Source organism: Somniosus microcephalus, chromosome 23 (assembly GCF_052327205.1).
Source record: "Somniosus microcephalus isolate GS21.2 chromosome 23, FLI_Smic_1.0, whole genome shotgun sequence".
NCBI classification, from domain to species: domain Eukaryota; kingdom Metazoa; phylum Chordata; class Chondrichthyes; order Squaliformes; family Somniosidae; genus Somniosus; species Somniosus microcephalus.
Window position 1 is genome coordinate 6,558,859 of NC_141009.1, and position 129,589 is coordinate 6,688,447.

At 47.3% G+C, this 129,589-nt stretch overlaps 1 protein-coding gene and 1 pseudogene across 5 annotated transcripts; one reads left to right on the top strand and one right to left on the bottom strand.

The window, feature by feature from the left end:
- Positions 1–3,440: 3,440 nt before the first annotated feature.
- On the bottom strand, positions 3,441–117,694 carry odf2a (outer dense fiber of sperm tails 2a). Of its 5 annotated transcripts, none has more exons than XM_085965300.1 (25): positions 117,624–117,694; positions 107,524–107,637; positions 106,795–106,914; positions 103,731–103,901; positions 102,508–102,695; positions 99,650–99,779; positions 98,081–98,212; positions 92,119–92,193; positions 90,781–90,852; positions 86,172–86,288; positions 83,145–83,330; positions 82,520–82,629; positions 81,537–81,672; positions 78,872–78,982; positions 77,727–77,831; positions 73,248–73,406; positions 71,541–71,632; positions 67,000–67,162; positions 64,561–64,686; positions 35,820–35,938; positions 28,893–28,954; positions 26,169–26,267; positions 20,331–20,435; positions 10,217–10,244; positions 3,441–3,848 (listed from the first exon to the last, which is right to left on the bottom strand). In XM_085965300.1, the coding sequence occupies exons 2-25, from the start codon at positions 107,623–107,625 to the stop codon at positions 3,791–3,793; spliced, it is 2,766 nt and encodes a 921-aa protein (XP_085821426.1). In that variant the 5' UTR covers positions 107,626–107,637; positions 117,624–117,694; the 3' UTR covers positions 3,441–3,790. The 5 variants fall into 5 exon arrangements, 4 of the variants coding, with proteins under 4 accessions (XP_085821426.1, XP_085821427.1, XP_085821428.1 ...); XM_085965301.1 differs by lacking the exon at positions 117,624–117,694 and adding an exon at positions 108,801–108,897; XM_085965302.1 differs by lacking the exon at positions 10,217–10,244.
- LOC147101606 (5S ribosomal RNA) lies at positions 41,334–41,452 on the top strand (annotated as a pseudogene).
- Positions 117,695–129,589: the final 11,895 nt, after the last annotated feature.

Here is a 129,589-nt window from a genome sequence, read left to right on the forward strand (position 1 = left end):
ACGTATCTTCCCCTCCCCTCCCCTTTCAGCATTCCGTAGGGACCGCTCCCTCCGAGACACCCTAGTCCACTCCTCTATCACCCCAAACAGCCCTTCCCCTTCGCCTGGCACCTTCCCGTGCAAGCGGAGGAGATGTAACACCTGCCCCTATACCTCCCCCCTTCCCACTGTCCAGGGCCCCAAACACCCCTTCCAGGTGAAACAGCGATTTACTTGTACTTCTCGCAATTTAGTATACTGTATTCGCTGCTCACGATGCGGTCTCCTCTACATTGGGGAGACCAAACGCAGATTGGGTGACCGCTTTGCGGAACACCTCCATTCAGTCCGTAAGGGTGACCCCGAGCTTCCGGTCGCCTGTCATTTTAATTCACCGCTCCATTCCCACTCGGACCTCACCGTCCTTGGCCTCTTGTATTGTTCCACGGAAGCTCAACGTAAACTCGAGGAACAGCACCTCATCTTCCGATTAGGCACTTTGCAGCCTTCTGGACTCAATATTGAGTTCAACAATTTCAGATCATAACCTCGGCCCCTATTACATTTTTACTTGTAATTTTTCCACTCCTTTCCACCCCCCCCTTTCCTGTTGTTTCTCTCTCACACCTGGCAGCTATCTCTTGCCCTGCCAGTACACTTCACACCTAATCTCAGCCTATTCCCATCTCGTCTAGCTTCGAATACCTTTTATTGTCTCTTTTACTCCTTTTGTTTCTTTTACTTCTTTTGTCCGATCGCAGCCCTGCCTTCGATCTATTTTCTTTTCTTTCCAGTTTTGAAGAAGGGTTCGACCCGAAATGTCAACTCAAATTTCTCTCCACGGATGTTGCCTGACCTGCTGAGTTTTTCCAACATTTTCTGTTGTTATTTCCTATATTCTCTAGAGTTTAGAAGAATGAGAGGTGATCTCATTGAAACATACAAAATTCTTACAGGGCTTGACAGGGTAGATGCAGGGAGGATGTTTCCCCTGGCTGGAGAGTCCAGAACCAGGGGTCACAATCTCAGAATAAGGGGTCGGCCATTTACGACTGAGATGAGAAATTTCTTCACTCAGAGGATGGTGAATCTTTGTAATTCTCTACCCCAGAGGGCTGTGGAGGCTCAGTCGTTGAGTATATTCAAGACAGAGAGTGATAGATTTTTGAATATTAAGGGAATCAAGGGATATGGGGATAGTGCAGGAAAGTGGAGATGAGGTAGAAAATCAGCCATGATCTTACTGAATGGCAGAGCAGGCTCGAAGGGCCAAATGGCCGACTCCTGCTCCTATTTCTTATGTTATGTTCTTATATGGGATCCTTGGCTTTATTAATAGAGGAATAGAGTACAGAAGTAAGGAAGTTATGCTAAAACCTCTATAAATCACTGGTTAGGCCCCAGATGGAGTATTGTGTCCAATTCAATTCTGCGCACCACACTTTAGGAAGGATGTCAAGGTGTTGGAGAGGGTGCAGAAGGGATTTACAAGAAAGGCACCAGGGATTTAAAATAAAATGTTCATCCTTGTTTTCAAATCCCACCGTAGTTTCGCACCCCCTCCCTATCTCTGTAATCGCCCCCAGCTCTACAACCCTCCGCAATCTCTGTGCTCCTCCAATTCTGGCCGCTTGCACATCCCCGATTTTAATCACTCCACCATTGGCGGACGTGCCTTCAGCTGCCCCGGCCCCAAGCGCTGGAATTCCCTCCCTTAACCTCTCTGCCTCTCCTCCTTAAAACCTACCTCTTTGACCAAGCAGTTCTGACACAAGGTCATCGACCTGAAACGTTAACTCTGTTTCTCTCTCCACAGATGCTGCCTGAGTATTGCCAGCACTTTCCAAGCTTTTGGTCATCTGTCCAAATATCTCCTCATGCGGCTCAGTGTCAAATTTTGTTTGGTAACGCGCCTTGGGACGTTTTACTATGTTAAAGGTGCTACATAAATGCAAGTTGTTGTTGCAGGGATGAGAGACTTCAGTTATGTGGAGAGACCTGAGAAGCTGGGGTTGTTCTCCTTAGAGCAGAGAAGGTTATGGGGAGATTTGATAGAGGCGTTCAAAATCATGAATGGTTTTGCTAGAGTAAATAAGGAAAAACTGTTTCCACTGGCAGGAGGGTCGGTAACCAGAGGACACAGATTTAAGGTGATTGGCAAAAGAACCAGAGGTGACATGAGGAAACATTTTTTTATGCAGCGAGTTGTTATGATCTGGAATGCACCGACTGAAAGGGCGGTGGAAGCAGATTCAACAGTAATATTCAAAAGAGAATTGGATAAATACTTGAGGGGAAAAATTTGCAGGGCTATGGGGAAAAAGCAGGGGAGTGGGACTAATTGGGATAGCTCTACCAAAGAACCGCCACAGGCACGATATGCCAAAGGGCCGCCTTCTGTGCTGTATCACTTTTGAATGCCCCTTTTAGGACACCACTAATATAGGAAAGAAACGTATGATCCAATCAAACTAAAAGAACCCAAAATAAGCAACAGAATCCCAACAAAAGCAAAGACTGCTTTCTCAACTAAATCATAATGTTATAATCAAAATGTCTATAAGACACTCTATACCCTGCATTGCCCACCGGTCACAGAGACATCAAGCATACTGATGGACACGGCATGTTCCCTCTCCAGGGCCACCCGGGCACGGACAAGACCGCAGAAGAGAAGCCGGCAGCCAGAGCGATCCCTCCATGGGCCACGCCCATCCTGGACCTATTGCTGTTTAAGCCAGTGAACAGGAATACATTTCCTTTTGCGTTAACTATAACTTAAGTTTATTGTTTGTGCCCCTTTAAAGGGGGGCACCTATTGATGGCCAATTGATCTTAATTGGCAATTAAGAGATGTGTGGGTCAATAGGGCTCATGTTGGTCCTGGGAATTAGAAGTCAGCATAGTAGGAGTGAAACCCATTGAAGATTCTGCTTTACTCCAAATAATTTTGCCTGCAATCTTTCAGACCACCCTCATAGATGAGTCCGAACTCCCTCCATCCTCAAGTGTTTTAAATAGGTAAAGTATTGGAGAGTGCCCACACTCACAGAGAACCCCTTTATTCCACATAGGATTGCCCACTTTGATTGCAGGCATTCATGCAGGTCTGATCACGTGATGTCTGCAAATGTTTACCTTATGAAGGTTGGGTCCCCTTGTAGTTGAGTAACTCTGGTCATGGGTATCTCTGCTCGTGGTTTCGTGCCAGCAGATGTGGTGCGAGAAGTTCAGGAGGCCAGCCACAAGCATGTGAAGATGAGATACCGAGTGCGGGGAAGTGATTCACCCGGGGGCGGCGGGAGGAAATGATTCACCCGGGGGGGGAACCAGGGTTGGGAAGAACTTTGATTGCACCAGTAATTAATAGTAACTCACTGATAACCAACAGTAATATTGTTAACACTCAGATTCCCCTCGTAACCAACAGTAATACAATAACTCACTGATAGTCTAATGAATCAATTGTAATATTTTATTGAATTAGTACTTTTAGGTGCTTTCATGTTGATTAGTGAAGACCTATTAGTGTTAATACAGGTTCACTCGGACACTGCTGCAGTTACAGAAATATAATGATGTCCTCTTTGCCACTATACTTGTGTTGTATTTGCTGTTACAGATTCTTGACATTCAAACTGACCAGACATTTTCTGTTAGATTGCAAATTCCTGAAGCTAAATATTATAAATGCAAAGAAATGTACCGAATCATGTAACATTTCTTTATTCACATTGCTCTCTCAACAAACTAAAAATGAATAGCAGTAATCTTGGTGCAAGAATGTTGAGCGCGAGTCGTTCTGAAAGAGCTAGCTGTGTACGATTTGCTCAAGCACTGCCTTGCTCAGATCAATCTCCCTTTTCTTCCTGCAATGTCAAATCAAATTAATCAAAATCCGAGAAAACAAAGAACAAATTAAAGCAAGATAAGATAAATAAGGTCTGAGCTTGCAATCGGTGAAGTTCACACCCAAACACGCAACTCCCTCGCTATCATAAACATTTTTACAAGCACGGGTTGACTCCTCTTAAAAAAATAATGCAAATTGGAATGTAGAACATGGACGGTTCTTGCTGGAGTGGGGCATCTCGCGACATGCCATGTTAGTTAGACTTTTTTCTGCACCCTTCAGCTCAATTTTCTTTTTGCCCTGTAGCTTGCTGGTAGTTCGAGCTGATCACGACGCGGTGAGGGCAACAGGGCATCTGGGACCTCGGTGAACGCCGGGACCAACAATCTATCTCCTTCACCAATGATTGAGAAAGAAACAGAGGAACGACGGAGAAGGAAATAGGGTGAATTAGAGTCAAAACAGGTACAGAAAGAGAAATAAGGAGAGGGAAAGAAAGATTTGATTAAGAGAGAGGAAAAAAATTTAAACATTTTAAATTTGAGATTTTTTAAATCGCTAACAACAATCAACTACCTGCAGGAATGAGATTGAAGAGTTCAAATTGTTCCCATTCTGGTCCCGAGAGGTTGATTGGCATTGCATTAACAATTATCACATTGGGAGCAGCGAGAGTGGACCAACCTGTGAGGGAGCAGGTGAAGGAGGAGCGAGGAAATAAAGCCCGAGGCTCGATGCCCAGACCGAGCTATTGGGAGCAGCAGCGAGAGCGGACCGACCTGTGAGGGAACAGGCAAAGGAGGAGCGAAGAAATAAAGCCCAAAGTTCGAGGCCCAGACCAAGCTATTGGGAGCAGCAGCAAGAGCGGACCTCAACAGGCAACATTCGAAAGTGATGTCAGAGATTAAAAGTGACGTCGGCACAAGGGAAGGAGCTGATTGGTAAGTAGGACCTGGTGAGTATTTCTACAGTCCAGTCGTTAAAGTAAAAGTAAGGTCTCTAGTTTAGAGTAAGTAGTGTTTAAAGCGAAGTAAGATCCCTAGTGTATTTAATATTCTTTAATTTAAAGGAAGTAAAGGGAGTAAATTAAGGGTCGGATATGGCAGGGCATCTCGGCAGCGTGGAGTGCTCCCCCTGTGCTATGTGGGAAATCAGGGACACTTTCGGTGTCCAGGGCAAACATGTGTGCAGGAAGTGTCTCCAGCTGCAGCTACTTGAAATCCGCATTTCGGAGCTGGAGCTGCGGCTGGAGTTATTGTGGAGCATCCGCGAGGCTGAGATCTTCGTGGATAGTACATTTAACGAGGTGGTCACACTGCAGGTAAAGAGTGCACAGGCAGACAGGGAATGGGTGACCGCCAGAGTAAAAGAACTAGGAAGGTAGTGCAGGAGTCCCCTGGGTCCATCTCCCTCTCCAACAGATTTTCCATTTTGGATACTGCTGGGGGAGATGGTTTCTCAGGGGAATACAGCAAGAGCCAAGTCCGTGGTACTACGAGTGGCTCAGCTGCACAGGAGGGGAGAAAAAACAGTGGGAGAGCAATAGTGATAGGGGATTCTATCATAAGGGGAACAGATAGACATTTCTGTGGCCACAGACGTGACTCCACGACGGTATGTTGCCTCCCTGGTGCCAGGGTCAAGGATGTCACTGAACAGCTGCAGGATATTCTGAAGGGGGAGGGTGAACAGCCAGAGGTCGTGGTCCATATCGGTACCAAAGACATAGGTAGAAAGAGGGACGAGGTCCTGCAAGCAGAATATAGGGAGCAAGGAAATAAATTAAAAAGCAGGACCTCAAAGGTAGTAATCTCAGGATTACTCCCAGTGCCACATGCTAGCGAGAGCAGAAATAGGAGAATAGACCAGATGAATGCGTGGCTGGAGAAATGGTGTAGGAGGGAGGGATTTAAATTCCTGAGGCATTGGGACCGATTCTGTACAAGCTGGATGGGTTACACCTCGGCAGAAACGGGACAAACATCCTCGCAGGGGGGTTTGCTAGTGCTGTTGGGAAGGATTTAAACTAGTTTGATAGCAAAATACTGCAGATGCTGGAAATCCGAAGTAACAACAGAAAATGCTGGAAAAACTCAGCAGGCCAGGCAACATCCGTGGAGAGAAATTAGAGTCGACGTTTCGGGTCTAGCCCTTTTTCAAACTGGAAAGGAAATAAAATAGATCGAAGGCAGGGCTGCGATAGAACAAAAGAAGTAAAAGAAGTAAAAGAGACATTAAGAGGTATTCAAAACCAGACGAGATGGTAATAGGACAGTGGAGACAAAAGACGGCAAGATTAGGTGTGAAGTGTACTGGCAGGATGGGAGACAGCTGCCGTGTGGGAGAGAGAAAAAAAAGGAAAGGGGGGGGGAAAGGGAAGATCCAAAACAAAGGGGTGGAAAAAAAATATAAGTAAAAATGTAATGGGGGCCGAGGTTATGATCCGAAATTGTTGAACTCGATATTGAGTCCGGAAGGCTGCAAAGTGCCTAATCAGAAGATGAGGTGCTGTTCCTCGAGTTTACGTTGAGCTTCCGTGGAACAATGCAAGAGGCCAAGGACAGTGAGGTCCGAGTGGGAATGGAGCGGTGAATTAAAATGACAGGCGACCGGAAGCTCAGGGTCCCCCTTACGGACTGAACGGAGGTGTTCCGCAAAGTGGTCACCCAATCTGCGTTTGGTCTCCCCAATGTTTGGTCTCCCCAACTAGTTTGTCAGGGGGAACCTAAGTGTGGGCCAGAACGGAGAGAAACAAAGCTGGAAGTGCAAGTTAGAAAAGTAGTCAGCAAAACTAGTAGTGAGCAGAAACAAAGGCCAACAGTAAAGAGGGTCAAAGTGCAGAAAAATATTAAACAGGCAAAGTTGAAGGCACTTTATCTAAATGCACGTAGCATTGCGTGTTTGCGTGGGTTTCCTCCGGGTGCTCCGGTTTCCTCCCACAGTCCAAAGATGTGCGGGTTAGGTTGATTGGCCATGATAAAAATTGACCCTTAGTGTCAGGGGGGATTAAATACGTGGGGTTACAGGGTTACGGGGATAGGGCTTGGGTGGGATGGCTGTCGGTGTAGGGACCGGGTGCTAGGGTTTGGATGATCAGCCATGATCTCGTTGAATGGCGGAGCAGGCTCGAAGGGCCGAATGGCCTACTCCTGCTCCTATCTTCTATGTTTCTATGTTTCTATTCGTAACAAGGTGGATGAATTAATGGCACTAATAGAAGTAAATGGGTATGATGTAATTGCCATTACAGAGACATGGTTGCAGGGTAACCAAAGCTGGGAACTGAATGTTCCAGGGTACTCAACATTTAGGAAGGACAGACAAAAAGGAAAAGGAGGTGGTGTAGCGCTGTTAATAAGGGATGAGATCGGTACGGTAGAGATAAAACATCTTGGCTTGGCAGATCGTGATGTAGAACTGGAATCAGTTTGGGTGGAGCTAAGAAACAGCAAAGGGCGGAAAACATTGGTGGGAGTTGTGTATAGGCCACCAAACAGTAATGGTAATGTAGGGCACAGTATCAATCAAGAGATTAGAAGTGCATGTAACACGGGCAATACGATAATCATGGGGGACTTTAATCTACATATTGACTGGGCAAATCAAATTACCACTAATGGTGTGGAGGACGAATTCTTGGAATGCATGCGAGATGGTTTCCTGGATCAGTATGTGGAGGAACCAACCAGGGAACAGGCTGTTCTGGATCTGGTACTGTGTAATGAGAAAGGGCTAATCAATAATCTTGTGGTAAAGGGGCCTTTAGGGACAAGTGACCATAATATGATTGAATTTTACATTAAGTTTGAGACTGATGTAGTCCAATCTGAAACTAAGGTTTTCAATCTAAACAGAGGAAACTACAAGGGTATGAGGGACAAGTTGGCCATGGTAGATTGGGAGACTACACTAAAGGTATGAAGGTGGACATGCAATGGCTAACATTCAAGGAAATAATGCATAATTTGCAACAAACATACATTCCTCTCGGGCATAAAAACCCAAAAGGAAAAGTGATCCAACCATGGCTAACAAAAGAAATTACAGCTAGTATTAAGTCAAAGGAGGAAGCTTATAAAGTTGCCAGAAAAAGCAGTCAGCCTGAGGATTGGGATCTTTTTAGAAATCAGCAAAGGGGGACCAAGAAATTGATAAAGAAAAGAAAAATGGAATATGAGCACAAACTAGCGAAAAATATAAAAACAGATTGTAAAAGCTTCTATAGGTATGTGAAAAGGAAAAGACTGGTGAAGGTAAATGTAGGTCCTTTACAGTCAGAGATGGGAGAATTTATAATGGGGAATGAGGAAATGGCAGAGAAATTAAATAAATACTTTGTTTCTGTCTTCACGGAGGAAGACACAAAAAACCTCCCAGAAATACGAGAAAACCAAGGGCGTGACGAGAATGAGGAACTTAAAGAAATTATTATTAGTAAAAAAACAGTACTAGCAAAATTAATGGGACTAAAAGTAGGACCGGATGACCTACATCCTAGGGTTTTGAAAGAGGTGGCCATTGGAATGGTGGACGCATTGGTTGTCATCTTCCAAAATTCTGTAGATTCTGGAACGGTTCCTGCAGATTGGAGGATAGCAAATGTAACCCCGCTATTTAAGAAAGGAGGGAGAGAGAAAACGGGGAACTACAGACCTGTTAGCCTCACATCAGTAGTTGGGAAAATGCTGGAATCTATTATAAAGGATGCAATAACTGGGTACTTAGAAACTAATAGTAAGATTGGGCAGAGTCAGCATGGATTTATGAAAGGGAAATTTTGTTTGATAAACCTATTGGAGTTCTTTGAGGATGTAACTAGTGGAGTAGACAAAGGGGAACCGGTAGATGTGGTGTATCTGGATTTTCAGAAGGCCTTCGATAAGGTCCCACACAAGAGGCTGGTGAACAAAATTAGGGCACATGGAATTGGGGGTAATATACTAGCATGGATTGAGAATTGGTTAACAGACAGAAAACAAAGAGTAGGGATAAACGGGTCTTTTTCAGGATGGCAGGCTGTGACTAGTAGGGTACCACAAGGATCGGTGCTTGGGCCCCAGCTATTCACAATCTATATCAATGATTTGGACGAGGGGACTAAATGTAACATTTCCAAATTTGCTGATGATACAAAGCTAGGTGGCAGTGTCAGTTGCGAAGAGGATGTTAAGATACTTCAAGGGGATCTCGACAGGCTCAGTGAGTGGGCGAGAACATGGCAGATGGAATATAATGTGGATAAATGTGAAGTTATCCACTTTGGTAGAAAAAACAGAAAGGCAGAGTATTTCCTAAATGGTGAAAGATTGGGGAATACAGATGCTCAAAGGGACCTGGGTGTCCTTGTACATGAGTCACTCAAAGTGAATGTGCAGGTGTAGCAAGCCATTAGGAAGGCAAATGGTATGCTGGCCTTCATTACAAGAGGATTTGAGTACAGGAGTAAAGAAGTCTTACTCCAATTATATAGGGCCTTGGTGAGACCACACCTGGAGTACTGTGTACAATTTTGGTCACCTTACCTAAGGAAGGATATATTTGCCATAGAGGGAGTACAACGAAGGTTCACGAGATTGATTCCTGGGATGGCGGGACTGTCATATGAGAAGAGATTGAGTAAACTAGGCCTGTATTCTCTTGAATTCAGAAGAATGAGAGGAGATCTCATTGAAGCATACAAAATTATTACAGGGCTTGATAGGATGGATGCTGGGAGAATGTTTCCCTTGGCTGGGGAGTCTAGAACCAGGGGCCACAGCCTCAAGATAAAGGGTAGACTGAGATGAGAAGAAATTTCTTCACACAGAGGGTGGTGAATCTTTGGACTTCTCTACCCCAGAGGGCTGTGGAGGCTCAGTCATTGGATATATTCAAAACAGAAGTCGATAGATTTCTGACTAGTAAAGGCATCAAGGGATATGGCGATAGGGCCGGTGAATGAAGTTGAGGCAGAAGATCAGCCATGATCTCATTGAAAGGCGGAGCAGGCTCAAAGGGCCGAATGGCCAACTCCTGCTCCTATTTCTTATGTTCTTACTTGCGCTCGTAATTACCAAACTTAACGTTCTGCGGTGAGTTTAATGTGCAAATCCAGCAAGTTCTTAAAAATAACAGGGAGGCTCAAGGCGAGATACCATTTGTGCAAAGCTAATGGCGGAACGGCGTAAATCGACCAGCAAGTTCTGGAGATTCACAACTCGTGGCATATCTCTTATAATCCCCTGGTTTGCGCATTAATAACGGCGTGCGTTGTTAACACGCCAGTATTTTTCCACCAAGGTCCGGCCCATTAAACATTCGTACTTGAACTTTGCCGATTGGAAGTTCTATAGTTAGCTAAATAAATGTTTGAGCTTAATTTTTTTTTAAACCAAATGTACAAACCTCTTTGACATGTTGGGCTCGCAGTTTCCTAAAAAAAAAGACAGTGAAAGATTTATTCCAGTGTGATTGTGGTGAACCAATTTCTGATTTGTCTGTTGCTGCTTGCTCTGTTTTGCTGTGTTATTCCATTCCTCACCTCACTGTTCAGCTACTCCAGCCACACCATGGTGAACGGCCCCCCACTTAATTTTAGTAAATTCCAGAGCCTTGGTCAGACTTGCACACTGTTAGTGCGACAGGCCTGCGCACCATCAGTGAACAGGGGCCTCCTTGCCCAATTAATCTGGGCCCCAGCACCAGGGTCGCCAACTCTGGTTGGACGTATTCCTGGAGATTTCATCACATGACCTCCTGCCTCCAACCACCCCGCCCCCACACTCTCCCGCCATTGGTCGCCCGACACGTCCATCGTCGCGGCGCCCCGCCTTCCCACGGCCAATTGGAAAGTGATGAGACTCTTCATTACCCGATTTGATGATTCTTGACTGTCAGTCAAACAGCTATTTGCCCCCATCTCCAATATTTTTTTATAACTAATAAACAAAAGGGTTCAAAGAAAATGGACAAACACACCATTCTTTTTAATGCCCAATGATTTTTCTCCTGGTAGCAGTGTCCTGGAGAACAATCTTCAATTCCTGGAGACTCCAGGCCAATCTTGGAGGGTTGACAACCCTACCCAGCACTGTGGCTCTTTAGGGCCTTACCACCTCGCTATCGGCCTCAATGAGTTCTTGTCCTGGAGTTAAACAGCGACAGACTCAGTCTTGATCTGTGATGGGCACACTCAATCTAGCAGTCCTGTCGAGAAATAGCTGTATCCATCATAGAGTTCATCTTAGGGTCTGCTGGTCATAGCACTGACTTTGCAACCACACGTCATATCTAGTTAACAACTAGTAAAACAGTTTTAATTTTCTGCCCCACTCCCACTCTGACCTCTCAGTCCTCGGCCTCCTACACAGTTCCAATGAAACTCAAAGTAAACTCGAGGAACAGCATCTCATCTTTCAATTAGGCTCCTTACAGCCTTTCAGGCTCAACATTGAGTTCAACAATTTCAGGTCATAATCTCTGCCACCATTTTTTCAGCTGGCAGCTGTTGCTGATGATTCTGCCATTCCCAGTTACACCTCATCTAGACTCATCTTTTGTTTCTTTACTTGTCCCATTACCATCTCCTCTCGCCTCGCACCATCATCCCTTTTGTCTTTTAATCTTTCCTGCCATCCACCCTGTTATGTATTGTGTGTTCTCCTCCCACCTGCTGGTGGCGCTGTCACAGCAGATAAATGGTTGGGTTTGTTCTCTTGGTTGGGTTTTTGTTCTCTTTGTTCTGTACTCTCCAGAACCTTCCTTTTTAATAAAGAAACCACATGTTTGAATCTCTGGGTTCTGAGACTAATTGTGTCTAGGTAGAAAGGTACAGACACAACAAAGTGGCGACGAGGACGTCTGAACTTACATGGCTCTGCTGTGCGGAAGGGGAGGAAAAGCAGTGAGTAAATCGGGAAGGACATTTATTCAACTGTGAAACGATCTGTGAATTGAAGCACTAAAATACTGATAGTGATTTTAGTTAAGTTCAACATTGGAAGGATCCTTAGTGAATGATAATTAGGAGCCTGAGAGAAGGAAAATGGCTGGAATTATCGGTAACATTGGACCGTTTGATGAGAATGTCGAACAATGGAGCTCATACACAGAACGATTTGAATACTTCACACAAGCTAATGATATTGGAGGGAACAAAGTAGTACCTATATTGTTAAGTGTGATGGGACCAAAGACTTTCAATCTTTTGCGTACTTTAATGCATCCAGATAAACCAGGGACTAAACAATATAGCGAAATTGTGGAGATACTAAAAGGGCATTTTTCACCCAAACCCCTAGTCATAGCTGAGAGGTTTAGGTTCCACAGGCGTAACCAGGAAGAAGGAGAAACAGTGACCATGTTTGTAGCTGCACTAAAAAGACTATCAGAGCACTGTGAGTTTAATGACGTGCTAAATGATACTATAAGAGACATGCTAGTGTGTGGTATGAGAACTGAAACCATACAGAAGAGACTATTAACGGAGAGTAATCTGACTCTACAAAAGGCCATTGAAATCAGTATTTCCATGGACTTGGCAGCTAAGGAAGCTCAACAGTTGGGGGCAACAGAAAAACACAAAGTAAGAACAGAGAGTCAAGGGCCATGCTTCCGTTGTGGCAAAACGGGGCATCTTGCGTCTGCATGCTGGTGTGTGGACATGGATTGCCACAGCTGTGGTAAAAAGGGACATATTCAGCGCGCATGCAGAAATAAAAAGGACACAGAGAAAACGTCAAAGATGGAAGGAAGAAAAAAAACATTCAGACAAAAGACAAAGAAGCATGTCCGCTCTGTAGAACAGGACAAAACAGAGGCAAGTGACACTTCAGAGGAGGAACTATTACTGAACGTGCTGACTATAGCTGGGGATTCGCATGGCTACTGGGTCTCACCCTTGCTAGAGGGGCAGCCTGTGCGAATGCAGATCGATACCGGGGCAGCAGTATCTCTTATATCAGAGACAGTCTACAAAAAGACATTAAAGCACCTTCCACTTCAACCAGCTAATGTAGTGTTAAAGACATATACCGGTGAAAGAGTAACCGTGAGAGGTATCACTGAGGTCACAGTTCAGTTGAATGGACAAATTAGGAAGTTACCACTCTACGTAGTTAAAGGAGACTACCCCTCCCTGCTGGGACGTTCGTGGATGGAGAGAATAAAATTAGACTGGTCATCAGTCTACATGATGTCACACAATGATCCAGGCTTACCCGCCATCTTAAAGAAACACGCAGAAGTCTTTAATGGAGAACTGGGTAGCATGAAAGATATTACTGTGAAGCTTCGTATTAAGCAGGATAGCAAACCCAAGTTCATGAAGGCACGACCCATACCTTATGCCATCAGACCAAAAGTCGAGGCTGACTTAGAAGCCCTAGTTGAAAGCGGAGTACTAGAACCAGTCAGCGTGACTGAATGGGCAACGCCCATCGTACCAGTGCTCAAGAAAGGGGGTGGAGTTAGGATATGTGGAGATTTTAAAGTAACTGTTAACCCTATATTGTCAGTGGAGCAATATCCGCTTCCCCATATTGATGATTTGTTTGTGGGACTTGCTGGGGGCCAGAAGTTTAGCACAATCAACCTCTGTCAAGCCTACCTGCAAATGCATGTGGATGAACAGTCACGAGAAATGCTGACTATTGTGACGCACAAGGGCCTATTTAGGTATCGTTGACTCCCTTTCGGAATTACATCAGCTCCAGCGCTTTTCCAACGTGCTATGGACCAGATCCTTAGTGGATTGCCCGGAGTCCAGTGCTACTTAGATGATATCTTAGTTACTGGGTGTGATGACCAAGACCATCTGCGTAACTTGGACGCAACGCTACAGAGACTGAGGGATTATGGACTCAGAGTTTGCAGGGATAAATGCAATTTTTTTCAGTCTTCAGTTGAGTACCTGGGGCATGTGATTGACGCTACTGGCCTGCATAAGGCGCCGTCAAAGGTCAAGGCGATCGTGGAGGCCCCAGCACCCCAGAATGTGAGCCAGTTACGTTCATTCCTGGGGCTACTTAACTACTATGGAAAGTTTATTCCAGACTTAGCAACATTGCTGAAGCCGCTACATCAGTTGCTATGTCAAGGCAAAACATGGAAATGGACTGAACTGTGCAACGAAGCTTTCGTCCAAGCAAAGAAAGCATTGCTGAAGTCGGAGGTCCTGACACACTTCGACCCTGTAATGAAATCTGTTTGTCTTGCCTGTATCCATTTTACACTCATGTATATTACCCTCCCCCACACGGTGTATAGTTTCACTTCCTCTTTCCTGACTAACCTGGAAGGTTCCAGGTCTTGGCTGTTGGCTCCGCCCCTGACTTCTCTTACTTAAAGATCTCAGGATCTGTATGATTCATTCCTGTGAGCCAGTCGGTGTGTTGAGATGTTAGCTCTGATCTTAGTGATTAAAAGCCAACTTGTTAAAGTCTATAACTTCTAGTTTTGTGGTTATTGAAGGCACATCAGACCCAAAGCTACCCGTGCAGCTAACATGTGATGCATCACCATATGGTGTGGGAGCAATCATATCCCACATCATGCCTTCTGGTGAAGAGAAACCTATTGCCTTCGCATCACGCACCTTGAACAAGGCCGAGAGTAACTATGCACAGATTGAGCGCGAGGCCTTGGGAATCGTTTTTGGAATTCGAAAATTTCATCAGTACCTGTTTGGGAGAAGGTTCACACTCCTGACGGACCACCGTCCATTGACTTCAATCTTCGGGCCCCACACCGGAATTCCGTCTCTTGCTGCAAGCAGGATGCAAAGGTGGGCTTTACTGTTGTCAGGACACACATACGACATCAAATATCGCAAATCAGACTTGCACGGCAATGCAGACGGTCTGTCGAGGCTGCCCTTGCCTGTTACTTCCCCAGAGCCTCGTCAGATAGACATCTTCTACTTTAGACAAGTGGAGGGAGCACCTGTCACTGCAGTTCAAAAAGAAATGAGCTCTCCGTCCAGGCAGGTTATCTTCTCTGGGGACGCCGTGTCATCATTCCGCCACCTCTGAGGGAACCTGTACTGCAACAACTTCATACAGGCCACAGTGGGATGGTTCGGATGAAGGAAATGGCAAGAAGCTACTTCTGGTGGCCAGGTCTCGATGGAAATATTGAGGAGAAAGCCAAAACATGTTCCCCGTGTCAAAGGGTCAGCTGGCAACCCTACACCCCTGGGATTGGCCTGAAGAAGTGTGGCAGCGAGTACATGTGGACTTTGCCGGTCCTTTCGAAGAGAAGATGTTTATGGTGGTTGTGGATGCTCGTAGCAAGTGGCCGGAGGTCGCTGTGATGAGGTCTACCACGGCAGAGAAAACAATTGAGAAACTTGGTGAGATGTTCAGCCGTTATGGCTCACCAGAACAACTCGTAAGTGACAAAGGTCCACAATTTGTATCACAAACTTGCAACCTTCCTGCAAGTGAATGGTGTCCAACACATCAGGTCTGCGCCCTATCATCCCTCTACTAACGGCCTGGCAGAAAGGTTCGTGCAAACTTTGAAGCACGCCTTGAAGGCATCGCAAGGTCAGGGCTCAATCCACCAACATCTGAACAGCTTCCTGTTGTCCTACAGGAACGAGCCAAAATGAGCATGCCACAACCAAAACTTCCCCCGCTTCGCTCATGATGAAGAGGCAGTTGCGGACAAGTTTTGACTTACTCAAACCTCCAAGGGCAGAGCAGGTTGTCCAACGTCAACAACAAGCTCAAGTTGAAAGGAGAGAGAAAAGAGCCAAGGAGAGATGGTTTCATCCTGGAGAGCACGTCCTAGCTCGAAACTACAACACTGGACCGAAATGGGTTCCTGCTACGGTGATCGCGCAGACGGGCCCTGTGTCTTACACGGTTGAGACTGCTGAGGACGTCGTCTGGAGAAGACACACTGATCAACTGTTGCTAGGAGCAGAGACAGCCACAGAGGCTCCAATGGCTGGTTGGCCTGAACTGTTTCCGGATGATACCGCAAACCAGCATCCTTTGCCACAGTGCTCTTCTCCAACACAGGAAGTCAAAGAGAGCTACGGTGATCGCGCAGACGGGCCCTGTGTCTTACACGGTTGAGACTGCTGAGGACGTCGTCTGGAGAAGACACACTGATCAACTGTTGCTAGGAGCAGAGACAGCCACAGAGGCTCCAATGGCTGGTTGGCCTGAACTGTTTCCGGATGATACCGCAAACCAGCATCCTTTGCCACAGTGCTCTTCTCCAACACAGGAAGTCAAAGAGAGTGTTCCACCTGTGCAAACTCCTGACTTTCAACTGACACAGGCACCTTCTCTATCTAGGCCTGTGTCAATGCCTACTGCTGTGGAAGCCAGCGATGACCGCCGGTATCCTGTCAGAGAGCGGCGGCCTGCAAGACGCTTGGATCTGTAGGCTTAGTGACTTACCCACAAGACCGGGGCAGAATAAACCCCAGGGTAAAGTCAGGGTTTGAGGCAGTCTACCTCTACCCTTGGTTAGTTGAGTGCAATGAAAGTAACTTACCTGTTGAGGAATAATGTGGACATTTCATTTAAGAGGGGAGGAATATGTTATGTATTGTGTGTTCTCCTCCCACCTGCTGGTGGCGCTGTCACAGCAGATAAATGGTTGGTTTTTTGTTCTCTTTGTTCTGTACTCTCCAGAACCTTCCTTTTGAATAAAGAAACCTCATGTTTGAATCTCTGGGTTCTGAGACTAATTGTGTCTAGGTAGAAAGGTACAGACACAACAAGTAGAAAGGTACAGACACAACACACCCGATCACAGACATTCCCTTTTGTTCTTTCCTCCCCTCCCCGCTTTCCCTGCCTCTGCACTTGCTTAAAACTTATTACATCTCTAACTTTTTCCAGTTCTGACGAAAGGTCATTGATCTGAAACATTACATAGATACATATAGATACATAGAAGATAGGAGCAGGAGTAGGCCATTCGGCCCTTCGAGCCTGCTCCGCCATTCAATGAGATCATGGCTGATCATCCAAATTCAGTACCCGGTCCCTGCCTTCTCCCATATCCCTTGATCCCTTTAGCCTTAAGAAATATATCCAACTCTTTCTTGAATATACTTAATGAACTGGCCTCCACCGCCCTCTGTGGCAGAGAATTCCACAGGTTCACCACTCTCTGGGTGAAGAAATTCCTCCTCATTTCAGTCCTAAATGGCTTACCCCTTATCCTTAGACTATGACCCCTGGTTCTGGACTCCCCGGCCATCAGAAACATCCTTCCTGCATCTAGTCTGTCCAGGCCTGACAGAATTTTATAGGTTTCGATGAGATCCCCTCTCAATCTTCTAAACTCCAGTGAGTATAAGCCCAATCGACACAATGTCTCCTCATACGTCATTCCTGCCACCCCAGGTATCAGCCTGGTGAATCTTCGCTGCACTCCTTCCATGGCAAGAACGTCCTTCCTCAGGTAAGGCGACCAAAACTGCACACAATACTCAAGGTGTGGTCTCACCAAGGCCCTGGACAACTGCAGCAAGACATCCTTGTTCTTGTACTCGAACCCTCTTGCTACGAAGGCCAACATACCATTTGCCTTCTTAACCGCCTGCTGCACCTGCATGCTTACCTTCAGCGACTGGTGTACAAGAACACCCAGGTCTCTGCACTTCCCCTTCTCCCAATCTATTACCATTCAAATAATAATCTGCCTTCCTGTTTTTGCCACCAAAGTGGATAACCTCACATTTATCCACATTATAGTGCATTTGCCATGTTTCTGCCCAATCACCCAACCTGTCCAAATCGTGCTGGAGTTTCACGACATCCTCCTCACAGCATACCCTCCCACCCAGCTTTGTGTCGTCTGCAAATTTGGAGATATTACATCCAATTCCCTCATCCAGATCATTAATATATATTGTGAACAGCTGGGGTCCTAGGACCGATCCTTGCGGTACCCCACTAGTCACTGCCTGCCACTCGGAAAACGACCCGTTTATTCCAACTCTTTGCTTTCTGTCCGCCAACCAGTTCTCTATCCAAGTCAATACCTTGCCCCCAATCCCATGTGCCTTAATTTTGTATGCTAATCTCTTATGCGGGACCTTATCGAAAGCCTTCTGAAAGTCCAAATACACCACATCCACTGGTTTTCCCTTATCTATTTTACCAGTTACATCCTCAAAAAATTCCAGTAGATTAGTCAAGCATGATTTACCTTTTGTAAATCCATGTTGACTTTGTCCGATCCAGTCACTGCTTTCCAAGTGCTCTGCTATTACATCTTTTATAATGGACTCTAGCATTTTCCCCACTACCGATGTCAAGCTTACCGGTCTATAATTCCCCGCCTTTTCTCTACCACCTTTTTTGAATAGTGGGGTAACATTAGCTACCCGCCAATCCATGGGTACCGTTCCAGAGTCTATCGAGTTCTGGAAGATGACCAGCAATGCATCTACTATTTCTAGGGCCACTTCCTTAAGTACCCTGGGATGTAGATTATCAGGCCCTGGGGATTGATCGGCCTTCAGTCCCATCAATTTTCCTAACACCATTTCCCTACAAATACTGATTTCTTTCAGTTCCACCCTTTCATCAGACCCTATGTTCCCCGGCATCTCTGGGAGGTTATTTGTGTCCTCCTTTGTGAAGACAGAACCAAAATATGTATTTAGTTGGTCTGCCATTTCTTTGTTCCCCATTATAAATTCCCCCGATTCTGACTGCAAGGGACCTACGCTTGACTTCACCAATCTTTTTCTCTTCACATATCTATAAAAGCTTTTACAGTCAGTTTTTATGTTCTCTGCAAGCTTACTCTCATATTCTATTTTCCCTTTCTTAATTAATCCCTTTGTCCTCCTTTGTTGAATCCTAAACTGCTCCCAATCCTCAGGATTATTGTTTTTTCTGGCCAATTTATATGCCCTCTCCTTGGATCTTATGCTATCCCTAATTTCCCTTGTTAGCCACGGTTGGGTCACCTTTTTTGTTTTATTTTTATGCCAAACTGGGATGAACAAATTCTGTTTCTCTCTCCACAGATGCTGCCTGACTTGCTGAGTGTTTCCAGCATTTTCTGTTTTTATTTCAGATTTCCAGCATCGGCGGTATTTTGCTTTTGTACAATGCAGTTCCTCTGGGACCTGAGAAAATGGCAGTTATAATGAAAGGTTTCTCATAACATCAATTCCTCAGCGATGTCTCCAACCACCCCCCACCCAATTCTATCCTCTCCTTACCTGAAGACAGTGACTCATGACAAGTCTGCTTCCAAATACAGTGGCAGCCCCCCCGCCAGTACTCAGCCCCAAGTGACCACTTGTCATTCATGAACCTTGAGATTGAGTGTTGGCAGGACCGTGATTACAGGGTCAACCAGAAGCTGGGCGACTGGAACTTTCTCTTCCTGAGGACACTGAGGGTCCCCATCATTGTCTTGGTTTTAGAGCAGTTAACTAATCAGATGAGGCTACGATCCTGGAAATTTCCCTGGTCCGTATAGCTTAGTATCCTGCAGAGGGGGACGGGGAAGTTTTATCTCATCTCTAATCTTGTGTAACGCCTGTGAATTTCATATGTGTGTCTTTTTTTCATTCACTGGATGTGGGCGTCGCTGGCAAGGCCAGCATTTATTACCCATCCACATTTGCCCTTGAGAAGGTGGTGGTGAGCCGCCTTCTTGAACCGCTGCAGTCCGTGTGGTGAAGCTGCTCCCACAGTGCTGTTAGGGAGGGAGGTCCAGGATTTTGACCCAGTGACGATGAAGGAACAGCCGATATATTTCCAAGTCGGGATGGTGTGTGACTTGGGAAACTTGGAGGTGGTGGTGTTCCCATGCGCCTGCTGCCCTTGTCCTTCTAGGAGGTAGAGGTTGCAGGTTTGGGTGGTTCTGCCAAAGAAGCCTTACAGTCATTGTCCAAGTTAACTAGCTTGTTTACTTAAACCTCATCTATACCTTTCATTACAGGAAGACCTTTATCACGTCTCCCCTCAGTCTGTTCTCAAGTGTGTAAAGGGTTTTTGCTCAATAATTGCACTTAAAACCTCATCCTATCAAAATGAGAAAAAAGCACGTCAACATTTGTCAAAAATATTTTTGCTAATTAAACAGCAAGGCCGATGACATCAGATCATAACCTCCGCCCCCATTTTTTCATATGGCAGCTGTTGATGATTCTGCTATTCCCATTTACACCTCCTCTAGACCCATCTTTTGTTTCTTTATGTATCCATTACCATCTCTCGCCTTGCACCATCATCCCTTTTGTCTTTTAATCTCTCCTGCCTTCCACCCTATCACAGACCTTCCCTTTTGTTCTTTCCTCCCCTCCCCCCTTTCCCTGCCTCTGTAGTTGCTTAAAACCTGTTGGATCTCTAACTTTTACCGGTTCTGATGAAAGATCATTGACCTGAAACGTTAACTCTGTCTCTCTCTCCCCAAATGCTGCCCGACCTGCTGAGTGTTGCTAGCATTTTCTGTTTTTATTTAAGGCTGATGACATCCTTGGGAATGTGTCCCTAAAATCACTCGAAATTTGCTGCAGACATTTTACCGTTCTCCTGAGGTAGTGTGTACATCGTGAGACCTGGAATCTCTGCACATTCCACCAGTCTGTTGAAGTGATCCATAATGGCAGAGCTTACTGTCCGATTCCTCCCTGAAAAGGCAGATAGCTGTTAACTGATGAAAGAGATACCAAACTTAACACATACGGTGGAATGGCCATTATCTGAAATTGTGCAGTATATTTCTCAATAAACGACTCCAGAATATAAGTGTCAAGGGAGGGGAAGATATGTTTGGTGGTTGGAATCATGCTGGAGGTGGTAGAAATGGCAGAAGATGATCTATTGCTGGGGGTGGGGGGGTGGTGGTAGGGTAGGGGAAAATTGTCCCATGAGAAGAGATTGAGTAGAATAGGCCTATATTCCCTGGATAGCAACAGAACACGCTGGAAAAACTCAGCAGGCCAGGCAACATCCGTGGAGAGAGAAACCGAGTCGACGTTTCGGGTCGAAACCCTTCTTCAGTTCTGTTAACTCTGTTTCTCTCTCCACGGATGTTGCCTGGCCTGCTGAGTTTTTCCAGCGTTTTCTGTTGTTATTTCGGATTATTTTGGATTTCCAGCATCCGCAGTATTTTGCAATCCTATATTCCCTGGAGTTTAGAAGAATGAAGTATCTCATTGAAACATATAAAATTCTTAAGGGGCTTGATGGGCAGATGCTGGGAGGTTGTTTCCCCTGGCTGGGGAGTCGAGGACGAGGGGTTACAGTCTCAGAATAAGGGGTCGGCCATTCAGGACTGAGATGAGGAGTAATTTCTTCACTCAATGGGTTGTGAATCTTTGGGATTCTCTACCCCAGAGGGCCGTTGGATGCTTAGTCGTTGAGTATATGCAAGACAGAGATTAATTGATTTTTGGATACTAAGGGAATCAAGGCATGTGGAGATCGGGTGGAAGATCGGCCATGATCTTATTGAATGGCGGAGCAGGCTCGAGGGGCCGAATGGCCGACTCCTGCTCCTATCTCTTTTGTTCTTTTGTTATTATCACATATTTTCTGCAGAGAATAATTTGATCTGTGAATTAAGTTCACAAGTAATTAATGTTAGCCAAGAGGCCAGTAATAGATGCTTGTACTGGGATGGAACAACAATTTTCATTTATATAGCGCCTTTAATGGACAAAGATGCGCCAAGGCGCTTCACAGGAGCGTAATCAGACAGAAATTGACACCGAGCCAAAGTAGGAGACATTGGGATATTAGGGCGGGTGACTGAAAGCTTGATCAAAGAGTTAGGTTTTAAGGAGGGTCTTAAAGGAGGAGAGAGAGGCAGAGAGGTTTTGGGAGGGAATTCCAGAGCTAAGGGCCTAGACGGCTGAAGGCACGGCCGCCAATGGAGGGCTCAAGGGAGTGGAGGACACATAAGAGGCCAGAGTTGGTGGAACACAGAGTTGGAGGTTACCGAAGTGGGGGGGGGGGGGGGGGGAGGGGGGTGCGAGGCGATAAAGGGAATTGAACACAAGGATGAGAATTTCAAAATCGAGGCGTTGGTGAACCACCATTGGAGCCAATGCAGGTCAGCGAGCACAGGGGTGATGGGTAAACGGGACTTGGTGCGAGTTAGGACACGGGGCAGTGAGCACAGGGGGTGATGGGTGAACGGGACTGGGTGTGAGTTAGGACACGGGGCAGTGAGCACAGGGGGTGATGGGTGAACAGGACTGGGTGTGATTTAGGACACGGGGCAGTGAGCACAGGGGGTGATGGGTGAACGGGACTGGGTGTGAGTTAGGACACGGGGCAGTGAGCACAGGGGTGATGGGTGAACGGGACTGGGTGTGAGTTAGGACACGGGGCAGTGAGCACAGGGGGTGATGGGTGAACGGGACTTGGTGCGAGTTAGGACATGGGGCAGTGAGCACGGGGTGATGGGTGAACGGGACTGGGTGCGAGTTAGGACACGGGGTAGTGAGCACAGGGGGTGATGGGTGAACGGGACTGGGTGCGAGTTAGGACACGGGGCAGTGAGCACAGGGGGTGATGGGTGAACGGGACTTGGTGCGAGTTAGGACACGGGGCAGTGAGCACAGGGGGTGATGGGTGAACGGGACTGGGTGCGAGTTAGGACACGGGGCAGTGAGCACAGGGGGTGATGGGTGAACGGGACTGGGTGCGAGTTAGGACACGGGGCAGTGAGCACAGGGGGTGATGGGTGAACGGGACTGGGTGTGAGTTAGGACACGGGGCAGTGAGCACAGGGGGTGATGGGTGAACGGGACTGGGTGTGAGTTAGGACACGGGGCAGTGAACACAGGGGGTGATGGGTGAACGGGACTGGGTGCAAGTTAGGACACGGGGCAGTGAGCACAGGGGGTGATGGGTGAACGGGACTGGGTGTGAGTTAGGACACGGGGCAGTGAGCACAGGAGGTGATGGGTGAACGGGACTGGGTGCGAGTTAGGACACGGGGCAGTGAGCACAGGGGGTGATGGGTGAATGGGACTGGGTGTGAGTTAGGACACGGGGCAGTGAGCACGGGGTGATGGGTGAACGGGACTGGGTGTGAGTTAAGACACGGGGCAGTGAGCACAGGGGGTGATGGGTGAACGGGACTGGGTGTGAGTTAGGACACGGGGCAGTGAGCACAGGGGGTGATGGGTGAACGGGACTGGGTGTGAGTTAGGACACGGGGCAGCGAGCACAGGGGGTGATGGGTGAACGGGACTGGGTGCGAGTTAGGACACGGGGCAGTGAGCACAGGGGGTGATGGGTGAACGGGACTGGGTGCGAGTTAGGACACGGGGCAGTGAGCACAGGGGGTGATGGGTGAACGGGACTGGGTGTGAGTTAGGACACGGGGCAGTGAGCACAGGGGGTGATGGGTGAACGGGACTGGGTGTGAGTTAGGACACGGGGCAGTGAGCACAGGGGGTGATGGGTGAACGGGACTGGGTGTGAGTTAGGACACGGGGCAGTGAGCACAGGGGGTGATGGGTGAACGGGACTTGGTGCGAGTTAGGACACGAGGCAGTGAGCACAGGGGGTGATGGGTAAACGGGACTTGGTGCGAGTTAGGACACGGGGCAGTGAGCACAGGGGGTGATGGGTGAACGGGACTGGGTGTGAGTTAGGACACGGGGCAGTGAGCACGGTGTGATGGGTGAACGGGACTGGGTGTGAGTTAGGACACGGGGCAGTGAGCACAGGGGGTGATGGGTGAACGGGACTGGGTGTGAGTTAGGACACGGGGCAGTGAGCACAGGGGGTGATGGGTGAACGGGACTGGGTGCGAGTTAGGACACGGGGCAGTGAGCACAGGGGGTGATGGGTGAATGGGACTGGGTGTGAGTTAGGACACAGGGCAGTGAGCACAGGGGGTGATGGGTGAACGGGACTGGGTGTGAGTTAGGACACGGGGCAGTGAGCACAGGGGGTGATGGGTGAACGGGACTGGGTGTGAGTTAGGACACGGGGCAGTGAGCACAGGGGGTGATGGGTGAACGGGACTTGGTGCGAGTTAGGACACGAGGCAGTGAGCACAGGGGGTGATGGGTAAACGGGACTTGGTGCGAGTTAGGACACGGGGCAGTGAGCACGGGGTGATGGGTGAACGGGACTGGGTGTGAGTTAGGACACGGGGCAGTGAGCACAGGGGGTGATGGGTGAACGGGACTGGGTGTGAGTTAGGACACGGGGCAGTGAGCACGGGGTGATGGGTCAACGGGACTGGGTGCGAGTTAGGACACGGGGCAGTGAGCACAGGGGGTGATGGGTGAACGGGACTGGGTGTGAGTTAGGACACGGGGCAGTGAGCACGGGGTGATGGGTGAACGGGACTGGGTGTGAGTTAGGACACGGGGCAGTGAGCACAGGGGGTGATGGGTGAACGGGACTGGGTGTGAGTTAGGACACGGGGCAGTGAGCACAGGGGGTGATGGGTGAACGGGACTTGGTGCGAGTTAGGACACGAGGCAGTGAGCACAGGGGGTGATGGGTAAACGGGACTGGGTGCGAGTTAGGACACGGGGCAGTGAGCACAGGGGGTGATGGGTAAACGGGACTGGGTGCGAGTTAGGACACGGGGCAGTGAGCACAGGGGGTGATGGGTAAACACGATTGGGTGCGAGTTAGGACACGGGGCAGTGAGCACAGGGGGTGATGGGTGAACAGGACTGGGTGTGAGTTAGGACACGGGGCAGTGAGCACAGGGGGTGATGGGTGAACGGGACTTGGTGCGAGTTAGGACATGGGGCAGTGAGCACAGGGGGTGATGGGTGAACGGGACTGGGTGTGAGTTAGGACACGGGGCAGTGAGCACAGGGGGTGATGGGTAAACGGGACTGGGTGCGAGTTAGGACACGGGGCAGTGAGCACAGGGGGTGATGGGTAAACAGGACTGGGTGCGAGTTAGGACACGGGGCAGTGAGCACAGGGGGTGATGGGTGAACAGGACTGGGTGCGAGTTAGGACACGGGGCAGTGAGCACAGGGGGTGATGGGTGAACGGGACTGGGTGTGAGTTAGGACACGGGGCAGTGAGCACAGGGGGTGATGGGTGAACGGGACTGGGTGTGAGTTAGGACACGGGGCAGTGAGCACAGGGGGTGATGGGTGAACGGGACTTGGTGCGAGTTAGGACACGAGGCAGTGAGCACAGGGGGTGATGGGTAAACGGGACTTGGTGCGAGTTAGGACACGGGGCAGTGAGCACAGGGGGTGATGGGTAAACGGGACTGGGTGCGAGTTCGGACACGGGGCAGTGAGCACGGGGTGATGGGTAAACGGGACTGGGTGCGAGTTAGGACACGGGGCAGTGAGCACAGGGGGTGATGGGTAAACACGATTGGGTGCGAGTTAGGACACGGGGCAGTGAGCACAGGGGGTGATGGGTGAACAGGACTGGGTGTGAGTTAGGACACGGGGCAGTGAGCACAGGGGGTGATGGGTGAACGGGACTTGGTGCGAGTTAGGACATGGGGCAGTGAGCACAGGGGGTGATGGGTGAACGGGACTGGGTGTGAGCTAGGACACGGGGCAGTGAGCACAGGGGGTGATGGGTGAACGGGAGTGGGTGCGAGTTAGGACACGGGGCAGTGAGCACGGGGTGATGGGTGAACGGGACTGGGTGTGAGTTAGGACACGGGGCAGTGAGCACAGGGGGTGATGGGTGAACGGGACTGGGTGTGAGTTAGGACACGGGGCAGTGAGCACAGGGGGTGATGGGTGAACGGGACTGGGTGCGAGTTAGGACACGGGGCACTGAGCACGGGGTGATGGGTGAAGGGGACTGGGTGTGAGTTAGGACACGGGGCAGTGAGCACAGGGGGTGATGGGTGAACGGGACTGGGTGTGAGTTAGGACACGGGGCAGTGAGCACAGGGGGTGATGGGTGAACGGGACTGGGTGTGAGTTAGGACACGGGGCAGTGAGCACAGGGGGTGATGGGTGAACGGGACTTGGTGCGAGTTAGGACACGGGGCAGTGAGCACAGGGGGTGATGGGTGAACGGGACTGGGTGTGAGTTAGGATACAGGCAGCAGAACTCTGGATAAGCTGAAGTTTATGGAGGATGGAAGATGGTCAATAACATGGTGAAGCACCTCTCCTCTGAGGGACATTCTACCCAACCAACCGCACCAGCACGGATCAGATTTATTCCAACTGTGGCTGGTGGATTTGAGCAATGGTCTTGGGATAAACATGTTACCAACTCCTCGGAAATGGAGCAGCCTTTCTAGAGTATAGATGAAGAAAACAGCTCAGCTGTTAGGCTTCCTCGCTACCTAGGATCTTGGGTTACACAAGATATTTTATACACAGCATCGTCAGACGGTAAAAGGAATTTTGACTTTCTGGTCGCTCAACAAGTAAATTGCACCTTACCGAGTAAAAAGATGTTGTCGGTGATACATTTCCCACGGTTGTAGTGATGGAGTACAACGTATTCGGTGTTAGAAGCTAAAGTTTTGTACCCCGAGTTATCTATAAACCAAAGAAAGACTTGTATTTATATGGCGCCTTTCACGACCTCAGGACATTCCAAAATGTTTCACAGCCAATGACGTATAGTCACTGTTGTAATGCAGGAAACGTGGCAGCAAGATCCCACAAACAGCAATGTGATAATGACCAGATAATCTGTTTTCGGGATGTTGGTTGAGGGATAAATATTGGCCCAGGACACCGGGGAGAATGTCCCTGCTCTTCTTCAAAATAGTGCTGTGGGATCTTTCACTCGCTCAGTACTGCACTGGGAGTGCCAGCCTAGATTATGTGCTCAAGTCTCTGGAGTGGGACTTGAACCCTCAACCTTCTGACTCAGAGGCAAGGGTGCTACCCGCTGAACCACGAGAGGTGGAGATGGGTAAGCCCATGGAGGCGAGAGTGCTACCACTGAGTCACGGGAGGTGGAGATGGGTAAGCCCATGGAGGCGAGAGTGCTACCACTGAGTCACGGGAGGTGGAGATGGGTAAGCCCATGGAGGTGAGGGTGCTGCCCACTGAGTCACGAGAGGTGAAGATGGGTAAGCCCATGGAGGCGAGAGTGCTACCACTGAGTCACGGGAGGTGGAGATGGGTAAGCCCATGGAGGCGAGAGTGCTACCACTGAGCCACGAGAGGTGGAGATGGGTAAGCCCATGGAGGCGAGAGTGCTGCCACTGAGTCACGAGAGGTGGAGGTGGGTAAGCCCATGGAGGCGAGGGTGCTGCCCACTGAGTCACGGGAGGTGGAGATGGGTAAGCCCATGGAGGCGAGAGTGCTACCACTGAGTCACGGGAGGTGGAGATGGGTAAGCCCATGGAGGCGAGAGTGCTACCACTGAGTCACGGGAGGTGGAGATGGGTAAGCCCATGGAGGCGAGAGTGCTACCACTGAGTCACGGGAGGTGGAGATGGGTAAGCCCATGGAGGCGAGAGTGCTACCACTGAGTCACGAGAGGTGAAGATGGGTAAGCCCATGTGGGCGAGAGTGCTACCACTGAGTCACGGGAGGTGGAGATGGGTAAGCCCATGGAGGCGAGAGTGCTACCACTGAGTCACGGGAGGTGGAGATGGGTAAGCCCATGGAGGCGAGAGTGCTACCACTGAGCCACGAGAGGTGGAGATGGGTAAGCCCATGGAGGCGAGGGTGCTACCACGGAGCCACGGGAGGTGGAGATGGGTAAGCCCATGGAGGCGAGAGTGCTACCACTGAGCCACGAGAGGTGGAGATGGGTAAGCCCATGGAGGCGAGGGTGCTACCACGGAGTCACGGGAGGTGGAGATGGGTAAGCCCATGGAGGCGAGGGTGCTACCACGGAGCCACGGGAGGTGGAGATGGGTAAGCCCATGGAGGCGAGAGTGCTACCACTGAGCCACGAGAGGTGGAGATGGGTAAGCCCATGGAGGCGAGGGTGCTACCACGGAGTCACGGGAGGTGGAGATGGGTAAGCCCATGGAGGCGAGGGTGCTGCCACTGAGTCACGAGAGGTGGAGATGGGTAAGCCCATGGAGGCGAGAGTGCTACCACTGAGTCACGGGAGGTGGAGATGGGTAAGCCCATGGAGGCGAGAGTGCTGCCCATGGAGCCACGAGAGGTGGAGATGGGTAAGCCCATGGAGGCGAGGGTGCTGCCCACTGAGTCACGAGAGGTGGAGATGGGTAAGCCCATGGAGGCGTGAGTGCTACCACTGAGTCACGGGAGGTGGAGATGGGTAAGCCCATGGAGGCGAGGGTGCTGCCCATGGAGCCAAGGTCACCATATAGTGTTGGTTGAGGGAGGAATGTTGACCAGGGCATCGGGAAAAACCCTGGCCTTTTTCGAGTAGTGCCATGAGATCTTTAAAGTCCACTGGAACAGGCAGATGAAGCCTCAATTTAGCATCTCATCCAAAGGACAGTAACACCCCCTGTCGATTGAAGCGTGTGAGAGTAATGGAAGTGACAACAACAACTTGTATTTATATGGCATCTTTAACATAGTAAGATGTCCCTCGGTGCTTCACAGGAGCACTATCAAACAAAATTTGACACAGAGCCACATAAGGAGATATTAGAATATGTGACCATAAGCTTGTTCAAAGAGTTACGGTTTAAGAATCGTCTTAAAGGAGGAAAGAGAGGTATAGGGAGATAATTCCAAAGCTTAGGGCCGAAGCAGCTGAAGGCACGGCCGCCAATGGTGGAGTGACGGAAATCGGGGATGCCGAAGAGGCCAAAACTGGAGGAGTGCAGAAATCTTGGAGGGTTGTCGGGCTGGAGGAGGTTACAGAGATAGGGAAGGGCGAGGCAGTGGAGAGATTTGAAACCAAGGATGAGAATTTTTTTAATCGAGGCATTGCTTAACCGGGAGCCAATATAGGTCAGCGAGCACACAGGGGTGACTGGTGAATGGGACTTGGTGCAAGTTAGGATACGGGCAGCAGAGCTTCACCCTCAGAGCAGCGGGAGCTGCCACTCCAGGTTTGAGATGTATTCTTGGTGCGTTGTAGAAGGAGCTAAGCACCACCCCTGCTCTGTGCCACCAACCTTGGAGTTCTGTAACCGGGAGACTGTTCCGGACCTGCTCTCGTCGCTTACCCCGTGGAGCCCAAAGAGACACATTTAAATAATAAAACATTACACCAACCTTTAGAAGCACTGCCGGAAGAACTGGAGTAGTTTATCTCTATTTTCGTGCATATTCCGTCCCTGTTGTGTCAACCGATATAGAAAATGCAAAGTTAGTGGCAAGATACAAGCGTTTATTTGTTAATAATGCAAGAGGCACAATAACTAGAAAAATAAAACCTCATGGTTATGCAGGTTTTTCCTTAGCTTCAGGAGAGCTGGGAATCAGAGAACTGCATGCCCGTTACCTTTTAAACTGCTGTAGGAAACATGTTATACTAGCTGAAGTGCCCGGCGGTGCCGAGGCTTTTTCGAGGGCATGTTGTTGTTGGAAGAGAGAGAGAGAGAGCGACTGGGGGGAAGAGAGAGAGCGACTGGGGGGAAGAGAGGGAGGGGAGGGGAGGGGTGGGGGGAGGGGAGGGGTGGGGGGAAGAGAGGGAGGGGGAGGGGGGGAAGAGAGGGAGGGGGAGGGGGGGAAGAGAGGGAGGGGGAGGGGGGGGAAGAGAGGGAGGGGGGAGGGGGGGAAGAGAGGGAGGGGGGGGAAGAGAGGGAGGGGGGAGGGGGGGGAAGAGAGGGAGGGGGGGAGGGGGGGGAAGAGAGGGAGGGGGGAGAGGGGGGAAGAGAGGGAGGGGGAGGGAGGGGAAGGGAGGGCGGAGGGGAGGGGCGGGGAAAGGGGAGGGGGGAAGGAAGGGAGGGCAGGGGAGGGGAAGGGGGGGAGGAAGGAAGGGAGGGAGGGGGGGAGGAAGGAAGGGAGGGAGGGGGGAGGAAGGGAGGGAGGGAGGGGGGAGGAAGGAAGGGAGGGAGGGGGGGAGGAAGGGAGGGGGGGAGGAAGGGAGGGAGGGGAGGAAGGGAGGGAGGGGGGGAAGGGAGGGCAGGGGGGGAGGGAGGGCGGGGGAGGGGAGGGGGGAGGGAGGGCGGCGGGCGCCCCCCCCCCCGGAGGTGAAGACCGCCGATTGCGCGCGCAGCAGGAGCTGAGACGCGGCGTCTCTCTCGGCCGGCGGGCCCGGTTGCCAGGGCAACCGTGACGCTAACCAAGCCAGAGAGAGAGACGCCGCGTCTCAGCTGCTCCTGCTGCGCGCGCGGCCCCCCCCCCCCCCGAGGTGAAGACCACCGATTGCGCCCGTTGCCAGGGTAACGCTGGACGCTCAGCAAGCCCCGGCAGAGAGAGACGTCTCAGCTCCTGCTGCGCGCGCACCCTAGCGGCGCTGGGCTGAGGCTCGGCCCTCCAGCCTTCGAGTGGGGCCGGGAGGTGCCTAGCTCGGGCGTGGGTGCGGAGGAGACGCCGAGGCTTCTAGGCCTACCTGGAAAAACGGGGAAAGGTAGGAAAATTAATGAGATTAGATAAGTTAATTACTTTCTAAATCATTTTTTTAAAAAACAATATGTGTTTTAAAAGCAACATTTTTTTTTAAGACGCAGAAAGTGGGAAAAAGAAAGGAAAAGTTTGGAATCAAGATGGCGGCGACTCACCTCGGTTCAGAACGATAAAGCCCGGCCACACACGCACCGATTGGCCCGGCGGCACACGCCAGCAACCCGGCGTACGATTGGTCGAGCTCGAGGTCACTCTGTCGCTAATGAGCGGATAATGAGATGCTAATGAGCGGAATGTTGAAGGTTTTTGGGATACCGCGGGCACAATTTTAGCCCGGCCGAAACGTAAATACGCTTAAAACCGTCTCGGAAGCGTAAGCTTTCTTTGGAGGTAACGCGCGCGTAGGTACGCCCTGTAACTTTCGAGTGCATACCCGCAACGCACACGCGATGACAGACAGATAGACAGACAGACAGATAGACAGATAGAAAGACAGAATGACAGAAGTACCGATTTATATATATAGATTAACCGTACGCACATCAGACAGATATAGATTAAACTATTATTTCAATTTCTTGTGCTGTTTTTTTCTATGTAAACGGCCTGCATCCAGCATATGTGCATCGCAGTTCGAGGTGTCAAAAGCACCAGCAATAAAAAAAGAAAGCTAGTTGACGTAAGAAAACTACTAGGCACTTGGTCTAAGCGTTAAACAAAGCTTTAATCAACTGTTTTACAACATAGAGGTCTAGTTGTGTCCTTCACTAGTTCCCGTTAAGAATGTCCTGCGCAAGCTGGGCCCGTGCCCGAGTATTTATACCCTCCCTGGACACCGCCACCCGTAGGCCGCTCAGTATTATTTCATAAGTCTTTCTTTCATGAATGACTGATTCATGTCACTAGTCATTTCCTGCTGTTGTTTTCTGACCTCGAGGAAGCCTATGATCATAGAAATTTACGGCACAGAAGGAGGCCATTCGGCCCAACGAGTCTGTGCCGGCCAAAAAAGAGCTATCCAGCCTAATCCCACTTTCCAGCTCTTGGTCCGTAGCCCTGTAGGTTACGGCACTTCAAGCGCATATCCAATTACCTTTTTAAATGCGATGAGGATTTCTGCCTCTACCACCCTTTCAGCCAGTGAATTCCAGACCTCCACCACCCTCTGGGTGAAAAAAGTTCTCAACTCCCCTCTAATCCTTCTACCAATTACTTTAAATCTATGCCTCCTGGTAAGGGAAATAGGTCCTTCCTATCCACTCTGTCTAGGCCCCTCATAATTTATACACCTCAATTAAATCTCAGCCTCCTCTGTTCCAAAGAAAACAACCCCAGCCTATCCAATCTTGCCTCATAGCTAATATTGATGACATTTGTCTGCTCTCAGCCTCTGCATTTTTTCTTGTGTTTCAATTTTCACTCCTCTCCTCCTGCAGACGGGCTGCGTAGAGTGACACTGCTATTCCCGGGCAGAATGAAGATGATTGGGTAATTCCGTCAATCACACCTGGAGACAGCACTGCTGCATGTGACTGGGATTGATTTTACACACATCATCTGTATATAACCCACTGTATTTTGCTGGAGAAATAATCAATTTGTATTTTGTAACTATCCTCCACTCACAGCATTCTGCTGGAGAAATAATCCTGCTTTTATCGGGAGACGTTGCTGCGGTTTCAGTCATGAGTTCGGTTTGTTGTGGGCTCTTTTTCAATAAACTCTGTAAATGCACTTTGTTTGCTGTGAGTCCTGTTGTAAGTCCCACCCTGCCTCCAACTCATTGGCTGACATAGTGGTGTCAATAGACACTTCGCCTGAAGGCAGTGACTCCCTCACTGGGCAGTGCTTCCACTGGCAGTAATTGCTCTCCTACACATCACCCAAGTGGCTTTTATTCATGGTCAGATCTTGAAGTGAGTGCCAGCAGTCTACCCAGTGGTAGGGGGACACCACATCAGAGCTCAATCCTGTCCTCCAGGGGTTAAATTACGAGGAGCGATTACACAAACTCGGGTTGTATTCCCTGGAATTTGATCGAAGTTTTCAAAATATTAAGGGGAACAGATAGGGTAGACAGAGAGAAACTATTTCCGCTGGTTGGGGAGTCTGGGACTAAGGGGGCATAGTCTAAAAATTAGAGCCAGATCTTTCAGGGGTGAAATTAGGAAACACTTCTACACACAAAGGGTGGGAGAAGTTTGGAACTCTCTTCCACAAACAGCAATTGATGCTGGGTCAATTGTTAATTTTAAATCTGAGACTGATCGCTTTTTGTTAACCAAAGGTATTAGCGCATTTCACACTTCATCTACAGCCATCTTTTGTTTCTTAATCTGTCCTATTACCATCTCGTCTCGCCTTGAATATCTCTTAATGTCTCTTTACTTCTCACAGACCTTCCCTTTTTGTTCTTTCATCCCCTCCCCCATTTCCCAGCCCCCAAACTTGCTTTTTAATCTGTTTCATTTCCTGCTTTTTTCTCAGTTCTGAAGAAGGGTTTCGACCTGAAACATTAACTCTGTTTCTCTCTCCACGGATGCTGCCTGACCTGCTGAGTTTTTCCAGCTTTTTCTGTTGCTATTTCAGATTTCCAGCATCCGCAGTATTTTGCTATCGTGTTAAGGAATATGGGGCAAAGGCGGGTATATGGAGTTAGGTTCACAGATCAGCCATGGTATCTTTGAATGGCGGAACAGGCTCGAGGAGCTAAGTGGCCGACTCCTGTTCCTATGTTCCTCCTCACCCAGCGTCCATGCACGTGCGTGTCCAGTGGGGAGCGCTGCAGAGCAACAAGGACTGGGTCAACGCTGGCCAACTTAACCCCTTCATAACCCCAGGGTGTTGCGGCCAACTCCTACAATCTACTGCTGCCCAGCCGAGAGCTGCTAATTCTGAGCCTCTTAGATGATTGGCTAGTGAAAGTGGAGCTGCCTACTGAGGGACGGACAACCTGCTTCTTACCCATCTCACCCATGTAATGACCCCTTCCAAAGGAATTTGTGACTTAACTGGTTAATTCTCCCAGACAAACACGAGGACAACATCCCATAAGGGAAGACAGGCCACCGAAGGAATTTGCTTTGCGCTGTCTCCATCAAGTTTAGTTGGACAGAAGTCAACAGCACAGAATTACAGCCCCAACTGCCGCAGTCTAGTCCACTGGCCATAAAGGCTGGTTTTGTTTCCCTATTTAATTGAAGTTAGGAGTAGGGCAAACGATTTGGTTCTGCTCACCAAATTACATGCGTTGCATGATTCATTGCCAAAGTTTGTGGAATTTGTGTGTTAAAAAATACAAGAGTCAGCAAAGCGCTTGTTTCTGAGTCTTTGGGATATGAGTGATGTTGGCAAGACTAGCATTTATTGCCCACCCCTAGTTGCCCGGAGAAGGTGGTGGTGGGCCTTCTTCTTGAACCGCTGCCGTCCTTAAGTTGATCGTTCTGCCACAATGGTGCTGGTAGGGAATTCCAGGATTCTGACCCAGCGACGATGAAGGAATGGCGACATATGTCCAAGTCAGGATGGGTGTGTGACTTGGAAGGGAACTTGAAGTTGCTGGTGCTCCCGTAATATTGATGCTCTTGGTGGGAGAGGACACATGAGTGGAAGGTGTTGAAGTGTGTCAGTATTTACAGGGGGTCCCCGGGAGTGTGTCAGTATTTACAGGGTCTGCCCCGGGAGTGTGTCAGTATTTACAGGGGGTCCCCGGGAGTGTGTCAGTATTTACAGGGGGTCCCCGGGAGTGTGTCAATATTAACAGGGGGTTCCCGGGAGTGTGTCAATACTTAGAGGATCCTCGGGAGTGTGTCAATATTTACAGGGGATCCCTGGGAGTGTGTCAGTGTTTACAGGGAGTCCCCGGGAGTGTGTCAGTATTTACAGGGGATCCCTGGGTGTGTGTCAGTATTTACAGGGGGTCCCCGGGAGTGTGTCAGTATTTACAGGGGATCCCCGGGAGTGTGTCAGTATTTACAGGGGGTCCCCGGGTGTGTGTCAGTATTTACAGGGGGTCCCCGGGAGTGTGTCAGTATTTACAGGGGATCCCCGGGAGTGTGTCAGTATTTACAGGGGGTCCCCGGGAGTGTGTCAGTATTTACAGGGGGTCCCCGGGAGCGTGTCAGTATTTACAGGGGGTCCCCGGGAGCGTGTCAGTATTTACAGGGGGTCCCCGGGAGTGTGTCAGTATTTACAGGGGGTCCCCGGGAGTGTGTCAGTATTTACAGGGGGTCCCCGGGAGTGTGTCAGTATTTACAGGGGGTCCCTGGGAGTGTGTCAGTATTTACAGGGGGTCCCCGGGAGTGTGTCAGTATTTACAGGGTCTACCCCCAGAGTGTGTCAGTATTTACAGGGAGTCCCCGGGAGTGTGTCAGTATTTACAGGGGATCCCCGGGAGTGTGTCAGTATTTACAGGGTCTGCCCCCAGAGTGTGTCAGTATTTACAGGGAGTCCCCGGGAGTGTGTCAGTATTTACAGGGGGTCCCCGGGAGTGTGTCAGTATTTACAGGGAGTCCCCGGGAGTGTGTCAGTATTTACAGGGGGTCCCCGGGAGTGTGTCAGTATTTACAGGGGGTCCCCGGGAGCGTGTCAGTATTTACAGGGGGTCCCCGGGAGCGTGTCAGTATTTACAGGGGGGTCCCCGGGAGTGTGTCAGTATTTACAGGGGGTCCCCGGGAGTGTGTCAGTATTTACAGGGGGTCCCCGGGAGTGTGTCAGTATTTACAGGGGGTCCCCGGGAGTGTGTCAGTATTTACAGGGAGTCCCCGGGAGTGTGTCAGTATTTACAGGGATCCCCGGGAGCGTGTCAGTATTTACAGGGGGTCCCCGGGCGTGTGTCAGTATTTACAGGGTCTGCCCCGGGAGTGTGTCAGTATTTACAGGGGGTCCCCGGGAGTGTGTCAATATTTGCAGGGGATCTCTGGGAGTGTGTCAATATTTACAGGAGGTTCCCGGGAGAGTGTCAATATTAACAGGGGGTTCCTGGGAGTGTGTCAATACTTACAGAGGATCCTCGGGAGTGTGTCAATATTTACAGGGGATCCCTGGGAGTGTGTCAGTATTTACAGGTGATCCCTGGGAGTGTGTCAGTATTTACAGGGGGTCCCCGGGAGTGTGTCAGTATTTACAGGGGGTTCCTGGGAGTGTGTCAGTATTTACAGGGGGTCCCCGGGAGAGTGTCAGTATTTACAGGGGGTCCCTGGGAGTGTGTCAATATTTACAGGGGGTCCCCAGGAGTGTGTCAATATTTACAGGGGATCCCTGGAAGTGTGTCAATATTTACAGGGTGTCCCCAGGAGTGTATCAATACTTACAGGGGGTCCCCGGGAGTGTGTCAATATTTACAGGGGATCCCTGGGTGTGTGTCAATATTCACAGGGGATCCCTGGGAGTGTGTCAATATTTACAGGGGGTCCCCAGGAGTGTGTCAATATTTACAGGGGATCCCTGGGTGTGTGTCAATATTCACAGGGGATCTCTGGGAATGTATCAATACTGACTGGAAGCCCCAGCACACACACACATACACACAAGTTTGAAAAGCATGGTTCTAAATGTACTAATAAATATCAAATGACTCTCCCATTATTTGATTTTTATTAAGGAAACTTTGCGCTAGAATTTTCAACTTACCGATCGATTTGGAGAAAGAGGATGCTCCTATTGTTCGTGGAGATTGTTATGCTGTTCAATCCATCAAGCTTTTCTGCTGAATTACTGGCAATAGCAATGGTGTGCCAATTTTGAAAAGGCTTATAGACAATAAAAGGAGAATGAACAGCGATTAAATACACAAGCGTTGCAGAACAGTAAAAGTAAACCCTTTAAAAAAAAAAGTTTGGTAACTAACTTCCTTCGGTTTTTCTCCCGCTGGCCCCACCGAAACTTCGGCAGAGATTCGGCGGAAACCGCAGCACAGCGGGAGAATGCCGGAGGAAATTTACCTCCCCCCCGCCACGTGTTTTATATTGAAACACTCTTCAGTACAAATTGAATTCCTTTTCCAAACAGTCTTTAAAATGGAAATCACATTTTAAATCTGCAAAAATGGAGCTTAGCCAGCATAAAGTTAAGATAATGGGCCAAATCTTGCTGGAGTGGGGCATCTCACGGCGCGCCTTGTTAGTTAGACTTGTTCCTGTACCTTTCAGCTCAACAATTCTTTTGGAGTGTAACATGCTGGAAGTGCGAGCGCAGCGAAGGCAACGGGGCATCAGTGAAGAACGGGATCAACAGTCTATCTCCTTAATGTCATTTAAGGATTGAGAAAGAAACGGTGGAGAAGGAAATCGAGTCAAATCAAGTACAGAAAGAGAAATAACAAGTGGGAAAGAAAGATTGGCTTAAGAAAGAAAGAGACAGAAAGGAAAATATAAAAATTTTTAAATTTGCCATTTTTAAAATCTCTAACAACAATTTACTACATGCAGGAATGAGATTGAACCGTTTAAATTGTTCCCTTTCTGGGCCGGAGAGGTTGAGCGGCATTGCATTAACAAATACCATGTCATTAAAAGGGTACTTGCGCTCTTAATTATCAGCCCTAACTTTCTGCAGTGAGTTTAATGGGCAATTAATGTGCAAATCCAGCCAGTTCTTAAAAAATAATGGGGAGGCTGAGGGCGAAATGCTGTTTGTGCGAAGCTAATGGCGGAGCAGCGTGAATCGACCAGTTATTTCTGGAGATTCGCGACTCACGGCGTATCGCTTATGATCCCCTGAACCTGCTGGCTGATTTGCTCATTAATAACGCGCGCGTCATTAACACGCCGGTATTTTTCCAGCAAATCTGTCCCGATATTTTTTTACATTTTAAAAGTTTTTTTTCCCCCCCACCCCACCCGTGCAATTTCTAAACTTTCTCCCTTCCTCTTCCATCCAAGAGGGTGGGGACAGTTTGGGCAGTGAAGCACAATTCAAGTGGGGTGAGCTAGACTAGGGGTGTCCAAACTGAGGCCCTCAAGCTAACTGGACCACCCCTTCCAAAACTGAGCAATCCAGCCCTCAAAGCCTAGGCCACTCAGTTCTAGTTGGACGTAAATTTGTTATTCACTGTTTTTTTTTTGTCTTTTTGGAATTTTGTGGGCCTCAACAACAACAATTTGCATTTATATAGCGTCTTTAACATAGTAAAACGTCCCAAGGGGCTTCACAGGAGCGATTATGAAACAAAATTTGACACTGAGCCACAAAAGGAGAAGTTAGGGCAGACGATCAAAAGCTTGGTCACAGAGGAAGGTTTTAAGGAGCGTCTTAAAGGATGAGGGAGAGGTAGAGAGGCGGAGAGATTTAGGGAGGGAATTCCAAAGCTTAGGGCCTCGGCAGCTGAAAGCACAGCCGCCAATGGTGGAGCGATGAAAATTGGGTATGCGCAAGAGGTCAGAATTAGCGGAGCGCAGATATCTCGGGGTGGGGGGGAGGGGGTTTGTGGGGCTGGAAGAGATTACAGCGATAGGGAGGGGCGAAGGCCATGGAGGGATTTAAAAACAAGGATGAGAATTTTAAAATTGAGGCGCTGCTTAACCAGGAGCCAATGTAGGTCAGTGAGCACAGGGGGTGATGGGTGGACGGGACTTGGTGCGAGTTAGGACACGGGAGCAGCCGAGGTTTACATGAAGTCAAGTTTACGCAGGGTGGAACGTGGGAGTCCAGCCAGGAGTGTGTTGCAATAGTCCCGTCCAGAGGTAACAATAGTCACGTCTAAAGGCATGGATGAGGGTTTCAGCAGCAGATGAGCTGAGGCAGGGCAATGTTACGGAGGTGGCAATAGGTGATCTTAGCGATGTTTGGGAAGGGCTGCTCACTGCTGCCTCCTTGGTTGCTAAACCCTAGATCAGAACATCAAGATCTGTTAGTATCAACAAGTGGAGGTAGATGAAAAATGATGGGAACAGGGATTTAAACTTTAATAGGCTGCCCCTGAGCTCCATGTACCCAAGTGGCCCACAGAGACAAGAAGCTTGGACCCGAGCATACCATCCCCTCCCATTTACTGTCTCTCCGTGATTGACGCGTCTGTGCTCTCCCTCTATTGTCCTGCCTTACTAAAATGCCTCTTAATCTTTCACTGTTCAGTTCTGATCAAGAGCTGCACACCTGATAGATCAATGACCAGGTGCTGACTGACCTGCTGTCTGCTACGAGCATTTCCTGTTATTTTTTATTTTACATTTCAAGCATTCTCAGTGTTTCCTTTTGATTTTCCACTCAGCCGCCCCCCGCCTTCTGACTAAGTATGGTGTGATGTGCCATCTAGTGGTGTAACCAAGCATTACCAACAACGTACATTTATATAGCGCCTTTAATGTAGTAAAACTTCCCAAGGCATTTCACAGGCGCGTAAATCAGACAAAATCTCAGCCTACAAACCATGCAAGTCCCAGAGATTGATTCAAATTCAAATCTACTGGTTAAGAACCATGCATTCAGATAATCTACTACTGTACTGTTATAAATTTAATTCACTATGCATCGACAGTGTAGTTTTAAAAAGCCAACATTGTTGGTAAACTATCTCTCCTCATCCTTCTCGACCCATCTGAAGCCTTTGACCACACCATCCTCCTCCAACGCCTCTCCTCCATCGTCCAGATGAGTGGGACAGTCCTCATCCGGTTCCATTCTTGTCTATTCAGTCGCAGCCAGAGAACCTCCTGCAATGGCTTCTCTGTTACCTCTGGAGTTCCCCAAGGATCTATCCTTGAACCCCCCGCTCCCGTTTCTCATCTACATGTTGCCCCTCGGCGACATCATCCGAAAACACAATGTCAGGTTCCACAAGTACCCGGACGGCACCCAGCTCTACTTCACCACCACCTCTCTTGATCCCTCCACTGTCTCTGATTTGTCATGCCGTTTGTCCGACATCCAGTGCTGCATAAGCAGAAATGTTTTCCAATTAAATATTGGGAAGAGCGAAGCCATCGTCATCGGTCCCCTCCATGAACTTAAAAAAAATTAATTCATGGGATGTGGGCGTCGCTGGAAAGGCCGGCATTTATTGCCCATCCCTAGTTGCCCCTTGAGAAGGTGGTGGTGAGCCGCCTTCTTGAACCGCAACAGTCCGTGTGGTGAAGGTGCTCCCACACTGCTGTTGGGAAGGGAGTTCCAGGGATTTTGACCCAGTGATGATAAAGGAACGGCCGATATATTTCCAAGTCAGGATGGTGTGTGACTTGGAGGGGAACTTGGAGGTGGTGGTGTTTCCATGAGCCTGCTGCCCTTGTCCTTCTAGGTGGTGGAGGTCACGCGTCTGGGAGCCTTGGCGAGTTGCTGCAGTGCACCTTGTAGATGGTACACACTGCAGCCATGTTATGCCGGTGGTGGAGGAAGTGAATGTTTAGGGTGTTAGAGGCGGTGCTGATCAAGCGGGCTGCTTTGTCCTGGATGGTGAGTGTTCCCTAGCCACCGATTCCATCCCCCTCCCTAACCACTGTCTTAGGCTGAACCAGACTGTTTGCAACCTCGGTGTCCTATTTGACCCTGAACTGAGCTTCCGACCCTATATCCGTGCCATCACCAAGGCCGCCTACTTCCATCTCCATAACATCACCCGTCTCTGCCTCTGCCCATCTGCTGCTGAAGCCCTCATCCATACTTTTGTTACCTCCAAACTCGACTATTCCAATGCTCTCCTGGCCGGCCTCCCGTCTTCCACCCTCTACAAACTTGAGCTCATCCAAAACTCTGCTGCCCGTGTCCTACTAGCACCAAGTGCCGTTCACCCATCACCCAGTACTCACTGACGTACATTGGCACCCGCTCCAGCAGTGCCTCGACTTTAAAATTCTCATCCTTAAAAGTTCAAATCCCTCCATTGACACACTCCCAGGGATCCCCTGTAAATCCAGTTTCTGTGGACCAGCAGCAGCTTTGCTGGGGGATGGGGAGAGGGGGGACTACTGGTCTGCTACTGGTCTACAGAAACTGGATTTAACAGCGGATACCAGAAAGCAGCTCATGAGCGCTGGGCTCCCGGAACAGTGACTACACTTCAAAAGTACTTTGTTGGTTGTGTAGCGCTTTGGGACGTCCTGAAGTTGTGAAAGGCGCTATAGAAATGAAAGTTCGTTCTTTCTTTAAAAGACCAATATTGGAGCAGCAAAGGTAGAACACCTGCTTAAAAAAACACAGTACCATATCGGCGTAATTCTTAAACTCACCGCGAACACATTGAGCATGGATTCATTGCTTTCCTTTGTTGTGCAGTCTGTGAGTGGCGAAGCTGTAGAGGAGGTGGCAGAGAAGGTCAACATGGACAGGACGTAGAAGAGCAGCATCTTGGGTCTCGTGCCACCCACACACACTCGCCGTGGTCTTCACTCCGTTGAGTTCTTCTCCGCACCAGACCGGGGAACATCACACGGAAGGGTCGGATGAAGGATTACAAGGAAACCAAAGCCTTTTTAAGAACAGCTATCACCAATGCAGTGTCGTCAAAGAGGCGGGATTTGGAAATTGGGTCATTTAACCCTTAGTAGACTGTCATATATTGCAGCGGTTTTCAAAATTTCTGTGTGGGGGACATTAGCATACTCCCAATGTCTCCAGGGAAGTACCAACACACTCCCGTGGATCCCAGGCTAATATCGGCACAAAAACAACAACAACTTGTATTTATATAGCGCCTTTATCGTAGTAAAATGTCTCCAGGCACTTCACAGGAGCATTATAAAACAAAATTAGACACCGAGCCACATAAGGAGAAATTAGGGCAGATGACCAAAAGTTTGGTCAAAGAGGTAGGTTTTAAGGAGCGGCTTAAAAGGAGGAAAGAGAGGTGGAGAGGTTTAGGGAGGGAATTTCAGAGCTTAGGGTCTCGGCAGCTGAAGGCACGGCCGCCAATGGTGGAGCGATTAAAATCAGGGATGCTCAAGAGGCCAGAATTAGAGGAACGCAGAGATCTCGAAGGGCAGCGAGCTCTGCCGGCGTGTTACTGCGGGGTGGGCTGGGCGCCGGCAAAACTGCGGCAATTGCCGGGGATGGACGGGAGAGAAGAGAGAAAGTGGCAGAAATAGGGGTGGAAGGTGGAAGGAGAAAACTCAAGCTCGATCTGTGCTGTCTGTGTCTCTGAATGTCTTGGCTGGTGAAAAAGAATGAGCAACAGGACCACGCGCCTTTAAGTAAAGTGAAAGCGAGACAACAAATGCCTACGGCCACACTAGTCTGAAAATGCCCGATCTCGTCTGATCTCGGAAGCTAAGCAGAGTCAGGCCTGGTTAGTACTTGGATGGGAGACTGCCTGGGAATACCAGGTGCAGTAGGCTTTTGCTGCCACCAGAGGCTGCTCACAGCTCTGCACACTCACACTGCCGCTAACCAATTTGCTCCACTCACTCACTCTAGCTTTCCTTTGACCATTTCTATGCTGCACATTGATCAGCCATGATCTTATTGAATGGCGGAGCAGGCTCGAGGGACCACATGGCCTACTCCTGCTCTTACTTATGCTCTTATGCCCCTGCTGCTACACAAAGGCAAGGGGGTCAAGACAGAGGGGGGGGTGGAATTTAAGATAGCAAAGAAACACACCCTGCTGGAGGGGCACCAGGACTCAGCAGCAGAGACGAGAGACAAGGTGCATAGAAAACCAGGAGGGACAAACAGCAACAGAACAAAGAATAGTGTAAAAATAGTCGCAAGTAGATGGGGGGAAAAAAGCAAAGCCGACTAGCATGCTGTTTGAATGCGTGTGTGTTAATGCGAGGTGTGTTACCAATAAGGGCGACGAGTTGCCGGCGCAAGTTGCCACATGGCGTTAAGATAGTGGCTATAACGGAGATCTGGCTTAAAATGGGCAGGAATGGGAACTAAACATTCCTGGCTACAATGGAATAACATTTGTAGAGGTCCTGTGACCAGATATCACATGGTGAGATGGTCACATGACCATAGCTCCAGAAATGGCTCCAACCAGAGTTGGCCACACTACAACACCACCTGGGAGAAAAGGCTGCTCCCCGATTGTCTGTACTTTGAGGCATCAGGGAATAGCGTTTTTGTACAAGTGAGTGATTTGTAGGGTGGCTGAAGGAGTGATGGGGGGTGGAGAGAGAGAGAGAGGGAGTGAATGGAGGGGTGAAAAGAGTAAAGGAGTGATTTGGGGGTGAGTGAGTGGTGAAGCAAAGGTATCTTTGAAGCTTGAGGCGAGGCAAGGCAATGAAGGGTAGGGCTTGTAGTTTGTTTGTGTGGGAGGCAGAGCGGCAAGAGAGAAAGAGTAAAGTGGGGAAGGACGGGAAAGGAAAAAAGATAGAAATTCTTCTGTGCTGTCTAACTGTCCACCAGCATTCACCACTGGATGTGGCAGGACTGCAGAGCTTTGATCTGATCCTGCAACAGGAAATAGAAAGGCTAGCAGAATGGGCAGACAAGTGGCAGATGGAATTTAATACAGAGAAGCGTGAGGTGATGCATTTTGGCAGAAGGAACAGGGAGAGGCAATATACACTTAATGGCACAGTTTTAAAGAGTGTGCAGGGACAGAGGGACCTGGGAGTTAATGTGCATAGGTCCCTGAGGTGGCAGGACATATTGAGACAGTGGTTAGCAAAGCATAAGGGATCTTGGGCTTCATAAATAGAGGTATTGAGTACAAAAGTAGAGAAGTTATGCAGAACCTTTATAAAGTGCTGGTTAGGCGACAACTGGGGTATTGCGTCCAGTTCTGATCACCACACTAGAAAGAATGTGAAGGCCCTTGAGAGGCTGCAGAGGAGATTTACCAGAATGGTACCAGGGATGGGGGATCTTAGCTACAAGGACAGGTTGGAGAAACTGGATTTGTTTTCATTAGAGCAAAGGAGGTTGCGGGGTGATTTGCTAGAGGTGTACAAGATTATGACGGGTTTGGATAGGCTAGACGGGGAAAGGTTGTTCCCACTAGTTGATGGTACAAGGACTAGGGGACACAGATTTAAGGTTTTGGGCAAGAGATACAGGGGGGATGTGAGGAAAACCTTTTTTACGCAGCGAGTGGTGAAGACCTGGAACTTGCTGCCGACGGAAGTGGTGGAAGCGGAGACACTCAATGTTTTCAAGGGGAGACTGGATGGGCACTTGAGGGAAATTATCTTGCAGGTCTACGGGGATAGAGCGGGGGAATGGGACTGACTGGATTGCTCTACAGAGAGCTGGCATGGACTCGATGGGCCGAATGGACACCTTCTGTGCCGTTATGACTCTATGGTTGTAGGGCTGGAGGAGGTTACAGAGATAGAGAGGGGCGAGGCCATGAAAGGATCTGAAAAAAGGATGAGAATTTTACGCTCAAGTTTACGTAAGGTGGAACGTGGGTGGCTGGCCCGGAGTGCGTTGGAATAGCCAAGTCTAGAGGTAACAAAGGCATGGATGAGGGTTTCAGCAGCAGATGAGTTAGGCAGGGGCAGGAGTCAGGTGATGTTACTGAGGTGGAAATAGGCAGTCTCAGTTATGGCGCAAATATGTGGTCGGAAGCTCATTTCAGGGTCCCGAGGATCCCAGGCAAATATTGGCACAATACCAGGAACTACAAGGAATTACTGACAGATTCTCAGTGAACCCTTGCAAATATTAATACACTTCTGGGGAACCTTTGTAAGTAATGACACACTACCAGGGACCCCTGCTAATATTGGAAATATGCTTGGAGACCCTACTACAAATACAGAAATATTCTTAGGGATCTTCTGTTCTAAATTCTGAAAGACATTTTTTGAGCTATCCCAAGAAAACAGCAGTCATTGCAAAGTGCTGGTAATTCAACAAAAAACATCGAGTGGACCAGCACTGTGGTGTTTTTTTTTTAAGTTCATTCATGGGATGTGAGCGTCGAGCATTTATTGCCCATCCCTAATTGCCCTCAAGAAGGTGGTGGTGAGCCGCCGCCTTGAACCGCTGCAGTCCGTGTGGTGAAGGTGTTCCCACAGTGCTGTAAGGGAGGGAGTTCCAGGATTTTGAACCAGCGACGATGAAGGAACGGTGATATATATCCAGGTCAGGCTGGTGATGACTTTGCAGACTACCTGGGCAATAGGGTGCTTGGACCATTCATTATAAAACCAGAAATATGATACTTAGTACAGTATTGCAAATGTACTAAGGGCTGTATAAGCTGTGTCCAGTTCTGGTCCCCTCACATCGCAGGGGGGACATTGAGGCCCTCAGTGATGGTCCGAAGGACAGAGACAAAAGTGAAACCCAGTCTCTGGGCTCTTAACTACCAGGAAAGGCTCAGGGAACAGAGGCTTTTACATTGGAGATGCATAGTCGGTGAGGTGATCCAATCGAGGTTTTTTAAGATGAAGGCGACAGATTCTATCTGGGTGGACGGACTATTTGAACTGGATAGGGATGAGAGCAGTAGGGGGCATGTTTCTGCAATTAGGTTAGATGCCAGAAAGCGTTTCTTTTCACAAAGAGACGTCGTTGGCTTCTTGAATGGATTATCAAAATATATGATAAGCATGGGATTCACTGCAGTCCTTCAAAAGGGAGCTGGACAAGTTCCTAAGAGTCGAGGACATCTCCAGTTACAGAAAGTAGGTGAGGGTTGGCTGTAATTATCATCATAGAATCTTACAGCACAGGAGGTGGCCATTCGGCCCATCGTGCCTGTGCCAGCTCGTTGAAAGAGCTCTCCAATTAGTCCCACTTCCCACAGCCCTGCAAATGTTCTCCTTCCAGTATATATCCAATTCCCTTTTGAAAGTTATTATTGAATCTGCTTCCACCGCCCTTTCAGGCAGCACATTCCAGGTCACAACAACTCGGTGTAAACAAATTCTCATCTTCCCCCGCACCTCCCCGCCCTATTCTAGTAACTCTCCTCTGCACCCTCTCCAAGGCCTCGACATCCTTCCTAAAGCGTGGTGCCCAGAATTTTACATTATAAAACACTGGTTAGACATCAGCTGGAGTATTAAGGTTTAGCATAACTTCCTCACTTTTGTACTCTATGCCTCTATTGATAAAGCGCAGGATCCCGTATGCATTTAAAAAAAAAAACAGCCTCATCAACGTGTCCTGCCACCTCCAGGTAAGAGTCTCCTGTAGCTTTCTTGATCGCATTTGGGAGCGTCAGTTAGTTTAAAAAAAAACTAATTGGCATTTCATTAGCCACTCTGCTCTCCGACGCTCGCTCCTTTTGAACCTCACCTCCCTTTCTCCTCTCCTAGTTTGGTTGCAAAACCTTCAGTTGTCTTGGCCTCTCTCCCTACACCCCTCTATCCCCACTATCTCTCTCCCCTTTGGAATAAAAAACCTCCTCAGAATACCTCATTGACTATGCCTTCGCCCATTTCCCCTCACCCTTTCCCCGCCATTGCTCGCTGTCTGGTTTGCACCTCTGAAGTTCTTCGACAGCAACCCCCAAACCCGCGATCTCTACTACCTAGAAGGACAAGGGCAGCAGGCGCATGGGAACAGCATCACCTCCAAGTTTCCCTCCCCCAAGTCACATACCATCACCGTTCCTTCGTCATCGCTGGGTCAAAATCCTGGAACTCCCTCCCTCACAGCACTGTGGGAGCACCTTCACCACACGGACTGCAGCAGTTCAAGGCGGCGGCTCACCCCCACCTTCTCAAGGGCAATTAGTGATGCCAATAAATGCTGGCCTTGCCAGCGATGTCCACATCCCATAAACGAATAATAAAAAAAGTTTGGGTGTTTTATTAAGTTGCAGCCTGTGAGTGCAAGTTGCTTTGGTTGAAAACTGAACAAGTTTTGATTGAATTTCAGAAATGCTACTAGAGTCCTCAAATAGATTAATTATTGTTTATACTCAAAGACTGATCCCTTGAGGTAACACAGATATGCAAGTGGTTCAACGAGTGGTTTTCGATGTTGGGTCACTGGGAGAGATATCAATATACACATGGCCTGTATCACATCACCATCTTATTATCAGTATTTCAAAGTGAATAAAGCAGGGTGTTGTACTTTTAAAATTCCAAGAGTATTCTGTAACTGAACACCAGAATCCTGTGCGCAAGAAGGGGACGATTTGAGATCTGTTTGCACAGCTGCAAGGGATTTGGGTAGCATGACCCAAAAAAAATGGATTTTAGATGTTCCAGAAACAAAGGCAGCTTTCTGTCAAATTCTGGAAACGTTGCCTCAACTCGGGCAGAAGATGCTAGTTATGCTTAATATGATAAGTTAATGAAAAGGTGAATTACAACAAACTTTCAAAAGCATTCTACCAGAATTTGATCAACAACTACAACTTGCATTTATATAGCGCCTTTAAGGTAATAAAACATCCCAAGGCGCTTCACAGGAGCGATTATCAAACAAAATTTGACACCGAGCCACATAAGGAGATATTGGAACAGGTGGTCAAAGAGGTAGGTTTGAAGGAGCGTCTTAAGGACGAGAGAGGGTCAGAGAGGTTTAGGAGGGAATTCCAGAGCTTCGGGTCCAGGCAGCTGAAGGCACGGCAGCCAGTGGTGGAGCGATCAAAATCAGGGATGTGCAAGAGGCCAGAATTGGAGGAGCACCGAGATCTCGGAGGGTTGTAGGGCTGGAGGAGGTTACAGAGATAGGGGGGAGGGGCGAGGCCATGGACACATGGAGTTTTAAATTGCCTGACCAGGAACCAATGTAGGTCAGCGAGAACAGGTGTAATGGGTGAACTGGACTTGGTGCGAGTTAGGATACTGGCAGCAGAGTTTTGCATGATCAAACACAAAACCATTATCCAATTCCTGTCAACAGCAACAATGTTCATATTTAGGTTTGTGCTGATACGGCAAAATGTCGACACTAGGCAATGGGAACAGACACTAAGCAGGACTTTGAAGAGTTCAGTGGCTTGGCCAAAAGCAATACTAAAAGAGATGAAGCTTTATGAGGAAGCTTTTGATTGCGGGAAGAGATGCAACAAGGCAGCGGCATCTAGGAAGAGAATTCCAGAGTGCAGGATGTGACTGTTGAAGGTTTTGTCACCAAGGGTGGAGTGATGGGCAGGGGGTGGAGATGATGAACAGTAGACCAAAGTCAAAAAGTAGATGCAAGCTGGGTTGTAGGCTGGAGCAGATTGCAGAGGCAGGGTGGAGAGAGGCCCAGGAGAGATTTGTAAAGAAGTCTAAGAATTTTGAAGTCCATTGTGCTGCAGGATGTGGAGCCAAGGGAGTCAGTTGGCATGTCAGCTGTGGCTCAGTGGGCAGCACCCTCGCCTCTGAGTCAGAAGGTCGTGGGTTCAAGTCCCACTCCAGAGACTGGAGCACAAAAATCTAGGCTGACACTCCCAGTGCAGTACTGAGGGAGTGCTGCACCGTCAGAGGTGCCGTCTTTCGGATGAGACATTAAACCGAGGCCCTGTCTGCCTTCTCAGGTGGAAGTAAAAGATCCTATGACACTATTTCGATGAGCAGAGAAGTTATTCCCCGGTGTCCTAGCCAATATTTATCCCTCAATCAACATCACTAGAACAGATTATCTGGTCATTATCACATTGCTGTTTGTGGGAGCTTGCTGTGCACAAATTGGCTGCCGCGTTTCCTACATTACAACAGTGACTACACTTCAAAAGCACTTCTTTGGCTGTAAAGTGCTTTGAGACGTTCTGAGGGTGTAAAAGGCGCTATATAAATTTTGCCGAGGACAGGGGCATTAGGTGAGGAGGACATAGCAGCAATGAGATATGACTGGCAGGTATTTGGGAGGGTTGGAGAAGATAAGCCTAAAGGTGACAAATGCATGGATGAGGCAGGAGATGACTGATGTTATGCAGATAATTGGTTGTCTTTGTGATGTTTTGAAGCTTAGCTTAGGGTTAAATGGGAAAGTGAGGTTGCACATGGGTGGGTTCAGGCTAATTGAGCGGAAGAGGGGGTGGAATCATGGCATGGGTGCAGTTTTTGGCAGGAGCTGAACAGCATAGCTTCAGTCTTGCCAGTGTTAACGTGGAAAAAGTTGTGGTCATCCATGACTTGCCTTTAGTCAGGCAGTTGGTCAACACAGCAACAACTATGAAGTTAAGGGGGGTGGTGGTGGAGATAAAGCTGCATGCCAGCATATAGTGGAAGCGGACCCCAGCCTTCAGGGGAACAGTAACATAGTGGTTATGTTACAGGACTAGTAATCCGGAGATATAAGCCCTGTTCCTGGGACTAGGGACAGGGTCACTGGCAAGGCTTGGAAGCTAAGCAGAACCAGGCCTGGTTAGTACCTGGAGGGGTGACCATCAGGGAAGACCAGGTGCAGAAGGTCACGGAAGGAGCCCCGGGAGGGGCGGCTGGTGAGCAGGCCCGGGCGTTGGGCTGAAGATTGTCGGACAGGAGGAACGGTGGAAATGGAATGGCGGCGCGCACAGACACAGCGGCTTTGCTTCTCCCAGGACGGTGCTATTTACGTTTAATGTTATTTGTACTGGACTCATGGGAGCTTGCAAGATCACATTTCGTTGTTCATGTACTTGTGCAATGACAATAAAGTTGAATTATTATTAATTATGAGTTCAAATCTAGAATAAAAAGCCAGCATCAGTAAAGGTGGCCAAGTAACTACCGGATTGTCGTTAAAACCTATCTGGTTCACTAATGTCCTTTAGGGAAGGAAATCTGCCGTCCTTACCCGGTCTGGCCTATATGTGACTCCAGACCCACAGCAATGTGGTTCACATTTAACTGCCTCTCTGAAATGGCCTACCAAACCGCTACAAAAAAATCATCACCACACAGACTGCAGCGGTTCAAGAAGGCAGCTCACCACCACCTTCTCAGAAGGGCAAGTAGGGATAATAAATGTGACACCCACATGGAACTAGAAGAGGATAGTGTCACAGGGGTGGACCAAAGAGAAAAGTCAGGGTGGAGAAATTATAGGTTTGAAGGCTGCAGAGATCAAGGAGGGTTATCGCATGGTGGTCACTTCAGTTTTAAACAGCCAGAGGCTACCGTACGAAGAACACATGAACTAAAAGCAACAAATCCTAATGGAAGAGGCAGAAGCAACAAGACAATTCCAAGTGTCTGTGGTTTCAGAGTGCCTCTTGTATGTTTTACCACGCAAGTTATTTGGGTCTCCCAGTTTTTTGGTAGTGTCCTTTTATAGAGGTTATACACTAATTCTGAAACAATGAAGCATTGTGAATTCTATAAAATGCAGCTCGCTTGTGGTAATGTTGCAAACCTTACTTTCAATTAACATGATTGCGAACTCTGGCAACAGAACTAACTCACTCGATTCCACCTAACAGTGTTGGGGGTTAGTATGGTTCAGTCTCCAGCCTTACCACGAGACGTGCAAACTGCTGTCACAAGCCGATCTATAGGGGGAGGGGGGAAAGAGGGCAGGAAATGGGACAGGGAAAGTCGTATCATTCCCTTGATCTACCGCAAGTTGTGCCCCTTTCAGTGAAATGTACATCACCACCAGCAGTCACTCCTAGGCCACTCTCCTGGCAGGCGGAGGTTGCTGGACGGAGACAAGGTGGAGGGGAAGAGAGAAAAATTAACTCTTCCTCTAAAACTAAACGCTAAAGTTGGTTCCTTAAAGCCTGCAAGTTATTTTCCTCTCCGCCCATTAATCTCCCTGTGCCAAGGTGACGTGCTGAAGATATATTGGGCATGGCAGTGCAGTGGTCATGGTGCTGGGCTAACAACACAGAAGTCAGGAGTTGAAATCCCACCACTTGCCAATTAAACGATCAGTCCACACAATGCGCTTGACGCTTAAATGCCCCCAGGCCAATATATATATATAAAAAAAGGCCTCTGCTGAAACCATTCTTGGCCACCCCTTCTTGTTGGTGAGTGATTTGCTTCCTCACAGTTGAAATCAAGGACTCACCATCTAGTGAATCATGAAGACAAACCCAGATTCCAACCTCCATAGCAAAGATCCTGCCATTATCCTGCCTGACAACTGTCAAAGTGACGAAGAGAGCAGATGACAAATGTATAATTTCCTGTGAAAGACACAGACTGACAAACTTATTGACTTTCAAACAAATTGGCCATTTTTATTAATCCAAAAACAAATATATACTGCATATATCAACATTTGCAAATATTAAAAAGTATACAAAATAAGTATTTAAAAAAGTTATTTACAACTTCTAGCAATATTTCACCCTGAAAACCTAAAAGTGGTTTTTGTATTTTATAAAGGGATTTACAAAATATTTAGTTGAAGCACCAGAGTACGTGGGACCGAAAACAGTTTAGTCCCAAATCATTAAGTAGGGGTTTATTCCATGATTGAATGGGGCAACAGTTGTAGCCAATGTTTCCTTTAAGCTGCGCAGCGCCCCAGGGAACCCGTGCAGCCGGTTTTTCATTGCAGTAAAGGGGCCACGCGACGCCAAATAAAATTACAGGGAACATTGGTAGCAGCTGCCATCAATTTAAAATGAATATAAAACCTGTGCATAATACCTCGATTTCTCTTAGAATGAACCACTCAAGGTTCTGTAGAAAGTCAAAGTGCAGGCTGACTATCAGTTAGCCTTTCTAATGTTACGATATGCTGATAGGGCGAGATGAAGCAAGGTGGGAGGAGGCTCGTGTGGAGCATAAACACCGGCACGGACCTGCTCTTGGGCCGAAGGGCCTGTTTCCATGCTGTAAATTCAATGTAGCTTTCAGAGTCATAACAGCACAGGAGGCCGTCATTCGGCCCATCGAGTCCATGCTGACTTTCTGTAGAGCAATCCAGTCAGTCCCATTCCCCCGCTCTATCCCCGTAGCCCTGCAAGTTTATTTGCCTCAAGTGCCCATCCAGTCTCCTCTTGAAAACACTGAGTGTCTCCGCTTCCACCACTTCCGTCTGCAGCACGTTCCAGGTCCTCACCACGGGTTGTGTAAAAAAGGTTTTCCTCACATCCCCCCCTGTATCTCTTGCCCAAAACCTTAAATCTGTGCCCCCTAGTCCCTGTACCATCAACTAATGGGAACAGCTTTTCCCCGACGAGCCTATCCAAACCCATCATAATCTTGTACACCTCTATCAAATCACCCCTCAACCTCCTTTGCTCTTATGAAAATAAATCCAGCTTCTCCAACCTGTCCTTGTAGCTAAGATCCCCCATCCCCGGAACCATTCTGGTAAATCTCCTCTGCACCCTCTCAAGGGCCTTCACATCCTTTCTAAAGTGTGGTGACCAGAACGGGACGCAATACTCCAGTTGTGGCCTAACCAGCGCTTTATAAAGGTTCAGCATAACTCCTTTACTTTTGTACTCAATACCTCTACTTATATGTAAAGAGTTATAAGGAAAGACTAAACAAACTTAGGCTTTGCAACCTATAATAGATTCATCTGAAAGGTGATCTTATAGAGGGATATAAAATTGTAAACAGTATAGAAAGGGTAGATTACTTCAAACTAACTTGTAAATTCTATGTAAAATCTTCCTGATGAGGAAACCTGCTCTCTCTAGCCTGCGGACAGGTTGTTAAAATTATGTCAAACCAAAAAAAAAAGGGAAGCACTTTGGAATAATTGTCCTTTTTCTTATCTCGTGTCCCGGGAAAGAACTACACCTAAAAAAAATTACTGTTTGTGATGTGGGGACATGGGCACCTAACTCGGACGAATGACATTTCTCCATGTACCATTTTGTTTTTAGAACGAATAATTTAACACATCTTAAAACAAAGAGATATCGCTATGGGGGTATTTCTTCTTCCAACACACCTGGTGCAAAGCTTCAGTTCACGAGCACGTAGGAGAATTGGACGCTTGCCCCCAGACTTCCAGCCATTAAAACAGTGGGCGGCCTGGAGCGGACTTCCTGTTATGTGTTTCTGGAACGCAAAACTCTAGACAGAGCAGTGATTACAGAAATATAGCCTATTACATGTCCTTACGCTAATATCACAATGATTTCTAGGCTTTAATTTTTTTAAAACTCACTTCTGCATGATACACAAGACTGCAAAGCAGAGATTTAAAAATCCAAAACACATAATTCTTGTGTCAAACCAGGGGTCACTAACAGGAGGAAATTCTTCTCATTCAACGCACATTCACAAAAGGAGCCATTAAAAGCAGGAAAAATAATCTGAAGTTTGCAATCAAGTGTTCTGGGCTTTCAAACTACACACTGCTGAAAGGTGTTTGCATCAGTACCTCAGCAGGCTCCACTATCGATGCTGCATATTACGGTAAGGAAGGATATACATTACAAGTACAGCAGTTTGCTTCGGAGACTGACCTGTGCCACTTGAACCCCTCTGAGGGGCAGAGGTGGTCACCTAGCCAGCCCCTCAGGAGAGCAGTGCTCTCCAGAGCTATTTAGTGCTGCTATGCTTCAAGATATAGACATGCCCAATCCCAGCAAAACCTTGCTTCAATTCCTACTGCAGTAGAAATTTGCAGCTTTAATTTTTAAAAAAAAAATGAAAAGTCAAACTCATTTTTAAGCAATAAAGTACAAAAAGGTTCTAAACGCCATAGCCAATCAAAGGGAAATCGGTGTAATAAAACCCATAGGCCATATAAGCATTTGAGGTTTACTCTTTCTTTTGTGCACAAGACTGCGGAGCGGCACTGAGGCACAACAAATCAGGGCACCGTGTTACATCAGAGTGGTAGCTTAGAGGGTCTACCTGCAATTCCCTATATGCAGAGATTGTAATCTTAGCTGGATCAAGTACTCACTACTTTGCCAAGTAAGAGGTACACGTGTAGGGAGTGATAATAAAAAGCTGAGTGGTGCCACATGAACCCCTTTGCAGCGGTCAATTACACAGGTGCATTGGGCAGATTCCTGGGAGGCGGCAATCACCTATCAACCGTCGCAGAGAACACGAGAGGGATTAAAAAAAAAGAGAATGACGTGGGGAGTGTAGCGTGCCCGGGAGGAACAGGCGATTTTGGACCTATGGTTCCCAAAGCTCTCCACCGCTGGGGGTTTTCCTCACCTCATGCCTGGGTCTGTTGTAGACTCATTGATAGAGATTGATTGCTGTGATTATTCAACAACTCCATTATCGTTGGATCATGCGACTACCAGGATGGTAGAAGGCAAACTAGATGGAACTTGGTCTTTTGCGGTCTAGCAATTCCTATGTGCCCATGAGAAAAACATTTTAAAATGGGCAGGGGGTTAAAAATGGTATTAATATAGAGAGCTTGGAATTTGAATTATAGTCCCACGTTCGATTAAATTTTTCCGAATAAAAAGGTTTTTCTACATAACAAGTCACAAGAAGTGCAGATGAGAGTGGCCATTCAGCTTCCCTTCCCACAACAACCTACGGTCCCCCCCACTTTATTTGAGGAATAAGATTGTGCAATATGCTGAGCAACGTTCCCGCTAAACTGTGTAGCCGCGCAGCTGTCTGGAGGTCCCGTGCAGGCCGCTCACCGGTTTTTATATGGAAGAAACTGTGAATGGGCCAGCCAGTTAAAGGGACCATGCACGAAAAAAAAATTAGGGGGAACTTTGATGCTGAGGCCTTTTGGCATGAAAGCCTCTGTATGAATGCAAGATACATATAGAAAGTCAGTCAGTCACTGCTCTGAAGTGTGAACTTTACAAGCAGTTATAACTTCTCTCCGAGTTCACTATTGGAGCAGTGGCATTAAAGGGACAGGCCAGGTTGTCAGATAAACATCACAGCGATGCTACTGACCCAAGAGCAATGCCATGGGAGATCTGTTGGTATTTAAATATGTTGGCCTTGTAACAGTCACGAGCAATGCCTTGCAAAAGAACTTAAAACAATGCTACAGATTTCCAGACTGCAACGATTGGGAATGACTTGTGCTATAGGAAGTACACAGCCAGAGGATGTGTGATTGGTGGAAGCTTTCAAAGGGCTGCTGACTTTTGAACACAGTGGGATCTGGTTTAGTTCGCACCACTGGTAGTGTGTTGATACACCCTCTTGTACTGCTTACAACAAGTGGGTTGTGCCGCTCAATACTCATTTTCTTCCACACCCACGTCTTGGGCTTCCTTGCCGCTGGAGATTTCCTGGAGCGGAGGTGGACTGATGTACTGTGGCTCGCTGAAGTCCTGCCCAATCTGGTTTACAGCGGGAGTGAACATCTGAAAATTAAAGCCGCACTATAAAGCTGTCCATCTATGTAAAAGTGGAACTGACATAATCCCTCGGAGATCCGACTTTGGCTGTAGTATGAAATGGATAGCTCTTTGAAAGAGCTGGACAGGTACGATGGGCCGAATGGCCTCCTTCGGCGCTGAATCATTCTATGATTCTATGCCATATGGTACAGCACTCAACGTGGCTCTTTGCCTAATCAGGATCATTCTGCACCTGCAATTCAGTATGTTGCACATCTGCTCGCAAGCAAGTACTTGGTGAATATGACCCTTAGGATAAGTAATGAGGTCAGCGTGAGCTTTTACAAAGTTGTAAAGAGTTTAAGTAATTTGCTAGCATGAGGAAATTTCTTACAGGTCATCTTAGCTAGCTATTTCGGACTTGAATTTAAAATGCAGAGCAGTGATTGAAGATGGTTTTAAATGGTATTTTAGAAAAATTTGAGCAAGTTTATTTATTTTGATTTAAATGCAATAAATCTAGTTTTAATTTGTAATGTTACTAATTCACAGCTGTCATCCCCTCCCCAAAACACACACAAACAGATTGCTATCCCAAGATTACCCATCATAAAATAATTATTTCAACTTTGATTTCACAAAAGTGTGACTTTGTCTCTCACAATGTAACCAGTTCTAGGCCAAAGAGCTTAAAATAGGCCTCGTTAGAATGATGGTCTCCATTCTCACTCGCTGGTTGTTCCCCTCAGTGCAAATACAGCAGGATTTTCTACCAAGTGGCATGTAATGGTTATTCAGCAGTATTTTTTCATCTCTAATTCAGGGCTAGTGTCCATTTAACACTCTAAATATTCAGAGGGAAATATTACTTTTAAGTAGACAACGAAAAAGAATCACGCAGCGACTGGCGTCTCAGACAAGCAAGTTCTCCGACAGCTGCAAAGAAAATTCACTCTTCACTTTGACTTTTTTTTGACTGCACACAGTAAACAATCCACTCGGTGTAATCAAGACTTAAATCTACAGTTTCCTCAGCAATACAACTTTTTAAAAAAAAAACACCAGCATTTCTTGTGCTGCTTCCGCACAACCGAAACAAAAGACTTTTTGTTCGCCAAACAGGCCTTTTATTCGAGAACGTTTTAGATTTTGGCATTGAAAACCTGTCCCACTTTTAGAGGACGGTTCTCACACAGATCACACGATAGATTTGGATGGAGGTGGCCCTTCGGCTCACTTGACCTCATCCTAGAACACCAAGCCCCAGGCCGTCCTACAAGAGATGAATCACAGCAAATACAAGAGAGAAAGAGTGAGAGAATGAGCTAGAGACACAGAAAGACAGACAGGAAGAGGCTGCAGCTTCGAATCAGCACAGCTGATGTGATCCAGTATTTATATTTTCAGGTACAGGTACATCATTGTCAAATGGATCCAAAAACTGACAAGTCAAGGGCCTCGAAGTTAGTTAATAACAGAACTTTGCAAAGTTACTGACATTTTTGGTGATTTGTCCCGTCTTTATCAAAATGAGGTATGTTGGCACTGAGGGATAGAACACGCCTTTCACGCACCATGTTTGCATCGACTACTCCCAGGCAAAAGTATAATACAGACTAATTCACAGCACACCTTGGCCCTTGTTAAACATAAATTAAAAAATATTTTTTTAAAGTACAAAATGATTGAATGCAAGGGGCTTCAGACCAATTTTGTTTTAATTCCAGCAGTTGACCAGAAACTAATGAAAGCACGTGTCGCACTGACTGAAGCTAACAGAATTCCTGGTCCTGTTCTCCATGCTGGAGTAAGATAAAGTATTAAATGAACAGATGACTCGTTAATAGTTTTGTTAAAAAATGCACACCTGTAGACAAAAAAACTTTTAAATTCTTGTTGAGCTCAACATTAATTTTGCAAATTAATTATTTTAGGGACATTTTAAAAGTTGCAATTAGGAACGTTTCAGTGCATAGATTTGAAGTAATTGGTAGAAGGATTAGAGGGGAGTTGAGCAGAAATGTTTTCACCCAGAGGATGGTGGGGGTCTGGAACTGCCCGATAGGGTGGTAGAGGCAGAAACCCTCATCGCATTTAAAAAGTAGTCGGATACGCACTTGAAGTGCCGTAACCTGCAGAGCTACAGACCAAGAGCTGGAAAGTGGGATTAGGCTGGATAACACTTTCAGCCAGCACAGACACGATGGGCTGAATAGCCTCCTTCTGTGCCGTAAATTTCTATGATTCTATGGTCTTCATTAGTTTGTTGAAACAACATAAATGAGCAGTGTTTTTGATGTCCCTGTTTTCTGTAGGGGTGTCCTGGGGAACTGTTATCAGCTCACATGTTCTTCTGTTCAATTTAACAGAAGTTGTGTCTTGAAGTGTAGTGTCGAAGAGGATTGCCAACGTAATTGTGGTCAAGTCAGATGATACACCATGCAGGCAGAGACTGGAGTAGAGGAGGTTAATGTGCAAAATGGAAAAGGGAGCAGGCGAGAGGAGAGACAGAGATCGTCAGATTCCAGAAAAAACAAATGAAGGAGTGAGGCACGCGAGTTGCAGCACGCCGAGGAATGAGCAATCGCTCCTACTCGAACCCAACACTCCTGTCCTTCCCTCAGCCCGATATTAAGTCTGTTAGAGCTGCTAACAGGCTCGCTGGCTTAGTGGGAGAAAGGTCGCGAGCACTAAATCACAGCAGGGAAATTCCTGTATACGAGTGTGCTATGTTCAATGTTGGGAGGACTCGTAAAAATCAACATTTCATTGTGCAGTACACACGTCTGCTGCATATATGACAATATAAAATTGAATTGCTGCAAATCAAAATGTATAGATCTGAAATACAAGGCAAGGGATGCTGCTATCCGCAGTCAGTGTGCCATGTGGCTTAATTTACCAGTCAATCAACAAGTCACAATTCTAATAAATACTAGGGCATTTTCAGTTCTAAATACACTGATCTGAAACTCAAGACTGTCTTGATTAATTCACAAATCTAATCCCATACGAGACTGGGAGTCTATGATTAGACAGTTCTTAGGATCCATTTGACAAGTTTGTTAATTTAGGATCAGTTGTACTTGAGGCCACAACTGGAGCGATTACTGCCCTTGGAGTCTCCAATCCGTATATAATAAAAAGATTAACCAGTTCATAAGAACGTGCTGCATATGGTGTTCTTTTTAAGATCATTTATAGGTCCAGACCCCCAAGAAAAGGAATAGAAGTCAGTGAGTTCAATTTCCTGATACTGCAGAGATCCTCAGAGAGGTGATCGAGTTCGGACTGGAGAGCTCGTTAACACAGTTTCGCCAAACACATTTGCGTACGAAGATTTAAGGAACTGGACATAGTTATGCATGCTGCGGTTGGTGCATTCCGACTGCTCCAGACGATCCTTCAGGTCTTGCAAGCGGCTCTGGAATCGCCTCTCAGCCTAAGAAGTAATTTTGCACAAATTGGATTTGACACGATTACACTTTCAACAGTCAGTAACGTAAATCCTTCACCGCACGTTTAGCTATAAATAGCATCACAGTGCGTTAAGTTATCAGCTCAAAATGTTCCCCCCCCCGCCCCCCCACTTTAACTTCACTTGAAGGCATTGGCTTCGTGCGGAGGTACAATTTTCCACTGGTGTCCACTGGTTCCTCATCCAAGTATCAATTATTAATCTGTGGTCTCGAGCAACTTATGAACCCGATCCAGTCCTCAGCAGACTCCCCAACCCCCACACACACATTTCCAGAGGGAATGTATAGATAGTGAGGAGCCCTGATCACTTTCCTTTCATTAACCATGGGGTGCTCAGGTAAATTGTAGTGCTCTGTCCGTTGGCCTGGATGAGATCAGCTAACCAACGTTCCTTCGAATTTCTTTTCCCCCTGCGCGGGCCCTTTAAATTTGCTGCGTGGTTGAGCATGTGCGATGTCTCTTCCAGCGGCAGCAGCTGGCGAGCGGCCTGCGCGGGACCCCCGGATCGATGCGCGGCCGCCCAACTTAGGGGGAAACACTGCAGCTAACTCAGAACAGACCAGGGGCCAAACCCTCGGACCTGCCTGTATGGGCGAGCTACTCACTGGATAAATTGGTTGAGCCACGAGAGGAGATCCAGCCACTTGTTTAAGGAGATCACAAGGGCAATTTTGAGGCTCCACTCCCAGCGTAGAGCCCTGCTGGATGGGAACATGGGTCACAGAATCAGCCGTACACAGTATTATAGCCCCAGACCGCCATCCTATCAAGCAAGGCTCCACTGATGCCTGAATTTAACTAGAAGTACTGCAGTTGAAAAGCAGAGTTGCTGAGCAGGCACGCTATAGTGGAGGGAAAAAAAACCCCCACCACAGGTTCAATCACCGATTCACCCAGACTTGGCTAATCACGACCAGAGTAACAGTGGGGCACAATTCCTCGGTGTCCCAATGCGAGAGCGCTACTGCTCTTTATCCAGACAACTGCGTGAGAAAGCGTGCGCCAGTGTACAAACATTGGGCGAGGGCTGCAATGCCTCACTGTTTGAATTGTCTCCTTATACATGAGGAGTAGTCACTTGGGTGAGCTAACAGAAGTCTGCTCCCTTTGTGGAACAGGGGTGTCCAAACTGTAGCCCTGGGGTCATATACAATCCGAGTCCAGGCAATTTGGCCCTTAAAACCCGGACAAGTCAGCCCTATTTTCTTATGTCTTATTCAGTAGTTTGCCCTCTTTGAAGTTAGTTGACCTGGAGATTTGGAACGGGTTGGTCTATAGTGTTGCTGCTTTGGTGGATAAATTGTAAAATCAGGAAACCAAGACGCATTAGCATCGACAGCTGGAGATGTACGCAAATTAATGGGAACGTGGATTTACCCTTTACCTGTGGTCCACGAGAACCCATAGCACACAGCCGAGAGTCCCGCAGATAGAAAATGGTTGGACACCCCATCCTAGGGTGAATCACTGCCCCACCTGCACCCACTAACCCCCCAGAAATAGAACAGGAGAAAAATGGGAAGAAAAATATTTTAACCCCTGGTTGGAATACTGGATCATGATATTAAAAGACTTGAAACACTTGGTTTCCCACTTACTTCACAAATATGTCACATAGAACTGCCTCGCATGAATCCAGAGTTTTGGCCTCCACTACGCTACCCAGAAGGCCATGTCAGGTGTTAATCCATGCGAAGTGCTTCCTGAACTTGCCTTTGACTATGTCCCCTTGTCCCACAAATGTGCTTTAACTTTAAAGCGTGCTTGGGATTAACCCTTTCTATTCCATTTGGCATCATGCATACCTCCATAAAGCTCCCAGCGTCAGCGGGAATCTCGAGCGGCAGAGCGGGGCTATAAAAGGCCCCAGAGACCAGGCAAGGCCTCACAGCGTCGGCGGGAATCTCAAGCGGCAGAGCGGGGCTATAAAAGGCCCCAGAGACCAGGTAAGGCCTCACAGCGTCGGCGGGAATCTCGAGCGGCAGAGCGGGGCTATAAAAGGCCCCAGAGACCAGGTAAGGCCTCACAGCGTCGGCGGGAATCTCGAGCGGCAGAGCGGGGCTATAAAAGGCCCCAGAGACCAGGTAAGGCCTCACAGCGTCGGCGGGAATCTCGAGCGGCAGAGCGGGGCTATAAAAGGCCCCAGAGACCAGGTAAGGCCTCACAGCGTCGGCAGGAATCTCGAGCGGCAGAGCGGGGCTATAAAAGGCCCCAGAGACCAGGTAAGGCCTCACAGCGTCGGCGGGAATCTCGAGCGGCAGAGCGGGGCTATAAAAGGCCCCAGAGACCAGGTAAGGCCTCACAGCGTCGGCGGGAATCTCGAGCGGCAGAGCGGGGCTATAAAAGGCCCCAGAGACCAGGTAAGGCCTGCCAATCTCCCGTCTGGGAACTCGCAGGGAAGGAGAGAGGTAAAAAGTAATCCAAGTGTGACGTCACCAGAAAGCGGGTAAGTGATTGGTTGGTAAGTATTTCTCCCTTTTTAAGCTTAAATCTCTTTGGTTTATAGTTTCTAAGGTGTGATATTCACCATCTAGAATCAGGGCAGAGGGTATTTAAGAATAATATTAATAATTTTAATTAATTACATAGAATGGGAGATCAGGTGATGTGTTGCTGCTGCAATATGTGGGAGCTGGTGGACACCATTGATGCTCACGGTGATCACATTTGCAGTAAGTGTTGGCTGCTCGAGGAATTCCGGCTCCGTGTTGAAGAGCTGGAGTCCGAGCTTCAAACACTGAGACACATCAGGGAGGGGGAGAGTTACCTGGACTCTGTGTATCACGAGGTATTCACACCAATTAGATTAATTAATTCAGATGTAGTCCGTGGCCAGGGTCAGGATGGTGTGACTAGAAGTGAGGCAGGTACGGGGATCCAGGAGGTAGTGTTGGAGGAGCCGCAGCCCTTGCACTTGTCCAACAGGTTCGAAGCTCTTACTCCCTGTGAGGATGGGAACAGGGACTGCGGGGAGGATGAGCAACCTGGCCACAGCACCATGGAGCGGGGGCCCATTCAAGTGGGGGGAGTTAAAAGAAATGTTGTAGTGGTAGGGGATAGTATCGTTAGGGGGATAGATAGAGTTCTTTGCAGCCGAGAGCGAGAGTCCCGAAGGCTGTGTTGCCTGCCCAGTGCCAGGGTTAAGGACATCTCCTCTGGACTGGAGAGAAACTTGGAGTGGGAGGGGGAGGATCCAGTTGTCGTGGTCCATGTTGGTACCAACGACATAGATAGGACAAGGAAGGAGGTTCTGCTGAGGGAGTTTGAGCAGCTAGAGGCCAAATTAAAAAGCAGAACCACAAGGGTAATAATCTCTACCTGAGCCACGAGCGAATTTGGCTAGGACAAATAAAATTAGAGAGTTAAATGCGTGGCTCAAAGACTGGTGTGGGAGAAATGGGTTTTGCTTCCTGGGACACTGGCACCAGTACTGGGGCAGGAGGGAGCTGTTCTGTTGGGACGGGCTTCACTTGGCCAGTGCTGGGACTAGAGTCCTGGCGGATCATATAACTAGGGCTGTAGAGAGGGCTTTAAACTAACTAATGGGGGGGGGAGGTTCCTAGAGAGCAAATAATAAAAATGACAACAGAGGTGGTCATAGACTTAGGTAGCAGTGGGGAAATTAAAAACCAGAGCGTGTCAGGAAGGGGCAGAAGGTATGGAGTAAAAGGTAAAGTAATAAAAAGGGCAAAAGCAGGAACTAAGTGTCACAAAACATCTTTGAAAGTTCTCTATCTGAATGCACGTAGCATTCGTAACAAAATAGACGAGTTAATGGCACAAATAACTACATATGGGTATGATCTTGTGGCCATTACAGAAACATGGCTGCAGGGTGACAATGCCTGGGAATTAAACATACCAGGTTATTTAACGATCAGGAAGGAAGGGGAGGTGGGGTGGCTATGTTAATAAAGGAAGGAATCACTGTAATACAGAGAAATGAGATTGGGTCAAAAGATCAGGATAATGAAACAGTTTGGGTGGAGGGAAGGAATAATAAGGGGAAAAAAACACTAGTGGGCGTAGTCTATAGGCCTCCGAACAGTGGCAACTCTGTTGGACGGAGTATCAATCAGGAAATAGTTGAGGCTTGTAATAAAGGGAACATCTATAATTATGGGGGATTTTAACTATCATATTAATTGGACAAATCAAATTGGGCAGGGCTGCCTTGAGGATGAGTTCATTGAGTGTATTAGGGATGGATTTCTTGAGCAGTATGTAACTGAACCGACCAGGGGGCAAGCAACCTTAGATCTGGTCCTGTGTAACGAGACAGGATTAATTAAAAATATCCTAGTAAAGGATCCCCTTGGAATGAGTGACCATAACATGGTTGAATTCCATATTCAATTAGAGGGTGAGAAGGTTGGATCTCAAACAAGCGTGCTAAGCTTGAATAAAGGAGACTATGAAGGTATGAGAGCGGAATTGAGTAGGGTGGATTGGGAAAATAGATTAAAGGGTAAGACGATACATGATCAGTGGTGTACATGTAAGGAGTTATTTTACAACTTCCAAAAAAAATATATTCCACTGAGAAGAAAAGGGTGTAAAAGAAAAGACAGCCATTCGTGGCTAAGTAAAGAAATTAAGGATAGTATTCGACTAAAAACAAGGGCATATAAGGTAGCCAAATCTAGTGGGAGGATAGAGGATTGGGAAAACTTTAAAAGATAGCAAAAAATAACAAAAAGTTTGATTAAGAAAGGGAAGATAGATTATGAAAGTAAATTAGCAAAAAATATAAAAACAGATAGTAAGAGTTTTTATAGTTATATAAAAAGAAAAAGGGTGGCTAAAGTAAATGTTGGTCCCTTAGAGGATGAGACCGGGAAATTAATGGTGGGAAATATGGAGATGGCAAAAACACTGAATGAATATTTTATATCAGTCTTTACAGTAGAAGACACTAAGAATATCCCAACACTGGACAAACAGGGGGCTAAAGGGGGGGAGGAGCTAAACACGATCAAAATCACTAAGGAAGTGGTACTCGGTAAAATAATGGGACTCAAGGCGGATAAATCACTTGGACCTGATGGCTTACATCCTAGGGTCTTGAGGGAAGTGGCGGTAGGGATTGTGGATGCATTGGTAATAATTTTCCAAAACTCCCTGGACTCGGCAAAGGTCCCGGCAGAATGGAAAACTGCTAATGTAACACCCTTATTTAAAAAGGGCAGTAGACAGAAGGCTGGAAACTATAGACCGGTTAGCCTAACATCTGTGGTAGGTAACATTTTGGAGTCCATTATTAAGGAGACAGTAACAGGACATTTGGATAATCATAATTTAATAGGACAAAGTCAGCATGGTTTTATGAAAGGGAAGTCATGTTTGACAAATTTGCTGGAGTTCTTTGAGGAAGTAACATATAGGGTGGATAAAGGGGAACCAGTGGACGTAGTGTATTTAGACTTCCAAAAGGCATTTGACAAGGTGCCACACAAAAGATTATTGCTTAAGATAAAAAATCACGGGATTGGGGGTAATATTCTGGCATGGATAGAGGATTGGCTATCTAACAGAAGGCAGAGAGTTGGGATAAATGGTTCATTCTCAGACTGGCAATCAGTAACTAGTGGTGTTCCACAGGGGTCAGTGCTGGGTCCCCAACTCTTTACAATCTATATTAACGATTTGGAGGAGGGGACCGAGTGTAACATATCAAAGTTTGCAGATGATACTAAGATGGGAGGGAAAGTAGTGAGTGAGGAGGACATAAAAAACCTGCAAGGGGACATAGACAGGCTAAGTAAGTGGGCAGAGATTTGGCAGATGGAATACAATACTGGAAAGTGTGAGGTTATGCACTTTGGCAGGAAAAATCGTAGAGCAAGTTATTATCTTAATAGCAAGAAACTGGAAAGTACTGAAGTACAAAGGGATCTGGGGGTCCTGGTGCACGAAACTCAAAAGGTTAGTATGCAGGTGCAGCAAGTGATTAAGAAGGCCAATGGAATGTTGGCGTTCATTGCTAGGGGGATAGAATATAAAAATAGGGAGGTATTGCTTCAGTTGTACAAGGTATTGGTGAGACCGCACCTGGAATACTGCGTACAGTTTTGGTGTCCATACTTAAGAAAGGACATACTTGCTCTCGAGTCAGTACAAAGAAGGTTCACTCGGTTAATCCCGGGGATGAGGGGATGGACATATGAGGAGAGGTCGAGTAGATTGGGACTCTACTCATTTGAGTTCAGAAGAATGAGAGGCGATCTTATTGAAACATATAAGATTGTGAAGGGGTTGGATCGGGTGGATGCGGGGAGGATGTTCCCGATGATGGGTGAAACTAGAACTAGGGGGCATAGTCTTAGAATAAGGGGCTGCTCTTTCAAAACTGAGATGAGGAGGAACTACTTCACTCAGAGGGTGGTAGGTCCATGGAATATGCTGCCCCAAAAAGCTGTAGAAGCTACATCATTACATAAATTTAAAACAGAAATAGACAGTTTCCTAGAAGTAAAGGGAATTAAGGGTTACGGGGAGCGGGCAGGAATTTGGACATGAGTCTAGGTTCGGATCGGTCATGGCCCTGTGGGTAGCGGAGCGGGCCCAGGGGCCGTGTAGCCTGATCCTGCTCCTATTTCGGGTGTCTAATTCTGTTAGATTCAGGAGATGGTTCTGTGATAGTGGATTGGCGGTTAGGATCAGATCAGCCATGATCTTATTGAATGGCGGAGCAGGCTCGAGGGGCCGATTGGCCTACTCCTGCTCCTATTTCTTATGTTCTTATGTTCTCCCCTCTCATGCACCTCTTTTCAAAGCTGAAGACTCAAAAGTTTTTCTAACCTCTTCATTACAACTCAGTCCAACGAGCGCCAGGGATCAGCCTCATTGGCCTTCTCTGATCCTTTGTTCCAAAGGAAAGAATCAAAAATATATTTAAATCTTTTTTAAACGGGGATTTTGTAACCCGCGACTTACATCATCTTTGCTCCGTCGCAGTTGTGTCAGTTCGGTTTTTGTTCTGCTCAGCTGAGTTTCAAGGTCCAGTATTTTGCTCTGTGTTGTTCGCTCCTTTGACACGGCCCTCTCCCTGGTTTGGTCCAGCTAGTCAAACAGAGGTGCATTTGGTCACTATTCCCAACATTTTCCAGTTGACAATTTAACTTGCATTAACAACCTGTAGCACCTTTAATGTAGTAAAACGTCCCACGGCAATTCACAGGAGCGATTATCAAATAAAATTTGACACCGAGCCACATAAGGAGATATTAGGGTAGGAAGCTTGGTCAAAGAGACGTCTTAAAGGAGGAAAGAGAGGTAGAGAGGTTAAGGAGGGAATTCCAGAGCTTAGGGCCCAGGCAGCTGAAGGCACGGCCACCAGTGGTGGAGCAATTAAAATCGGGGATGCTCAAGAGGCCAGAATTAGAGGAGCGCAGAGATCTCGGAGGGTTGTGGGGCTGGAGAAGATTACAGAGATAGGGAGGGGCGAGGCCATGGAGGGATTTGAAAACAAGGATGAGAATTTTAAAATAGAGGTGTTGCTTAACTGGGAGCCAATGTAGGTCAGCGAGCACAGGGATGATGATGGGTGAACGGGACTTGGTGCGAGTTAGGACACGGGTACAAGAGTTTTGGATGACCGCATGTTTACAGAGGGTAGAACGTGGGAGGCCAGCCAGGAGTGTGTTGGAAGAGTCAAGTCTGGACTAGTCAAGTCTAAAACAGAAGTCTAGTACAGGAAACTTTGAGCTATCCGGAGGTTGAATGTCCGGCAACTTTGATCCAACGGCAGAAATCAGCAGCCGTTTTGGTTAGGTTTTTTTTTCTCGTAGCATTCTTTTCACAGGCAGGCTCTGGAAAGCGTCTTTGTCGCTTAGCAACAGCTTCAGAGATGCTTCCAAGCTACTGGGCCGAGTGTTTACAAGCTGTTGCTGAGCAACAGTGTTTGTGGTCAGATACTGCGATGAAAAGCTCCTATCTGATAACATTGACGCTGGTCTATCCGGAGCTTTTAAAAAAACGACAGTAGCTCGGTCCCATGGGTGCCGGATAGCACAAAGTTTCCTGTAATAGGAACTGTTTCCACTGGCAGGAGGGTCGGTAACCAGAGGACAGAGATTTAAGATAATTGGCAAAAATTCCTGGGGGGGGGGGGAAGGAAGGAAATGAGAAGACATTTTTTTACGTAGCGAGTTGTTAGAATCTGGAATGCACTACTTGAAAAGGTGGTGGAAGCAGATTCAATAATGACATTCAAAGGGGAATTGGATAGAAAAGGAGTCATTTGCAGGGCTATGGGGAAAGAGCAGGGGAGTGGCACTAATTGGATAGGAAAGAGCTGGAACAGACACGATGGGCTGAATGGCCTCCTTCTGTGCTGTATGATTCTATGATCGCAGTTCCTACCATGAAAGTGTTCAGTCTTCGATGGGCGCTGTTCACATTGGCGTTACTGGGTGGTGTTACACTGTCAGGAGCCAGTCTCGGTGAGCGTACTGGGCTCCACGGAGGCACAGTCAGCAGGCATGCTGGACCCAGTCCTCGATTTTCCATCACTGAAACCGGCAGAATTATCCACGCACATTTTCATGGCTGTGCAATGCCATCAGGATAAGGGAGCTGAGTTCACTTACACTATGGAGTGTGGCTGACTCGAGGGTGACCTGCGAGTCAGCAATCCTGAGGGCTAAAAGTCCTCAAAGACTAACTCTAGGCATTGTGCCCACAGAGCAAGGTGGTCAAAATACATACCACAGCAGTTTACTTGCTGTCTGTTCAGTGAATTATAGAGTGATACAGTACAGGAGGCCATCATTCGGCTCATTGTGCCGGCTCTTTGAAACAACTATCCAATTAGTCCCACTCCCCTCGCTCTTTCCCCACAGCCCTGTAATTTTTTTCCCTTCAAGTATTTATCCAATTTCCTTTTGAAAGTTACTATCAAACCTGCTTCCACTGCCCTTTCAGGTAGCGCATTCGAGATCACAGCAGGATTTTTGCTGAGAAAAACATTTATTTACAAGTCAAACTGCTGGACTCAATTTGTAAAGTTTGAGCTGATTACTTACTAAAGCTGCCATTCAGCAACACTGTCACTGCAATCTTTTGAAAATATCACAGAATTCTTTATTATGACTGCACCAAGTAAATACAGGTAGTAGGCAGTGACTTCACAGTAGCAGTGTGTAGCCATGAATCTAAAAGGATCAAGTTTGTGTTCAAGATGATTAGAGGAGGCTGTGTCAATTGAAAAATTACAAAATGGATATTGATAATTTGTTAAGCAAGGGTATTAAGAGTTATGAACCAAGGCAGGTAAATGAATAAGATACAGAACTAATTGAATGGCAGAACAGGCTCGAGGGGCTGAATGGCCTCATCCTGTTCCTCTGTTTGGTAAAATCTCACTGAACTGACCTGGCGTCTGGCATCATCGATGGCGGCCTCCAGCTGTCGAGCCAGACTGGTGCACTCACGGGATTTGTCCTCCAATCGCTGCTGGTTATGGTGAATGGACTCCTCCCGTTTTGCCACCACCTGAGTCAGCTCCCGGTTCTGTGCATCTACATCTTCCTGCTTCCTATGAATAATGATCAACACTTCCTTCAGTGTCAAATATCCTTACTGCCAATGTTCCCTGTAATTATTTTTGGCGCTGCGTGGGCCATTCATAATACCGTGCATGCGCGATTTTTACATTGACAAGCCGGCTGCATGGGTTTCTTGGAAGGCTGCGCAGCTTAAAGGGAACATTGCTTACTGCTCCTAAAACCGTTAGGTGTTCGATCATGCCTGAATCACAAATGTGCTGAACCACACAATTCAATTTTGATTAATCGATTCACATTTGCTTTTTTTTCCCCCCCCAAAAAAAGGCGTGCACCTACCCCACTCCATGTCTCGAGCACTTAATCTAGGCCGACACTGCAATGAGGCAGCGCTGCCCTACGGACGAGATGTTGAACTGATGCCCATTTGCTTGTTCTGGTGGTTCAGGAGTATATTAACAATCCCATAGCACGATTCAAAGAGGAGAAGGGAGACATTCCTCCCTCATTCATCTCATCACTGTTTGTGGGACTTACCGTGTGCAAAATGGCTGCTGAATTTGCCTACATTGCGACAAGCCCTGGACATTACATGCAAATCGCTTTGAAATGTCAGACATAAGGGGGTAGATTTTCCCGAACCTGTCGGGAAGAAGGCGGGACTTCCCCTTTCGAGTTTTTGACCCGCCTACTTCGACGTCCGGCCAATCCGCGCGATTTTCCCTTGATTGACCTTGTTGAGCCCGCCCAGTGGGCTCAGCAGGCCAATTACGGGCCACCCGGCAACAGGTGACGTCACAGACTGCAATTTCATCTGTCAAGAATATCAGTGTTTCACAGCTGTTTGAAGCTGTCAAACACTGACAGTCTGAGTTCTGACATGAGTCATTCTGCACAGACTCAGTTAGAACTCTCACCGGCACTCAAAGCTGAAGGCTGTCACTTTTCACAGATTGCAGCCGTTCAGCTTTAAGTGCCGGGTGAGTGATGGGCTCCCGACGGCTACAGGAAGAAAGGCTGTGAAGGTAAGTACAGGTGAGTAAAAGTTCTTTACACACACCAAACACACTTACCTTTACACTCATGCACCCATCACTCACCTGAGCGCCAACATCGCGACCCCTCCAACTCCTTCAACCTGACGGCCTGCCGCTCCAACCTGGCGTGGTTTGGAGCCGTCGGGAAACCCACACGAAACCCCTCAAAATAGGGATTAGGCTAAAACCTACCTGTTAACAGGCAGTTAATTGGCACTAATCCCTTCCCGCCTGGTTTCGGCAGGTCGGGTACCCGCCGCCCCTGAAACTTACGTGGGGCGGGGTTTTGGGCGGGATGGTGTCGGGACCCCCAAATTCAGGATTCCCCCCCCCACACGCCTGAAACCCCGCCTGACGGCTCCACGAAAATCTAGCCCAAGGTGTCCGATTTTGGTGAGAAAATACTTTTGCAACCCTCAAGAGGCTGTTACTGGAGTGTAACAAATCTTGCTAAACACGCAAAACAATTTCAGAATTTAAGCAATTTCAAAACATATTCACCAAACTGAAGAGTTGCTCACTGCAAAAAGATACACTGTTTTATAAGGACTGGAGCATACCACTATGAAACATTTAAATGGATATTCCACCCCTAAACTGTGTGTAACCTGGCCTGATCCTTTAAGAAAACATGGCCCAATTGATGCAAATTAGTACACCCCTAGGTCAATTAGAGACCAACTGCTTTGCTTTTTAAAAAAAAAAATCACTGTTTACTGGTAGGTTCTGTATCTGCAGTCGCGATCGGTTGCTATTTCATGTACATGATGTTTGAACTAATTGGTTGAAAGTATGACAGATTTTCCAAGTGTGATAGCTGCACTAGATATAAGATTTACATACATCAGATTTTAAAATTCATTAGAGAGATCATATAAATCCTTAGTCAAAACATTTGAAGTTCAAATTAGGGTACACTATTGTTTTGCTTCCAGGTCTAATCCATATTTGGGGAACTGAAGGCTGCTCGATGAGGGGATTGTCATAGAATGGTTACAGCACAGAAGGCAGCCATTTGGCCAGTCGAGCCCGGGCCAGCCTCTGCAAGTCCAACTCCCCTGACCTATCCCCGTAGTCCTGCAAATTGTTTTTCTTCAGGTACTTATCCAGCTCCCTTTTGAAAGCCGTGATTGAATCTGCCTCCACCATCCTTTCAGGCAGCGCATTCCAGATCCTAACCGCTCGCGGCGTAAAAAAGTTTTTCTTATGTCGCCTTTGGTTCTTTTACCAATCATCTTAAATCTGTGTCCTCTGGTTCTCGATTTCTCTGCCAATAGGAACAGTTTCCCTCTATCTACTCTGTCCAGACCCCTCAGGATTTTGAACACCTCAATCAAATCTCCTCTCAATCTTCTCTGCTCTAAGGAGAACAACCCCAGCTGCTCCAGATTATCCACATCCCTCATCCCTGGAATCATTCTCGTAAATCTTTTCTGCACCCTCTCTAAGACCTTCACATCCTTCCTAAAGTGCGGTGCCCAAAATTGGACACAATACTCCAGTTGAGGCCAAACCAGTGTTTTATACAGGTTCATCATAATTTCTACACTTTTGTACTCTATACCTCTATTTATGAAACCCAGGATCCCTAAAGCTTTTTTAACTGCTTTCTCAACCTGCCCTGCCGCCTTCAACGATTTGTGCACATATACCCCCAAGTCTCTCTGTTCATGTAACCCCTTTAGTTAATATTGCCTCTCACTCTTTCTACTAAAATGTATCACTTCGCATTTTTCTGCGTTAAATTTCACTTGCCACGTGTCCGCCCATTCCGCCAGCCTGTCTATGTCCTCTTGAAGTCTATCACTATCCTCCTCCCTGTTCATTATACTTCCAAGTTTTGTGTCATCTGCAAATTTTGAAATTGTGCCCTGTACACCCACGTCCAAGTCATTAATATATCAAGAAAAGCAGTGGTCCTAGAACCGACCCCTGGGGACCACCACTCTATACCTTCCTCCAGTCCCAAAAACAACCGTTCACCACGACTCTCTGTTTCCTGTCACTTAGTCAATTACATATCCATGCTGCCACTGTCCCTTTTATTCCATGGGCTTCAATTTTGCTGGCAAGCCTATTATGTGGCACTTTGCTGAATGCCTTTTGGAAATCCATGTACACCACGTCAACCGCATTACCCTCTCTGTTACCTCATCCAAAAACTCGATCAAGTTGGTTAAACACAATTTGCCTTTAACAAATCTGTGCTGGCTTTCCTTAATTAATCCTATGAGGAGAGCTTGAGTAATTAGGCCTATATTTCCTAGAGTTTAGAAGAATGAGGGGTGACAGGGCTTGACAGAGTGGATGCTGGGAGGATGTTTCCCCTAGCTCGAGAGTCTAGAACTTAGGATCAGTCTCAGAATAAGGGGTCAGCCATTTAGTACTGAGATGAGGAGAAATGTCTTCACTCAGAGGGTTGTGAATCTCTACCCCAGAGGGCTGTGGAGGCTCAGTCGTTGAATATATTCAAGGCAGAGATCGATAGATTTTTGGATACTAAGGGAATCAAGAGATATGGGAATAGCGGGGAAGGTGGAATTGAGGTAAAAGATCAGCCATGATCTTATTAAATGGCGGGGCAGGCTCGACGGGCCGAATGGCCTACTCCTGCTCCGATTTATTGTTATGTTTAACACTTCTCCTGTCATCTCTCCTTAAAAGACAACTTAATCCAGCACATACATGTAACAATTGTCTACTGACAGAAAATGGTCCAGAATCTGCAAGAAAGTTAAGAGAGGGATTTTATGGGGAAGCGAGTCATTTCAAATACAACAATCTGACAGCAATATTACCCCTCTTAAGATTCACAACTAAGAAACCACAGAATTCCAACACCAGACCCAACTGAGTTTCATAGAACGTCTGCCTTTGGAAGGCTAAGGAAATTTCAGCAGTTTTAGGTCAGGTCATCAGGATCAAGGAGGGAAGGCAAACTGGCAGGGGAAGAATCCCTTCCCCGGGGCACTGAAGTGAATCAGCCAAAGAACTGGACAGAGAAATTAAACCCATAAAATAAAACACACAATAAGAACAGGGTTATACACAATGCAAAATAACAACAGAAAATGCTGGAAAAACTCAACAGGCCAGGCAGCATCTGTGGAGAGAGAAACAGAGTTAACGCTTCAGGTCGATCGACCTGAATCATTAACTCTGTTTCTCTCTCCACGGATGCTGCCTGGCCTGCTGAGTTTTTCCAACGTTTTCTGTTGTTATTTTGGATTTCCAGCATCCGCAGTATTTTTCTATCGTTATGCACAATGCATCCTGACTGTAGAGGAAGAGTGTGTTTGGGTTTAGCTCACATTACAGCAGCACTATTCACAGTTAGCTCCTTCCCCTTTGAATTACACTCAACAAAACTAACCTTTCCAGAGTCTCCAATTTCAGCTTCAGATTATGATTTTCTTCTTGCAGATGCTGCCACTTCTCTCTTGTCTTGCCATTCAACTCCTCAATCTGAGAGAGTAAGGAATCAATCCGCAGAGGTTACAAGAACCAAGTTCAACAAGGATTCAACTCTCACAGTCTGACGCCTCTTTCACATTGGCAGAGGTGAATGCTGATTTGGTATTGATGCATTTCCCCAAATAGAAACTGAACGGACCATATAGGATCCAATTTTATCTTTTCTTCCCTCCCGTTCCTTCCCCCCCCTGCCCCCACCCCAGGATATTTACAGAAGGCGGCTGGGTATTCTGCGGCGAGTGTCTCACCTCCCGACTCCCCAAAGCCTTTCCACAAGGCACAAGTCAGGAGTGTGATGGAATACTCTCCACTTGCCTGGATGAGTGCAGCTCCAACAACACTCAAGAAGCTCAACACCATCTAGAACAAAGCAGCCCGCTTGATTGGCACCCCATCCACCACCTTAAACATTCACTCCCTCCACCACCAGCGCACCGTGGCTGCAGTGTGTACCATCTACAAGATGCGCTGCAGCAACTCGCCAAGGCTTCTTCGGCAGCACCTCCCAAACCCGTAACCTCTACCGCCTAGAAGGACAAGGGCAGCAGGCGCATGGGAACACCACCACCTCCAAGTTCCGCTGCAAGTCACGCACCATCCTGACTTGGAAATATATCGCCGGTCCTTCATTGTCGTTGGGTCAAAATCCTGGAACTCCCTCCCTCACAGTACTGTGGGAGTACCCTCACCACACGGACTGCAGCGGTTCAAGGCGGCAGCTCACCACCACCTTCTCAAGGGCAATTAGGGATGGGCAATAAATGCTGGCTTCTCCAGCGACGCCCACATCCCATGAACGAAATAACAAAAGGTGCAAAGTGAGGTGAGTTTTGCATCCATCAGCACAGACATGATTCTCCTGTTAAACACTGTACTGCAAAGTCTCACAACTAATCCAGGTTACATTTGAAAAAAAGTAAAAACTTGCCTGATAAATTCCAAGTATGTTGTACTAATAGAGGGTGCCTTGGGGTTGTGCCTTTAGTCCCACTGAAAGCTCCTGATCTACATACTTTTAATATAATAGATGACAGAATAATGTGTCTAATTACAGCACACCCATCGCAATTGTTAAAAAGCTTTTCTACAGAGCAAGACCGGAGGCTACCTGGGTTTTGCATGGAGTTATAAAGAACACAAATACACCATTATTCAGAGTTATTGGAACTACACACCATCGTCTGCACGCACATAGAAAGTGTGAAGTTTAAAAAAAACTTGCGTCTCTCAACGGCCCCACACTTCACAGACAATGAAGGACTTTGAAGTGCTTATGTGAGCAAACATAGACATAGCAGTCATTCTGCACACAGCAAGATCCCACATATGGCACAGCATGAATGTTTTTAGTGCTGTTGATTGCTCTTTGCGTACTGTTACAGAATCTTTAACATTCACTTGAACTCGTGCAGCAGGGAGACAGGCCCCCGTTTAACATATCTGAAAGACAATGCAGTACACCTTCAGCGCTGCATTGAAAAGATTACGTGAAGCACTGGAATGTGACTCGAACCCACAGAGTTCTAAACCAGAGGCAAGCGTGCCACCAATTAAGTTAGGTTAACAGATAAAAAAGGAGCTCAAATGGACAGAAATTCAAATCTACCTCCATCCTGAGATCACATATGACAGCTGACTGATCTGCATTTTTCCTCTCGTATATGACCAGCTGCTGCTGGCAGTCCTGTAGTTTATGCTCGGTTAACTTCAACAACTCGGGAACAGGCTCCAGATCAGTCAGCTTTTTCTGCATCTGTCTCCGCACCTACAGCGCGAACACAAAGGTGTCAAAGAGTCCATCAAAAATATCTTCACCACTGTAAAACTATCTAATGTTTATACATTTTATAAATATTTGGAAAAAATATTTCCTTCTATTCCCCAATGGACCAGTTTATCCGGTGAGTAACAGCCACAAGGGCAGGAAGGGTCCCAGTTTTGATCCCTCGCCTTTGTTGACTTTGCCAATTTCAACCTAGTTGGTGTTCTGGATAGTAGAATAGATCCCTGTGCCCCTGAGCCAAGATGGGGAACAAAAAGCAGGATTCCCCCAATGAAAGCAAGCTTAGTCAATGCCAGGCTCAGTTATGATGCCCCATACAGACAAATAGTTTGCAGAAACTCACTGACTATTAATAATGGCTACTTGGACAAGATACCAGGAAGTGCCTTTTTTAAATTCGTTTATGGGATGTGGGCGTCGCCGGCAAGGCCAGCATTTATTGCCCATCCCTAATTGCCCTCGAGAAGGTGGTGGTGAGCCGTCTTCTTGAACCGCTGCAGTCCGTGTGGTGATGGTACTCCCACAGTGCTGTTTGGTAGGGAGCTCCAGGATTTTGACCCAGTGACAATGAAGGCCCGGCGATATATTTCTAAGTCAGGATGGTGTATGACTTGGAGGGGAACTTGGAGGTGGTGGTGTTCTCATGCGCCTGCTGCCCTTGTCCTTCTAGGTGGAAGAGGTCGCAGGTTTGGGAGGTGCTGCCAAAGAAGCCTTGGCGAGTTGCTGCAGTGCATCTTGTAGATGGTACACACTGCAGCCACAGTACGCCGGTGGTGGAGGGAGTGAATGTTTAAGGTGGTGGACGGGGTGCCAATCAAGCAGGTTGCTTTGTCCTGGATGATGTCGAGCGTTGTTGGAGCTGCACGCATCCAGGCTCTTTACTTGTACCTTGTAGATGGTGGAAAGGCTTTGGGGAGTCAGAAGGCGAGACACTCGCCGCAGAATACCGAGCCTCTGACCTGCTCTTGTTGCCACAGTGTTTATGTGGCTGGTCCAGTTAAGTTTCTGGTCAATGGTGACCCCCAGGATGTTGATAGTGGGGGATTCGGCGATGGTAATGCTGTTGAATGTCAAGGGGAGGTGGTTAGACTCTCGCTTGTTGGAGGTAGTCATTGCCTGGCACTTCTGTGGCGCGAATGTTACCTGCCACTTATCAGCCCAAGCCTGAATGTCATCCAGGTCTTGTTGCATGTGGGCATGGACTGCTTCATTATCTGAGGAGTTGTGAATGTCGCTGAACACTGTGCAGTTATCAGCGAACATCCCCATTTCTGACCTTATGTTGGAGGGAAGGTCATTGATGAAGCAGCTGAAGATGGTTGGGCCTAGGACACTGCCCTGAGGAACGCCTGCAGCGATGTCCTGGGGCTGTGATGATTGACCTTCAACCACCACAACCACCTTCCTTTGTGCTAGGTATGACTCCAGCCAGTGGAGCGTTTTCCCCCCTGATTCCCATTGACTTCAGTTTTACTAGGGCTCCTTGATGCCACACTCGGTCAAATGCTGCCTTGATTTCAAGGGCAGTCGCTCTCACCTCACCTATGGAATTCAGTTCCTTTGTCCATGTTTGGACCAAGGCTGTAATGAGGTCGGGAGCCGAGTGGTCCTGGTGGAACCCAAACTAGGCATCAGTGAGCAGGTTATTGGTGAGTAAGTGCCGCTTGGATAGCACTGTCGATGACACCTTCCATCACTTTGCTGATGATTGAGAGTAAACAAATGGGGCAGTAATTGGCCGGGTTGGATTTGTCCTGCTTTTTGTGGACAGGACATACCTGGGCAGTTTTCCACATTGTCGGATAAATGCCAATGTTGTAGCTGTACTGGAACAGCTTGGCTAGAGGCGCGGCTAGTTCTGGAGCACAAGACTTCAGCACGATAGCCGGGATGTTGTCGGGGCCCATAGCCTTTGCTGTATCCAGTGCGCTCAGCCGTTTCTTGATATCACGTGGAGTGAATCGAATTGGCTGAAGTCTGGCTTCTGTGATGGTGGGGACCTCAGGAGTAGGCCGATATGGATCATCCACTTGGCACTTCTGGCTGAAGGTGGTTGCAAACGCTTCAGCCTTGTCTTTTGCACTCACGTGCTGGGCTCCACCATCATTGAGGATGGGGATATTCCCTAGCCTTTGTGGTTCTGTATTTATCCCAGCAAGGAGTCGGTGTCTCCAGGGAATGAGAGGAGGGGAGAAAAAGAAAAACAACTTCAGAACCAACAATTAAGAAAGTTGATGCAATTCTGTACGAGCACACTAGATCCAGTCGTACCCCACAGAGTGCACCTCCTGCAGCTGGTCACGTGGGAAGGGGTTATTTGGTTAGTTTGGGGGTGTGGGGGTGGTGAAGAAAGGGGAATCGTCAAGCCTCCAACCTCCCAAAACTGAATTAGAACTGGAGTAAGTTGGGCAATACTGCAAACACTGTAGTATTAACCTGCAAAGTTCCAAGATGGCGCTCAGTGACGCTTGTGCCAGTTACCAAAAGAAAAGTTGTTAACTATGAAGTAAATCTAAAAGTAGGTTAATGTCATCAAGCAATCTTAACAATTCAATACCTGCCGAGAACTTTTAATTAAAAAGTAACAGTATACTTCTGTCTTTGGCTCTCCTGGCGCTGAGTTTCATGCACCGGAAGTGCAGATCAGGAGCTGGAATATGCAGCTCGAATTTTCTGCCTATTGCATAGTATTTACAGCACAGAAACAGGCCGTTCGGCCCAACAGGTCTATGCTGGCCAAGAACTTTGCCAGAGGGAAGGTGGAAAACAAATCCAAAAGCACTGCAGAACATTATAATGTGTGCTTAAGCTGCAATTCATACACCTCGAGTGGAATTTTAAAAGAAAATCACCGGAAAATGCTGGAAATATACAGGGCAGTCAGCATTGGAAAGATTATTTAATTAAAAAGACATTTTAAATCTGTGATATGAAAGATCTCAAACATACCAAAGCTTCTAACCCCCAAAAACTGTAATAAAAGTTGATTTCCTGTCAACTTTCCAATTATAAATTCCTACGTCCACATTTATAATGGAACTGCCAAGCTGTAATTACACCATCTCCCGAGTGGCGGTGATCCAATTATACCCCCCTCTCTAAACCCACTTTACCGGAAGACGGCACGGACTCAACTCCCCATGTGTAATGGCATCGGGGCAGGGGGGGGGGGGGAAATCGAACAGCATCCATAACATAAGCTTTGTACCTGTCAATTTTCTTCTTCCTCATTGGTTAATGGTGTGTAGTCTATTCTTCTTCTTTCATTATCTCAAATCATATTGCACAAAACCTTTCTCCCCTCCCAAAAAATTTCTCCCCAACAACACTGCAGCAAAACAGGACTGATAAAACGCCCCACCCTAATCTCCAGCACAACTTTGTGTTTCAGATTTGCAGTTTTTACAGCATTCACCATTTTCCTTTTTTGTCTCCATCCAAAGGGCAGAGGTGCAATTTTTAAATTCTGTCCTCCGCATCCCTCCATCCAAATAAAAAAACCTCTTAACGTAAGGGAACAGATGGTTTCCCTACAAAAGAAATCATTGTGGACTTCAGGAAGTCTAAAGGCAGAAGTCACACCCCCATCCACATCAATGGGGCTGTGGTGGAAAGGATGGACAGCTTTAAGTTCCTCGGAGTCCACATCACGGAAGACCTCTCCTGGTCCCTCAACACCTCCTCTCTGGTGAAGAAGGCCCAGCAGCGCCTATATTTCCTAAGGAGGCTGAAGGGATGTAATCTGTCACCCCGATCCTCTCTAACTTTTACCGCTGCACTACAGAGAGCATCCTGACAAACTGTATCACAGTATGGTATGGCAGCTGTAGCTACTATGACCGGAAAGCCCTGCAGCGGGTAGTCAAAACTGCCCAACGCATTACCGGCACCCGACCATAGAGCACATATACCAGAAACGCTGTTTACGGAGGTCACGGTCCATCATCAAAGACCCTACCCACCCCAGCCACAGTCTGTTCGCCCTCCTGCCATCTGGGAGACGCTACAGATGCATTCGCACCCGTACGACCAGATTTAGGAACAGCTTCTTTCCCAGGGCTGTCATCCTACTGAACTCCACAAATAAACTCTAAAGCCTGCACATCTGCCAATGCACTTTATTATGGTTATGTTTATGTTAATATACTACAAGCCAAAGGTATGTTGAATGTTTAAATGTCTTAATCCAAATGTACACTCTCGGGAGCCGCAAGCCTACATTTCGTTGTACTGCACTTGTGCACTAACAATGACAATAAAAGTTGATTTGATTTGATTTGATTTTGCACGACTGGTATTTACCTGATCAATTTCCTGATTCACATCGTCTTTCAGTAACTTGTTCTCCTTCTCTACCTTCTCCAATTTCATGTTGTAATCATCCGCCTCCATCCGTGTCTTCATCACCTGGATGTATGCCAAGCATTTTGTTTATTAAAAAGGCATTTTAAATCAGTACCATGCAAGATTTCTCAGTTTCCCCCCAAAAAAGGACACCCACTTAACAATGATATCCCCCACTTAGTGAAACTAACTACTGTAATAAATTGTGTGTCTGTCATCAATGACCGCCCTCATTGGTTAAGCGTGTAGTTATTTCTGCTTTTAATCGGTTACTTTTTACTTTCATCATCCCCTCACGTTGTACAACAACAACGTGTATTTATAGAACACCTTTAACGTAGTAAAACGTCCCAAGGTGCTTCACAGGAGTGTCATAAAACAAAATTTGACACCAAGCCACATAAGGAGAAATTAGATGAACAAAAGCTTGGTCAAAGAGGTAGGTTTTAAGGAGCGTCTTAAAGGAGGGGAGAAAGGTGGAGAGGTTTAGGGAGGGAACTCCAGAGCTTGGGGCCCAGGCAGCTGAGGGCACGGCCACCAATGGTTGAGCGATGAAAATCAGGGATGCTCACAAAGCCAGAATTAGAGGCGCACAGATATCTCGGAAGGTTGTGGGGCTGGAGTAGATTTCAGAGACAGGGAGGGACGAGGCCATGGAGGGATTTGAAAACAAGGATGAGAATTTTAAAAATTGAGGCGATGCTTAACCAGGAGCCAATGTAGGTCAGCGAGCACAGGGGGTGATGGGTGAATGGGACTCGGTGCGAGTTAGAACACGGGCAGCCGAGTTTTGGATGACTTCAAGTTTATGGTGGGTAGGACACGAGAGGCCGGCCAGGAGTGCATTGGAACAGTCAAGTCTAGAGGTAACAAAGGCATGGCTGAGGGTTTCAGCAGCAGTACATAAGCTTTCCTCCCGGAAGCCGCCAAAGAAAAATGTCTTCCTAACCACACTGCAGCAAAATCAAAAATCAATGGTAACATTACTCACCTAAGTGCCAATGTAGGATCACTTATCAAAATTACACAAAGAACATTTGTACTTGAGCATTTTGGTCATGCACACACTCAGATGCATGTTCTGAAGTCCCTTAACTAATTACCTGAGATTTGTAACTATCCACCAGCCCTTCATAACGTTTGATAGAGACTTTCAGCTGCTGCATCTCAGACTGAGCAAAAGTCAGCTTCTCCTCCACGGTTGACATATTCGCCTAATTATGTTTGGAAAAGAAAAAGCATTCAGTCTGGGGTTTGTACAGGTCCATGGTTAGATGTATATGGAACTGGTTAACTACTTTGTGGACATTCTTACAAACTTCAGGTCTGCCTTAAGATATTGTCCTGGGTATAATGGAGCTAGTCACTCCAGCACACGGTTAGAGCATCTTGCGTCCATACAACATAGTAACCCAGGGGTGTAACAAGAGGACTCTTCTGTGATCCGAGCTGGTTATTGTGTCTTTCAAATGGGTGCTACTCCACTGTGTGGGTGAACTGAAAACATTTTACTGAGACAAGGTCAGAGATGAATCATTAAGCTACTTTATTTTACAGGCCACAAGTGAATGTACCAGATAACAGTTATAATCAAATCGCACCGCAATTCAACTAACTTCTCTCCCCTTATTGGCAAACAAGACAAATAAACCGTATACCCTGTCTCTTTCATGGGCTGACTTGTTTTTTGGCATTACATTTCATTATAGACAACTTTTAACGGCAAAAACTGAACTTCTGGCTCCCGACCAGGGCTTGTCCTTTACAGTCTCTCATTTAAAACCTGCCTTCAGTGCACATGGCTCTCTCTCTCTCCTCCCCCCTTTTCTCTTCCTGCATTCACAGGAAGTGGCGAGAGGGGCAGTGCCTCATATGCCTTCCCCATTCAGGGATTTGCCAGCAGGCCTATCAACCAAACCAATTGCCCCTTCCCTTGAGAATATATTCTCAGCAGATACCTCATGCTTGGCTCATATGAGTACAGTCATCCCCACCATAATAGATGTGGATATTTGTTAGGTTATACAAATCGCTTAATGTTACCCCTGCACCCCCCCCGCCCCCCAAACCACCCCATTGTTGTGGAAGCCCCTTCAATGCCTGGCTGATTAACACCTCAAATTTCCCCCAGATCAGTGGCTGTGGCTTGGTGTTTTTTGAACAAATTCACTGTGTTTTAACAACATCCAAACATAAATCATTCCCAAATCCTTTCCACGAGGAAACAAAGAAATCAAAACTCCCGCAACTGGATATTCACGAAGCCCAACTTTCCTGGATCTAAATATAATTGGATTGCCACCTCAAGACTTCCTGCACCCCCATGTGCTCATATGACACCTGCCAATTACAGGTACAGATGAAGAAACATAAATACATGGTGATCAGAGATAGGTATTTTTAAAAGCACTGGAAATGTGCAGCAGGTCCATCAGCACCTAAAAGAAAAAAGGCTAAACGGCAGGTCTCCACCCAAAATAACAACCATTTCTCGATGCTGACAAATCCAAAGTGTCATTTGCACCATTTTCTGTTTCAATTTCACTGATTGCCTGCAACCTAATCATTAATTGGTTAGTCAGCTGCCCCGTATAATCCGTCATGTATTGTTCACAATTAAAGCATATAACCACCATTATTTTCTCACTACACCCAATGCAGTATCTTGCTGTACTGAGTTTTTAAAAATGCATTCTCGGGATGTGGGCATCACTGGCAAGGCTAGCATTCCTTGCCCATTCCTAGCTGTCCTGAGGTGGTGAGGCAAATTAGTGGCATGCTACGCCACTTCAGAGTGGTGTAGGACATGAGTCACATATATAGCCAGGATGGCAGGTATCCTTCCCTGAAAGGACATTAGTGAACCAGTTGGTTTTTTAAACAACAATCCGACAGCTTAATGGTCGCGTTTACTGATCCCAGCTTTTTATTTCCAGATTTTTCTTTCTCTAAACTGAATTCATATTCTCAAACCACCATGGTGAGGCTTGAACTCTCATTCTCTGGATTATTAGTCCAGGCCTCTGGATTATTAGTCCTGTAACATAACCACTACACGACCGTAACCGCAATTAAATTAAATATGGAGTAAATTAGCGTTTAATCTGCATCATATGCAAAGTATTGATACTTAATTATATCTAAACTAGCTCTTCCTACAAAAAAGGGACCACAACAAATTGCACTTGGAACAGTTCATTATGAGTAACGTTTTAACTACAGCAGACACCATCCTGTTTGCAGGAGTGTAGCAGCTCCTGATTGAGAAATAACGTTTCCCTTCTGAACAGCAATGTGACCATTCATTTCAGACCACAAAGTTTTGTGAAAATTAACAAGTGTCCACCACATACATTATTAATAGGAGTCACTGAAAGTATTACTGGGTTAGCAGCAGCAAATATAATGTCGGAAGACTGGAAACAATGTAAACAGTTATTCAATTACATCCCCATTACAGTCTGGATTCCTCCCCGCTCTAACCAATAAAACCCCACTGCCGCACTTCCACTACCACCCCAGCCAAGTTTAATCACTCAGCATAGATCAAGGATCAAACCTTGCATTGTCTTGGCAGCGAACTCCAACACAAACGCAGCTAGCAGCAGGCTTCAGCAAAGTGACTTCTACAAGATTGAGGCCAACTAGAAAATAAGATATCCCAGGTTCCATGATTGGAAAATTAATAACTTCAGCAAAGTCAGTGGCTTTGCTATAACCTTCTCCGAGGTACCTTCCGATAGAGTTTTGAGTAAGGGAAGACAGTACCTTCATTGTCTCATTCTCCAGTTTGATGCTGGTGTTTTCCGAGGACATTTTGTGCAATCTGCTCAGCAGTGACTCCAAGTCTCCTCGAGCTTTGTCCTCCACATGATGGGTTTGATCCAGCAGGTCTGTCATGCGGCTGCCGGAAAGAAGATGATCTATATTTCATTTAAAAATCTTGTCTATGTGCTCCCTTCTAGTGCACAAAATTCATTTTCTGTGGTCCCAATTTTTGGTCACGCTATGTCAACATTGAAAATACCTGTGTAATCAGTTAGAATGGGGATTCTCTGTGTAAACAGATCCTGATGATGCTTTAGTTACAGGTTGCAGTCACTAAGTGCTATTGTAACCACCTTGTATCCTGTACCATTGTATACTCTAACAGTTAGCAATGCCATGGGAGATCCACTAGCAAAGTACAAGGAACCTCTTTCATGATTGAGTCTAATAAAAACATTAAAAATACATCTATTTCAGTGCTTCAAAATTTACATCCACAGGTGTGTTTACACTGCAATTTTAGCATTACTGCAAGGTCACGGTCACAATACAACTTGAGTTGGGTTCCTACTTGACTACAGAGGAGAGACTATTGCACCACATAGGTTTGACAAGAGTGTCATTCCTTTGTGTTTTCAAAACAGGCTTAAAGCCAGCTCGGGGTCCTGTTGTATCTCCTGAACGTTTTATAAACTCAGTAGAGTTTACTCAGTATTAAGACAATCCAATCCACTTGTCCAAAAACAGTTGGCAGGGAAGCTCGGCACAAGGCTGTAAGCAAATGTGTGCAGAGTTCTCCCCTTGTTGGGGAGAATTCCACTTGAGCTAGACAATATAAAACAAAGTACTGCCTGGCTGCAATTGATATTGCAAGTACTGGTCTCAGTAGAAAAGCACTGTTGAAATAGAATACTCCTCAAAAGTTACATAGCGGTGGTAAAACTGAACTACACTGTTGGTTTGTATTTTGTCTGCTTTCTTACTTGTTCATGACTGAGATCTCAACCTCCAGTTGACTCTTCTCTTTCGTCACCTTGTTATGAGAAGTTCTCCATGTTTCAACTGTTGACAGCGCATCTGCCAGCTGCGTCTCCTATAGACGAGCCAATCAAACAAGGTTCATACTGGAACTGACATTTTATAACATTGTACATTTTAAATAAAGCAACCGAGAAGTAATATAGCCAAACATCCTGCACTGAAACATATTGTTCTGGTTACACGAACTTTTGACAGCTATATTTTGAGAAAAAAATTCAAAATTGCATCAACTAGTATTAATGGAGCTAGATAATGAATTTGCATTAATTGGGGGTGTTTTTTGGTCAAGGTGAGGGATGTTAGTACTGGATATGAAGCACAACCATGATTATATGTGCAGGGTAAAAAGTTCAAGCTACTCTGCCCAAGTGTGTCTAAGTAGCCATGTTTAAAGACAAGGAGCCTCCTCACATTTAGCTTTAGGGATGCAGGGCATCATATTCTGCCTTTCATCACCTCCTTCAAGCAACTGGTGTGGTTCAACCGAGTTCTGCGTATGTTTGCTATATAATCAATTTTAGAAACCAGTTAAATTCTAGGTATTCCTCATTGACTGCATTTGGTTACCTTGTCAATGAGCTGGGCATTGAGTAGCTCAACTGCATCTTCACTGCGTTCTGCTCGCTGTTTCTGAGCCCTTGTAGCTTTCTTCAAGGCCTCTTTGTCCCTGTCCCCCTTCTTTTGAAACAGCCTTAGTTGCTCTGTCAGGTAGTCCACCTCCCCCTTTTGTTGAGAAATGGTACGCTCCAAATTCTGAAGGAGTAAAATTGGAACAAACAAATTAATTGCTCCAACTGGAGACCATTTGATCATTTACTAAACAGGGCAAGAGTAAAATCAAAACTAGATCATGTAACAAGGCACAAAAGACCTGCATTTATATAGCATCTCACCACTTATGTTCCCTGTAATTTTTTTTGGACGTGCACGCGCGGCCCCTTCAAAATACCGTGCATGCGCGGTTTTTACATTGAAATGCCGGTAAGCCAGCTGCGCGGGTTCCCTGGAGCAGTGCGCGGCCGCACACCTTACAGGGAACATTATTCACAATAGAATCATAGAAATTTACGGCACGGAAGGAGGTCATTTCGGCCCATCGTGTCCGCGCCGGCCGACAAAGAGCTATCCAGTCTAATCCCACTTTCCAGCTCTAGGTCCATAGCCCTGTAGGTTACGGCACTTCAAGTGTACATCCAAGCACTTTTTAAATGTGATGAGGGTTTCTGCCTCTACCACCCTTTCAGGCAGTGAGTTCCAGACCCCCACCACCCTCTGGGTGAAGAAATTTCCCCTCAAATCTCCTACCAATTACTTTAAATCTATGCCCCCTGGTTGTTGACCCCTCTGCTAAGGGAAATAGGTCCTTCCTATCCACTCTATCTAGGCCCCTCATAATTTTATACACCTTAATTAAATCTCCCCTCAGCCTCCTCTGTTCCAAAGAAAACAACCCCAGCCTATCCAACCTTTCCTCATAGCTAAAATTCTCCAGTCCTGGCAACATCCTCGTAAATCTCCTCTGTACCCTCGCTAATGCAATCACATCTTTCCTAATGTGACCAGAACTGCACACAGTACTCCAGCTGTGGCCAACTAGTGTTTGATACAGATTAAGTATAACCTCCCTGCTCTTGTATTCTACGCCTCGGCTAATAAAGGCAAATATTCCTTATGCCTTCTTAACCACCTTATCTACCTGGCCTGCTAACTTCAGGGATCTGTGGACCTGCACTCCAAGGTCCCTTTGTTCCTCTACACTTCTCAGTGTCCTACCATTTATAGTGTATTCCCTTGCCTTGTTAACCCTCCCCAAATGCATTACCTCGCACTTCTCCGGACTGAATTCCATTTGCCACTATTCTGCCCACCTGACCAGTTCATTGATATCTTCCTGCAGTCTACAGCTTTCTTCTTCATTGTCAACTACAGCGCCAATTTTAGTATCATCTGCAAACTTCTTTATCATAACCCCTATATTCAAGTCTAAATCATTGATATATACCACAAAAAGCAAGGGACCCAGTACTGAGCCCTGCGGAATCCCACTGGAAACAGCCTTCCAGTCACAAAAACACCCATCAACCATTACCCTCTGCTTCCTGCCTCTGAGCCAATTTTGGATCCAACCTGCTACTTTGCCCTGGATCCCAGGGGCTTTTACTTTCATGACAAGTCTGCCATGTGGGACCTTATCAAAACCACATCTCTCAAACATCGCAAATGCACTTCACACACAATAAATTCATTTTTGTAGTGTATTTTTTTTGTGGGCAAACACAGCAGCCATTTTGCACAAAGTTAGATCCCACAAACTGCAATGAGATGATCGATGAATCTGTTTATAGTGGTGTTGTTTGAAGGAGGAATGTTGGCCAGAACACTGGGAGAACTTGCTGCTCTTCTTCAAATAGTGCCACGAGATCCTGAATGTCCACCTGGCCAGTAGGACACACAGATGGGGCAACAGCTTATGACCTCATCCAAAGGATGGCACCTCTGACCCCTCAGTACTGCACTGGAGTATCAACTTGGATTACGCGCTCGAGTCCCAGAGTGGGGCTGGAACACAGGTGAAGTGTACTCACAGGTCTGTTACTGCTCAATAACAGCATGATGTATCTGCACTGTACATTTCTCACAAAATAAACCTTTCCTTTGGTGTGTGTAAAGTTCAACCGATAGCAGGTCTAGATGTTCCGCACTCAAAAATAATGACACACCACTTGAACAGCATCCAGTGGCTGGCGACAGAACTGCCTTACCAGCAGCAACGCCACAGGAGATTTGCTGGTAACACAATGTAGCAGCAATTAGTCACATATTAAGCCAATGTTAACATTAAGTGGCGTCCTAATGCCCAGCTTAATAATCGTAAACTACACTAAAGTAAACAAAAGTTAAACAGGAATGGGATTGTCTGTTTACAGACCAAAAGAACAAGTCTGCACATGCCACAGAACACCTACCAAGCAAACATATACACAAAAGATAGGACAGACCAACAACTGTGAAACAAAACATAACATTTCTGGCATTGCCAGGTGACTGTTTCCACAAATCAAACTCAAGATAGTGGAATTAACTGAACCAGGGTCAGTAAAGCAAAACTGGAGAACATTTTGGTCGTTTTTTTTGTTAAATGTTAATTCATGGTGTTGCTCAGGGTCAGTGTGGGTTCTGGAGCACGAATGCAATGTTTGGACAGCACCTCCAAAAATTCAGTAATCCTTCAGTTCTGCACTGGAGTGTCAGCCTGGATTAGGTGCTCAAATCCTGGAGTAGGGCTTGAAGCCACAAGCTCCTAAATCAGAAGGGGAAGAGTGCTGCCAACTGAGACAAGATAACAAATCCGAAAGAAAATTGGAGAAAAACGCGCAAGTCCAAACGTACCCGCGGGGCAACGCTCCCCACTAAGGTGCGCAGTCGCGGCGCAGGCCACTCACCAGCTGTTGCCGCTGGAAAAGTAACCGCGCAGCAAATTTAAAGGGACCGTGCACAAAAAAAATTAGAAGGAACATTGCCTCAGGGCACAACAGATTTCTTTTGGATTTCAGTTCTGCCACATGAAAATTGGGAAAAGATGACAATGATTACTTTGATCTGAACGACCATGCGATTGTTATCTGCCTCTTTGCTGCGAAGCTGTCCTTGTAGATGTGCTCGTGTGGTTTCAAGTGATTTGGAGAATTCTGCTGCTGCACGAGCATTGTCCTAAAGGAGGAAAACAAAGTGGCCCAGTAACTAAAGCAGTTTAGTAGCTCAGCTCCCGGGTACGCAAGTTAAGTTCAAGGGCTGCTCATCAATGGAACTATTTATTTTTTCAATATTTGGTGATGCAACATTTTATAACTTATATGACAATAAGGCCTTAGGTCTCATGAATTTGATCCTGCTGGTTAATGCGAGCGCTGAACAACTTGAAATAAATAATACTAGAGCCCCAAGTTACAGATTATCCATAGCCTAATGCAACTTCCAGTCAGCCTGGCTCAGCAAGGTGTAGTTAACTCAGCATTTGAACTTCTGAGAGTTCTACATGACAACATTGGAGGCAGATTTGCTGTAGGTATTCTGTACAAGACGTTTTGGATTGATACAGAATCACGGTGTAGCTGCGTTAGCTCGTGTTCCTGGTACTAACAGAGGTTTGTCATGAGAGCAACTCGAGTTATAATCTTGCAGTGGATGGACAACATAAGAAATAGGAGCAGGAGTAGGCCAATCGGCCCCTCGAGCCTGCTCCACCATTCAATAAGATCATGGCTGATCTGATCCTAACCTCAAATCTTCTATCACTCTGCATCCACCCGAACCCATGTGATCTCCCGGGAGAGGCGAAAAACCAGATGCAAGACCCAATGGCCAATTTGGGAGAAAACAATCTGGGAAATTCCTCTCCGACCCATCTAGGCGATCGAAATTCTTCCAGGAGATCACTCTGTCCCTATATTTTCCACAGCACTTACCTTCTGTAAAGGCGATCTCCACCCCAGCCAGGAACAGGAATAAAACCATCTCCTGAAATCTAACACAGAATTAGAACACAGTAGGAGCAGAACCAGGCTACACGGCCCCTGGGCCCACTCCACTACCATTCCGAACCTAGACTCATGTCCAATTTCCTGCCCGCTCCCCGTAACCCTTAATTCCCTTTACCTCTAGGAAACTATCTATTTCTGTTTTAAATTTATTTAATGATGTAGCTTCCACAGCTTTCTGGGGCAGCAAATTCCACAAACCTACCACCCTCTGAGTGAAGAAGTTTCTCCTCATCTCAGTTTTGAAAGAGCAGCCCCTTATTTTAAGATTATGCCCCCTAGTTCTAGTTTCACCCTTCATTGGGAACATCCTCACCGCATCCACCCGATCAAGCCCCTTCACAATCTTATATGTTTCAATAAGATCGCCTCTCATTCTTCTGAACTCCAATGAGTAGAGTCCCAATCTACTCAACCTCTCCTCATATGACCACCCCCTCATCCCCGGGATTAACCGAGTGAACCTTCTTTGTACTGACTCGAGAGCAAGTATGTCTTTTCTTAAGTATGGACACCAAAACTGTATGCAGTATTCCAGGTGCGGTCTCACCAATACCTTGTACAACTGCAGCAATACCTCCCTGTTTTTATATTCCATCCCCCTAGCAATAAAAGCCAACATTCCATTGGCCTTCTTGATCACTTGCTGCACCTGCATACTAACTTTGAGTTTCATGCACCAGGACCCCCAGATCCCTTTGTACTACAGTACTTTCCAGTTTCTTGCCATTAAGATAATAACTTGCTCTATGATTTTTCCTGCCAAAGTGCATAACCTCACAATTTCCAGTATTGTATTCCATCTGCCAAATCTCTGCCCACTTACTTAGCCTGTCTATGTCCCTTTGCAGGTTTTTTATGTCCTCCTCACTCACTACTTTCCGTCCCATCTTTGTATCATCTGCAAACTTTGATATGTTACACTCGGTCCCTGATGCGCTATCAATTACTCATAAAAGACTGAGAGTTAGAAGAGTAACCAAAGGCTTTTATTAACAACAGAATGGAGGTCTGCCTCGCGTGGTCGACCGGTCCATGATACTAAGGGCTGGGGAGCAGTCACCTTTATACTAGGACCTGTGGGAGGAGTCAGCCGAGGCATGTCCAGGCATGTACACAGTGGAATACAAACAGGACAAACAGGAATACAAACAGTGGTTTACCACAGTCCCCTCCTCCTCCAAATCGTTAATATAGATTGTAAAGAGTTGGGGACCCAGCACTGACCCCTGCGGAACACCACTAGCTACTGGTTGCCAATCTGAGAACGAACCATTTATCCCAACTCTCTGCTTTCTGTTAGAGAGCCAATCCTCCACCCACGCCAGAATATTACCCCCAATCCCGTGATTTTTTATCTTAAGCAATAATCTTTTGTGTGGCACCTTGTCAAATGCCTTTTGGAAGTCTAAATACACTACGTCCACTGGTTCCCCTTTATCCACCCTGTATGTTACTTCCTCAAAGAACTCCAGCAAATTTGTCAAACATGGCTTCCCCTTCATAAAACCATGCTGACTTTGTCCTATTAAATTATGATTATCCAAATGCCCTGTTACTGTCTCCTTAATAATGGACTCCAATATTTTACCTACCACAGATGTTAGGCTAACCGGTCTATAGTTTCCAGCCTTCTGTCTACTGCCCTTTTTAAATAAGGGTGTTACATTAGCAGTTTTCCAATCTGCCGGGACCTTTGCTGAGTCCAGGGAGTTTTGGAAAATTATTACCAATACATCCACAATCCCTACCGCCACTTCCCTCAAGACCCTAGGATGCAAGCCATCAGGTCCAGGGGATTTATCCGCCTTGAGTCCCATTATTTTACCAAGTACCACCTGCTACATCTCTCCACTACAAAAGAGGCTGGACACCAACTCAGACCAGGGCATAACCATCCAGGCTACTGCTCGCAATGACTTTAAACCACACAATGTCCAGGAGCAGGAGATATTTAAAAAAAATTCTGCTAACCTCTCCCTTCATTTTTTTAGTGATCTTAAATTCATCCCCCCCTAGTTACAAACTCTCATAGTTTTCCCTGATTTACCGCATCAAAACCCCTCGATCACATCTCTTAATCTTCTTTATTCTAGTTAAAACTGCCCCAGTTTCTCTGGTCTCTCATTACAAAAGCCTCTAATCCCTGCTATTGTCCTGTTCAGTCTCTTCGGCACCTTCCCCAAGGCATCAATTATTTTCTACATGAGCTCTCGCCCAGTCAGGGGTGTGACAACAAAGGCAGTGATCACTACAGATGGACATTTTCCAACACTCTGATCCTATTACTTTGTCGGTGCAAAGTCTGGGAGGATTGTATATCCGACCACTTAAACGGCAAGAGGTCTCAGCACCGAGACCCATTAGCTGCATCGCTCTAAAGTTGCTTTTATACTGCTGCACTGCTACATTAGTGCCACTGGGCCCCAATACAAGGGTCCCTCGCAGCTGGCAGTAACCAAAGTAAACTTGCTAATTCATTAAAGCCTCCGCCTGGAAGACCCAGTTAAAAAATAAACTGGTCTTCCCCACCGCTGGCCTTAGCGAATCTGGCATATTTACTGACATTAGCTGCATGAGTTGGGAACCGGCAGCGCTAGCACGGCCCTTTAGCAACTCCAATCTCCTGGAAAACTGCTCTGATAACAAAACTCACATAATCTTGAAATCTTCTTCAGCTGCATCATAAAAAAAATTGTTCGAGAATTTTAGCTAAGCCCACTTGAAATAGAAGTTATATCGCAAGCACAAGGTCGCCTGTAGTGACCTTAGTCCGTTTACAAATTAGAATATGTATTCCCCATGACACCTTAACAGGAGCAGACACTTGCAAATTGTGTGGCATAGCTTCTAAAAGGCTTGCATTTCTAGAGCGCTTTTCACAACCTCAGGACATCCCAAAGCGCTTTACTGCCAATAAAGTACTTTTGCACTGTTGCAATGTAGGAAACGCTGCAGCCAATTTGCGCACAGCAAGCTCCCACAAACAGCAATGTGATAATGACCAGATAATCTGTTTTTTTTTAAAGTGATGCTGATTGAGGGATAAATATTGGCCAGGACACCAAGGATAACTCCCCCAATCCGCTTCGAAATAGTGTAATGGGATCTTTTACGTCCACCTGAGAGAGCAGACAGGCCCTCAGTTTACCATCTCATCCGAAAGACAGAATCGCCCATTGAATGTAGCTGCAGAGGTATTCCCAAGTCCAAACAATAATTTTCTGGGGAGGTTCCATATGTGAATTTGGGGGAGAAAGGAAGAAGCTCAACATGCCCACATGACCTGACTGCCCTCAATCTTTTAGGAGAGAGTGATGCGGTGGCAGTATATGGGTAAATTCGGTGAACCTTTGCTCCTGGCGCGGAGCCTTGCTCAATGGGAACACAGGAAAGAGATTCTCCGACCCACATGCCAGTGCGTCACTGATGGGAAGGGTGCAAAACTGCTCCTGTGAGAGTGACACAATGTGGAGGAAAACGCATTTGACCTTTCTGTGTGGTAAAAACAAAGAGGAGGTTGCTGCACCAATTATTATCAGTCACAAGGAACCATTCCTGAAACCAGACATAGGATTGACTATAACAGATTATAAAGAGAAAACACTAAGTTCGCTTCAGTTGTTAGTTATGCTATCTTTTCCTCCCCATCACTGCCCACTCACCTTTTCTGTTCGATACTGAATGAGGAGCTGATCAATCTGATTTTCAATCTCCTGCAGCTTCACTGACAAGCGCTAAAAAGCAACATTAAAAAATTAAATACTATTTCTGAGATTTAAGAATCCCCATGGTTTCTGCATACCTGTGTATGTGATGCAATAACCTCCTACTCAAGAGATGATCGGTTTTCCTTGAAGTCCTTGTTTTACATATTTAAAAAGGTACCATTTATATTTAAACTAGCTGGGGGAGCCCGGCTTTGCCAGGGCTGTTTTGGGCCGGGCGGTTTAAATCGAGTGCCAGGCTTTGGGGCCTCTCTGTGTCCCTCTCACCTACTTCCACCTCCATAATATCACCCATCTCCGTCCCTGTCTCAGCCCATCTGCTGCTGGAACCCTCATCCATGTTTTAGTTACCTCCAAACTCAACTATTCCAACGCTATCCTGGCCGGCCTTTCATCTTCCACCCTCCATAAACTTGAGCTCATCCAAAACTCTGCTGCCTCTATCCCAACTCGCATGGTCCCGTTCACCCATCACCCACTGACCTACAATGGCTTCCGCTCCGGCAACACTTCGATTTTAAAATTCTCATCCTGGTGTTCAAATCCCTCCATGGTCTTGCCCCCCCGCCCCCCCCATCTCTGTAACCTCCTCCAGCCCTATAACCCTCCGAGATATCTGCGTTCCTCCAACTCTGGCCTCTTGAGCATCCCCCACTTCCTTCGTTCCACTATTGATGGCTGTGCCCTCAGCTGTAAAGGCCCCAAACTCTGGAATTCCCTCCCTAAACCTCCGCACCTCTCTCCTCTCCTTTAAGATGCTCCTTAAAACCGACCTCTTTGACCAAGCTTTTAGTCACCTGTCCTAATGTGTCCTCCCTTGGCTCAGTGTCAATTTTTGTGTGATTACGCTCCTGTGAAGTGCCTTGGGATGTTTCACTACGTTAGAGGCACTACATAAATGAAAGCTATTGTATCTAACCTCAAGTGTGATCACATTCATTTTATTATCCTTGCTAATTTTTTCCCTCCCCTCCGAAAGGCATCGATTTCTGCATGCGAGTCCTCCTGTGCATCACCCAAGCAATCAGTGTTCATGTGCGTGCCTTGGCAGGGTATTTGAGCAGAGGAGACATCATAGCTGAGCCTAATTCATGCGCACACACAAATACCCAAGGGATTATGCAATAGTGGAACTCCTGAAAAATGCATTTTATTTGACCTATAATATAGCCATTACTGATAGCACAACCCAAAACATCACACTTCTGTGAAACAGTGAATGGTCCCGGTGAAGGTCTCCCCCACCCCCCGTGAACTGCAATCAACTCAACTCACCGCATTTTCTGCTTCTGACTGGGCCAGCTTTTCAAGGAGCGCTTCCTTGTGCTCAGACAGCCTCAAGGCATCAGTCTGTTAACACAAAAAAAACAGGAATTAAATCATGGCCCTCTCAACATGGAGCACTATCTAACCACACAGAAATATCTTAACCAAATGGCCCAGTGTTCATTTCTGTCAGTACTATGTGAACAGAATATACTGCAACAACCATATATGCAAGTTGATGAAAAACTTCTTGGAATTAAATTAAAATGTTTTACAAAAAAAATCAAAACATTACTATATAGCTACTGTAGGAGTCTACGTACTCCTAGCAAAAAATACTGAACTCGGAGAGGTTCAACAGAAAAGGTTTAATTGCTGAGACTGCATGTTGAACACAAAATGGCGTCAGAGCCTACACCAAGTCCAACTGCCTTTCATCAGTCCACAGCTTCGACTGCTCCTCCCCCACTCTGGGCTTAACTATGTTGCAGATCGAGTTTCTTAAAGGTGTGATCCTTCTTAAAGGCATGACGCCTGATTTATAGTCTACGGACCGAAAAGCGGATTGTGTCCCTTCTGTGATCAGTACACCACACAGCTCCCCCCAGAATCCGCTAGTAGGGAGTGTACAAACCGGCGTGGCGGCTTGATGGCACGGCCGGAACGGCTCTTGGCGGTTGGTGTCGGGAGCGGGGCGGTCGGACGCTTAGGCGGTCTGCCCCGCGGTGGGGGTTGGCCCACTTGAACGGGTTCGTCGGGCTCTAGGTGCGCCAGCTTGAGCCGGTCGACCGACACCTTGTCAGTTCTGCCGCCCACTTAGAGGAGGAAGAACTTGTTCCCCGTCTGGAGTACCTTGTAGGGTCTGTCGTATGGGGGCCGTAGAGGTCCTCGGTGGGCGTCAGGGCGCACGTAAACAAATTTGGCCACGTGCAGGCTAGGTGGTACGCGGGTTGCTGGTTCGCCATGCCGGCCGGTGGGTACCGGAGCGAACTGTTGTGCTCGGTTGGCGAAAGCGCGGCGTTGCTGGTCAGCCGACCAGGGGGTCGTGGCAGTGGGCAGGAACTCTCCGGGTACGCGCAGCAGCTGGCCGTACACGAGTTCCGCCGCCAAGGCTTGCAGGTCTTCCTTGACCGCGGAGCGTAGGCCAAGTAGCACCCACGGGAGGCGGTCGATCCAAGCCTCGTCCTCGAGGCTGGCGCGGAGGGATGCCTTCATGGACCTGTGGAATCGCTCGCACAGTCCGTTGGCTTGGGGGTGGTAAGCCGTGGTGCGGTGAATGGCCACCCCGGGGTTTCGGGCGATGGCGGCCCACAGATCAGAGGTGAACTGTGGGCCTCTATCCGACGTCATGTCGGAGGGGACACCGAACCGAGCGACCCAGGTACTGATGAACGCCCTCGCGATGTCGGCGGTGGTGGTGGACGTCAGTGGAATGGCCTCGGGCCAGCGGGTGGTACGGTCCACGATTGTCAGCAGGTGCGTGTGACCTTGTGATGGCGGCAGGGTCGCCGACGAGGTCGATGTGGTCAAACCTTCTTTCTGGCACGGTGAACTCCTCGAGTGGGGCTTTAACGTGCTGGTGGATTTTGGCACGCTGGCAAGCTATGCAGGATCTGGACCAGACGCGCACATCTTTGCGCAGGCCGCGCCAGACAAATCGGTTGGCCACCAGTCTAATGGACGCGCGGGTGCCGGGGTGCGAGAGGCCGTGGACGATGTCGAACACCCGTTTTCGCCAGGACGCCGGGACGGGGTTGCGCCAAGGAGGTGTCGCATTTGACTGTGACGGCGGACGGGCCGCAGGCGACGTCGGTCAGTCGCAGCCCTGGGAGGGTTGTGGGCGCGGAGAGCAGATCGGGGTCGGTGCGTTGCTCCACTGCCAGTTGAGCATAGTCCATTGCCAGGTGGGCGCCGTGGACGGCGGGGCGGGATAGGCAGTCGGCCACCATGTTGTCTCGACTGGAGACGTGCCGGATGTCCGTGGTGAATTCGGACACCGCGGCGAGCTGGCGTTGTCGCCTGGCTGACCACGGGTCAGCAGATTTCGCCATCGCGAATGTCAGGGGTTTGTGGTCGACAAACGCTGTGAAGGGGCGGCCCTCCAGAAGAAATCTAAAATGGCGGACTGCCAGGTACAGTGCGAGGAGCTCGCGGTCAAAGGCGCTGTATTTGGACTCCGGGGGGCGCAGTTGGCGGCTGAAAAAGGCCAGAGGTTGCCAGGCCCCGTCGACCCACTGTTCGTACACGGCGCCGACCGCGTGGTCGGAGGCGTCCGTGGTGAGGGCCACCCTGGCGTTGGGCTGTGGGTGAGCGAGCATGGTGGCGTCGGCGAGCGCCTTTTTGGTCGAGTTGAAAGCGGTCAACATGTCCGCTGACCACTCGATCGCCATTCTGTCTTTCTTACCCCGGAGGGCTTCGTATCGGGGCCGCATGAGGGAGGCCGCTCCGGGAATGAAGCGGTTGTAAAAGTTGATCATCCCCAAGAACTCCTGGAGGCCTTTGATGGTGATAGGCCGGGGGAACTGCTGAACGGCTTGCACCTTGGCGGGCAGGGGAATGGCTCCGTCCTGCGTGATGTGGTGGCCGAGGAATTCGATCCTGCTGAGGCCGAATTGGCACTTGGTTGGGCTGATGATGAGCCCGTGCTCACTGAGCCGCTGGAACAGGGTGCGGAGGTGCTCGATGTGTTCCTGCTTGGAGGAACTAGCTACCAGGATGTCATCCAGGTAGACAAAGAGGAACTTCAGGTCCCGGAGGACCGAGTCCATGAGCCGCTGGAAGGCCTGGGCCACGTTTTTGAGGCCGAAGGGCATTCGGAGGAACTCGAATAGCCCAAAAGGGGTGATTATGGCCGTCTTGGGAACGTCCGTGGGGTGCACTGGCACCTGATGGTAACCGCGCACCAGGTCGACTTTGGAGAAGACTGAGCGGCCGGCCAGTCTAGCCGAGAAGTCTTGAATATGCGGTATGGGGTACCGATCCGGCGTGGTGGCGTCATTTAGGCGCCGGTAGTCCCCGCAGGGGCGCCATCCCCCGTCGGGTTTGGTGACGATGTGGAGTAGGGAGGCCCAGGGGCTGTTGGAGCGGCGGATGATGCCGAGCTGTTCCATTGTGGCGAACTCGGCCCGCGCGATCTCCAGCTTGGCCGGGTCCAGCCTGCGGGCGTGGGCATACACCGGTGGGCCTGTGGTGGAGATGAAGTGTTCTACCCCGTGCTTAGCAACTTTCGCGGAGAAGGTCAGGTTGGTGAGGGCTGGGAACTCAGCCAGGAGTGCTGAGTAGTCGTCCGTTGAGCGGGCGCGGCACCGCCACGCCATTTCGGCGGGTTGGGGGGGGGGGGGCCCATGGCGCCCGGGATAGGTGACATGGTGTTCATGTCCACGAGGCGGCGCCGAGGCATGTCGACCAACAGGCCGTGGGCGCACAGGAAATCTGCACCGAGGAGCGGGGAGAGCACCTTGGCGGTGATAAACTCCCAGTGGTAGCGGCGGCCTGCGAGGTCGATGGTGACGGTGCGGGTGCCGTACGTCCGGATGTCGGTGCCGTTGGTGGCAGCCAGCGCAGGGCCGCGGCCACCTCGCTGGATCTCGAGAGCGGACGCGGGAATGATGCTGCGCTGCGCGCCCGTGTCGCATAGGAAACGGCGTCCGGAGGCGCTGTCCGTAACGTACAGCAGCGCGCCTGCTTGCCCCACGGCCATCGTGTAGGCCGCTGTGGGGGCGGTTGGAAACGTGCAGGGATGGCTGCAGCGGCGTGCCCGTGCGCCGAACCGGGTATGGAAGTAGCAGTAGCCCTGGGTCGGAGGGCTTGGGGGACGTGGGGGCCTCGTGGCCGAGCTGTGTGGTCGCGCGCCGACGCTGCGGAGGCCAGGTCGGGGGTGACGGCGTGGTTGGAGCCGGCGGACAGGAGCTTATCGGCTTCGTCGGCCAGGGCCTCGAGGTCCGTGAGGCTGGACGCCACGATCGCCGGGCGGATGCTGGGAGGTAGTTGGCGGATAAAGAGCGCGTGGAAGAGGGAGCCGGGCGGTTTCTCGTCGGTCAGAGCAAGCATGTGTGAGAGCAAGTCTGACGGCGTGGAGTCACCGAGGCCCGGGAGGTCGAAGTTGCGCAAACATTGGGAGGCTGTGAATTTTTTAAGGAGCGCGGCCTTGAGATGTGCGTACTTGCCTTCCTCCGAAGGGTTTTGTAGTGTTGTCCAGACTTTCGTGATTGTGGAGCTGCCCAGGGATGCGAGGAGGTAGTCGTACATCGTTGCGTCGGCGGTGATGCCGCGGAGTCGGAATTGCGATTCGGCTTGAAGGAACCAGGCGGTGGCTAGGTTCTCCCAGAACTCCGGCAGCTTCACAGAAACTGCATTTGTGTCAGCCATGGTTACGCTTAGGAGTCGTCCTGAGCGTCGGGGTCACCAATGTAGGAGTCTACGTACTCCTAACAAAAAATACTGAACTCGGAGAGGTTCAACAGAAAAGGTTTAATTGCTGAGACTGCATGTTGAACACAAAATGGCGTCAGAGCCTACACCAAGTCCGACTGCCTTTCATCAGTCCACAGCTTCGACTGCTCCTCCCCCGCTCTGGGCTTAACTATGTTGCAGATCGAGTTTCTTAAAGGTGTGATCCTTCTTAAAGGCATGACGCCTGATTCATAGTCTACGGACCGAAAAGCGGATTGTGTCCTTTCTGTGATCGGTACGCCACACTACTCATTTAAAAACTGTCTGACCAACTTACAGGTCCTCCCAGCCTGTTTCCCACACATAACTGTCTTCTCACCGTCTTGAACATCCCCACAAGATTTAGGTGCAACCTTTTGAGAAGTTGGGAGTCCCATGTACAACTTTATTACATTCCCTTTCTATCTGATTTTCTGTCCTTATCCCTGCTGTCTTGTGCTGGATCTCTTGGCAGCTGCAGTCGTCTGGTACTTTATCCAAACATCTAATCCTCCAACTGGAGCCTTGACTCGGAGGGCTGGTAACTACCCAGTGAAGGGGAATACCACGACAGAACCGAATGTTGTCCTCACCTACATTCATACATATAGCGGTCACTTGACAACATTCGGCAGTGAAAACATGGCTGATTTAATCCCTTTCTAGCCTAAGGGCCCCCAAGACCAAATTGTAGCATCATTGCCACCTTGGCTGAGATCAGCCAGCAGCATAGACTGAAATGGAGCTGAAGTTGGGACATGCTTGGTATGTATGGCTCAGTGCTTCTCACCACACCGTCCAGCAGCCACTTGTAACCAATGAAAAGAAACTCAATATTTCAGGCTCTGATGGTTCATTTAAAGAAATAAGATTTGCATTTATATAGCACCTTTCACAACATCAGGACGCCCCAAAGTGCTTTGCAGCCAACAAAGTACTTTTGAAGTGTAGTCACTGTTGTAATGTAGGAAACGTGGCAGCCAATTTGCGCACAGCAAGCTCCCACAAACAGCAATCTGATAATGACCAGATAATCTGTTTTTAGCAATGTTGATTGAGGGATAAATATTGGCCCCAGGACACTGGGGAGAACTCCCCTGCTCGTCTTCAAAATAGTGCCATGGGATCTTTTACAGCCACCTGAGAGAGCAGACGGGGCTACGATTTAACGCCTCATCCGAAAGACGGCATCTCCAACAGTGCTGCAGTCCCTCAGTACTGCACTGGAGTGTCAGCCTAGATTTTGTGCTCAAGTCTCTGGAGTGGGACTTGAACCCACCCACAACCTTCTGATTCAGAGGCGAGTGCTACCCACTGAGCTACCGCATTTTCTGTTTTTATTTCAGATTTCCAGCATCCGCAGTAGTTTGCTTTTGTAATAAAGAAATAAATGTCACCTGAGATGTGGTACTAGGCGTATCAAACAATCAGAAACAATTATGTAACGCCAAACAAAAGTGAAAACTGAAGAGAAAGATTTCCTAATTGAATGCAACTATGGAACAGAATTAAAATGACCTCGGGGCTGTTAAAACCTCACCTCCTGTGTGTGCTGTTCCTTAAGTAGCTGCCGAACCACTCGATTTGTTGTGTCAAAGGTTTCCAGTTTCTGCATTAGCAATTCCTTCTGCCGTGATAGCAGGTTACTTTCTGACATAGATATCTGCTTCTCCTTAAAGTATAGAAAGAATATGAAGTTTAAAGGTACTACAGTTGCACATTGGAAATATGGAGGAATAATTCACTTGAAGGAATGAGGCCCACTGAGAATTTGTCCTTTTGCTCCTTGGGAATACATTGAATCATCCTCTCATGCAGTTTTTCCCCCTTCCTTTCCCCCTCCGTAATGACAGTCAACATTAGAAATATACACCGAGAAAGTCACAGACCCACCCATGGTCTGGTTGTAACCAGGTGCTTTTCAGGACCATCCTACCAATACTTACAGATCAAGACTTGCAGCATTTAAAAAAAATTCATTCACAGAATGTGGGTGTCGCTGGCAAGGCCAGCATTTATTGCCCATCCCTAATTGCCCTTAACTGCGTGACTTGCTAGGCCATTTCAGAGGGCTGTTAAGAGTCAACCACATTGCTGTGGGTCTGGAGTCACATATAGGCCAGACCGGGTAAGGACAGCAGATTTCCTTCCCTAAGGGACATTAGTGAAGCAGATGGGTTTTTTTTAACGACATGGTCACCATTACTGATACTAGCTTTTTATTCCAGATTTATTTAATTAACTGAATTTAAATTCCCCGGCTGCCATGTTGGTCCAGATCGTTAGTACAGCAACATAACCACTATGCTACCGTTCCCGTATTTCAATCCTTCTGGACTGCAAGAGGCAAAAGTTCCTGGGTGATTACTGAACCAGCAGGTTCAACTTCAAATTTGTTCACAAAAATAGCTGTTGACATTTTCCTCTGTTACCCCTTGGCCTCAAGCTCAAGATGGACATAATGCCATGTGCTTCAAAAGTTTCTGGAAAGCACTCTTCTAGTAGTAAAGTCCTATTAAAGAAAAACGTTAAGTAAAAACAGAAAAACAATAGAAATTCACAGGAGGTAGACCAATGTGCGATGAGAAAGGAATGTTAGTTAACCCATTCGCATGAAGGGTCCTGGCCAAAACATTAGCCTTTCTTTCCAGCATTTTTATTTCAGATGCTCAGCATTTGCAGTTTCCCATTAGCAGTATGGGACATGCTGGGGTGATAGGAAGTGACTTTAAAAAAAAAAAGACGGCAAAGTGCAAGTTACAGGAAACTTTGTGATATCCGGCACCGACGGGACCGGCGTGTTGCCGATCTATCAAAACTGCCGGACATACAAAGTTAATGTTGAAGCATATGGAGGTTTTCATCTCCGTATCTGACAACAAACACTGTTGCTTAGCAACAGCTTCTAAAGAGTCGGCTGCAGCTGCAAGCGTCTCTAGCTGAAGCTGTTGCTATAGCTACAGACCTTGCAGTGCCTGACTGGGAAAAAAAAGAACGAGAACTAAAAAAACGGCTCCTGATTTTTGCCGTTAGATCGAGTATTCCGAACATACAACCTCCGGACAAACCAAAGTTTCCTGTAAAAAGATAAAAGGAAAATTATACTCACCATGCGCAGTTTACTGATGGTACTGCGCAGGGCTGCCACCTGTTTGGCTGCAGCTGCTCCATCCATCTCCGCCTCAACCAGCTTTTTCAACAGGATGTCCTTATCTTTCCACCAGTGCTTCTTTTCCAAGCTGTGAACAACAAGCATTTCGATGGTGCTCATTATGTGCAGGAAGACATCTTGAAGTGTATCATGTTACAGAGGACAAAACAGTGGATACCAAGCAGGAGGGGAAAAGGGAAAAAAAAGAGCTTTTGAGATTTCTGAAAACAAGGTGGCAAAGTGGAGGAAACTGGGCAAAAGGCATGAGCGTGGCAGCTGAGTGAGTAGCTACTAACTGAAGAGGAGGCACTGGGTAACAAGGAGAAGCCAGTGTTAGAGGAGCAGAGGGCAAATGCAGTGATACAAGGCAGGAACATAGGATGGAGCAAGGCGAGGGAATTGAAAGCAAGAATTTTGAAGTCACAATGGCACGTGGAAGAAGTGCTGCGTGGAAAGGACAGGGCTTAGGAGTGTGTGGGATTTAATGTAGTGAGGTCGTGGGCTGCAGCTTTTTCAATGGGTTGAAGCTTGAGCAGGGGTGAGGCAAGGAAGCTGGGTGGGAGAGTGTCAGAGAAATCGAGTCTCAAGGTGATAAAATCATGACCTGTCAGCCGTGGCTCAGTGGGTAGCACTCTCTCTCACCTCTGAGTCAGAAGCTCGTGGGTTCAAGACCCACTCGAGACTTGAGCACAAAAATCTAGGCTGACACCCCAGTGCAGTACTGAGGGAGCGCTGCACTGTCGGAGGTGCCGTCTTTCAGACAAGACGTTAAACCGAGGCCCTGTCTGCCCTCTCAGGTGGATGTAAAAGATCCCATGGCACTATTTCGAACAGGAGCAGGGGAGTTATCCCCGGTGTCCTGGGGCCAGTATTTATCCCTCAATCAACATCACTAAAACAGATTATCTGGTCATTATATTGTTGCTGTTTGAGAGAGCTTGCTGTGCGCAAATTGGCTACAGCGTTTCCTTCATTACAACAGTGACTACGCTTCAAAAAAAAAAGTACTTCATTGGCTGTAAAGCGCTTTGGGACATCCGGAGGTCGTGAAAGGTGCTGTATAAATGCAAGTCTTTCTTTTTATTGTTTCACGAATGAGGGGAATGGAGGAAAAATATAGGTGGGGCAGAAGAATGTACAGATCCAGAAAAGACAATTGTGGTCCATCTGGCCACCTCCAGCATCTAGGAGACATCATACCCTATGATCTCCGTCATACTCCTTTATTGAATTTTTCTCCATGAACTTATTCAACTCTCGCCAGAATAGTGATCAGAAATGTACACCGCACTCCCAAGTGCGGCCGTATCAACACTCTCTACAACTCAATTACTTCTTAAGTTTTGTGGGCGTTATACAGCCCAAGATCCTATTTGCCTACTTTGCTGCCACACACTACGGTGACGGCTTCAGCAATCTATCCATTAGTATCCCCAAATCTATGCACTGTAGAATACCATTTAGCTTATATTGCTAACGTTTATTATCCTTTCCTAATATTATTTTGTATTTGTCTATGGTAGATGACATTTGCATTCACTTATCAATCTATCCCAGTCCTTCTGTATCTGAACAACCGGTTTCCTGCTGTTTGCAGTCCCTCCCAATTTAGTATCATCTGCAAACATGAAGGGTCTGGATAGGGTAGACAGAGAAACTGGTCCCATTGGCAGAAGGGTCGAGAGCCAGAGGGCACAGATTTAAGGTGATTAGCAAAAGAACCAAAGGCGACGTATGAAGAAAAGACTTTTTTTTACACAGCGAGTGGTTAAGATCTGGAATGCACTGCCTGAAAGGGTGGCGGAGGCAGACTCAATTTTATCTTTCAAAAGGGAGTTGGATAAGTACCTGAAGGAAAAAAAATTGCAGGGCTACGGGGAAAGGGCGGGGGAGTGGGACTAGCTGAGAGTCAGCATGGGCTCAACAGGCCAAATGGCCGCCTTCTGTGCTGTAACCATTCTATGAAACATGTGGAGTTTCGTTTCTGACCCCACTCTCAAGTTATCTGCAGACATTGCAAACAGCAACAGCTCCAGCACTGATCCCCAAAGCACCCGGCGAGTTACCTACTTCCACGCTGAACCAGCTCCACGTACAACCAATCTCTGCTTCCTCGGCTTCAGCCCATTTCCAATTTATTTCAGGAGCACTTCACCTATGCCATGCCTGCCAACCTTGGGGACCAACCTCTTGTGATACTACCTGAAAAGCTTTGCTGAAATCTCAATAAACATTCACTTGAAATCCCCATGTCTACAAGGTATTTTTAAAAATCCCCTCAAAAGTACTCCACAATCTACATCAAGCATGATTTGCCTCTCATAAGCCATGTTGGCTCTCTCTCATAGTTCCGTAACACTTGAAGTTCATTCACTCTTTCCAAATGGTAAAGAAAATCAGGCACAGTGGAAAATGGCTGCTGTTTTGCTATCGCCAAATTCACGCATTTGCCAAAGACCGTTTTCACCCCCAATGTCTCCATTTTGGGTGGCTCAGTAGTACAACAATTAAACCATTAGCCTTCCAGCTATATGGTCGGAACTCTAGCCTACTGAATCAAATCCCCAAAGACAACAAATAAATGTCATCAGTTCTTGGCCGGGCTGATTAAGTTGTCCACCTAATTATCATGGATGATGTCAGGCAGTGAGTCACCCTGATCTATTTTGCCCAACTACAAATATATCTCCTGCTCCATCAGGGCGACATTCATTGCCTGGAGTGGCTGTCCTCCCAGCTGAGATAAGTTGTGTGAAGGAAAGAGTGCTCGCAGAAGCCCAGGAGAAAAGGGGACAGTTAGTTATAAATTTTTGTACCAGGAAACATCTGGATCCTCTTTCATCATCTCAATGTCCCTTTGAAGCAGCTCGTTCTTGTGCTCTGTAAGAACCAGCTCCTTGGTGACTTCAGCCAATTCCTCCTCTTTCTCTTCAATCAGCCGCTTCGACACATTCAGCTCCTCCTCTCGCTGTTCCAACAGGTGATTTTTCTTCCTCAGTTCAACCTACAAAAACAATTGCCACAATTAGGATTCTCAAGTGGGAATTATGAGAAAAGTGACAAAGATCATTCGAAACCTCGGGGGAGTAGGTTATGAAAAAGACTCACAGGCGACTGAGCTTATTTTTGCTGCAGGGAAGTGAGAGAAATTAGAAATCTAAGGATAAGGGGTAAGCCATTTAGGACAGAGATGAGGAGGAATTTCTTCACCCAGAGAGTGGTGAACCTGCGGAATTCTCTACCACAGAAGGCAGTTGAGGCCAATTCATTAAATATATTCAAGAAGGAGTTGGATATATTTCTTAAGGCTAAAGGGATCAAGGGATATGGGGAGAAGGCAGGGACAGGGTACTGAATTTGGATGATCAGCCATGATCTCATTGAATGGCGGAGCAGGCTCGAGGGGCCGAATGGCCGACTCCTGCTCCTATCTTCTATGTTTCTATGCTGAGTCAGGTGACCGCTTTAAAACGGAATTTAATCAATCCCAGTCAAGAAATGGGATTGAAAGCCAACCAGTTTGAGTATAGAGGTTTAGAGTCGGGTAAGGAAGACCCCACAGAATTCAGCTCCTCTAATCAACTCTTGCCTCCGAGTCAGAAGGTTGTGGTTGCAAGCCCCACTCTTGAATGCATAATCTGAGGGGGTGCTACATTGTTGGATCTGCCGGCGTCAGATGAAGCATTAAACTTGTCTGCCTGTTCCCAGTTCCAATGAAAGATCTCGTGGCACTATTTAAAGAGCAGATAAATCTGCTGGTGTCCTGGACAACATTCCTCCTGCAAGCAACGTGACCAAGAACAAATTAACTGGTCGTTCATCTCATTACTGTCACATATGATGTTGTAATTAAAATGGCTGCCTATACAAAAGTGTCTGCACTTAAAGCAATTCAGTTTGTGAAGCACTTTGAGATGCTTCTGAGAGATGTGATGGATACAATGGTGTGAAGGAGCTGAATTAAGAGTTGATGGCATATTACTCAATTTATTACCATCTTTTAAAATAGTATCTTCCCTTGACCGTTGCTAAATCTTACTTCATTTTTTAGCGATCCCACTTGGTTCATAAGACAGTCGATTTTCTTCTCGTACTGATTCATCTTCCCATGTACAGTCTCCTCATCATCTGTGGAGAGGTCACTCAGGTGAAGTGTTGAATGGAATTTCTCAGTGTCAATAGGAGTTATATCTAGTCGATGGGTTGGGCCCTGGAACAGAAGTAGCATGACAGCAATTATTACCTATAGTTGTCAATTACCATCTTCTATGCCTGATGCACCAGGTCACAAACTCTGTTCCCTTTCCACTGATTCAATCTCTCTCCCCGGCAACTGTCTAAGGCTGACCAAGTCTGTTCGCAACCTAAGACCACCCATTTCCACTTTCATAACATTCGCCCTTACCTCAGCTCACCTGCTGCTGAAACCCTCATCCATGCCTTTATCACCTCTAGACTTGACTATTCCAACGCACTCCTGGCCAGCCTCTCGAGTTCTACCCTCCATAAACTCGAAGTCATCCAAAACTCTGCCGCCCGTGTGCTAACTCGTACCAAGTCCCGCTCACCCATCTCCCCATGCTCGCTGACCCACACTGGCTCCCAGTTAAGCAATGCCTCGATTTTAAAATTCTCATCCTTGTTTTCAAATCCCTCCATGGCCTTACTCCTCCTTATCTCTGTAATCTCCTACAGTCCTATGACCCCCCTAGACTTCTGCGTTCTGCCTATTCTGGCCTTTTGAACATCTCCGATTTTAAATGCTCCACCCTTGGCGGTCGTGCCTTTAGCTGCCTAGGTCTTAAGCTCTGGAATTCCCTCCCTAAATCTCTCCACCTCTCCACTTCTCTTTCCTCCTTTAAGACGCTCCTTAAAACCTACCTCTTCAACCAAGCTTTTGGCCATCTCTCCTAACATCTCTCTATATGGCTCGGTGTCAAATTTTTGTTTTTGATAACACTCCTGTGAAGTGCCTTGGGAAGCTTTTATGTTAAAGGCACTATATAAATATAAGTTGTTGTTTTTGTTTGAATTTATTACCAGCTCTGGGACAGATGGAACGGTAAAAGCTGAGAGGCCCTGGAAATGTAATATTCTTTTCAAAGTAAAGAATTAGCTCAGCCTGTAGCCAGGTCTGTGGCTCCTCAAAGATCCCACCAGGTTGATCATCCTTCCTCCTGAAGGCATTGATTACATTTTGGCATGTGATTCTGCAGGCACCCTCCACTACCTAGCCTCAGTCTAGACAGTGTTATTAGGGCTATTTTACTGCTGAAGCACCACAGCTAAACCTCATCCTATCTTCATCCAAAGTCCACATAGGTGCATTTCCGGCAGGATTCACAGACACTGATCAAGAATGGGAACCATGGCTGAATTTCCCCTGCACATTCGAAACGCGGAGGTCAATTGTTGCTAGCTCAGCACAGACCAGAGATTGAAGCTGGGACCATCCTGGTCTTTACAGCTCAGCTATTCACTGGCTTAAGGGCAGCCATTTCTTTTGTTATTAAAGTTAAAGTTCTTATTCTCCTTCAGTCCTTCCCTCTGTCCCACTCGGTTTCCAGATGTGAACTTCTCCTAGAACTGCACTGTTACTGGGCTCACTGGAAGTGTAAGTGGGTGAACATTGGATAGGGATACGAGAGCTCAGCGGTGATGCTTCTGCAGTGAATTAGCCCATTAACACCATCTAGTGGCCGGAATCGACTCCTAAAATTGTCTCTGTATTCCGGAATGAGAAGGGTTTCAGTTCTGTTCAACATCACCCACCAAATGAAATCAGGAACGCACTGTGTATAGCATGTTAAAGCCACAGGCCAGCACAGTAAAAGGGCATTCAAATATAGACTGCCATTAGCCTGCCCAATCTATCGCATACATACACTTTTGAAATACTGTGTGTTTACGCACAACAATCGCCGTGCAGGAGTGTTCCCTCCCAGTTGAGGAACACTTCAGCAGTCAAGGACACTCAGCCTCCGATCTTCGGGTAAGCATTCTCCAAGGCGGCCTTCGAGACACACGACAACGCAAAATCGTACAGCAGAAACTGATAGCCAAGTTCCGCACTCATGAGGACGGCCTCAACCGGGATCTTGGGTTCACGTCACGCTACATGTAACCCCACCGGACGTAGGGTCATCCAGACTCGAGTCGTCGTTGGCTTGTTCTCTTTACACAGATGCGGCCGGACCTGCTGTGATTTCCAGCAAAGAAAATGTTTTTCGTCCAGACCCCAGCATCTGCAACATTTGACCCCTTGTGACCCCACCTCATTATTCTTTGATGTAATGTTTTCCTGACTGACCTATTTGGACACCATTCACACCTTTGATTGCTGTGATTATCTCTCTGCCGAGGTGTGATAAATGGCAGTTAGAAAGATTACCTGTAATCATCTGGCATTATTCTCTGACTATATAATCTGAGTCTATATGCATCTCTCCACTTCACCTGACGAAGGAGCGGCGCTCCGAAAGCTTGTGATTTCAAATAAAACTGTTGGACTATAACCTGGTGTTGTGTGACTTCTTACATTTACTGGAAGAGGGAGAGGCTTTATTTTGAGTGGTGTGGGAAACTGTGTGGAACAATACGAAGAGCAGAGAAATACTTGTAAGCAGCAGTTACATTAAACGGGGGCGAGAAGGCCTTTTCCAGGGGCTCTCGAACTATTCATGTTTGGAGTCAGATTGACACCAGACTTATGTGAATACTTTTGTTTCACTGAAGCAGAAACTACAGTACAGGAAACTCTTCTTTATCCAGCACCGACGGGACCGGCGTGGTGCCGGTTGATCAAAAAGTCCGGATTACAGGGAGGTATACTTACCAAGGTACGAGAGCCCCATACACGGCCACAGGTGCAGGAGTCCCGGTTACACGGCCACAGATCCAGGAGTCCCTGTTGCACGGCCACAGGTGCGGGAACCCCGGTTACACGGCCACTAATATATAGTAAAACTTACCTGAACCTACTCCTGAATTTTGCCGGGTGAGAGAGATTTCCGGATATTTAGGTGCCGGTTAAAAGAGTTTCCTGTACAACTGCATCCTTAATACAAAAACACAAACATGTCCAAAGAATCTTTGGTACAAACCTCCCATTTGTAGCCAACTTCTCTTATTGATGTTTTGCCTGGTGGAATCCACGGGACCTTGGTCTTTACCTTACTGGTTGCTCGTAGGTTGCCGCATTCCCATGCGCCTTTCAGCTTTTGCTACACATTAAAAGGAAAAAAGTTAAACGGTGCATTAAGTTGTCTCATTTTAACAGAAGACATTTTGTCAAGGAACAATCCTTTGCAAACTGCAGTCTGTCGGTGCAGTTATTGGCTTGAAAGACAGCACTGCAGACATGAAACTACAATTGTCATTCAAAATAATAGTGATGACTACCGATTTAAGTAAAAGAAATGCAATTTCTGATAATTAAACGAATTCCAATCTTAACAGAAACGGGGGTGGGAAAGGAAGAAGAGTGTCATGAATCTTATCATGGCTCATGAAGTAACACTGGGCGGCCAGCTGGTGGCGCCGTCCAAGGAGTATAAATACTCGGGCGTGGGCCCAGCTTGCTCAGGATGTTTCTGTAAGCAGGAACTAGTGATGTAACTAGAATCTCCTGGTTGTGAAACAGTTGATTAAAGCCTTGTTTTATACTCAAACCAAGTGCTTAGTAGTCTTTTTACATCAGAGGGTATGAGATAGATAGACACAGGACGTACACAAGTGGGCAAAGCACAAGGCAGCAAGTGAGAGACACACACGGACTATATATATATATATATATTTTTTTTTTTTTTTTTTTACAAGAGCCAAGTGATTACCTGGACTTTCTTTGCTGGCTTGGGACTCTTTTTAACATGAACATGAACAGGAGTAGTTTCATCGACGTGAACATGCAGCAGAGGAGAGGTTCTGGTTTTCATTTCTCTTCTCAGCTGATCCGAAGGAACACAAAGAATCAGGTTACTTTTGCCTCATCTAAAGATTGAGCAGGTTTATAAGGGAAATGTTTCTTTTATACAGTATGCAGGATAGCACAATGAAATAGAACATTGTCATTTCACCTCAAGGACTCGGTTGAATTCAGCCCATACTAATGGGGTACACAGCAATACACAATTAATAAAGATGATTTTCTTTCCAACCCCACAAGGATCAAGTTGCTCCAAACCAACTCATAGGTCGATCCAAAACACCAGCCCACTCTAAAGTCACTGGAGCTGCCACAGAACGCTCGCATCCATCCCTAAAACATCTTCCTAAAGTATCCAAGGAAGCAGAATCAAAACATTGGCCTCCACAAATTCATCTACCGTATACTTCAGGAACACAAGGACAGGAGTAGTCCATTCAGCCCCTCAAGCCTGTTCTGCCATTCAATCATATCATGGTTTGTCTGTATCTCAACTCCATTGACCCACCTCCGATCCATAACCCTAGAAACACTTATCCAACCAAAAAAACAATCTAATCTTGAAACTTTCAACTGACCCGGCATTCACATTCTTTTGGGGGAAGAGAGTTCCAGATTTCCACTGTGTGTGGAAAAAGTGCTTTGCTGATTTCTTTCCTGAAAGATCTAGCTCGAATTCGAAGATTGTGCTCCCTTCTGGATTCCCCACCAGAGGAAATAGTTTCTCTGTATCTACCCTATCAAATCTTTGTCATTTTAAACACCTCGATTAGATCACCCCTCAACCTTCTAAACTCAAGGGAATACAAATCAAGTTTTGCGCAACCTGCCCTCATAAATTAAACCCTTTTAGCTTTGGTGTCATTCTGGTGAATCTGCACTGCATCCCCTCCAAGGACAATATAGCCAAGATTACATTTTTAAAAAATCTCCTTCCTGAGGTGAGGTGCGGTGCCCAGAACTGAATGCAGCGCTCCAGATGGGGTCTGTCCAAGGCCCTGTACAACTGAAGCATCACTTCCTCCCCTTTGAATAAAGATAATTTATAAATGTTTGGTTGCTGTATAAAGTAAGAATCTTGCATCTATGTACATTCACTGGCAACTTCATTATAAATTCTGATGTTCACACTTGTAATGGAAACTGCCTATGTAAGCTTTTCATGCTGTAATTACACCCTCCTACCAGAAATGGCGCTGTAGCGTTTCAGTTTTGCATCTTCTAGCTCCTCAGCCGTTTCTCTGCAGTACAGGCTATGTTCCATCTAACTCGACTGCTGCTATTTAACTATGGATGATAATAGAACATTATATAAAAATAAAGGACAGAATGCATGTCCAATTATCCCCTGCCCTCTAATCCTGCTGCACCTGAAGTTTGCATTTGGCCTCAGCTCCCTACTTGCAATGTCACGGGAGATTGACTAGTTCTTCAAAAAAAAAATCATTTCCTGCTGGTTTTTCCAACCTTGCAATATCCTGACCTTTTCTCTAGTGCAGATTATCAAGCAATTTGCCTTTAATAAAAACAGAAAATGATGGAAATACTCAGCAGGTCAGGCAGCATCTGTGGAGAGAGAGAAACAGATAATGTTTCAGGTCGATAGCCTTTCATCAGAATTTGCCTTTAACTGCCTATTCAGACTACTCTTCCACGGAAAAGCACCTTAGTAGTGGCCTTAAAGAATGATACCAGGGCTTAGAGGGTTAAATTATGAAGACAGGTTGCATAAACTTGCTTGTATTCCCTTGCACATAGAAGATTGAGGGGTGATCTGATCGAGGTGTTTAAAATGTTGAAAGGATTTGATAGAGTAGATGCGGAGAAACTATTTCCTCAGGTGGGGGAAATCAAGAACAAGGGGATGTAATCTTAAAATTAGAGCGAGGCCATTCAGGAAGTGGAAATCACTCCCAAAAGACTGTGGATGTTGGGTCAAATGGAGCTTTCAAGACAGATTGATTTTTGTTAGGCACAGGTATCAAGGGATATGGAGCAAAGGTGGGTAAATGGGGTTGAGGTACAGATCAGCCATAGTCTAACTGATTAGCAGAGGAGGCTGAATGGCCTACTCCTGTTCCTAATGTTTCCAACAGGCCTGGTTAGCAGCATCACAACTGTACACCAGAACGAGACTACAACAACAGCAACAACTTGTATTTATATAGCATCTTTAACGTAGTAAAACATCCTAAGGCACTTCACAGGAGTATCAAGACAAAATTTGACACCAAGCCATACAAGGAGAAATTAGGGCAGATGATCAAAAGCTTGGTCAAAGAGGTAAGGTTTAAGGAGCGGCTTAAAGGAGGAAAGAAAGGTAGAGAGGCGGAGAGGTTCAAGGAGGGAATTCCAGAGCTTAGGGCCTAGGCAAAAGGCACGGCCACCAATGGTGGAGCAATTATAATCAGGGATGCTCAAGAGGGCAGAATTAGAGGAGTGCAGATATCTCGGGGTGGGGGGGGGGGGTTGTGGGGCTGGAGGAGGTTACAGAGATTGCTCACCTCTTGGCTGCAGCACAGTAGACTATATGATTACAGACTTAGACCCATCCTCTTTCAGAGCATTCACAGTCAAACCACAAACAACACTGTCAGATCACAGTCAAATTACTATGTTCCTCAAAAAGACAGAAACAAACAACATAGAAACACAACCCAGTAAACTGTACAACACCAAAAAATCGTACAGATGGGCCAAAAACGACACGGAAAAATACCAGAAAACAATTAGCAATGCATCAACTCAAGCTCTCTTAGACACCTTTCTGGATAACATATACACTCACAATAAAGAAGGCGTAAACCGGGCAGTTAGTAAACTAAACAATATTTTTGATAATTTGGCAACAAATGCAAACTTGAAAGCTCGCAACAACAAACCCAAAACAAAAAACTATGAAAAATGGTTTGACCGAGATTGCCATAACATGAGGAAAAAACTTAGAAAAATATCAAACCAAAAACACAGACATCCAGAAAACGAGGAACTACGCCTTACTTATTGTCAGACACTAACACAATACAGAAACACACTCAGAACCAAAAAAGAGCAATATATTAAGAATACACTCAGCTCCATGGAGGAATCCATAGATTCCAATTGTTTCTGGGAAAACTTGAAAACACTACACAAAAAACAACACGACGATTTGGCCATTCAAAATGGGGACACATGGGTAAACCACTTTGAAAAATTATACCAGAAAAACACACTAAGACCAGAGCAACACCAAATATGCAAAAAACTGGAAAAGCTAGAAATGGCCATAAAAGATAACCAAAACCCGCTGGACGCCATAATAACAGAAAAAGAACTTCTTGAAAAACTCAAGGACCTGCGACCAGGAAAAGCCTGCGGGACAGACGGCATACTAAACGAGATGATTAAACACACAGACAACAAAATGAAACTGGCTATCCTAAAACTCTTCAACTTGGTTCTGAGTGTTGGTTATTTCCCTGATATCTGGAACAAAGGACTCATAACGCCCATATACAAAAGTGGGGACAAAATCGACCCAAACAACTATCGAGGCATCTGTGTAAACAGTAACCTGGGGAAGGTATTCTGTAGCATCATAAACAAAAGACTTATAAACTTCCTTGAGGAGCACAATGTCTTGAGTAAAAGCCAAATTGGATTCCTGCCAAACTATAGAACATCCGATCATATCTTCACCCTACAGACCCTAATTGACAAACACGTTCACCATAACAAAAGCAAAATCTACGCATGCTTTGTAGATTTCCAGAAGGCTTTCGACTCCATCTGGCATGACGGTTTATTCCTGAAACTTATCGAAAGTGGGGTAGGAGGGAAAACATATGATGTAATTAAATCAATGTATACAAACAACAAATGTGCAGTTAAAATTGGAGACAAACAAACAAAATACTTCCCACAGGGGCGGGGGGTGACGCAGGGCTCGCCAATCTCACCGACACTCTTTAATATTTACATAAATGGATTGGCAAAACTACTTGAACAATCTACAGCACCCGGCCTCACCCTATATGAATCCAAGGTTAAATTCCTCCTCTATGCAGACGACCTGGTTCTGCTGTCACCTACTAAAGAGGGGCTACAGCAAAACCTGGACCTGCTGGAGTCGTACTGCCAGACTTGGGCCCTGACAATAAATCCCCAAAAAACCAAAGTCCTTGTGTTCCAGCAAAGATCCAAACATCAGGGACCCAAAATAAATTTCACAGTAGGAACAACCAAAATTGAACAAACCACTAACTACACATACTTGGGCTTAAAAATCAGTTCTACGGGAAACTTCAAACTGGCTGTGAATGAACTGAAAGAGAAAGCAAGAAGGGCTTTCTATGCCATCAAAAAATCAATCCAAATAGAAATACCAATTAGCATTTGGCTCAAAATTTTCAAATCAGTAATTGAACCAATTGCACTCTATGGCAGTGAGGTATGGGGACCGCTAACTCAACAAGAATTTGCAAAATGGGACAAACACCCAATTGAGATCCTACATGCAGAATTCTGTAAAAGTATCCTCCGGACTCAAAGGAAAACAGTAAACAATGCATGCAGGGCGGAACTAGGCCAATATCCATTAATAATCACTATCCAAAAAAGAGCCACCAAATTTTGGAATCACCTACAAATGAGCAATCCCCAATGCTATCACTACGACGCCCTGAAATGCCAAGAGCTGACCATAAAGAAGAATACCCTCAATCAACTAGTCCTGGGACTCAGTGAAGTAACTACTAACAATACTAACAATAACCAGCCCCAGGACAGTGACAGGGTAACACAAAGAATTCGACCCAACACAATCGTCGCTAAGCAAAAGGAAAAATATCTGACATATTGGGCAGAAACAACAAAAACCCAAAGCAAACTCAATTGCTACTTGGCCCTAAACAGACAATACAACATAGCTGATTACCTGACCATGGTAAAGGATAACAAACTGAGAAGAACCTTGACAAGGTACAGACTTAGCGAACATAGCCTAGCGATCGAAAAAGGCAGACACAGGCAGACCAGGCTGCCAAGAGAGGACAGGATATGCTCGCACTGCAGTCAGGGAGTGGTGGAGACAGAGATGCACTTCCTCACAGCTTGTGGAAAATATCAGGGCATCAGGGAGAATTTCTACCAAAGATTCTCACAAATATGCCCTGATTTCAGAAATCTGAATGACAACCAAAAACTCCCATTCCTACTGGGAGAGGAGAGAAGCTGTATAACACTGGCGGCACGCTATGTTACAGCTTGCCATGAACAGAGAGCCAACCAGTAAACTAAGAAAAGAATATATATAAACAATGCGAATGTATATTTATACACTCAGGGATATACCTGTTTATACACTGTATGAATAGAACTGCGTTTATGTGGTAAACCATAAATGTATTTTGATGCTTTGGCAACATAAGATGTAACTTATCATGCCAATAAAGCGATTTGAATTGTGAATTGTGAATACAGAGATAGGGAGGGGCGAGGCCATGGAGGGATTTGAAAACAAGGATGAGAATTTTGAAAATCGAGGCGTTGCTTAACCGGGAGCCAATGTAGGTCAGCAAGCACAGGGGTGATGGGTGAACGGGACTTGGTGCGAGTGAGGACACGGGCAGCCGAGTTTTGGATGACCTCAAGTTTCCGTAGGGTAGAACGTGGGAGGCCAGCCAGGAGTGCGTTGGAATAGTCAAAAGTCTAGAGGTAACAAAGGCATGGATGAGGGTTTCAGCAGCGGATGAGCTGAGGCAAGGGCGGAACCAGGCAATATTACTGAGGTGGAAATAGGCGGCCTTAGTTATGCTGCAGATGTGTGGTCGGAAGTTAATTTCAAGGTCAAATATGACACCAGGGTTGCGAACAGTGTGGTTCAGCCTCAGACAGATGTTAGGGAGAGGGATGGAGTCGGTGGCTAGGGAATGGAGTTTGTGGTGGGGACAGAAAACAATGAATTCGGTCTTCCCAATATTTAATTGGAGAAAATTTCTGCTCATCCAAGTAATGCCACAGATCAGATCAGTTAGTAACATAAAATCATAAGACACTTAATACAAGTTTAACGTCGTAAAGGTCTTTCACTGATTACATTTTTTTCTCCCCCAGATGTTGCGGGTAATGGAAATATTTTAAACTGAAACTATTTCCTTCCCCTTCAAAAATTTTATTTTTAAATTGTGATGCTAGCCAAACACCTGTGGAATTGAATTTACAATCCATCTCTAACACTGATCACAACTCATTGCTACTCACAAGTTACACAAAGACAGCCCAGAACTCACTGGCCTTCATAATGTAGCCTCTACATTAACATTGGAATAAAACTGGAACAAAAAACTGTGCGGGTCAGGTGACTGAATAAGATAGTCTCGTAAAATAATAAAAGTTGACTCTTATTCAAAATGAAATTTTCTGCAATGGCACTTCCAACTGCTCATGATTAAAACAGCTATACAACAGTAGAAGACATAGAAAGACTTGTATTTAAACATAGAAACATAGAAGATAGGAGCAGGAGTCGGCCATTCGGCCCCTCGAGCCTGCTCCGCCATTTAATGAGATCATGGCTGATCATCCAAACTCAGTACCCTGTCCCTGCCTTCTCCCCATATCCCTTTAGCCTTAAGAAATATATCTAACTCCTTCTTGAATATATTTAATGAATTGGCCTCAACTGCCTTCTGTGGTAGAGAATTCCACAGGTTCACCACTCTCTGGGTGAAGAAATTCCTCCTCATCTCAGTCCTAAATGGCTTACCCCTTATATCCTTAGACTGTGACCCCTGGTTCTGGACTCCCCCACCATCGGGAACATCCTTCCTGCATCTAGTCTGTCTAGTCCTGTTTGAAACTTATAAGTTTCAATGAGATTTATACAGCATCTCATCAGAGCTCAAGTGTTTCATACTCATTGAGTTACTCTGAAATTCAGTGACTGCTCTGCAAAGGCAGCGGCATTCTGCACCCAGCACGATTCCACAAAGAGCGATGAGATGAATGACCAATCAATTTGTTTCTGGCGATGCTGGTCGAGGGAGAAATGTTTGGAAACACTGGGATAACCTTCAAATAGTGCTGGAATATCCACCTGAACCAGTAAAACAAGCATACACGGCCTCAGTGCAACACATCATCCAAAGGACGGCACCTCTTACAATGCAGCACTCCCTCAAGTACTGGACTGAAATATTAGCCGAGGTTTGCGCTTAATTCCAAGGATTAGATGACTCTACAGATGCAACAATTTATTCCCAGCAAAACATTTTAACCTGGTCCATTTTAGAGTAAAAAAGACTGCAATAAATTATAATCTTCCTCATAGATTAATGTATTGTTTAAAATGTACACTGGACATTAAGCACCTTGTGAAATGTCAACCACAGAAATATAGCAGAGTCAAAACACAAAAAGCAAGCAGTAAAGAAAAAAGGCACAAAAGTATGAAAGTAATTATACTTTTACAGGTCACAGCTCAGCCTGTGCTGTAGGGAAAGTGATTTGTTGCAGCAAGTGATGCTATTACTCATATCCCAGCACGTTTATTACTACAGGAGCTATTTGATGCAAAATTGATCGTCTCTCAACAATGGTAAAGTTTGCCAGATGTCAGGCTGCACCAAATCATTTGCCAAACAGAAATTCACTTCACTTTCAGACTCATTAATCAGTAACACATCATAGATTCAAGGTCTTAACAAAGCAGGAGCACTTAATACCAGAATGAATTAATTCTAAATGATGCCTCATCAAGGGCGTACAACATTACAGTTCAGTGTAAAATAGTCTCACAACATTGTGGGAACCACTTCTTCTCAACCCCAAAACACACAATCGCAAACATTTCATCGTAATCGTGAGACTGACATTACTGCCACAGGTAAGTAGGTTAATTGCAACACCTTGTTGCCAAATTAAATAAATCTGAATTTTTGACCTCTCAGATTTACAACTAATGCACAATCACGAGTTCACCAATACTTAAACATATTTATTAAATATTCAAATAATTTTCTTCCCTTCTCTGCAGGACCAAAGCAAAATATTTCATTCAAAGCAAACAGGTTACAAAGTCCTGGAAGAGTACAAGTTATTTCATGTCTTCTTAATGCTATATATTATTTTTATTAAGTGTAGTTTTTTTTTTGGTTGCAATCTAGGACAACTCAAGCCTCCTGGGAATCTCATACTTTTTAGGGGACTCTGTAGTTTCCTCTTCCGATCACTTTTGTACCGAGTCACACAACAAAACCAATTTGCATCTATGCAAGAGTTACAATCTAACAAATGCTTGAGAGGGTTAATTCAAACCTGACTGGGGAAAGTGTCCTGTTTAACCAGCTGTGCTATGTCCCCACACTCGACTCCAGAGACTTGAGCACATAATCTGACACTCCTGTGCAGTACCGAGGGAGTGCTGCACTGTCAGAGGTGCAGTCCTTTGGAAACAGTGTCGGAGGTCCCATCTGCCTATTCTGATCAGTGGCAGAGTTGGGTTTGACCGACGGGGGGGTGCGGGGGATGAGGGGGTCAAACTCAAGATTCGGCCCAATAGGCAAGAAGGGGACTGAATTGGGAACTGGGCGACATTAACATACCTTGTCCGAAACCCGAGGTGGGAAGTGTACGGACTTGTACGGGGGAACCTGGACGGTAAAGATGGGCGCTAGAGAGTCCTGGAGGTGAAGTGGGAGGCGGGTTCTCCAAAGCGGCATTGGCCGACCTCAAAACGATTGGGTGGGGATGAGATCATCACAGCCCCCCACCACACTCACTCCTTCTGATGGATGTAACAGAATCCTCCCTCGCACCATTGGGGGCAATCGGGGGGAGGAGAACCCAGCTGTGGCTCAGTGGGTAGCACCCTCGATTCAGTCAGATGGCTGTGGGTTCGAGTCCCACTCCAGAGACGTGAGCAGAAAAATCTAGGCTGACAGCACTGCACTGTCGGAGGTGCCGTCTTTCGGATGAGACGTTAAACCGAGGCCTCGTCTGCTCTCGGGTGGACGTAAAAGATCCCACGGCCACTATTGGAAGAGGAGCAGGGGAGTTCTTCCCGGCGTCCTGGGCCAATATTTATCCCTCAACCAACATCACTAAAAAACAGATCGTCTTGGTCATTATCACATTGCTGTCTGTGGGAGCTTGCTGTGCACAAATTGGCATTTTGTACATTACAACAGTGACAACACTTAAAAAAAAGCTATTAATTGGCTGCAAAGCACTTTGGGAGGTCCTAAGGTGGTGAAAGACTCTGTAGTCTTATTTTGAGACTGTGACCCCTGGTTCTAGATTCTCCCATGAGGGGAAACATCCTCCCTACATCTACCCTGTCAAGCCCCCTCAGCATCTTATACGTTTCAATAAGATCACCTTTCATTCTTCTAAACTCCAGCCATGGCTCAGTGTCAGAAGCCTCTGAGTCAGAAGGTTGTGGGTTCAAATCCCCACTCCAGGGACTTGAGCACATAAAGCTGACACATCAGTGCAGTGCTGAGGGAGCGCTGCACTGTCGGAGGTGCCGTCTTTCGGATGAGACGTTAAACCGAGGCCTCGACTGCTCTCTCGGGTGGACGTAAAAGATCCCGCGGCACTAATTTGGAAGAAGAGCAGGGGAGTTCTCCCCCAGTGTCCTGGGGCCAATATTTATCCCTCAACCAACATAGCAAAATAAAAGATTATCCTGTCATTATCACGTTGCTGTTTGTGGGAGCTTGCTGTGCGCAAATTGGCTGCCGCATTACAAGAGTGACTACACTCCAAAAAGTACTTCATTGGCTGTAAAGCCCTTTGAGACGTCTGCTGATCGTGAAAGGCGCTATATAAACGCAAGTCTTTCTTTTCTTTCAATGAGTATAGGCCCAACCTTTCTTCATAACACAACCCCCCCCTCATCCCGGGGAATCAACCTAGGTTTTCACCGCTCCCTTTTTTTGGAGGAGGGGTCGTGAAGCGGTTTTTTAGAAAGGCAAGCTGCTGCTGTCAGTCTTTCACAGGGCCCTCGGGCTCTGGGCTCCTTACCGTGCCGAGACGCCGTTCGCTCTCGGACGCCTGCGGACGGTTGGACTCGCCGGTTTCCGGACGCGCTTTCCTTTCTTCCGATTGGTGCGTTCGAATCGCCTCAGCCGTTCGTCCCCGCCTCCCATTGGCTACTCTGCTGACCCCCCCTCCTGACCCCTCCCACACCGGGGGTCAACCGTCGGCCGTTCGCTTCCGGGTTACGCCGGCTGCTGGATCACCATGGCAACCGACAAGCCCAACTACTTTCGCGACTCCTGTCACCTGGCTTTTCTCCACAAAACCCCCCGTAAAAAAACATGAACAACACTTGACCTGAGATGTGGCAAAGAGCCCATGATAGTGCAGGTTAGGTTGATTTGGCTATGATAAATTGACCCTTAGTGTTAGGGGATTAAATACGTGGGGTTAAGGGGATAGGGTGGGATATGTGTTGGTGCAGGCTCGATGGGCCGAAATGGCCTCTATCTGCACTGTAGATTCTGTGATTCTGTGATAGCGCCTTTCACCACCTCAGGACGTCCCCAAAGCGCTTCACACCCAATGAACTACTTTTTGAAGTGTAGTCACTGTTGTAATGTAGGAAACGCGGCAGCTGATTTGGGCACAGCAAGCTCCCACAAACAGCAATGCAATAATGACCAGATAATCTGTTTTTAAGTGATGTAGATTGAGGGATAAATATTGGCCCCAGGACACCGGGGATAACTCCCCTGCTCTTCTTCGAAATAGTGCCGCGGGAACTTTTACGTCCACCTGAGAGAGCAGGTGCAGCCTCGGTTTAACATTTCATCCAAAAGACGGCCCCTCTGACAGTGCAGCGTGCCACTGGAGTGTGAGCCTTGAACCCACAACCTTCTGACTCAGAGGCGAGAGTGCTACCCACTGAGCCACGGGGAGTGAAAGAAAAGAAAAAGTGTTTTGCTTTTGCTTTAGTGTTCAATTCACTGCCACTTCTCTTCCAGGAATACCCACCTTGAAGAACTTCTGCTCTTATCTGCGACAGGATTCCCGTTTGACTTTTGCCTTGTTCGCCTTTGTTGCTTTCTACTTACATCTCCAACTTCTTCCAGTCCTGATGAAAAGTCATTGCCCTGAAACATTTACTCTGTTTGGCTCTCCACAGATGCTGCCTGAGCTGCCGAGTGTTTCCAGCATTTTCTTTTTTTTTAATTTAAAAAGAACAAACTTTAATTCTCCATCTCACTGCCACTCTGACCTCGGTCTCCTACACTGTTTCAATGAAGCTCAATGGAAGATTGAAAAAAGCACCTCATCTTTCGATTAGGCTCTTTCCAGCCTTAACATTGAATTCAACAATTCCAGATCATAACCACCATTCCCATTTTCTCATACATGAAGTGCTTGTAATGGTTCTGCTCTAACCATTTACATCTTCCCTAGACCCATCTTTTGTTGCTTTACTTATCCCATTATGACTGCCCTTTTTTCCTTGCACCATCATCCCTTTTGTCATTTAATCACTCCTGCCCTCCACCCTATCACAGAGCTTCCCCTTTGTTCTACCCCCTCCCCTTTTCCCTGGCTATGTACTTGCTTATAAACTGCTCAATCTCTTAACTTCTTCTAGTTCTGATGAAAGGTCCTCGACCTGAAACATTAACATTGTTTCTCTCTCCACAGATGATGCCTGACTTGCTAAGTGTTTCCAGCATTTTCTGGGGTTTTTTTTCAAAGAAATTACCTTTTTATAGATCCTTTCACCTCAGGATGTCCCAAAGCATTTCACAGCCTATGAATTACTTTTGAATTGTAGTCACTGTTACGTAAATGACAGGGCAGCCAATCTGTGCAGAGCAAGGTCCCACAGCTATGAGATAGAAGACCAGTTAAGCTTCGCCAGCACCTCCCAAACCTGCGACTTCCAGAAGGACAAGGGCAGCAGATGCAGGGGAATACCATCACCTCCAAGTTCCCTTCCAAGTCACACAGTCTCAACTTGGACATATATCGACATTACATCATCGTCACTGGGTCAAAATCCTGAAACTCCCTACCTAACAGCACTATGGGAGCAGCTTCACCACACGGACTGCAGCGATTTAAGAAGGTTCACCACCACCTTCTCAAGGGCAACTCGGGATGCTAGCTGTGCCAGTGTCGCCCACATCCCGAGAATTAATTTATAAAAAATCTGTTTTGGTGGTGTTGGTTGAGAGATGCATGTGAGCCAGGACACCGTAAGAACTCGCCTGCATTTCTTTGAAAAGTTGCCGTACGATCGTTTCATCCACCTGAACAGTAAAATGGGGCCTTAGTTTAATAACTCCTCTGAGACAGTGACGGTAGAATGATAATGCTTTTTAAAAAATGTATCTGCTTCAGTGATCCAACCATTCGAAACAACAACAATAACGGCTTGCATTTATATAGCACCTTTAACGTAGAAAAAAGTCCACAGGCGCTTCGCAGAGGCAAAATGGACGGCAAGCCAAAGAAGGTGATATTAAGAGGGGTAAGAAAAAGCTTGGTCAGAGGTGGGTTTCAAGGAGGAGGGGGAGCTGTGCTCTCTTGGAATGGGAAGGCACAAATTCAATTCCCTTCTGCTCAGTGAAGCCAAGCTGAGCATGGAAGGCACCAAGGCAGAGACTGCTATATTTTCTTGTGATGTTAGGTAGTGCAATGGGGATGCCATTGGTGTCACGCACCTCATAGGCCAGTTGTATAATCTTAGTTATAATCCCACCATGCCAGCTGGGGAATAAATCTGGAATAAAAAGCTAGTATCAGTAATGGTGACCATGAAACTATTGGATTGTCGTAAAAACCCATCTGGTTCACTAATGTCCTTTAAGGAAGGCAATCTGCCATCCTTACCTGGTCTGGCTTATATGTGACTCCAGACCCACAGCAATGTGGTTGACTCTTAACAGCCCTCTGTATTTGGCCTAGCAAGTCACTCAGTTGTACAAAACCGCTATGAGAAACAATAATAAGGATAAAACTGGACGGACCACTCGGCACCGGCTTTGGACACAACAACAGCACACCCAGCCCAGTCAACCCTGCAAAGTCTTCCTCACTAACATCTGGGGCCTTGGGCCAAAATTGGGAGAGCTGTCCCACAGACTAGTCAAGCAACAGTCATACTCACAGGATCATACCTTTCAGCCAATGTCCCAGATTCCTCCATCACCATCCTTGGGCATGCCCTGTCCCACCGGCAGAACAGACCCACCAGAGGTGGCGGTACAGTGGTATACATTTGGGAGGGAGTGGCCCTGGAAGTCCTCAACATTGACTCCGGACCCCATGAAGTCTCCTGGCTTCAGGTCAAACATGGGCAAGGAATATGATCGAATTCTTCATTAAGATGGAGAATGAAATAGTTGACTCGGAGACTAGGGTCCTCAATTTAAATAAAGGAAACTACGATGGTCTGAGGAGCGAGTTGGGTAGGATTGATTGGGGAATGGCACTCAAAGGGTTGACGGTGGATAGGCAATGGCAAACATTCAAAGACTGAATGGATGAACTACAGAATTTGTTCATCCCAGTTTGGCATAAAAACAAAACAAAAAAGGTGACCCAACCATGGCTAACAAGGGAAATTAGGGATAGCATAAGGTCCAAGGAGAGGGCATATAAATTGGCCAGAAAAAGCAATAATCCTGAGGATTGGGAGCAGTTTAGGATTCAACAAAGGAGGACAAAGGGATTAATTAAGAAAGGGAAAATAGAATATGAGAGTAAGCTTGCAGGGAACATAAAAACTGACTGTAAAAGCTTTTATAGATATGTGAAGAGAAAAAGATTGGTGAAGTCAAGCGTAGGTCCCTTGCAGTCAGAATCGGGGGAATTCATAATGGGGAACAAAGAAATGGCAGACCAACTAAATACATATTTTGGTTCTGTCTTCACAAAGGAGGACACAAATAACCTCCCAGAGATGCCGGGGAACATAGGGTCTGATGAAAGGGTGGAACTGAAAGAAATCAGTATTTGTAGGGAAATGGTGTTAGGAAAATTGATGGGACTGAAGGCCGATCAATCCCCAGGGCCTGATAATCTACATCCCAGGGTACTTAAGGAAGTGGCCCTAGAAATAGTAGATGCATTGCTGGTCATCTTCCAGAACTCGATAGACTCTGGAACGGTACCCATGGATTGGCGGGTAGCTAATGTTACCCCACTATTCAAAAAAGGTGGTAGAGAAAAGGCGGGGAATTATAAGCTTGACATCGGTAGTGGGGAAAATGCTAGTCCATTATAAAAGATGTAATAGCAGAGCACTTGGAAAGCAGTGACTGGATCGGACAAAGTCAACATGGATTTACAAAAGGTAAATCATGCTTGACTAATCTACTGGAATTTTTTGAGGATGTAACTGGTAAAATAGATAAGGGAGAACCAGTGGGTGTGGTGTATTTGGACTTTCAGAAGGCTTTCGATAAGGTCCCGCATAAGAGATTAGCGTGCAAAATTAAGGCACATGGGATTGGGGGCAAGGTATTGACTTGGATAGAGAACTGGTTGGCGGACAGAAAGCAAAGAGTTGGAATAAACGGGTCGTTTTCCGAGTGGCAGGCAGTGACTAGTGGGGTACCGCAAGGATCGGTCCTAGGACCCCAGCTGTTCACAATATATATTAATGATCTGGACGAGGGAATTGGATGTAATATCTCCAAATTTGCAGACGACACAAAGCTGGGTGGGAGGGTATGCTGTGAGGAGGATGTCGTGAAACTCCAGTACGATTTGGACAGGTTGGGTGATTGGGCAGAAACATGGCAAATGCACTATAATGTGGATAAATGTGAGGTTATCCACTTTGGTGGCAAAAACAGGAAGGCAGCTTATTATTTGAATGGCAATAGATTGGGAGAAGGGGAAGTGCAAAGAGACCTGGGTGTTATTGTGCACCAGTCGCTGAAGGTAAGCATGCAGGTGCAGCAGGCGGTTAAGAAGGCAAATGGTATGTTGGCCTTTGTAGCAAGAGGGTTCGAGTACAAGAACAAGGATGTCTTGCTGCAGTTCTACAGGGCCTTGGTGCGACCACACCTTGAGTATTGTGTGCAGTTTTGGTCGCCTTACCTGAGGAAGGACGTTCTTGCCATGGAAAAGCAGTGCAGCGAAGATTCACCAGGCTGATACCTGGGATGGCAGGAATGACGTATGAGGAGAGATTGTGTTGATTGGGCTTATACTCACTGGAATTTAGAAGATTGAGAGGGGATCTCATCGAAACCTATAAAATTCTGTCAGGCCTGGACAGACTAGATGCAGGAAGGATGTTTCTGATGGCTGGGGATTCCAGAACCAGGGGTCATAGTCTAAGGATAAGGGGTAAGCCATTTAGGACTGAAATGAGGAGGAATTTCTTCACTCAGAGAGTGGTGAACCTGTGGAATTCTCTGCCACAGAGGGCGGTGGAGGTCAGTTCATTAAGTATATTCAAGAAAGAGTTGGATATATTTCTTAAGGCTAAAGGGATCAAGGGATATGGGGAGAAGGCAGGGACAGGGTACTGAATTTGGATGATCAGCCATGATCTCATTGAATGGCGGAGCAGGCTCGAAGGGCCGAATGGCCTACTCCTGCTCCTATCTTCTATGTTTCTATGTAACCTCCTGCTGTACCACCTACCGTCCTCCCTCAGCCGATGAATCAGTACTCCTCCGTGTTGAACACCACTTGGAAGAAGCACTGAGGGTAGCAAGGGCACAGAATGTACTCTGGGTGGGGGACTTCAATGTCCATCACCAAGAGTGGCTCGGTAGCACTATTACTGCCTGAGCTGGCTGTGGTAAACCACTGTTTGTATTCCACTGTGTACATGTCTGTACATGCCTCGGCTGACTCCTCCCACGAGTCCAGGTATAAAGGTGACTGCTCCACAGTCCCTTTGTATTCTGGACTGGTCGACCACTCGAGGCACACCTTCATTCTCTTGTTAATAAAAGCGTTAGTTACTCGCTTAACCTCAGTCTTTTGAGTAATTGATAGCGCATCAATTTTATTAACAAGATTTTTTTATAATGGAGAAGATCCTCACACCAGCATGCCTGGACTTAGACCATCGGGAGGCGGACGCATCCACCAAGTTTGCTCACTGGCTTAAGTGCTTTGAAAAATTCCTGATCGCCTCCGCTGCAACGGTCAAATCGGATGAGGACAAACTGGATGTCCTGATCTCCAAAGTGAACCACCGAGCGTACTCGGTCATCCAGGACGCGACCTCGTACACGGCTGCTCTCAAGCTCCTCAAGGACCAGTACATGCGCCCAGTGAACGAGGTGTACGCCAGGCACCTCCTGGGGAGTCGTAAACAACAACCTGGGGAATCGACCGAGGAATACCTTCAGGCACTGTCTGTGCTTGGCCGGGCCTGTGGTTGTAAGGATGTAAAGGCCGCCGTGTACACAGAGGAACTTATCCGGGACGCTTTTGTGGCGGGCCACAGGTCCAATTACACCCGACAGCGACTGTTGGAGCAGAGTGACCTCGACCTCAACAAGGCCTCTGAACTCGCACTATCATTGGACGCAGCCTACCGGGGCATGGATGCCTACTCCTCTGCACCGTGGACGCCGCGGGGAACGACAGCCTGGGACACGGTAGGACCGTCTCATAGCGCCGTGCCACCCCAGCCACATCCCAGCAACGGCCCAACTACCGCAGCAGTGTCCCAAGGCCAGAAATGCTACTTCTGTGGCCAGGCCAAACACCCCAGAGCGCGCTGCCCGGCGAAAAATGCGATCTGCTCGGGCTGCGGGAAGAAGGGGCACTACGCCAGCGTCTGCAGGGCCAAAGCCACCCCGAACCCCAGCAGCGCCGCGTGTGGGCCGTGCGGGCCGCCATCTTGGGCCTCCCCAGCCATGTGCGAACCACCGGAACAGCAGCCATTTTGGACACCTCCAGCCACATGGGGATCATGGACGCCGCCATCTTGGACACCAGCCGCCATCTTGGCCCCCAACACCGCCTCATCTGATACCCGCAACGACACACCGACCCCTACGCGGGCCTCCGTTACGCTGGACCAAGCGAGACCGCACCAACTGGCCCGGTCCACAATGGACATTAAGGTAAATGGTCACGAAACAATCTGCCTTTTTGACTCTGGGAGCACGGAGAGCTTCATCCACCCCGACACGGTGCGGCGTTGCTCTCTCCCAGTCCTGCCTACGCACCAGCGGATTTCTATGGCCTCCGAGTCCCAGTCGGCGGACATTGGCGGCTACTGCGTGGTGACACTCTTAGTAGACGGGACTGTGTACGATAATTTTAAACTTCTGGTCCTGCCCCACCTCTGCGCTGCCATTCTACTGGGGTTAGATTTTCAGTGCCACCTTAAAAGTGTTACGATGGCGTACGGTGGACCCCTCCCCCCACTCACAGTCCGCAGCCAGCAGCTTCCAAATTGCCCGCCGCGCACCAGGTGCAACCTCTCCACAGTCAGAGTCACCCCCCCCCAACACTGTTTGCTAACCTCACCCCCGACTGTAAGCCCATCGCCACTAAGAGCAGGCGACACAGTGCCGGGGACAGGGTTTTCATTAAAACCGAAGTGGAGCGGCTCCTGAAGTAGGGGATTATTGAGGGCAGCACCAGCCCCTGGCGAGCCCAGGTTGTGGTCGTTAAGACCAGCGAGAAGCAGCGCCTGGTCATCGACTACAGCCAGACAATAAATCGCTACACCCTGCTGGACGCTTACCCACTCCCCCGCATAGCTGATATGGTCAACCAGATCGCGCAGTACCGCGTCTTCTCGACCATTGACCTGAAATCAGCGTACCACCAGCTCCCTATCCGCCCTGAGGACCGCCAGTATACTGCCTTTGAGGCAAACGGCTGCCTCTATCACTTCCTTAGGGTTCCCTTTGGCGTCACCAACGGGGTCTCCGTCTTCCAAAGGGAGATGGACCGGATGGTCGATCAAAATGCGTTGCAGGCCACTTTCCCATATCTGGACAATGTGACCATCTGCGGCCATGACTTGCAGGACCATGACGCAAACCTCGAAAAATTCCTCTGCACCGCCCAACTCCTGAACCTGACGTATAACAAGCAGAAGTGCATATTCCGCACAACCCGCCTCGCCATCCTTGGCTGTGTTGTGGAACACGGAGTCATCGGTCCCGACCCCGACCGGATGCGTCCCCTTATGGAACTCCCACTGCCCCACTGCCTCAAGGCCCTGAAGAGGTGCCTAGGGTTTTTCTCCTATTACGCCCAGTGGGTCCCCTACTATGCGGACAAGGCCCGTCCGCTGATCAAGTCCACCTCTTTTCCCTTGACGGCAAAGGCCCGCTTAGCCTTCCACCATATCAAGGAAGACATTGCCAAAGCCACCATGCACGCAGTGGACGAATCCATCCCCTTCCAGGTGGAAAGCGACGCTTCCGACTTTGCCCTGGCCGCTACCCTTAATCAGGCCTTCTTTTCACGAACCCTCCAGGGCCCGGAGACCAGACACTCCGCTGTTGAGAAGGAGGCCCAGGCTATTGTGGAGGCTGTGCGTCATTGGAGGCACTACCTGGCCGGAAAACAATTTACCCTGCTAACTGACCAGCGTTCAGTTGCTTTTATGTTTAACAACAAGCAGAGGGGCAAAATCAAAAACGACAAGATCTTGAGGTGGAGAATCGAACTTTCCACCTACAATTATGAGATCTTGTACCGGCCCGGGAAGCTCAATGAACCCCCGGATGCTCTATCGCGTGGCACCTGCGCCAGCGCGCAGATCGATAGACTGCGGGCCCTCCACAATGACCTCTGCCACCTGGGGGGTCACCAGGTTCTTCCACTTCATCAAGGCCCGCAACCTGCCTTACTCCATTGAGGAGGTCAGGACCATGACCAGGAACTGCCAAGTCTGCGCTGAGTGCAAACCGCACTTTTATAGACCAGACAGGGCTCACCTGATAAAAGCCACTCACCCCTTCGAGCGCCTGAGCGTTGATTTTAAAGGGCCTCTCCCCTCCTCCGACCGCAATGTGTACTTCCTCAACATCATTGATGAGTACTCCCGTTTCCCGTTCGCCATCCCCTGCCCGGACATGACCAGTGCCACGGTCATTAAATGTCTGAACGACCTCTTCACCCTGTCCGGTTTCCCCAGCTATATCCATAGCGACCGGGGCTCATCGTTTATGAGCGACGAACTCCGCCAGTACCTGCTCGCTAGGGGTATTGCCACAAGCAGGACCACCAGTTACAACCCCCGGGGGAACGGACAGGTGGAAAAGAGAGAATGCGACAGTTTGGAAGGCCGCCCTGCTAGCCTTAAAGTGTAGGGGCCTTCCGACCTCCCGCTGGCAGGATGTGCTCCCCGATGCGCTCCACTCTATTCGGTCACTGCTCTGCACTGCCACTAACGCCACCCCTCATGAGAAAATGTTTGTCTTCCCAAGGAAGTCCACATCGGGGACATCGCTACCGCCATGGCTGACGTCCCCAGGGCCGGTCCTACTGAGAAGACACGTGAGGACCCATAAAACGGACCCCCTGGTCGAGAGGGTCGACCTCCTCCACGCCAACCCCCAGTATGCTTACATTGCGTACCCGGACGGGCGGGAGGACACAGTCTCCATACGAGACCTTGCACCCTCGGGGGCCCCAGTAACCCACTACCACCCCCCCGCCCACGATCCAATATCCAACCCCAGCAGACGGCACGCCTGGGCCCCGCGACCCACTCGACACCCACGAGGACTACACACCAGTGCCCCAGCCTACGCGGGACTCGACGCCGGAAGCTTCACTACCCCTGCCGTCGCCATGTCGATCACAGCGGCAGACAAGACCTCCGGAGAGACTCCAATACACAAACTTTTAATACACTTCACCCCGCCGGACTCATTTTTAAACAAGGGGTGAATGTGGTAAACCACTGTTTGTATTCCACTGTGTACATGTCTGTACATGCCTCGGCTGATTCCTCGCACGAGTCCAGGTATAAAGGTGACTGCTCCACAGTCCCTCTGTATTCTGGACTGGTCGACCACTCGAGGCACACCTTCATTCTCTTGTTAATAAAAGCCTGTTAGTTACTCGCTTAACCTCAGTCTTTTGAGTAATTGATAGCGCATCACTGGCCAAGTCCTATAGGACGTAACTGCCAGTCTGGGCCTACGACAGGTGGTGAGAGAACCAACAAGAGGGAAAAACCTACTTGACCTCGTCCTCACCAATCTGTCACAGATGCATCTGTCCATGACAATATTGGTAGCAGTGACCACCGCACAGTCCTTGTGGAGATGAAGTCCCGTCTTCACACTGAGAACACCCTCCATCGTGTTGTGTGGCACTACCACTGTGCTAAATGGGATAGATTCAGAACAGATCTAGCAGCTCAAAACTGGGCATTCATGAGGCGCTGTGGGCCATCAGCAGCAGTAGAATTGTATTCCACCACAATCTGCAACCTCATGGCCTAGCATATCCCTTTCTCTACCATTACCATCAAGCCAGGGGACCAACCCTGGTTCAATGAGGAGTGCAGAAGAGCATGCCAGGAGCAGCACCAAGCGTACCTAAAAATGAGGTGGCAACCTGGGTAAGCAGCAACACAGGACTACGTGCATGCTAAACAGTGGAAGCAGCATGCTATAGACAGGGCTAAGCGATCCCACAATCAACGGATCAGATCAAAGCTCTGCAGTCCTGCCACATCCAGTCGTGAATGGTAGTGGACAATTAAATAACTAACAGGAGGAGGAGGCTCCATGAATATCCCCATCCTCAATGATGGCAGAGCCAAGCACGCAAGTGCAAAATACAAGACTGAAGCATTTGCAACCACCTTCAGCCAGAAGTGCCGAGTGGATGATCCATATCGGCCTCCTCCTGAGGTCCCCACCATCACAGAAGCCAGTCTTCAGCCAATTTGATTCACTCCACGTGATACCAAGAAATGGCTGAGCGCACTGGATACAGCAAAGGCTATGGGCCACAACAACATCCCGGCTGTCGTGCTGAAGACTTGTGCTCCAGAACTAGCTGTGCCTCTAGCCAAGCTGTTCCAGTACAGCTACAACACTGGCATTTACCCGACAATGTGGAAAACTGCCCAGGTATGTCCTATCCACAAAAAGCAGGACAAATCCAATTCGGCCAATTACCGCCCCATCAGTCTACTCACAATTATCAGCAAAGTGATGGAAGGTGTCGTCGACAGTGCTATCAAGCTGCACTTACTCACCAACAACTTGCTCACCGATGCTCAGTTTGGGTACCACCAGGACCACTTGGCTCCAGACCTCATTACAGCTTTGGTCCAAACATGGACAAAGGAGCTGAATTCCAGAGGTGAGGTGAGAGTGACTGCCCTTGACATCAAGGCAGCATTTGACCGAGTGTGGCATCAAGGAGCCCTAGTAAAATTGAAGTCAATGGGAATCAGGGGGAAAACTCTCCACTGGCTGGAGTCAAACCTAGCACAAAGGAAGATGGTTGTGGTTGTTGGAGGTCAATCATCTCAACCCCAGGACATCGCTGCAGGAGTTCCTCAGGGCAGTGTCCTAGGCCCAACCATCTTCAGCTGCTTCATCAATGACCCTCCCTCCATCATAAGGTCAGAATTGGGGATGTTCACTGATGACTGCACAGTGTTCAGTTCCATTCGCAACTCCTCAGATAATGAAGCAGTCCATGCCCGAATGCAGCAAGACCTGGATGACATTCAGGCTTGGGCTGAAAAGTAGCAGATAACATTCGTGCCACAGAAGTGCCAGGCAATGACCATCTCCAACATGCGAAAATCTAACCACCATCCCTTAACATTCAACAGCATTACCATCGCCGAATCCCCTACCATCAACATCCTGGGGGGGGGGTCACCATTGACCAGAAACTTAATTGGACCAGCCACATAAATACTGTGGCTACAAGAGCAAGTCAGAGGCTGGGTATTCTGCGGCGAGTGTCTCATCTGCGGCGAGTGTCTCACCTCCTGACTCCCCAAAGCCTTTCCACCATCTACAAGGCACAAGTAAAGAGTGTGA

What these genes read in the sequence shown, in the direction of transcription:
- odf2a (XM_085965300.1), bottom strand. Translation starts at nt 107,625, where the DNA reads ATGAAAACCAGAACCTCTCCTCTGCTGCATGTTCACGTCGATGAAACT. An exon ending in TGGGATCGCTAAAAAATGAA is followed by an intron (nt 102,696 to 103,730) that starts GTAAGATTTAGC and finishes TTGTTTTTGTAG; the next exon opens with GTTGAACTGAGGAAGAAAAA. An exon ending in ATGCCCAGCTCATTGACAAG is followed by an intron (nt 82,630 to 83,144) that starts GTAACCAAATGC and finishes GCTCGTCTATAG; the next exon opens with GAGACGCAGCTGGCAGATGC.